The sequence below is a fragment of the Pristiophorus japonicus genome, chromosome 6 (assembly GCF_044704955.1).
Source record: "Pristiophorus japonicus isolate sPriJap1 chromosome 6, sPriJap1.hap1, whole genome shotgun sequence".
Classification (NCBI taxonomy): Eukaryota; Metazoa; Chordata; class Chondrichthyes; family Pristiophoridae; genus Pristiophorus; species Pristiophorus japonicus.
Window position 1 is genome coordinate 124,589,726 of NC_091982.1, and position 144,179 is coordinate 124,733,904.

Here is a 144,179-nt window from a genome sequence, read left to right on the forward strand (position 1 = left end):
CCAACACATGATTCACACTGGGTCCCAACACACTATACACACTGGGTCCCAACACACTGTATACACTGTGTGCCAACACACTATACACACTGGGTTCCAACACAATATACACACTTGGTTCCCAACACACTATGCACACTGTGTCCCAACACACTGTACACACTGGTTCCCAACACACTATACACACTGGGTCCCAACACACGATACACATTGCTTTCCAACACATGATACACACTGGGTCCCAACACACTATACACACTGGGTCGCAACACACTATGCACACTGGGTCCCAACACAATCTACACACTGGTTTCCAACACATGATTCACACTGCGTCTCAACACACTTTTCACACTGGGTCTCAACACACTATTCACATTGTGTCCCAACACAATATACACACTGGGTTCCAACACACCATACACACTGCGTCCCAACACACTGTACACGCTGGGTCCCAACACAATATAAACACTGCATCCTAACACATTATGCATACTGTGTCCCAACACACTATACACACTGGGTCCCAACACACTATACACACTGGTTCCCAACAAACTATACACACTCGTCCCAACATACTATACACACTGGATCCCAACACACTTTACACTCTGGGTCCCAAAACAGTGTACACACAGGGTCCCAACACACTATACACACTGAGTCCCAACACACGATACACACTGGGTCCTAACACACTTTACACCCTGGGTCCCATCAGACTATACACACTTCGCCCCAACACACTATACACACTGGGTCCCAACACAAGATACACACTGGGTCCCAATACACTATACACACTGGGTCCCAACACACTATACACACTGGTTCCAAACAAACTATACACACTGGTTCCCAACACATTATACACACTGTGTCACAACACACTATACACACTGGGTCCCAACACAATATACACAATGGGTCCCAACACATTGTGCACAATGTGTTCCAACACACTATGCACACTGGGTCCCAACACACTATACACACTGGTTACCAACACACTATACACATTGTGTCCCAACATACAATACACACTGGGTCCCAACACACTTTACACTCTGGGTCCCCATACATTGGACACACAGGGTCCCAACACACTAAGCACACTGGGTCCCAAAACACGATACACACTGCATCCCAACACACTGTACACACTGGGACCCAACAGACTATGCACAATGGGTCCCAACACACACTACACACTGGGTCACAACACATTATACACACTTTGTCCCAACATATTATACGCACTGGGTCCCAACACATTATACACCCTGGGTCCGAACACACTATACACACTGGGTCTCAACATACAATACACACTGGGTCCCAACACACTATACACACTGGTTCCCAACACACTATACACATTGGTTCCCAACACACTGTACACACTGGGTCCCAACACACTATACACACTGTGTCCCAACACACTATACACACTGGGTTCCAACACAATATACATACTTGGTTCCCAACATACTATGCACACTGTGTCCCAACACACTATACACACTGGTTCAAAACACACTATACACACTGGGTCCCAACACACTTTACACACTGGGTCCCAACACACTATACACACTGGGTCCCAACACACTATACACACTGGGTCCCAACACACTCTACACACTGCTTTCCAACACATGAGTCACACTGCGTCTCAACACACTTTTCACACTGGATCTCAACACACTATTCACACTGTGTCCCAACACAATATACACACTGGGTTCCAACACACCATACACACTTGGTTCCCAACACACTATGCACACTGTGTCCCAACACACTATACACACTGGTTCCCAACACACTATACACACTGGGTCCCAACACACTATACACACTGGGTCCCAACACACTATACACATTGGGTCCCAACACACTATACACACTGTGTCCCAACACACGATACACACTGCTTTCCAACACATGATACACACTGGGTCCCATCACACTATACACACTGGGTCCCAACACACTATACACACTGTGTCCCAACACATTATACACGCTGGGTTCCAACACAATATACATACTTGGTTCCCAACACACTATGCGCACTGTGTCCCAACACACTATACACACTGGTTCCCAACACACTATACACACAGGGTCCCAACACTCTTTACACACTGGGTCCCAACACACTATACACACTGGGTCCCAACACACTATACACACTGGGTCCCAACACACTCGACACACTGGTTTCCAACACATGATTCACACTGCGTCTCAACACACTTTTCACACTGGGTCTCAACACACTATTCACACTGTGTCCCAACACAATATACACACTGGGTTCCAACACACCATACACACTGCGTCCCAACACACTATACACGCTGGGTCCCAACACAATATACACACTGCATCCTAACACATTCTGCACACTGTGTCCCAACACACTATACTCACTGGGTCCCAACACACTATACACACTGGGTCCCAACACACTATACAAACTGGGTCCCAACACACTATACTCACTGGGTCCCAACACACTATACACACTGGTTTCCAACGCATGATTCACACTGTATCCCAACACACTTTTCACACTGGGTCTCAACACACAATTCACACTGTGTCCCAACACCATGTACACACTGGGTCCCAACACACTATACAAACTGGGTCCCAATGCACTATACACACTGGGTCCCATCATACTACACACATTGGGTCCCAACACACTATACAAACTGCGTCCCATCACTCTATACACATTGGGACCCAACACACACTTCACACTAGGTCCAAACACACTAGGCACACTGGGTGCAACACACTATACACAATGGGTCCCAACACTCTATACACACTGGGTCCCATCACAGAAACACATTGGGTTCCAACAGACTATGCACACTGGGTCCCAACACACTATACACACTGGGTCCCAACACACTATTCACACTGGGTCCCAACACAGTATAAACACTGGGTCCCACACACTATGCACACTGGGCTCCAACACACTTTTCACACTGGGGCTCAACACACTATACACACCGGGTTCCAACGCACTCTATACATTGGGTTCCAACACACTATACACACTGTGTCCCAACACACGATACACACTGGGTCCCAACACATGATACACACTGCTTTCCAACACATGATTCACACTGGGTCCCAACACACTATACACACTGGATCACCAACACACTGTATATACTGTTTCCCAACACACTATACACACTGGTTTCCAACACATGATTCACACTGTATCCCAACACACATTTCACACTGGGTCTCAACACACAATTCACACTGTGTCCCAACACCATGTACACACTGGGTCCCAACACACTAAACAAACTGGGTCCCAATGTACTATACACACTGGGTCCCATCATACTACACACATTGGGTCCCAACACACTATACAAACTGCGTCCCATCACTCTATACACATTGGGACCCAACACACACTTCACACTAGGTCCAAACACACTAGGCACACTGGGTGCAACACACTATACACAATGGGTCCCAACACTCTATACACACTGGGTCCCATCACAGAAACACATTGGGTTCCAACAGACTATGCACACTGGGTCCCAACACACTATACACACTGGGGTCCCAACACACTATTCACACTGGGTCCCAACACAGTATAAACACTGGGTCCCACACACTATGCACACTGGGCTCCAACACACTTTTCACACTGGGGCTCAACACACTATACACACCGGGTTCCAACGCACTCTATACATTGGGTTCCAACACACTATACACACTGTGTCCCAACACACGATACACACTGGGTCCCAACACATGATACACACTGCTTTCCAACACATGATTCACACTGGGTCCCAACACACTATACACACTGGATCACCAACACAATGTATACACTGTGTCCCAACACACTATACACACTGGGTTCCAACACAATATACACACTTGGTTCCCAACACACTATGCACACTGTGTCCCAACACACAATACACACTGGGTCCCAACACACTGTGCACACTGGGTCCCAACACACTCTGCACACTGGTTTCCAACACATGATTCACACTGCGTCTCAACACACTTTTCACACAGGGTCTCAACACACTATTCACACTGGGTCCCAACACAATATACACACTGGGTTCCAACACACCATACACACTGCGTCCCAACACACTATACACGCTGGGTCCCAACACAATATAAACACTGCATCCTAACACATTATGCACACTGTGTCCCAACACACTATACACACTGGGTCCCAACACATTATACACACTGGTTCCCAACAAACTATACACACTCGTCCCAACATACTATACACACTGGATCCCAACACACTTTACACTCTGGGTCCCAATACAGTGTACACACAGGGTCCCAACACACTATACACACTGGGTTCCAACACACGATACACACTGGGTCCTAACACACTTTACACCCTGGGTCCCATCAGACTATACACACTTCGTCCCAACACAATATACACACTGGGTCCCAACACAAGATACACACTGGGTCCCAATACACTATACACACTGGGTCCCAACACACTATACACACTGGGTCCCAACACAATGTACAAACTGTGCCCCAACACACAATACACACTGGGTCCCAACACACTATACGCACTGGTTCCAAACAAACTATACACACTGGTTCCCAACACATTATACACACTATGTCACAACACACTATACAAACTGGGTCCCAACACAATATACACAATGGGTCCCAACACATTATGCACAATGTGTTCCAACACACTATACACACTGGGTCCCAACACACTATACACACTGGTTACCAACACACTATACACATTGTGTCCCAACATACTATACACACTGGGTCCCAACACACTTTACACTCTGGGTCCCCATACATTGGACACACAGGGTCCCAACACACTAAGCACACTGGGTCCCAAAACACGATACACACTGCATCCCAACACACTGTACACACTGGGACCCAACACACTATGCACAATGGGTCCCAACACACACTACACACTGGGTCACAACACACTATACACACTTCGTCCCAACATATTATACGCACTGGGTCCCAATACATTATACACACTGGGTCCCAACACACTATACACACTGGGTCTCAACATACAATACACACTGGGTCCCAACACACTATACACACTGGTTCCCAACACTCTAGACACATTGGTTCCCAAGACACTCTACACAGTGGATTCCAACATACTATAAACACTGGGTCCCAACACACTATACACAGTAGTTCCGAACACACGATACAAACAGTGCCACAATGCAGTATACACACTGGGTCCCAACACATTATACACAGTGTGTCCCAACATACTATACACACTGGGTCCCAACACACTATACACACTGGGTCCCAACACAATGTACACACTGTGTCCCAACTCACTATACACACTGGGTACCAACACACTATACACACTAGGTCCCAACACACTTTAAACACTGGGTCCCAACACACTATACACAGTGGATCCCATCATATTATACACACTGTGTCCCAACACATTATGCACACTGGGTCCCAATACATTGTACACAAAGGGTCCCAACACACTATACACACTGGGTCCCAACACACAATACACACAGGGTCCCAACACACAATACACACTGGGTCCCAACACTCTATATACACTTCGTCCCAACACACTATACACACTGGTTCCCAACACATTATACACACTGGATCCCAACACACTGTACACACTGGGTCCCAACACATGATACACACTGGGTCCCGACACAATGTACAAAATGGCTCCCAACACACTATACACACTGCGTCACAACACACTATACACACTGGGTCCCAACACACTATACACACTGGTTACCAACACACGATACACATTGTGTCCCAATATACTATACACACTGGGTCCCAACACACTTTACACTCTGGGTTCCCACACATTGGACACTCTGGGTCCCAACACACTAAACACACTGGGTCCAAAAACACGATACACACTGGGTCCCAACACAATTTACACCCTGGGACCCATCGCACTATACACACTTCGTCCCAACACACTATATACACTGGGTCCCAACATACTATGCACACTGCGTCCCATCACAGTATACACATTAGGTTCCAACACACTATGAACAATGGGTCCCAACACACTGTACTCGCTTGGTCCTTTCACACTATACAAACTGGGTCCCAACACACTATATTCACTGGTTTCCAACACATATTATACACTGGGTCCCAACACACTATACACACTGGATCCCAACACACTTTTCATACTGAGTCCCAACATACCATACACACTGGGTCCCAACACACTATACACACTGGGTCCCAACACAATATACACACTGGGTCCCAATACACTATACACACTGGGTCCCAACACAAGATACACACTGGGTCCCAATACACTATACACACTGTGTCCCAACACACTATACACACTGGGTCCCACACAATGTACAAACTGGGTCCCAACACACAATACACACTGGGTCCCAACACACTATGCACACTGGTACCCAACAAACTATACACACTGGTCCCAACATACTATACACACTGGATCCCAACACACTGTACACTCTGGGTCCCAATAAAGTGTACACACAGGTTCCCAACACATTATACACACTGGGTCCCAACGCACGGTACACACTGGGTCCTAACACACTTTACACCCTGGGTCCCATCACACGATACATACTTCGTCCCAACACACTATGCACACTGGGTCCCAACACATGAGATACACTGTGTCACAACACACTATACACACTGGGTCCCAACACAATATACACAGTGGGTCCCAACACACTATACAAACTGCGTCCCATCACTCTATACACATTGGGACCCAACACACACTTCACACTAGGTCCAAACACACTAGGCACACTGGGTGCAACACACTATACACAATGGGTCCCAACACTCTATACACACTGGGTCCCATCACAGAAACACATTGGGTTCCAACAGACTATGCACACTGGGTCCCAACACACTGTACACACTGGGGTCCCAACACACTATTCACACTGGGTCCCAACACAGTATAAACACTGGGTCCCACACACTATGCACACTGGGCTCCAACACACTTTTCACACTGGGGCTCAACACACTATACACACCGGGTTCCAACGCACTCTATACATTGGGTTCCAACACACTATACACACTGTGTCCCAACACACGATACACACTGGGTCCCAACACATGATACACACTGCTTTCCAACACATGATTCACACTGGGTCCCAACACACTATACACACTGGATCACCAACACACTGTATACACTGTGTCCCAACACACTATACACACTGGGTTCCAACACAATATACACACTTGGTTCCCAACACACTATGCACACTGTGTCCCAACACACAATACACACTGGGTCCCAACACACTGTGCACACTGGGTCCCAACACACTCTGCACACTGGTTTCCAACACATGATTCACACTGCGTCTCAACACACTTTTCACACTGGGTCTCAACACACTATTCACACTGGGTCCCAACACAATATATACACTGGGTTCCAACACACCATACACACTGCGTCCCAACACACTACACACGCTGGGTCCCAACACAATATAAACACTGCATCCTAACACATTATGCACACTGTGTCCCAACACACTATACACACTGGGTCCCAACACATTATACACACTGGTTCCCAACAAACTATACACACTCGTCCCAACATACTATACACACTGGATCCCAACACACTTTACACTCTGGGTCCCAATACAGTGTACACACAGGGTCCCAACACACTATACACACTGGGTTCCAACACACGATACACACTGGGTCCTAACACACTTTACACCCTGGGTCCCATCAGACTATACACACTTCGTCCCAACACAATATACACACTGGGTCCCAACACAAGATACACACTGGGTCCCAATACACTATACACACTGGGTCCCAACACACTATACACACTGGGTCCCAACACAATGTACAAACTGTGTCCCAACACACAATACACACTGGGTCCCAACACACTATACGCACTGGTTCCAAACAAACTATACACACTGGTTCCCAACACATTATACACACTATATCACAACACACTATACAAACTGGGTCCCAACACAATATACACAATGGGTCCCAACACATTATGCACAATGTGTTCCAACACACTATACACACTGGGTCCCAACACACTATACACACTGGTTACCAACACACTATACACATTGTGTCCCAACATACTATACACACTGGGTCCCAACACACTTTACACTCTGGGTCCCCATACATTGGACACACAGGGTCCCAACACACTAAGCACACTGGGTCCCAAAACACGATACACACTGCATCCCAACACACTGTACACACTGGGACCCAACACACTATGCACAATGGGTCCCAACACACACTACACACTGGGTCACAACACACTATACACACTTCGTCCCAACATATTATACGCACTGGGTCCCAATACATTATACACACTGGGTCCCAACACACTATACACACTGGGTCTCAACATACAATACACACTGGGTCCCAACACACTATACACACTGGTTCCCAACACTCTAGACACATTGGTTCCCAAGACACTCTACACAGTGGATTCCAACATACTATAAACACTGGGTCCCAACACACTATACACAGTAGTTCCGAACACACGATACAAACAGTGCCACAATGCAGTATACACACTGGGTCCCAACACATTATACACAGTGTGTCCCAACATACTATACACACTGGGTCCCAACACACTATACACACTGGGTCCCAACACAATGTACACACTGTGTCCCAACTCACTATACACACTGGGTCCCAACACACTATACACACTAGGTCCCAACACACAATACACACAGGGTCCCAACACACAATACACACTGGGTCCCAACACTCTATATACACTTCGTCCCAACACACTATACACACTGGTTCCCAACACATTATACACACTGGATCCCAACACACTGTACACACTGGGTCCCAACACATGATACACACTGGGTCCCGACACAATGTACAAAATGGCTCCCAACACACTATACACACTGCGTCACAACACACTATACACACTGGGTCCCAACACACTATACACACTGGTTACCAACACACGATACACATTGTGTCCCAATATACTATACACACTGGGTCCCAACACACTTTACACTCTGGGTTCCCACACATTGGACACTCTGGGTCCCAACACACTAAACACACTGGGTCCAAAAACACGATACACACTGGGTCCCAACACAATTTACACCCTGGGACCCATCGCACTATACACACTTCGTCCCAACACACTATATACACTGGGTCCCAACATACTATGCACACTGCGTCCCATCACAGTATACACATTAGGTTCCAACACACTATGAACAATGGGTCCCAACACACTGTACTCGCTTGGTCCTTTCACACTATACAAACTGGGTCCCAACACACTATATTCACTGGTTTCCAACACATATTATACACTGGGTCCCAACACACTATACACACTGGATCCCAACACACTTTTCATACTGAGTCCCAACATACCATACACACTGGGTCCCAACACAATATACACACTGGGTCCCAATACACTATACACACTGGGTCCCAACACAAGATACACACTGGGTCCCAATACACTATACACACTGTGTCCCAACACACTATACACACTGGGTCCCACACAATGTACAAACTGGGTCCCAACACACAATACACACTGGGTCCCAACACACTATGCACACTGGTACCCAACAAACTATACACACTGGTCCCAACATACTATACACACTGGATCCCAACACACTGTACACTCTGGGTCCCAATAAAGTGTACACACAGGTTCCCAACACATTATACACACTGGGTCCCAACGCACGATACACACTGGGTCCTAACACACTTTACACCCTGGGTCCCATCACACTATACATACTTCGTCCCAACACACTATGCACACTGGGTCCCAACACACAATACACACTGGGTGCCAACACGCGATACACACTTCGTCCCAACACACTATGCACACTGGGTCCCAACACACAATACACACTGGGTGCCAACACGTGATACACACTTCGTCCCAACACACTATACACACTGGTTCCCAACACATTATACACACTGGGTCCCAACACACTATACACACTGGTTCCCAACACATAATACACATTGTGTCCCAACAAACAATACACACTGGGTCCCAACACACTTTACACTCTGGGTCCGAATACATTGGACACACAGGGTCCCAACACACTATACACACTGGGTCCCAAAACACAATACACACTGGGTCACAACACACTATACACACTTCGCCCCAGCACACTATATACACTGGGTCCCAACATACAATACACACTGGGTCCTAACACACTATACACACTGGTTCCCAACACTCTATACACAGTGTGTCCCAACATACTATACACACTGGGTCCCAACACACTCTTCACACTAGGTCAGAACACACTATACACACTGGGTTCAAGACGCTATACGCAATGGGTCCCAACACTTTATACACACTGGGTCCCAACACACTACGTCACATCACAGTATACACATTAGGTCCCAACACACTATACTCGCTTGGGCCCTTCACTCTATACAAACTGGGTCGCAACACACTGTACTCACTGGATCCCAACACAAGATACAAACTGGGTCCCAACACACTATACACACTGGGTCCCAATACAATGTACACAATGGGTCCCAACACACTATACACACTGGGTCCCAACACAATGTACACACTGGGTCCCAACTCACCATGCACACTGTGTCCCAACACACTATACACACTGGATCCCAACACACTGTACATACTGGGTCCCAACACACCATACATAGTGGGTCCCATCATATTATACACACTGTGTCCCAACACATTATGCACACTGTGTCCCAAGATACTATACACACTGGGTCCCAACACACTATACACACTGGGTCCCAACACAATGTACAAACTGGGTCCCAACACACTTTACACACTGGTTCCCAACAAACTATACACACTGGTCCCAACATACTATACACACTGGATCCCAACACACTATACACTCTGGGTCCCAATAAAGTGTACACACAGGGTCCCAACACACTATACACACTGGGTCCCAACGCACGATACAAACTGGGTCCTAACACACTTTACACCCTGGGTCTCATCACACTATACACACTTCGTCCCAACACACTATGCACACTGGATCCCAACACACAATAGACACTGGGTGCCAACACACGATACACACTTCGTCCCAACACACTATACACACTGGCTCCCAACACATTATACACACTGTGTCACAACACACTATACACACTGGGTCCCAACACAATATACACAATGGGTCCCAACACATTATACACACTGGGTCACAACACACTATACACACTGGTTCCCAACACACTATACACATTGTGTCCCAACATACTATACACACTGGGTCCCAACACACTTTACACTCTGGGTCTGAATACATTGGACACACAGGGTCCCAACACATTATACACACTGGGTCCCAAAACACAATACACACTGGGTCACAACACACTATACACACTTCGCCCCAACACACTATATACACTGGGTCCCAAAACACTCTACACAGTGGATCCCAACATACCATAAACACTGGGTCCCAACACACTATACACAGTAGGTCCGAACACACTAAACAAACAGTGCCGCAATGCACTATACACACTGGATCCCAACACACTATACACAGTGTGTCCCAACATACTATACACACTGGGTCCCAACACACTCTTCACACTAGGTCCGAACACACTATACACACTGGGTTCAAGACACTATACGCAATGGGTCCCAAAACTCTATACACACTGGGTCCCAACACACTACGTCCCATCACAGTATACACATTAGGTCCCAACACACTATATTCGCTTGGGCCCTTCACTCTATACAAACTGGGTCCCAACACACTATACTCACTGGGTTCCAACACATATTACACACTGGATCCCAACACACTATACACACTGGATCCCAACACACTATACATAGTGAGTCCCAACACACTATACACACTGTGTCCCAACACAAGATACACACTGGGTCCCAACACACTATACACACTGGGTCCCAATACAATGTACACACTGGGTCCCAACACACTATACACACTGGGTCCCAACACAATGTACACACTGGGTTCCAACTCACTATACACATTGGGTTCCAACACACTATACACACTGGGTCCCAACACACTATACACACTGGGTCCCAACACACTATACATAGTGGGTCCCATCATATTATACACACTGTGTCCCAACACATTATGCACACTGGGTCCCAACACACTATACACACTGGGTCCCAACACACAATACGCACTGTGTCCCATCACACTATACACGCTTCGTCCCAACACACTATACACACTGGTTCCCAACACATTATACACACTGGATCCCTACAGACTATGCACACTGGGTCCCAACACACGATACACACTGGGTCCCAACACAATGTACAAAATGTGTCCCAACACACTATACACACTGCGTCACAACACACTATACACACTGGGTCCCAACACAATATACACAATGTGTCCAAACACATTATGCACAATGTGTCCCAACACACTATACACACTGGGTCCCAACACACTATACACACTGGTAACCAACACATTATATACATTGTGTCCCAACATACTATACACACTGGGTCCCAACACACTTTACACTCTGGGTTGCCATACATTGGACACCCAGGGTCCCAACACACTAAACACACTGGGTCCCAACACACGATACACACTGGGTCCCAACACAATGTACAAAATGTGTCCCAACACACTATACACACTGCGTCACAACACACTATACACACTGGGTCCCAACACAATATACACAATGGGTCCAAACACATTATGCACAATGTGTCCCAACACACTATACACACTGGGTCCCAACACACTATACACACTGGTAACCAACACATTATATACATTGTGTCCCAACATACTATACACACTGGGTCCCAACACACTTTACACTCTGGGTTGCCATACATTGGACACCCAGGGTCCCAACACAATAAACACACTGGGTCCCAAAACACGATACACACTGGGTCCCAACACACTTTACACCCTGGGTCCCATCACATTATACACACTTCGTCCCAACACACTATATACACTGGGTCCCAACATACTATACACACTGCGTCCCAACACACTGTACCCATTGGGACCCAACACACTATGCACAATGGGTCCCAACACACAATACACAATGGGTCACAACACATTGTACACACTTCGTCCCAACACACTATATACACTGGGTCCCAACATACTATACACACTGGGTCCCAACGCACTATACACAGTAGTTCCGACTACACTACACAGTGTCGCAATGCACTATACACACTGGGTCCCTACACACTATACACAGTGTGTCCCATCGTACTATACACACTGGGTCCCAACACACTCTTCACACTAGGTCCGAACACACTATACACACTGGGTTCAACACACTATACGCAATGGGTCCCAACATTCTTTCCACACTGGGTCCCAACACACTATACACACTGCGTCCCATCACAGTAGACACATTAGGTTCCAACACACTATGCACAATGGGTCCCAACACACTATACTCGCTTGGTCCGTTCACACTATACAAACTGGGTCCCAACACACTATACTCACTGGTTTCCAACACATATTACACGCTGGGACCCAACACACTATACACAGTGGGTCCCATCATATTATACACACTGTGTCCCAACACACTATACACACTCGGTCCCAACACATTATACACACTGTGTCCCAACACAATATAAACACTGCGTCCGAACACATTATGCACACTGTGTCCCAACACACTATACACACTGGGTCCCATCACACCATACATACTGGTTCCCAACACACTATACACACTGGGTCCCAAGATACTATACACACTGGGTCCCAACACACTATACACTCTGGGTCCCAATACATTGTAGACACAGGGTCCCAACACACTATACCCACTGGTTCCCAACACACGATACACACTGGGTCCTAACACAATTTACACCCTGGGTCCCATCACACTATACACACTTCGTCCCAACACAGTATATACTCTGGGACCCAACATACTATACACACTGCGACCCAACACACTGTACACACTGTGTCCCAACACACTATGCACACTGGGTCCCAACACACTATACACACTTCATCCCAACACACGATACACACTGGTTCCCAACACATTATACGCACTGGGTCCCAACACATTATACACACTGGGTCCCAACACACTATACACACTGGGTCTCAACATACAATACACACTGGGTCACAACACACTATACACACTGGTTCCCAACACTCTATACACATTGGTTCCCAAAACACTCTACACAGTGGATCCCAACATACTATAAACACTGGGTCCCAACACACTATACACAGTAGTTCCGAACACACGATACAAACAGTGCCACAATGCACTATACACACTGGGTCCCAACACATTATACACAGTGTGTCCCAACATACTATACACACTGGGTCCCAACACACTATACACACTGGGTCCCAACACAATGTACACACTGTATCCCAACTCACTATACACACTGGGTCCCAACACACTATACACACTAGGTCCCAACACACTTTACACACTGGGTCCCAACACACAATACACACAGGGTCCCAACAAACAATACACACTGGGTCCCAACATTCTATATACACTTCGTCCCAACACACTATACACACTGGTTCCCAACACATTAAATACACAGGATCCCAACACACTGTACACACTGGGTCCCAACACATGATACACACTGGGTCCCTACACAATGTACAAAATGGCTCCCAACACACTATACACACTGGGTCCCAACACACTATACACACTGGGTCCTAACACACTATACATAGTGAGTCCCATCATATTATACACACTTCGCCCCAACACACTATATACACTGGGTCCCAACATACAATACACACTGGGTCCTAACACACTATACACACTGGTTCCCAATACTCTATACACAGTGTGTCCCAACATACTATACACACTGGGTCCCAACACACTCTTCACACTAGGTCCGAACACACTATACACACTGGGTCCCAACACAATGTACACACTGGGTTCCAACTCACTATACACATTGGGTCCCAACACACTATACACACTGGGTCCCAACACACTATACACACTGGGTCCCAACACACTATACATAGTGGGTCCCATCATATTATACACACTGTGTCCCAACACATTATGCACACTGGGTCCCAACACACTATACACACTGGGTCCCAACACACTATACACACTGGTTCCCAACACACTATACACACTGCGTCCCAAGATACTATACACACTGGGTCCCAACACACTATACAGTCTGGGTCCCAATACATTGTACACACAGGGTCCCAACACACTTTCCACACTGGGTCCCAACACACAATACGCACTGTGTCTCATCACACTATACACGCTTCGTCGCAACACACTATACACACTGGTTCCCAACACATTATACACACTGGATCCCGACAGATTATGCACACTGGGTCCCAACACACTATACACACTGGGTCCCAACACAATATACACAATGGGTCCGAACACATTATGCACAATGTGTCCCAACACACTATACACACTGGGTCCCAACACACTATACACACTGGTAACCAACACATTATATACATTGTGTCCCAACATACTATACACACTGGGTCCCAACACATTATACACACTGGGTCCCAACACACTATACACACTGGGTCGCCATACATTGGAAACCCAGGGTCCCAACACACTAAACACACTGGGTCCCAAAACACGATACACACTGGGTCCCAACACACTTTACTCCCTGGGTCCCATCACATTATACACACTTCGTCCCAACACACTATATACACTGGGTCCCAACATACTATACACACTGCGTCCCAACACACTGTACCCATTGGGACCCAACACACTATGCACAATGGGTCCCAAGACACAATACACACTGGGTCACAACACATTGTACACACTTCGTCCCAACACACTATATACACTGGGTCCCAACACATTATACACACTGGGTCCCAACACACTATACACACTGGGTCCCAACATACTATACACACTGGGTCCCAACACACGATACACACTGGGTCCCAACACTCTATACACACTGTGTCCCAACACATTCTACACAGTGGTTCCCAACATACTATAAACACTGGGTCCCAATGCACTATACACAGTAGGTCCGACTACACTATACAGTGTCGCAATGCACTATACACACTGGGTCCCTACACACTATACACAGTGTGTCCCATCGTACTATACACACTTCATCCCAACACACTATACACACTGGGTCCCAACACATTATACACACTGGATCCCAACACACTATACACACTGGTTCCCAACACATGATACACACTGGGTCCCAACACATAGTACACACTGGTTCCCAACAAACTATACACACTGCGTCACAACACACTATGCACACTGGGTCCAAACACAATATACACACTGGCTCCCAACACAATGTACAAACTGGGTCCCAACACACTATACACACTGGGTCCCACACAATGTACAAACTGGGTCCCAACACACAATACACACTGGGTCCCAACACACTATGCACACTGGTACCCAACAAACTATACACACTGGTCCCAACATACTATACACACTGGATCCCAACACACTGTACACTCTGGGTCCCAATAAAGTGTACACACAGGTTCCCAACACATTATACACACTGGGTCCCAACGCACGATACACACTGGGTCCAAACACACTTTACACCCTGGGTCCCATCACACTATACATACTTCGTCCCAACACACTATGCACACTGGGTCCCAACACACAATACACACTGGGTGCCAACACGCGATACACACTTCGTCCCAACACACTATACACACTGGTTCCCAACACATGAGATACACTGTGTCACAACACACTATACACACTGTGTCCCAATACAATATACACAATGGGTCCCAACACATTATACACACTGGGTCCCAACACACTATACACACTGGTTCCCAACACATAATACACATTGTGTCCCAACAAACAATACACACTGGGTCCCAACACACTTTACACTCTGGGTCCGAATACATTGGACACACAGGGTCCCAACACACTATACACACTGGGTCCCAAAACACAATACACACTGGGTCACAACACACTATACACACTTCGCCCCAACACACTATATACACTGGGTCCCAACATACAATACACACTGGGTCCTAACACACTATACATACTGGTTCCCAACACTCTATACACAGTGTGTCCCAACATACTATACACACTGGGTCCCAACACACTCTTCACACTAGGTCAGAACACACTATACACACTGGGTTCAAGACGCTATACGCAATGGGTCCCAACACTTTATACACACTGGGTCCCAACACACTACGTCACATCACAGTATACACATTAGGTCCCAACACACTATACTCGCTTGGGCCCTTCACTCTATACAAACTGGGTCCCAACACACTGTACTCACTGGATCCCAACACAAGATACAAACTGGGTCCCAACACACTATACACACTGGGTCCCAATACAATGTACACAATGGGTCCCAACACACTATACACACTGGGTCCCAACACAATGTACACACTGGGTCCCAACTCACTATACACATTGGGTCCCAACACACTATACACACTGGATCCCAACACACTGTACACACTGGGTCCCAACACACCATACATAGTGGGTCCCATCATATTATACACACTGTGTCCCAACACATTATGCACACTGTGTCCCAACACACTATACACACTGGGTCCCAACACACTATACACACTGGTTCCCAACACACTATACACACTGTGTCCCAAGATACTATACACACTGGGTCCCAACACACTATACACACTGGGTCTCAACACAATGTACAAACTGGGTCCCAACACACTTTACACACTGGTTCCCAACAAACTATACACACTGGTCCCAACATACTATACACACTGGATCCCAACACACTATACACTCTGGGTCCCAATAAAGTGTACACACAGGGTCCCAACACACTATACACACTGGGTCCCAACGCACGATACACACTGGGTCCTAACACACTTTACACCCTGGGTCTCATCACACTATACACACTTCATCCCAACACACTATGCACACTGGTTCCCAACACATTATACACACTGTGTCACAACACACTATACACACTGGGTCCCAACACAATATACACAATGGGTCCCAACACATTATACACACTGTGTCACAACACACTATACACACTGGTTCCCAACACACTATACACATTGTGTCCCAACATACTATACACACTGGGTCCCAACACACTTTACACTCTGGGTCCGAATACATTGGACACACAGGGTCCCAACACACTATACACACTGGGTCCCAAAACACAATACACACTGGGTCACAACACACTATACACACTTCGCCCCAACACACTATATACACTGGGTCCCAAAACACTCTACACAGTGGATCCCAACATACCATAAACACTGGGTCCCAACACACTATACACAGTAGGTCCGAACACACTAAACAAACAGTGCCGCAATGCACTATACACACTGGATCCCAACACACTATACACAGTGTGTCCCAACATACTATACACACTGGGTCCCAACACACTCTTCACACTAGGTCCGAACACACTATACACACTGGGTTCAAGACACTATACGCAATGGGTCCCAAAACTCTATACACACTGGGTCCCAACACACTACGTCCCATCACAGTATACACATTAGGTCCCAACACACTATATTCGCTTGGGCCCTTCACTCTATACAAACTGGGTCCCAACACACTATACTCACTGGGTTCCAACACATATTACACACTGGATCCCAACACACTATACACACTGGATCCCAACACACTATACATAGTGAGTCCCAACACACGATACACACTGTGTCCCAACACAAGATACACACTGGGTCCCAACACACTATACACACTGGGTCCCAATACAATGTACACACTGGGTCCCAACACACTATACACACTGGGTCCCAACACAATGTACACACTGGGTTCCAACTCACTATACACATTGGGTTCCAACACACTATACACACTGGGTCCCAACACACTATACACACTGGGTCCCAACACACTATACACACTGGGTCCCAACACACAATACGCACTGTGTCCCATCACACTATACACGCTTCGTCCCAACACACTATACACACTGGTTCCCAACATATTATACACACTGGATCCCTACAGACTATGCACACTGGGTCCCAACACACGATACACACTGGGTCCCAACACAATGTACAAAATGTGTCCCAACACACTATACACACTGCGTCACAACACACTATACACACTGGGTCCCAACACAATATACACAATGGGTCCAAACACATTATGCACAATGTGTCCCAACACACTATACACACTGGGTCCCAACACACTATACACACTGGTAACCAACACATTATATACATTGTGTCCCAACATACTATACACACTGGGTCCCAACACACTTTACACTCTGGGTTGCCATACATTGGACACCCAGGGTCCCCTCACAATAAACACACTGGGTCCCAAAACACGATACACACTGGGTCCCAACACACTTTACACCCTGGGTCCCATCACATTATACACACTTCGTCCCAACACACTATATACACTGGGTCCCAACATACTATACACACTGCGTCCCAACACACTGTACCCATTGGGACCCAACACACTATGCACAATGGGTCCCAACACACAATACACACTGGGTCACAACACATTGTACACACTTCGTCCCAACACACTATATACACTGGGTCCCAACATACTATACACACTGGGTCCCAACGCACTATACACAGTAGTTCCGACTACACTATACAGTGTCGCAATGCACTATACACACTGGGTCCCTACACACTATACACAGTGTGTCCCATCGTACTATACACACTGGGTCCCAACACACTCTTCACACTAGGTCCGAACACACTATACACACTGGGTTCAACACACTATACGCAATGGGTCCCAACATTCTTTCCACACTGGGTCCGAACACACTGTACACACTGCGTCCCATCACAGTAGACACATTAGGTTCCAACACACTATGCACAATGGGTCCCAACACACTATACTCGCTTGGTCCGTTCACACTATACAAACTGGGTCCCAACACACTATACTCACTGGTTTCCAACACATATTACACGCTGGGTCCCAACACACTATACACAGTGGGTCCCATCATATTATACACACTGTGTCCCAACACACTATACACACTCGGTCCCAACACATTATACACACTGTGTCCCAACACAATATAAACACTGCGTCCGAACACATTATGCACACTGTGTCCCATCACACCATACATACTGGTTCCCAACACACTATACACACTGGGTCCCAAGATACTATACACACTGGGTCCCAACACACTATACACTCTGGGTCCCAATACATTGTAGACACAGGGTCCCAACACACTATACCCACTGGGTCCCAACACATGATACACACTGGGTCCTAACACAATTTACACCCTGGGTCCCATCACACTATACACACTTCGTCCCAACACAGTATATACTCTGGGACCCAACATACTATACACACTGCGACCCAACACACTGTACACACTGTGTCCCAACACACTATGCACACTGGGTCCCAACACACTATACACACTTCATCCCAACACACGATACACACTGGTTCCCAACACATTATACGTACTGGGTCCCAACACATTATACACACTGGGTCCCAACACACTATACACACTGGGTCTCAACATACAATACACACTGGGTCCCAACACACTATACACACTGGTTCCCAACACTCTACACACATTGGTTCCCAAAACACTATACACACTGTTAACCAACACATTATATACATTGTGTCCCAACATACTATACACACTGGGTCCCAACACACTTTACACTCTGGGTCGCCATACATTGGAAACCCAGGGTCCCAACACACTAAACACACTGGGTCCCAAAACACGATACACACTGGGTCCCAACACACTTTACTCCCTGGGTCCCATCACATTATACACACTTCGTCCCAACACACTATATACACTGGGTCCCAACATACAATACACACTGGGTCCCAACACACTCTTCACACTAGGTCCGAACACACTTTACACACTGGGTTCAACACACTGTACGCAATGGGTCCCAACATTCTTTCCACACTGGGTCCCAACACACTATACACACTGCGTCCCATCACAGTAGACACATTAGGTTCCAACACACTATGCACAATGGGTCCCAACACACTATACTCGCTTGGTCCGTTCACACTATACAAACTGGGTCCCAACACACTATACTCACTGGTTTCCAACACATATTACACACTGGGTCCCAACACACTATACACACTGGATCCCAAGACATGATACATACTGAGTCCCAACATACGATACACACTGGGTCCCAACACACTATACACAGTGGGTCCCATCATATTATACACACTGTGTCCCAACACACTATACACACTCGGTCCCAACACACTATACACACTGTGTCCCAACACAATATAAACACTGCGTCCGAACACATTATGCACACTGTGTCCCAACACACTATACACACTGGGTCCCATCACACCATACATACTGGTTCCCAACACACTATACACACTGGGTCCCAAGATACTATACACACTGGGTCCCAACACACTATACACTCTGGGTCCCAATACATTGTAGACACAGGGTCCCAACACACTATACCCACTGGGTCCCAACACACGATACACACTGGGTCCTAACACAATTTACACCCTGGGTCCCATCACATTATACACACTTCGTCCCAACACAGTATATACTCTGGGACCCAACATACTATACACACTGCGACCCAACACACTGTACACACTGTGTCCCAACACACTATGCACACTGGGTCCCAACACACTATACACACTTCATCCCAACACACAATACACACTGGTTCCCAACACATGATACACACTGGGTCCCAACACAAAGTACACACTGGTTCCCAACAAACCATACACACTGGGTCCCAACACACTATACACACTCGGTCCCAACACACTATACACACTGTGTCCCAACACAATATACACACAGCGTCCGAACACATTATGCACACTGTGTCCCAACACACCATACACACTGGTTCCCAATACACTATACCCACTGGGTCCCAACACACGGTACACAGTGGGTCCTAACACAATTTACACCCTGGGTCCCATCACACTATACACACTTCGTCCCAACACAGTATATACTCTGGGACCCAACATACTATACACACTGCGACCCAACACACTGTACACACTGTGTCCCAACAAACTATGCACACTGGGTCCCAACACACTATACACACTTCATCCCAACACACTATACACACTGGGTCCCAACACATTATACACACTGGATCCCAACACACTATACACACTGGTTCCCAACACATGATACACACTGGGTCCCAACACATAGTACACACTGGTTCCCAACAAACTATACACACTGCGTCACAACACACTATGCACACTGGGTCCAAACACAATATACACAATGGATCCCAACACATTATGCACACTGTGTCCCAACACACTATACACACTGGGTCCCAACACACTATACACACTTCATCCCAACACACTATACCCACTGGGTCCCAACACACGGTACACAGTGGGTCCTAACACAATTTACACCCTGGGTCCCATCACACTATACACACTTCGTCCCAACACAGTATATACTCTGGGACCCAACATACTATACACACTGCGACCCAACACACTGTACACACTGTGTCCCAACAAACTATGCACACTGGGTCCCAACACACTATACACACTTCATCCCAACACACTATACACACTGGGTCCCAACACATTATACACACTGGATCCCAACACACTATACACACTGGTTCCCAACACATGATACACACTGGGTCCCAACACATAGTACACACTGGTTCCCAACAAACTATACACACTGCGTCACAACACACTATGCACACTGGGTCCAAACACAATATACAAAATGGATCCCAACACATTATGCACACTGTGTCCCAACACACTATACACACTGGGTCCCAACACACTATACACACTTCATCCCAACACACTATACACACTGGTTCCCAACACATGATACACACTGGGTCCCAACACATAGTACACACTGGTTCCCAACAAACTATACACACTGTGTCACAACACATTATGCACACTGGGTCCCAACACAATATACACCATGGATCCCAACACATTAGGCACACTGTGTCCCAACACACTATACACACTGGGTCCCAACACAATATACACACTGGTTCCAAACACACTATGCACACTGGGTCCCAACATACTATACACACTGGGTCCCAACACATGATACACTCTGGGTCCCAATACATTGTACACAGAGTGTCGCAACACACTATACACACTGGGTCCCAACACACGATCCACACTGGGTCCCAACACACTTTACACCCAGGGTCCCATCACACTATACACACGTCGTCCCAACACACTATATACACTGGGTCCCAACATACTATACACACTGCATCCCAACACACTGTTCACACTGGGTCCCAACACACTATACAAACTGGGTCCCAAAACACTATACACACTGGATCCCAACACACGATACACAGTGTGTCCCATAATACTTAACACACTGGGTCCCAACACACTCTTCACACTAGGTCCGAACACGCTATACACACTGGGTACAACACACTATACGCAATGAGTCCCAACACTCTATACACACTGGGTCCCAACACACTATACACACTGGGTCCCATCACAGTGTACACATTAGGTTCCAACACACTATGCACACTGGGTCCCAACACACTGTATTCGCTGGGTCCCAACACACTATACACACTGGGTCCCAACACACTATACGCAGTGGGCCCCAACACACTGTACACACTGGGTCCCAATACACTATATACACTGGGTCCCAACACATGATACACACTGGGTCCCAACACACTTTACACACTGTGTCCCAACATAATATACAAATTGGGTCCCAACACACTGTACACACTGGGTCCCAACACACTATACACACTGGGTTCCAACACACTATACACACTGGGTCCCAACACACTATACACAGTGGGCCCCAACACAATGTACACACTGCGTCCCAACACATTATACACACTGGGTCCCAACACATGATACACACTGGGTCCCAACACACTTTACACACTGTGTCCCAACATAATATACAAATTGGGTCCCAACACAGTATACACACTGTGTCCCAACACATGATACACACTGGGACCCAACACACTATACACACTGGATCCCAACACACGATACACAGTGTGTCCCATCATACTATACACATTGGGTCCCAACACACTCTTCACACTAGGTCCGAACACACTATACACACTGGGTTCAACACACTATACGCAATGGGTCCCAACACTCTATACACACTGGGTCCCAACACTCTATACACACTGGGTCCCATCACAGTATACACATTAGATTCCAACACACTATGCACAATGGGTCCCAGCACTATACTCGCTGGGTCCCAACACACTATACACACTGGGTCCAAACACACTATACTCACTGGGTTCCAACACACTATACACACTGGGTCCCAACACTCTATACACACTGGGTCCCAACACACTATACAAACTGGGTCCCAACACACGATACACACAGGGTCCCAACACACTATACCCACTGGGTCCCAACACACGATACACACTGGGTCCTAACACAATTTACACCCTGGGTCCCATCACACTATACACACTTCGTCCCAACACAGTATATACTCTGGGACCCAACATACTATACACACTGCGACCCAACACACTGTACACACTGTGTCCCAACACACTATGCACACTGGGTCCCAACACACTATACACACTTCATCCCAACACACTATACACACTGGTTCCCAACAGATGATACACACTGGGTCCCAACACAAAGTACACACTGGCTCCCAACAAACCATACACACTGGGTCCCAACACAATATACACACAGCGTCCGAACACATTATGCACACTGTGTCCCAACACACTATACACACTTCATCCCATCACACCATACACACTGGTTCCCAACACACTATACACACTGGGTCCCAAGGTACTATACACACTGGGTCCCAACACACTATACACAGTGGGTCCCATCATAATATACACACTGTGTCCCAACACACTATACACACTCGGTCCCAACACACTATACACACTGTGTCCCAATCACAATATACACACTGCGTCCGAACACATTATGCACAATGTGTCCCAACACACTATACACACTGGATCCCATCACGCCATACACACTGGTTGCCAACACACTATACACACTGGGTCCCAAGATACTATACACACTGGGTCCCAACACACTATACACTCTGGGTCCCAATACATTGTACACACAGGGACCCAACACACTATACCCACTGGGTCCCAACACACGGTACACACTGGGTCCTAACACAATTTACACCCTGGGTCCCATCACACTATACACACTTCGTCCCAACACAGTATATACTCTGGGACCCAACATACTATACATACTGCGACCCAACACACTGTACACACTGTGTTCCAACAAACTATGCACACTGGGTCCCAACACACTATACACACTTCATCCCAACACACTATACACACTGGGTCCCAACACATTATACACACTGGATCCCAACACACTATACACACTGGTTTCCAACACATGATATACACTGGGTCCCAACACATAGTACACACTGGTTCCCAACAAACTATACAAACTGCGTCACAACACACTATGCACACTGGGTCCAAACACAATATACACAATGGATCCCAACACATTATGCACACTGTGTCCCAACACACTATACACACTGGGTCCCAACACACTATACACATTTCATCCCAACACACTATACACACTGGGTCCCAACACATTATACACACTGGATCCCAACACACTATACACACTGGTTCCCAACACATGATACACACTGGGTCCCAACACATAGTACACACTGGTTCCCAACAAACTATACACACTGTGTCACAACACATTATGCACACTGGGTCCCTACACAATATACACCATGGATCCCAACACATTATGCACACTGTGTCCCAACACACGATACACACTGGGTCCCAACACAATATACACACTGGTTCCAAACACACTATACACACTGGGTCCCAACATACTATACACACTGGGTCCCAACACACGATACACTCTGGGTCCCAATACATTGTACACAGAGTGTCGCAACACACTATACACACTGGGTCCCAACACACGATCCACACTGGGTCCCAACACACTTTACACCCAGGGTCCCATCACACTATACACACGTCGTCCCAACACACTATATACACAGGGTCCCAACATACTATACACACTGCATCCCAACACACTGTTCACACTGGGTCCCAACACACTATACAAACTGGGTCCCAAAACATTATACACACTGGATCCCAACACACGATACACAGTGCGTCCCATAATACTTAACACACTGGGTCCCAACACAATCTTCACACTAGGTCCGAACACACTATGCACACTGGGTACAACACACTATACGCAATGAGTCCCAACAGTCTATACACACTGGGTCCCAACACACTATACACACTGGGTCCCATCACAGTGTACACATTAGGTTCCAACACACTATGCACACTGGGTCCCAACACACTGTACTCGCTGGGTCCCAACACACTGTACACACTGGGTCCCAACACACTATACGCAGTGGGCCCCAACACACTGTACACACTGGGTCCCAACAAACGAAATACACTGGGTCCCAACACATGATACACACTGGGTCCCAACACACTATACACACTGGGTCCCAACACACGATACACACTGGGTCCCAACACACTTTACACACTGTGTCCCAACATAATATACAAATTGGGTCCCAACACACTGTACACACTGGGTCCCAACACACTATACACACTGGGTTCCAACACACTATACACACTGGGTCCCAACACACTATATACAGTGGGCCCCAACACACTGTACACACTGGGTCCCAACACATTATACACACTGGGTCCCAACACATGATACACACTGTGTCCCAACATAATATACAAATTGGGTCCCAACACACTACACACACGGTGTCCCAACACATGATACACACTGGGACCCAACACACTATACACACTGGATCCCAACACACGATACACAGTGTGTCCCATCATACTATACACATTGGGTCCCAACACACTCTTCACACTAGGTCCGAACACACTATACACACTGGGTTCAACACACTATACGCAATGGGTCCCAACACTCTATACACACTGGGTCCCAACACTCTATACACACTGGGTCCCATCACTGTATACACATAAGATTCCAACACATTATGCACACTGGGTCCCAACACTATACTCGATGGGTCCCAACACACTATACACACTGGCTCCAAACACACTATACTCACTGTGTTCCAACACAATATACACACTGGGTCCCAACACTCTATACACACTGGGTCCCAACACACTATACAAACTGGGTCCCAACATACGATACACACTGGGTCCCAACACACTATACACACTGGGTCCCAACACACTATACACACTGGGTCCCAACACAATGTACACACTGGGTCCCAACACACTATACACACTGGGTCCCAATACAGTGTACACACTGTGGCCCAACACACTATACACACTGGGTTCCAACGCACTGTACACATTGGCTTCCAACACACTATACACACTGGGTCCCAACACACGATACACACTGGTTCCCAACACATAGTACACACTGGTTCCCAACAAACCATACAAACTGCGTCACAACACACAATGCACACTGGGTCCCAACACAATATACACAATGGATCCGAACACATTATGCACACTGTGTCCCAACACACTATACACACTGGGTCCCAACACAATATACACACTGGTTCCCAACACACTATACACACTGGGTCCCAACACATGATACACACTGGTTCCCAACACACTATACACACTGGGTCCCAACACACTATACACACTGGGTCCCAACACACTATACACACTGTGTCCCAACACTCTATACACACTGGGTCCCAACACACTCTACACAGTGGATCCCAACATACTGTACACACCGGGTTCCAACACACTCTTCACACTAGGTCCGAACACACTATACACACTGGGTTCAACACACTATACGCAATGGGTCCCAACACTCTATACACACTGGGTCCAAACACTCTATACACACTGGGTCCCATCACAGTATACACATTAGGTTCCAACACTAGGCATACTGGGTCCCAACACTATACTCGCTGGGTCCCAACACACTATACACACTGGGTCCAAACACACTATACTCACTGGGTTCCAACACACTGTACACACTGGGTCCCAACACATTATACACACTGGGTCCCAACACATGATACACACTGGGTCCCAACACACTTTACACAATGTGTCCCAACATAATATACAAATTGTGTCCCAACACACTATACACACTGTGTCCCAACACATGATACACACTGGGTCCCAACACACTATACACACTGGGTCCCAACACACGATAAACACAGGGTCCCAACACACGATACACACTGGATCCCAACACACTTTACACACTGTGTCCCAACACTCTTTACACACTGGGTCCCAACACACTCCACACAGTGGATCCCAACATACTATACACACCGGGTTCCAACACACTCTTCACACTAGGTCCGAACACACTATACGCACTGGGTTCAACACACTATACGCAATGGGTCCCAACACTCTATACACACTGGGTCCCAACACTCTATACACACTGGGTCCCATCACAGTATACACATTACGTTCCAACACACTATGCACACTGGGTCCCAACACACTGTACTCGCTGGGTCCCAACACACTATACACACTGTGTCCCAACACATGATACACACTGGGTCCCAACACACTATACACACTGGTTCCCAACACACGATACACACTGGGTCACAACACACTTTACACACTGTGTCCCAAGACTCGATACACACTGGGTCCCAACACACTCTACACAGTGGATCCCATCATACTATACACACTGGGTCCCAACACACTCTTCACACTAGGTCCGAACACACTATACACACTGGGTACAACACACTATACGCAATGAGTCCCAACACTCTATACACACTGGGTCCCAACACACTGTACACACTGGGTCCCAACACACTATACACACTGGGTCCCAACACATGATACACACTGGGTCCCAACACACTATACACACTGGGTCCCAACACATGATACACACTGGGTCCCAACACACTCCACACAGTGGATCCCAACATACTATACACACCGGGTTCCAACACACTCTTCACACTAGGTCCGAACACACTATACACACTGGGTTCAACACACTATACGCAATGGGTCCCAACACTCTATACACACTGGGTCCCAACACTCTATACACACTGGGTCCCATCACAGTATACACATTAGGTTCCAACACACTATGCACACTGGGTCCCAACACACTGTACTCGCTGGGTCCCAACACACTATACACACTGTGTCCCAACACATGATACACACTGGGTCCCAACACACTATACACACTGGGTCCCAATACACGATACACACTGGGTCCCAACACATTTTACACACTGTGTCACAACACTCTATACACAGTGGGTCCCAACACACTCTACACAGTGGATCCCATCATACTATACACACTGGGTCCCAACACATAGTACACACTGGTTCCCAACAAACCATACACACTGCGTCACAACACACTATGCACATTGGGTCCCAACACAATATACACAATGGATCCCAACACATTATGCACACTGTGTCCCAACACACTATACACACTGGGTCCCAACCCACTATACACACTGGGTCCCAACACATGATACACACTGGGTCCCAACACACTATACGCAGTGGGCCACAACACACTGTACACACTGGGTCCCAACACACTATACACACTGGGTCCCAACACATGATGCACACTGGGTCCCAACACACTATACACAGTGGGCCCCAACACACTGTACACACTGGGTCCCAACACTTTATACACACTGGGTCCCAACACATGATACACACTGGGTACCAACACACTTTACACACTGTGTCCCAACATTCTATACACACTGGGTCCAAACACACTCTGCACAGTGGATCCCATCATACTATACACACTGGGTCCCAACACATAGTACACACTGGTTCCCAACAAACCATACAAACTGCGTCACAACACACTATGCACACTGGGTCCCAACACAATATACACAATGGATCCCAACACATTATGCACACTGTGTCCCAACACATTATACACACTGAGTCCCAACACAATATACACACTGGTTCCCAACACATTATACACACTGGGTCCCAACATACTATACACACTGGGTCCCAACACACGATACACACTGGGTCCCAACACACTTTACACCCAGGGTCCCATCACACTATACACACGTCGTCCCAACACACTATATACACTGGGTCCCAACATACTATACACACTGAATCCCAACACACTGTTCACACTGGGTCCCAACACACTATACAAACTGGGTCCCAACACATGATACACACTTGGTCCCAACAGAATGTACACACTGGGTCCCAAAACACTACACACACTGGATCCCAACACACTATACACACTGGGTCCCAACACACTATACACACTGGGTCCCAACACACGATACACACTGGGTCACAACACACTTTACACACTGTGTCCCAAGACTCTATACACACTGGGTCCCAACACACTCTACACAGTGGATCCCATCATACTATACACACTTGGTCTCAACACACTCTTCACACTAGGTCCGAACACACTATACACACTGGGTACAACACACTATACGCAATGAGTCCCAACACTCTATACACACTGGGTCCCAACACACTATACACACTGGGTCCCATCACAGTGTACACATTAGGTTCCAACACACTATGCACACTGGGTCCCAACACACTGTACTCGCTGGGTCCCAACACACTATACACACTGGGTCCCAACACACTTTCCGCAGTGAGCCACAACACACTGTACACACTGGGTCCCAACACACTATACACACTGGGTCCCAACACATGATACACACTGGGTCCCAACACACTATACACACTGGGTCCCAACACATGATACACACTGGGTCCCAACACATTTTACACACTGTGTCCCAACATAATATACAAATTGGGTCCCATCACACTGTACACACTGGGTTCCAACACAATATACACACTGGGCCCCAACACACTATACACAGTGGGCCCCAACACACTGTACACACTGGGTTCCAACACATTATACACACTGGGTCCCATCACAGTATACACATTAGGTTCCAACACACTATGCACACTGGGTCCCAACACTATACTCGCTGGGTCCCAACACACAATAATCACTGGGTTCCAACACACTATACACACTGTGTCCCAACACACTATACATACTGTGTCCCAACACACTATACATACTGAATCCCAACATACTATACACACTGGGTCCCAAAACACTATACAAACTGGGTCCCAACACATGATACACACTGGGTCCCAACACAGTATACACACTGGGTCCCAACACACTATACACACTGTCTCCCAACATACTATACACTCTGGGTTCCTACACATTGTACACTAAGGGTCCAAACACACTCTACACACTGAGTCCCAACACACTATACACACTGGGTCCCAACAGATGATACACACTGGGTTCCAACACCATGTACACACTGGGTGCCAACACACTTTTCACACTGGGTCCCAACACACAAAACACATTGGGTCCCAACAGACTATACACACTGGGTCCCAACACACTATACAAACTGCGTCCCAACACTCTATACACACTGGGTCCCAACACACTCTACACAGTGGATCCCAACATACTATACACACTGGGTCGCAACACACTATACACACTAGGACCCAACACATTATACACACAGTGTCCCAATGCACTATAGACACTGGGTCCCTTCACACGACACAGTGGGTCCCATCATACTATACACACTGAGTCCCAACACATTATACACACTGTGCCCCATCACACTATACACACTCGGTTCCAACACACTGTACACAATGGGTCCCAACACAATATATACACTGGGTCCCAACACAATATACACATTGGTTCCTAACACTATATAAACTGCGTCCCAACACACTATACACACTGGGCCCCAACACACGAGACACACTGGGTCCGAACACAGTGTACACACTGCGGCCCAACACACTATACACACTGGGTCCCAACACAATGTACACACTGGGTCCAAACACACTATACACACTGGGTCCCAACATAGTGTACACACTGTGGCCCAACACACTATACACACTGTGTCCCAACACACTATACATACTGTGTCCCAGCACAATATACATACTGAATCCCAACGTACTATACACACTGGGTCCCAACACACTATACAAACTGGGTCCCAACACATGATACACACTGGGTCCCAACACAGTATACACACTGGGTCCCAACACACTATACACACTGGGTCCCAACATAGTGTACACACTGGGTCCAAACACACTATACACACTGGGTTCCAACGCACTGTACACATTGGCTTCCAAAACAATATACACACTGGGTTCCAACACCCTATTCACACTGGGTCCCAACACACTATACACACTGGATCCCATCACAGTATACACATTAGGTTCCAACACACTATGCACACTGGGTCCCAACACACTGTACTCGCTCAATCCCAACACACTATACACACTGGGTCCCAACACACGATACGCAGTGGGCCCCAACACACTGTACACACTAGGTCCCAACACACTATACACACTGGGTCCCAACACATGATACATACTGGGTCCCAACACACTATACACAGTGGGCCCCAAAACACTGTACACACTGGGTTCTAACACATTATACACACTGGGTCCCAACACATGATACACACTGGGTCCCAACACACTTTGCACACTGTGTCCCAACATAATATACAAATTGGGTTCCAACACACTGTACACACTGGGTCCCATCGCACTATACACACTGGGTTCCAACACACTATACACACTGGGTCCCAACACACTATACACAGTGGGCCCCAACACACTGTACACACTGGGTTCTAACACATTGTACACACTGGGTCCCAACACACGATACACGCTGGGTCCCAACACACTTTACACACTGTGTCCCAACACTCGATACACACTGGGTCCCAACACACTCTACACAGTGAATCCCAACATACTATACACACCGGGTTCCAACACACTCTTCACACTAGGTCCGAACACACTATACACACTGGGTTCAACACACTATACGCAATGGGTCCCAACACTCTATACACACTGGGTCCCATCACAGTATACACATTAGGTTCCAACACACTATGCACACTGGGTCCCAACACTATACTCGCTGGGTCCCAACACACTATACACACTGGGTCCAAACACACTATACTCACTGTGTTCCAATACACTATACACACTGGGTCCCAACACACTATACATACTGGGTCCCAACACACTTTACATACTGAATCACAACGTACTATACACACTGGGTCCCAACACACTATACAAACTGGGTCCCAACACACGATACACACTGGGTCCCAACACACTATACACACTGGGTCCCAACACACTATACACACTGGGTCCCAACACAATGTACACACTGGGTCCCAACACACTATACACACTGGGTCCCAACACAGTGTACACACTGTGGCCCAACACACTATACACACTGGGTTCCAACGCACTGTACACATTGGCTTCCAATACACTATACACACTGGGTCCCAACACACGATACACACTGGGTCCCAACACACTATACACACTGGTTTCCAGCACATGATTCACACTGTGTCCCAACACAATATATACACTGGGTCCCAACACATGATACACACTGGGTCCCAACACACTTTACACACTGTGTCCCAACATAATATACAAATTGGGACCCAACACACTGTACACACTGGGTCCCAACACACTATACACACTGGGTTCCAACACACTATACACACTGGGTCCCAACACACTATACACAGTGGGCCCCAACACACTGTACACACTGGGTCCCAGCACATTATACACACTGGGTCCCAACACATGATACACACTGGGTCCAAACACACTTTACACACTGTGTCCCAACATAATATACAAATTGGGTCCCAACACACTATACACACTGTGTCCCAACACATGATACACACTGGGTCCCAACACACTATACACACTGGGTCCCAACACACGATACACACTGGGTCCCAACACACTTTACACACTGTGTCCCAACACTCTTTCCACACTGGGTCCCAACACACTCCACACAGTGGATCCCAACATACTATACACACCGGGTTCCAACACACTCTTCACACTAGGTCCGAACACACTATACACACTGGGTTCAACACACTATACGCAATGGGTCCCAACACTCTATACACACTGGGTCCCAACACTCTATACACACTGGGTCCCATCACAGTATACACATTAGGTTCCAACACACTATGCACACTGGGTCCCAACGCACTGTCCTCGCTGGGTCCCAACACACTATACACACTGTGTCCCAACACATGATACACACTGGGTCCCAACACACTATACAAACTGGGTCCCAACACATGATACACACTTGGTCCCAACAGAATGTACACACTGGGTCCCAAAACACTATACACACTGGGTCCCAACACACTTTCCGCAGTGAGCCACAACACACTGTACACACTGGGTCCCAACACACTATACACACTGGGTCCCAACACATGATACACACTGGGTCCCAACACACTATACACACTGGGTCCCAACACATGATACACACTGGGTCCCAACACACTATACACACTGGGTCCCAACACATGATACACACTGGGTCCCAACACATTTTACACACTGTGTCCCAACATAATATACAAATTGGGTCCCATCACACTGTACACACTGGGTTCCAACACAATATACACACTGGGCCCCAACACACTATACACAGTGGGCCCCAACACACTGTTCACACTGGGTTCCAACACATTATACACACTGGGTCCCATCACAGTATACACATTAGGTTCCAACACACTATGCACACTGGGTCCCAACACTATACTCGCTGGGTCCCAACACACAATAATCACTGGGTTCCAACACACTATACACACTGTGTCCCAACACACTATACATACTGTGTCCCAACACACTATACATACTGAATCCCAACATACTATACACACTGGGTCCCAAAACACTATACAAACTGGGTCCCAACACATGATACACACTGGGTCCCAACACAGTATACACACTGGGTCCCAACACACTATACACACTGTCTCCCAACATACTATACACTCTGGGTTCCTACACATTGTACACTAAGGGTCCAAACACACTCTACACACTGGGTCCCAACACACTATACACACTGGGTCCCAACAGATGATACACACTGGGTTCCAACACCATGTACACACTGGGTCCCAACACACTCTACACACTGGTTCCCAACAAACCATACACACTGCGTCACAACACACTATGCACACTGGGTCCCAACACAATATACACAATGGATCCCAACACATTATGCACACTGTGTCCCAACACACTATACACACTGGGTCCCAACCCACTATACACACTGGGTCCCAACACATGATACACACTGGGTCCCAACACACTATACGCAGTGGGCCACAACACACTGTACACACTGGGTCCCAACACACTATACACACTGGGTCCCAACACATGATACACACTGGGTCCCAACACACTATACACACTGGGTCCCAACACATGATACACACTGAGTCCCAACACACTTTACACACTGTGTCCCAACATAATATACAAATTGGGTCCCAACACACTGTACACACTGGGTCCCAACACACTATACACACTGGGTCCCAACCCACTATACACACTGGGTCCCAGCACATGATACACACTGGGTCCCAACACACTATACACACTGGGTCCCAACACATGATACACACTGGATCCCAACACACTTTACACACTGTGTCCCAACATAATATACAAATTGGGTCCCAACACACTGTACACACAGGGTCCCAACACACTATACACACTGGGTTCCAACACACTATACACACTGGGTCCCAACACACTATACACAGTGGGCCCCAACACACTGTACACACTGGGTCCCAACACATTATACACACTGGGTACCAACACACTTTACACACTGTGTCCCAACACTCTATACACACTGGGTCCAAACACACTCTGCACAGTGGATCCCATCATACTATACACACTGGGTCCCAACACATAGTACACACTGGTTCCCAACAAACCATACAAACTGCGTCACAACACACTATGTACACTGGGTCCCAACACAATATACACAATGGATCCCAACACATTATGCACACTGTGTCCCAACACATTATACACACTGAGTCCCAACACAATATACACACTGGTTCCCAACACATTATACACACTGGGTCCCAACATACTATACACACTGGGTTCCAACACACGATACACACTGGGTCCCAACACACTTTACACCCAGGGTCCCATCACACTATACACACGTCGTCCCAACACACTATATACACTGGGTCCCAACATACTATACACACTGAATCCCAACACACTGTTCACACTGGGTCCCAACACACTATACAAACTGGGTCCCAACACATGATACACACTTGGTCCCAACAGAATGTACACACTGGGTCCCAAAACACTATACACACTGGATCCCAACACACTATACACACTGGGTCCCAACACACTATACACACTGGGTCCCAACACAATATACATACTGGTTCCCAACACACGATACACACTGGGTCACAACACACTTTACACACTGTGTCCCAAGACTCTATACACACTGGGTCCCAACACACTCTACACAGTGGATCCCATCATACTATACACACTGGGTCTCAACACACTCTTCACACTAGGTCCGAACACACTATACACACTGGGTACAACACACTATACGCAATGAGTCCCAACACTCTATACACACTGGGTCCCAACACACTATACACACTGGGTCCCATCACAGTGTACACATTAGGTTCCAACACACTATGCACACTGGGTCCCAACACACTGTACTCGCTGGGTCCCAACACACTATACACACTGGGTCCCAACACACTTTCCGTAGTGGGCCACAACACACTGTACACACTGGGTCCCAACACACTATACACACTGGGTCCCAACACATGATACACACTGGGTCCCAACACACTATACACACTGGGTGCCAACACATGATACACACTGGGTCCCAACACATTTTACACACTGTGTCCCAACATAATATACAAATTGGGTCCCATCACACTGTACACACTGGGTCCCAACACACTATACACACTGGGTTCCAACACACTATACACACTGGGCCCCAACACACTATAAACAGTGGGCCCCAACACACTGTACACACTGGGTTCCAACACATTATACACACTGGGTCCCAACACATGATACACACTGGGTCCCAACACACTATACACACTGTGTCCCAACACATGATACACACTGGGTCCCAACACACTATACACACTGGGTCCCAACACACGATACACACTGGGTCCCAACACACTTTACACACTGTGTCCCAACACTCTATACACACTGGGTCCCAACACACTCTACACAGTGGATCCCAACATATTATACACACCGGGTTCCAACACACTCTTCACACTAGGTCCGTACACACTATACACACTGGATTCAACACACTGTACGCAATGGGTCCCAACACTCTATACACACTTGGTCCCAACACTCTATACACACTGGGTCCCATCACAGTATACACATTAGGTTCCAACACACTATGCACACTGGGTCCCAACACTATACTCGCTGGGTCCCAACACACAATAATCACTGTGTCCCAACACACTATACATACTGTGTCCCACAAACTATACATACTGAATCCCAACATACTATACACACTGGGTCCCAACACACTATACAAACTGGGTCCCAACACATGATACACACTGGGTCCCAACACAGTATACACACTGGGTCCCAACACACTATACACACTGTCTCCCAACATACTATACACTCTGGGTTCCTACACATTGTACACTAAGGGTCCAAACACACTCTACACACTGGGTCCCAACACACTATACACACTGGGTCCCAATACACTTCACACGCTGGGTCATAACACATTATACACACTTCGTCCCAACACACTATATACACTGGGTCCCAACATATTTTATACAATGCTTCCCAAAACACTGTACACACTGGGTCCGAACAGATAATACACACTGGGTCCGAACACACTATACACATTGGGTCCCAACACACTATAGGCACTGGGTCCCAACAGATGATTCACACTGGGTTCCAACACCATGTACACACTGGGTGCCAACACACTTTTCACACTGGGTCCCAACACACTATACACATTGGGTCCCAACAGACTATACACACTGGGTCCCAACACACTATACAAACTGCGTCCCAACACTCTATACACACTGGGTCCCAACACACTCTACACAGTGGATCCCAACATACTATACACACTGGGTCGCAACACACTATACACACTAGGACCCAACACATTATACACACAGTGTCCCAATGCACTATAGACACTGGGTCCCTTCACACGACACAGTGGGTCCCATCATACTATACACACTGAGTCCCAACACATTATACACACTGTGACCCATCACACTATACACAATCGGTTCCAACACACTGTACACAATGGGTCCCAACACAATATATACACTGGGTCCCAACACAATATACACATTGGTTCCTAACACTATATAAACTGCGTCCCAACACACTATACACACTGGGCCCCAACACACGAGACACACTGGGTCCGAACACAGTGTACACACTGCGGCCCAACACACTATACACACTGGGTCCCAACACAATGTACACACTGGGTCCAAACACACTATACACACTGGGTCCCAACATAGTGTACACACTGTGGCCCAACACACTATACACACTGTGTCCCAACACACTATACATACTGTGTCCCAGCACAATATACATACTGAATCCCAACGTACTATACACACTGGGTCCCAACACACTATACAAACTGGGTCCCAACACATGATACACACTGGGTCCCAACAGAGTATACACACTGGGTCCCAACACACTATACACACTGGGTCCCAACATAGTGTACACACTGGGTCCAAACACACTATACACACTGGGTTCCAACGCACTGTACACATTGGCTTCCAAAACAATATACACACTGGGTTCCAACACCCTATTCACACTGGGTCCCAACACACTATACACACTGGATCCCATCACAGTATACACATTAGGTTCCAACACACTATGCACACTGGGTCCCAACACACTGTACTCGCTGGATCCCAACACACTATACACACTGGGTCCCAACACACGATACGCAGTGGGCCCCAACACACTGTACACACTAGGTCCCAACACACTATACACACTGGGTCCCAACACATGATACACACTGGGTCCCAACACACTATACAAAGTGGGCCCCAAAACACTGTACACACTGGGTTCTAACACATTATACACACTGGGTCCCAACACATGATACACACGGTGTCCCAACACATGATACACACTGGGACCCAACACACTATACACACTGGATCCCAACACACGATACACAGTGTGTCCCATCATACTATACACATTGGGTCCCAACACACTCTTCACACTAGGTCCGAACACACTATACACACTGGGTTCAACACACTATACGCAATGGGTCCCAACATTCTTTCCACACTGGGTCCGAACACACTGTACACACTGCGTCCCATCACAGTAGACACATTAGGTTCCAACACACTATGCACAATGGGTCCCAACACACTATACTCGCTTGGTCCGTTCACACTATACAAACTGGGTCCCAACACACTATACTCACTGGTTTCCAACACATATTACACGCTGGGTCCCAACACACTATACACAGTGGGTCCCATCATATTATACACACTGTGTCCCAACACACTATACACACTCGGTCCCAACACATTATACACACTGTGTCCCAACACAATATAAACACTGCGTCCGAACACATTATGCACACTGTGTCCCATCACACCATACATACTGGTTCCCAACACACTATACACACTGGGTCCCAAGATACTATACACACTGGGTCCCAACACACTATACACTCTGGGTCCCAATACATTGTAGACACAGGGTCCCAACACACTATACCCACTGGGTCCCAACACATGATACACACTGGGTCCTAACACAATTTACACCCTGGGTCCCATCACACTATACACACTTCGTCCCAACACAGTATATACTCTGGGACCCAACATACTATACACACTGCGACCCAACACACTGTACACACTGTGTCCCAACACACTATGCACACTGGGTCCCAACACACTATACACACTTCATCCCAACACACGATACACACTGGTTCCCAACACATTATACGTACTGGGTCCCAACACATTATACACACTGGGTCCCAACACACTATACACACTGGGTCTCAACATACAATACAAACTGGGTCCCAACACACTATACACACTGGTTCCCAACACTCTACACACATTGGTTCCCAAAACACTCTACACAGTGGATCCCAACATACTATAAACACTGGGTCCCAACACACTATACACAGTAGTTCCGAACACACGATACAAACAGTGCCACAATGCACTATACACACTGGGTCCCAACACATTATACACAGTGTGTCCCAACATACTATACACACTGGGTCCCAACACACTATACACACTGGGTCCCAACACAATGTACACACTGTATCCCAACTCACTATACACACTGGGTCCCAACACACTATACACACTAGGTCCCAACACACTTTACACACTGGGTCCCAACACACAATACACACAGGGTCCCAACACACAATACACACTGGGTCCCAACATTCTATATACACTTCGTCCCAACACACTATACACACTGGTTCCCAACACATTAAATACACAGGATCCCAGCACACTGTACACACTGGGTCCCAACACATGATACACACTGGGTCCCTACACAATGTACAAAATGGCTCCCAACACACTATACACACTGGGTCCCAACACACTATACACACTGGGTCCCAACACACTATACATAGTGGGTCCCATCATATTATACACACTTCGCCCCAACACACTATATACACTGGGTCCCAACATACAATACACACTGGGTCCTAACACACTATACACACTGGTTCCCAATACTCTATACACAGTGTGTCCCAACATACTATACACACTGGGTCCCAACACACTCTTCACACTAGGTCCGAACACACTATACACACTGGGTCCCAACACAATGTACACACTGGGTTCCAACTCACACACTGGGTCCCAACACACTATACAGTCTGGGTCCCAATACATTGTACACACAGGGTCCCAACACACTTTCCACACTGGGTCCCAACACACAATACGCACTGTGTCCCATCACACTATACACGCTTCGTCCCAACACACTATACACACTGGTTCCCAACACATTATACACACTGGATCCCGACAGATTATGCACACTGGGTCCCAACACACTATACACACTGGGTCCCAACACAATATACACAATGGGTCCGAACACATTATGCACAATGTGTCCCAACACACTATACACACTGGGTCCCAACACACTATACACACTGGTAACCAACACATTATATACATTGTGTCCCAACATACTATACACACTGGGTCCCAACACACTTTACACTCTGGGTCGCCATACATTGGAAACCCAGGGTCCCAACACACTAAACACACTGGGTCCCAAAACACGATACACACTGGGTCCTAACACACTTTACTCCCTGGGTCCCATCACATTATACACACTTCGTCCCAACACACTATATACACTGGGTCCCAACATACAATACACACTGGGTCCCAACACACTCTTCACACTAGGTCCGAACACACTTTACACACTGGGTTCAACACACTGTACGCAATGGGTCCCAACATTCTTTCCACACTGGGTCCCAACACACTATACACACTGCGTCCCATCACAGTAGACACATTAGGTTCCAACACACTATGCACAATGGGTCCCAACACACTATACTCGCTTGGTCCGTTCACACTATACAAACTGGGTCCCAACACACTATACTCACTGGTTTCCAACACATATTACACACTGGGTCCCAACACACTATACACACTGGATCCCAAGACATGATACATACTGAGTCCCAACATACGATACACACTGGGTCCCAACACACTATACACAGTGGGTCCCATCATATTATACACACTGTGTCCCAACACACTATACACACTCGGTCCCAACACACTATACACACTGTGTCCCAACACAATATAAACACTGCGTCCGAACACATTATGCACACTGTGTCCCAACACACTATACACACTGGGTCCCATCACACCATACATACTGGTTCCCAACACACTATACACACTGGGTCCCAAGATACTATACACACTGGGTCCCAACACACTATACACTCTGGGTCCCAATACATTGTAGACACAGGGTCCCAACACACTATACCCACTGGGTCCCAACACACGATACACACTGGGTCCTAACACAATTTACACCCTGGGTCCCATCACACTATACACACTTCGTCCCAACACAGTATATACTCTGGGACCCAACATACTATACACACTGCGACCCAACACACTGTACACACTGTGTCCCAACACACTATGCACACTGGGTCCCAACACACTATACACACTTCATCCCAACACACAATACACACTGGTTCCCAACACATGATACACACTGGGTCCCAACACAAAGTACACACTGGTCCCCAACAAACCATACACACTGGGTCCCAACACACTATACACACTCGGTCCCAACACACTATACACACTGTGTCCCAACACAATATACACACAGCGTCCGAACACATTATGCACACTGTGTCCCAACACACCATACACACTGGTTCCCAACACACTATACCCACTGGGTCCCAACACACGGTACACAGTGGGTCCTCACACAATTTACACCCTGGGTCCCATCACACTATACACACTTCATCCCAACACAGTATATACTCTGGGACCCAACATACTATACACACTGCGACCCAACACACTGTACACACTGTGTCCCAACAAACTATGCACACTGGGTCCCAACACACTATACACACTTCATCCCAACACACTATACACACTGGGTCCCAACACATTATACACACTGGATCCCAACACACTATACACACTGGTTCCCAACACATGATACACACTGGGTCCCAACACATAGTACACACTGGTTCCCAACAAACTATACACACTGCGTCACAACACACTATGCACACTGGGTCCAAACACAATATACACAATGGATCCCAACACATTATGCACACTGTGTCCCAACACACTATACACACTGGGTCCCAACACACTATACACACTTCATCCCAACACACTATACACACTGGTTCCCAACACATGATACACACTGGGTCCCAACACATAGTACACACTGGTTCCCAACAAACTATACACACTGTGTCACAACACATTATGCACACTGGGTCCCAACACAATATACACCATGGATCCCAACACATTATGCACACTGTGTCCCAACACACTATACACACTGGGTCCCAACACAATATACACACTGGTTCCAAACACACTATGCACACTGGGTCCCAACATACTATACACACTGGGTCCCAACACATGATATACTCTGGGTCCCAATACATTGTACACAGAGTGTCGCAACACACTATACACACTGGGTCCCAACACACGATCCACACTGGGTCCCAACACACTTTACACCCAGGGTCCCATCACACTATACACACGTCGTCCCAACACACTATATACACTGGGTCCCAACATACTATACACACTGCATCCCAACACACTGTTCACACTGGGTCCCAACACACTATACAAACTGGGTCCCAAAACACTATACACACTGGATCCCAACACACGATACACAGTGTGTCTCATAATACTTAACACACTGGGTCCCAACACACTCTTCACACTAGGTCCGAACACGCTATACACACTGGGTACAACACACTATACGCAATGAGTCCCAACACTCTATACACACTGGGTCCCAACACACTATACACACTGGGTCCCATCACAGTGTACACATTAGGTTCCAACACACTATGCACACTGGGTCCCAACACACTGTATTCGCTGGGTCCCAACACACTATACACACTGGGTCCCAACACACTATACGCAGTGGGCCCCAACACACTGTACACACTGGGTCCCAATACACTATATACACTGGGTCCCAACACATGATACACACTGGGTCCCAACACACTTTACACACTGTGTCCCAACATAATATACAAATTGGGTCCCAACACACTGTACACACTGGGTCCCAACACACTATACACACTGGGTTCCAACACACTATACACACTGGGTCCCAACACACTATACACAGTGGGCCCCAACACAATGTACACACTGCGTCCCAACACATTATACACACTGGGTCCCAACACATGATACACACTGGGTCCCAACACACTTTACACACTGTGTCCCAACATAATATACAAATTGGGTCCCAACACACTATACACACTGTGTCCCAACACATGATACACACTGGGACCCAACACACTATACACACTGGATCCCAACACACGATACACAGTGTGTCCCATCATACTATACACATTGGGTCCCAACACACTCTTCACACTAGGTCCGAACACACTATACACACTGGGTTCAACACACTATACGCAATGGGTCCCAACACTCTATACACACTGGGTCCCAACACTCTATACACACTGGGTCCCATCACAGTATACACATTAGATTCCAACACACTATGCACACTGGGTCCCAGCACTATACTCGCTGGGTCCCAACACACTATACACACTGGGTCCAAACACACTATACTCACTGGGTTCCAACACACTATACACACTGGGTCCCAACACTCTATACACACTGGGTCCCAACACACTATACAAACTGGGTCCCAACACACGATACACACAGGGTCCCAACACACTATACCCACTGGGTCCCAACACACGATACACACTGGGTCCTAACACAATTTACACCCTGGGTCCCATCACACTATACACACTTCGTCCCAACACAGTATATACTCTGGGACCCAACATACTATACACACTGCGACCCAACACACTGTACACACTGTGTCCCAACACACTATGCACACTGGGTCCCAACACACTATACACACTTCATCCCAACACACTATACACACTGGTTCCCAACAGATGATACACACTGGGTCCCAACACAAAGTACACACTGGCTCCCAACAAACCATACACACTGGGTCCCAACACAATATACACACAGCGTCCGAACACATTATGCACACGGTGTCCCAACACACTATACACACTTCATCCCATCACACCATACACACTGGTTCCCAACACACTATACACACTGGGTCCCAAGGTACTATACACACTGGGTCCCAACACACTATACACAGTGGGTCCCATCATAATATACACACTGTGTCCCAACACACTATACACACTCGGTCCCAACACACTATACACACTGTGTCCCAATCACAATATACACACTGCGTCCGAACACATTATGCACAATGTGTCCCAACACACTATACACACTGGATCCCATCACGCCATACACACTGGTTGCCAACACACTATACACACTGGGTCCCAAGATACTATACACACTGGGTCCCAACACACTATACACTCTGGGTCCCAATACATTGTACACACAGGGACCCAACACACTATACCCACTGGGTCCCAACACACGGTACACACTGGGTCCTAACACAATTTACAGCCTGGGTCCCATCACACTATACACACTTCGTCCCAACACAGTATATACTCTGGGACCCAACATACTATACATACTGCGACCCAACACACTGTACACACTGTGTTCCAACAAACTATGCACAATGGGTCCCAACACACTATACACACTTCATCCCAACACACTATACACACTGGGTCCCAACACATTATACACACTGGATCCCAACACACTATACACACTGGTTTCCAACACATGATATACACTGGGTCCCAACACATAGTACACACTGGTTCCCAACAAACTATACAAACTGCGTCACAACACACTATGCACACTGGGTCCAAACACAATATACACAATGGATCCCAACACATTATGCACACTGTGTCCTAACACACTATACACACTGGGTCCCAACACACTATACACATTTCATCCCAACACACTATACACACTGGGTCCCAACACATTATACACACTGGATCCCAACACACTATACACACTGGTTCCCAACACATGATACACACTGGGTCCCAACACATAGTACACACTGGTTCCCAACAAACTATACACACTGTGTCACAACACATTATGCACACTGGGTCCCTACACAATATACACCATGGATCCCAACACATTATGCACACTGTGTCCCAACACACGATACAAACTGGGTCCCAACACAATATACACACTGGTTCCAAACACACTATACACACTGGGTCCCAACATACTATACACACTGGGTCCCAACACACGATACACTCTGGGTCCCAATACATTGTACACAGAGTGTCGCAACACACTATACACACTGGGTCCCAACACACGATCCACACTGGGTCCCAACACACTTTACACCCAGGGTCCCATCACACTATACACACGTCGTCCCAACACACTATATACACAGGGTCCCAACATACTATACACACTGCATCCCAACACACTGTTCACACTGGGTCCCAACACACTATACAAACTGGGTCCCAAAACATTATACACACTGGATCCCAACACACGATACACAGTGCGTCCCATAATACTTAACACACTGGGTCCCAACACAATCTTCACACTAGGTCCGAACACACTATGCACACTGGGTACAACACACTATACACAATGAGTCCCAACAGTCTATACACACTGGGTCCCAACACACTATACACACTGGGTCCCATCACAGTGTACACATTAGATTCCAACACACTATGCACACTGGGTCCCAACACACTGTACTCGCTGGGTCCCAACACACTATACACACTGGGTCCCAACACACTATACGCAGTGGGCCCCAACACACTGTACACACTGGGTCCCAACAAACGAAATACACTGGGTCCCAACACATGATACACACTGGGTCCCAACACACTATACACACTGGGTCCCAACACACGATACACACTGGGTCCCAACACACTTTACACACTGTGTCCCAACATAATATACAAATTGGGTCCCAACACACTGTACACACTGGGTCCCAACACACTATACACACTGGGTTCCAACACACTATACACACTGGGTCCCAACACACTATATACAGTGGGCCCCAACACACTGTACACACTGGGTCCCAACACATTATACACACTGGGTCCCAACACATGATACACACTGTGTCCCAACATAATATACAAATTGGGTCCCAACACACTACACACACGGTGTCCCAACACATGATACACACTGGGACCCAACACACTATACACACTGGATCCCAACACACGATACACAGTGTGTCCCATCATACTATACACATTGGGTCCCAACACACTCTTCACACTAGGTCCGAACACACTATACACACTGGGTTCAACACACTATACGCAATGGGTCCCAACACTCTATACACACTGGGTCCCAACACTCTATACACACTGGGTCCCATCACTGTATACACATAAGATTCCAACACATTATGCACACTGGGTCCCAACACTATACTCGATGGGTCCCAACACACTATACACACTGGCTCCAAACACACTATACTCACTGTGTTCCAACACAATATACACACTGGGTCCCAACACTCTATACACACTGGGTCCCAACACACTATACAAACTGGGTCCCAACATACGATACACACTGGGTCCCAACACACTATACACACTGGGTCCCAACACACTATACACACTGGGTCCCAACACAATGTACACACTGGGTCCCAACACACTATACACACTGGGTCCCAATACAGTGTACACACTGTGGCCCAACACACTATACACACTGGGTTCCAACGCACTGTACACATTGGCTTCCAACACACTATACACACTGGGTCCCAACACACGATACACACTGGTTCCCAACACATAGTACACACTGGTTCCCAACAAACCATACAAACTGCGTCACAACACACAATGCACACTGGGTCCCAACACAATATACACAATGGATCCGAACACATTATGCACACTGTGTCCCAACACACTATACACACTGGGTCCCAACACAATATACACACTGGTTCCCAACACACTATACACACTGGGTCCCAACACATGATACACACTGGTTCCCAACACACTATACACACTGGGTCCCAACACACTATACACACTGGGTCCCAACACACTATACACACTGTGTCCCAACACTCTATACACACTGGGTCCCAACACACTCTACACAGTGGATCCCAACATACTGTACACACCGGGTTCCAACACACTCTTCACACTAGGTCCGAACACACTATACACACTAAGTTCAACACACTATACGCAATGGGTCCCAACACTCTATACACACTGGGTCCAAACACTCTATACACACTGGGTCCCATCACAGTATACACATTAGGTTCCAACACACTAGGCATACTGGGTCCCAACACTATACTCGCTGGGTCCCAACACACTATACACACTGGGTCCCAACACATGATACACACTGGGTCCCAACACACTATACACAGTGGGCCCCAACACACTGTACACACTGGGTCCCAACACTTTATACACACTGGGTCCCAACACATGATACACACTGGGTACCAACACACTTTACACACTGTGTCCCAACATTCTATACACACTGGGTCCAAACACACTCTGCACAGTGGATCCCATCATACTATACACACTGGGTCCCAACACATAGTACACACTGGTTCCCAACAAACCATACAAACTGCGTCACAACACACTATGCACACTGAGTCCCAACACAATATACACAATGGATCCCAACACATTATGCACACTGTGTCCCAACACATTATACACACTGAGTCCCAACACAATATACACACTGGTTCCCAACACATTATACACACTGGGTCCCAACATACTATACACACTGGGTCCCAACACACGATACACACTGGGTCCCAACACACTTTACACCCAGGGTCCCATCACACTATACACACATCGTCCCAACACACTATATACACTGGGTCCCAACATACTATACACACTGAATCCCAACACACTGTTCACACTGGGTCCCAACACACTATACAAACTGGGTCCCAACACATGATACACACTTGGTCCCAACAGAATGTACACACTGGGTCCCAAAACACTACACACACTGGATCCCAACACACTATACACACTGGGTCCCAACACACTATACACACTGGGTCCCAACACACGATACACACTGGGTCACAACACACTTTACACACTGTGTCCCAAGACTCTATACACACTGGGTCCCAACACACTCTACACACTGGGTCCCAACACATGATACACACTGGGTCCCAACACATTTTACACACTGTGTCCCAACATAATATACAAATTGGGTCCCATCACACTGTACACACTGGGTCCCAACACACTATACACACTGGGTTCCAACACACTATACACACTGGGCCCCAACACACTATAAACAGTGGGCCCCAACACACTGTACACACTGGGTTCCAACACATTATACACACTGGGTCCCAACACATGATACACACTGGGTCCCAACACACTATACACACTGTGTCCCAACACATGATACACACTGGGTCCCAACACACTATACACACTGGGTCCCAACACACGATACACACTGGGTCCCAACACACTTTACACACTGTGTCCCAACACTCTATACACACTGGGTCCCAACACACTCTACACAGTGGATCCCAACATATTATACACACCGGGTTCCAACACACTCTTCACACTAGGTCCGAACACACTATACACACTGGATTCAACACACTGTACGCAATGGGTCCCAACACTCTATACACACTTGGTCCCAACACTCTATACACACTGGGTCCCATCACAGTATACACATTAGGTTCCAACACACTATGCACACTGGGTCCCAACACTATACTCGCTGGGTCCCAACACACAATAATCACTGTGTCCCAACACACTATACATACTGTGTCCCACAAACTATACATACTGAATCCCAACATACTATACACACTGGGTCCCAACACACTATACAAACTGGGTCCCAACACATGATACACACTGGGTCCCAACACAGTATACACACTGGGTCCCAACACACTATACACACTGTCTCCCAACATACTATACACTCTGGGTTCCTACACATTGTACACTAAGGGTCCAAACACACTCTACACACTGGGTCCCAACACACTATACACACTGGGTCCCAATACACTTCACACGCTGGGTCATAACACATTATACACACTTCGTCCCAACACACTATATACACTGGGTCCCAACATATTTTATACAATGCTTCCCAAAACACTGTACACACTGGGTCCGAACAGATAATACACACTGGGTCCGAACACACTATACACATTGGGTCCCAACACACTATAGGCACTGGGTCCCAACAGATGATTCACACTGGGTTCCAACACCATGTACACACTGGGTGCCAACACACTTTTCACACTGGGTCCCAACACACTATACACATTGGGTCCCAACAGACTATACACACTGGGTCCCAACACACTATACAAACTGCGTCCCAACACTCTATACACACTGGGTCCCAACACACTCTACACAGTGGATCCCAACATACTATACACACTGGGTCGCAACACACTATACACACTAGGACCCAACACATTATACACACAGTGTCCCAATGCACTATAGACACTGGGTCCCTTCACACGACACAGTGGGTCCCATCATACTATACACACTGAGTCCCAACACATTATACACACTGTGACCCATCACACTATACACAATCGGTTCCAACACACTGTACACAATGGGTCCCAACACAATATATACACTGGGTCCCAACACAATATACACATTGGTTCCTAACACTATATAAACTGCGTCCCAACACACTATACACACTGGGCCCCAACACACGAGACACACTGGGTCCGAACACAGTGTACACACTGCGGCCCAACACACTATACACACTGGGTCCCAACACAATGTACACACTGGGTCCAAACACACTATACACACTGGGTCCCAACATAGTGTACACACTGTGGCCCAACACACTATACACACTGTGTCCCAACACACTATACATACTGTGTCCCAACACACTATACATACTGAATCCCAACGTACTATACACACTGGGTCCCAACACACTATACAAACTGGGTCCCAACACATGATACACACTGGGTCCCAACACAGTATACACACTGGGTCCCAACACACTATACACACTGGTTCCCAACATAGTGTACACACTGGGTCCAAACACACTATACACACTGGGTTCCAACGCACTGTACACATTGGCTTCCAAAACAATATACACACTGGGTTCCAACACCCTATTCACACTGGGTCCCAACACACTATACACACTGGATCCCATCACAGTATACACATTAGGTTCCAACACACTATGCACACTGGGTCCCAACACACTGTACTCGCTGGGTCCCAACACACTATACACACTGGGTCCCAACACACGATACGCAGTGGGACCCAACACACTGTACACACTGGGTCCCAACACACTATACACACTGGGTCCCAACACATGATACACACTGGGTCCCAACACACTATACACAGTGGGCCCCAAAACACTGTACACACTGGGTTCTAACACATTATACACACTGGGTCCCAACACATGATACACACTGGGACCCAACACACTTTTCACACTGTGTCCCAACATAATATACAAATTGGGTTCCAACACACTGTACACACTGGGTCCCATCGCACTATACACACTGGGTTCCAACACACTATACACACTGGGTCCCAACACACTATACACAGTGGGCCCCAACACACTGTACACACTGGGTTCTAACACATTGTACACACTGGGTCCCAACACATGATACACACTGGGTCCCAACACACTTTACACACTGTGTCCCAACATAATATACAAATTGGGTCCCAACACACTATACACACTGTATCCCAACACACGATACACGCTGGGTCCCAACACACTTTACACACTGTGTCCCAACACTCGATACACACTGGGTCCCAACACACTCTACACAGTGAATCCCAACATACTATACACACCGGGTTCCAACACACTCTTCACACTAGGTCCGAACACACTATACACACTGGGTTCAACACACTATACGCAATGGGTCCCAACACTCTATACACACTGGGTCCCATCACAGTATACACATTAGGTTCCAACACACTATGCACACTGGGTCCCAACACTATACTCGCTGGGTCCCAACACACTATACACACTGGGTCCAAACACACTATACTCACTGTGTTCCAATACACTATACACACTGGGTCCCAACACACTATACATACTGGGTCCCAACACACTTTACATACTGAATCACAACGTACTATACACACTGGGTCCCAACACACTATACAACCTGGGTCCCAACACACGATACACACTGGGTCCCAACATACTATACACACTGGGTCCCAACACACTATACACACTGGGTCCCAACACAATGTACACACTGGGTCCCAACACACTATACACACTGGGTCCCAACACAGTGTACACACTGTGGCCCAACACACTATACACACTGGGTTCCAACGCACTGTACACATTGGCTTCCAACACACTATACACACTGGGTCCCAACACACGAAACACACTGGGTCCCAACACACTATACACACTGGTTTCCAGCACATGATTCACACTGTGTCCCAACACAATATATACACTGGGTCCCAACACATGATACACACTGGGTCCCAACACACTTTACACACTGTGTCCCAACATAATATACAAATTGGGTCCCAACACACTGTACAGACTGGGTCCCAACACACTATACACACTGGGTTCCAACACACTATACACACTGGGTCCCAACACAATCGACACATTGGATCCCAACATACTATACACACTGGGTCCCAACACACTCTACACACTAGGTCCCAACACATTATACACACAGTGTCACAATGCACTATACACACTGGGTCCCAACACACGACACAGTGTGTCCCATCATATTATACACAATGGGTTCCAACACACTATACACACTGGGTCCCAACACATTATATTAACTGGGTGCCAACACAATATACACATTGGTTCCCAACACACTATACACACTGGGTCAAAACACACTATACACACTGGGTCCCAACACACTATACACACCGGGCCCCAACACACTATACACACTGGGTCCCAACACAGTGTACACACTGCGTCCCAACACACTATACACACTGGGTTCCAACGCACTATACACATTGGCTTCCAACACACTATACACACTGGGTCCCAACACACGATACACACTGGGTCCCAACACACTATACACACTGGTTTCCAACACATGATTCACACTGTGCCCCAACACAATATACACACTGGGTTCCAACACCCTATTCACACTGGTTCCCAACACACTATAAACACTGGGTCCCATCATAGTATACACATTAGGTTCTAACACGCTATGCACACTGGGTCCCAACAGACTATACACACAGGGTCCCAACACACTTTACACCCTGGGTCCCATCACATTATACACACTTCGTCCCAACACACTATATACACTGGGTCCGAACAGACAATACACACTGCGTCCGAACACACGATACACATTGGGTCCCAACACACTATACACACTGGGTCCCAACACATGATACACACTGGGTTCCAACACCATGTACACACTGGGTCCCAACACACTATACACAGTGGGTCCCATCATATTATACACATTAGGTCCCAGCACACTCTTCACACTAGGTCCCGGCTCACTATACACACTGGCTTCAACACACTATACACAATGGGTCCCAACACTCTATACGCACTGAGTACCAACACACTATACACACAGGGTTCCATCACAGTATGCACACTGGGTCCCAACACATGATACACACTGGGTCCCAACACCATGTACACACTGGGTCCCAACACACTATACACACTGGTTCCCAACATACTATACACATTGGGTCCGAACACACTACATAAACTGCGTCCCAACACTCTATACACACTGGGTCCCAACACACTCGACACAGTGGATCCCAATATACTATACACACTTGGTCCCTGCATATTATACACACTAGGTCCCAACACACTATACACACAGTGTCCCAATGCACTATACACACTGGGTCCCAACACACTAGACAAAGTGGGTCCCATCATAATATACATACTGGGTCTGAACACACTCTTCACACTAGGTCCCAACACACTAGGCACACTGGGTGCAACACACTATACACAATGGGTCCCAAAACCCTATACACAAGATACACACTGGGTCCCAACACACTATACACACTGTCTCCCAACATACTATACACTCTGGGTTCCTACACATTGTATACTAAGGGTCCAAACACACTCTAGACACTGGGTCCCAACACACTATACACACTGGGTCCCAACACACTATACACACTGGTTTCCAGCACATGATTCACACTGTGTCCCAACACAATATACACACTGGGTCCCAACACATGATACACACTGGGTCCCAACACACTTTACACACTGTGTCCCAACATAATATACAAATTGGGTCCCAACACACTGTACACACTGGGTCCCAACACACTATACACACTGGGTTCCAACACACTATACATACTGGGTCCCAACACACTCGACACATTGGATCCCAACATACTATACACACTGGGTCCCAACACACTCTACACACTAGGTCCCAACACATTATACACACAGTGTCACAATGCACTATACACACTGGGTCCCAACACACGACACAGTGTGTCCCATCATATTATACACAATGGGTTCCAACACACTATACACACTGGGTCCCAACACATTATATTAACTGGGTGCCAACACAATATACACATTGGTTCCCAACACACTATACACACTGGGTCAAAACACACTATACACACTGGGTCCCAACACACTATACACACTGGGCCCCAACACACTATACACACTGGGTCCCAACACAGTGTACACACTGCGTCCCAACACACTATACACACTGGGTTCCAACGCACTATACACATTGGCTTCCAACACACTATACACACTGGGTCCCAACACACGATACACACTGGGTCCCAACACACTATACACACTGGTTTCCAACACATGATTCACACTGTGCCCCAACACAATATACACACTGGGTTCCAACACCCTATTCACACTGGTTCCCAACACACTATAAACACTGGGTCCCATCACAGTATACACATTAGGTTCTAACACGCTATGCACACTGGGTCCCAACAGACTATACACACAGGGTCCCAACACACTTTACACCCTGGGTCCCATCATATTATACACACTAGGTCCCAGCACACTCTTCACACTAGGTCCCGGCTCACTATACACACTGGCTTCAACACACTATACACAATGGGTCCCAACACTCTATACGCACTGAGTACCAACACACTATACACACAGGGTTCCATCACAGTATGCACACTGGGTCCCAACACATGATACACACTGGGTCCCAACACCATGTACAAACTGGGTCCCAACACACTATACACACTGGTTCCCAACATACTATACACATTGGGTCCGAACACACTACATAAACTGCGTCCCAACACTCTATACACACTGGGTCCCAACACACTCGACACAGTGGATCCCAATATACTATACACACTTGGTCCCTGCATACTATACACACTAGGTCCCAACACACTATACACACAGTGTCCCAATGCACTATACACACTGGGTCCCAACACACTAGACAAAGTGGGTCCCATCATAATATACATACTGGGTCTGAACACACTCTTCACACTAGGTCCCAACACACTAGGCACACTGGGTGCAACACACTATACACAATGGGTCCCAAAACCCTATACACAAGATACACACTGGGTCCCAACACACTATACACACTGTCTTCCAACATACTATACACTCTGGGTTCCTACACATTGTATACTAAGGGTCCAAACACACTCTAGACACTGGGTCCCAACACACTATACACACTGAGTCCCAATGCACTTTACACGCTGGGTCATAACACATTATACACACTTCGTCCCAACACACTATATACACTGGGTCCCAACATATTTTATACAATGCGTCCCAAAACACTGTACACACTGGGTCCGAACAGATAATACACACTGGGTCCGAACACACTATACACATTGGGTCCCAACACACTATAGGCACTGGGTCCCAACAGATGATACACACTGGGTTCCAACACCATGTACACACTGGGTGCGAACACACTTTTCACACTGGGTCCCAACACACTATACACATTGGGTCCCAACAGACTATACACACTGGGTCCCAACACACTATACAAATTGCGTCCCAACACTCTATACACACTGGGTTCCAACACCATGTACACACTGGGTCCCAACACACTATACACAGTGGGTCCCATCATATTATACACACTAGGTCCCAGCACACTCTTCACACTAGGTCCCGGCTCACTATACACACTGGCTTCAACACACTATACACAATGGGTCCCAACACTCTATACGCACTGAGTACCAACACACTATACACACAGGGTTCCATCACAGTATGCACACTGGGTCCCAACACATGATACACACTGGGTCCCAACACCATGTACACACTGGGTCCCAACACACTATACACACTGGTTCCCAACATACTATACACATTGGGTCCGAACACACTACATAAACTGCGTCCCAACACTCTATACACACTGGGTCCCAACACACTCGACACAGTGGATCCCAATATACTATACACACTTGGTCCCTGCATACTATACACACTAGGTCCCAACACACTATACACACAGTGTCCCAATGCACTATACACACTGGGTCCGAACACACTAGACAAAGTGGGTCCCATCATAATATACATACTGGGTCTGAACACACTCTTCACACTAGGTCCCAACACACTAGGCACACTGGGTGCAACACACTATACACAATGGGTCCCAAAACCCTATACACAAGATACACACTGGGTCCCAACACACTATACACACTGTCTCCCAACATACTATACACTCTGGGTTCCTACACATTGTATACTAAGGGTCCAAACACACTCTAGACACTGGGTCCCAACACACTATACACACTGGGTCCCAATACACTTTACACGCTGGGTCATAACACATTATACACACTTCGTCCCAACACACTATATACACTGGGTCCCAACATATTTTATACAATGCGTCCCAAAACACTGTACACACTGGGTCCGAACAGATAATACACACTGGGTCCGAACACACTATACACATTGGGTCCCAACACACTATAGGCACTGGGTCCCAACAGATGATACACACTGGGTTCCAACACCATGTACACACTGGGTGCCAACACACTTTTCACACTGGGTCCCAACACACTATACACATTGGGTCCCAACAGACTATACACACTGGGTCCCAACACACTATACAAATTGCGTCCCAACACTCTATACACACTGGGTCCCAACACACTCTACACAGTGGATCCCAGCAGACTATACACACTGGGTCCCAACACACTATACACACTAGGACCCAACACATTATACACACAGTGTCCCAATGCACTATAGACACTGGGTCCCTTCACACGACACAGTGGGTCCCATCATACTATACACACTGAGTCCCAACACATTATACACACTGTGCCCCATCACACTATACACACTCGGTTCCAACACACTGTACACAATGGGTCCCAACACAATATATACACTGGGTCCCAACACAATATACACATTGGTTCCTAACACTATATAAACTGCGTCCCAACACACTATACACACTGGGCCCCAACACACGAGACACACTGGGTCCGAACACAGTGTACACACTGCGGCCCAACACACTATACACACTGGGTTCCAACGCACTATACACATTGGCTTCCAACACACTATACACACTGGGTCCCAACACATGATACACACTAGGTCCCAACACACTATACACACTGCTTTCCAAAACATGATTCACACTGTGTCCCAACACTGTACACATTGGGTCCCAACACACTTTGCACCCTGGGTCCCACCACATTATACACACTTCGTCCCAACACACTATACACACTGGGTCCCAACATACTATATACAATGCGTCCCAAAACACTGTACACACTGGGTCCCAACACATGATACACACTGGGTCCCAACACACTATACACACTGGGTCCCAACACACGATACACACTGGGTCCCAACACACTATACACACTGGTTTCCAACACATGATTCACACTGTGCCCCAACACAATATACACACTGGGTTCCAACACCCTTTTCACACTGGTTCCCAACACACGATAAACACTGGGTCCCATCACAGTATACACATTAGGTTCTAACACGCTATGCACACTGGGTCCCAACAGACTATACACACAGGGTCCCAACACACTTTACACCCTGGGTCCCATCACATTATACACACTTCGTCCCAACACACTATATACACTGGGTCCGAACAGACAATACACACTTGGTCCCAACACCATGTACACACTGGGTCCCAACACAGTATACACAGTGGGTCCCACCATATTATACACACTGGGTCCCAGCACACTCTTCACACTAGGTCCCGGCTCACTATACACACTGGGTTCAACACACTATACACAATGGGTCCCAACACTCTATACGCAAAGAGTACCAACACACGATACATACTGGGTCCCAACACACTATACACACTGGGTCCCAACACACTATACACACTGGTTTCCAACACAATGTACACACTGGGTCCCAACACACTATACACACTGGGTCCCAACACACTATACACACTGGGTCTCAACACACTTTACACATTGTGTCCCGACATAATATACAAATTGGGTCCCAACACACTGTACACACTGGGTCCCAACTCACTATACACACTGGGTTCCAACACACTATACACACTGGGTCCCAACACACTATACACAGTGGGCCCCAACACACTGTACACACTGGGTCCCAACACATTATACACACTGGGTCCCAACACATGATACACACTGGGTCCAAACACACTTTACACACTGTGTCCCAACATAATATACAAATTGGGTCCCAACACACTATACACACTGGATCCCATCACAGTATACACATTAGGATCCAACACACTATGCACACTGGGTCCCAACAGACTATACACACTGGGTCCCAACACACTTTACAACATGGGCCCCATCACATTATACACACTTCGTCCCAACACACTATATACACTGGGTCCCAACATATTTTATACAATGCGTCCCAAAACACTGTACACACTGGGGCCGAACAGACAATACACACTGGGTCCGAACACACTATACACATTGGGTCCCAACACACTATATGCACTGGGTCCCAACACATGATACACACTGGGTTCCAACACCATGTACACACTGGGTGCCAACACACTTTTCACACTGGGTCCCAACACACTATACACACTGGGTCCCAACAGACTTTACACACTGGGTCCCAACACACGATACAAACTGCGTCCCAACACTCTATACACACTGGGTCCCAACACACTCGACACATTGGATCCCAACATACTATACACACTGGGTCCCAACACACTCTACACACTAGGTCCCAACACATTATACACACAGTGTCACAATGCACTATACACACTGGGTCCCAACACACGACACAGTGTGTCCCATCATATTATACACAATGGGTTCCAACACACTATACACACTGGGTCCCAACACATTATATTAACTGGGTGCCAACACAATATATACATTGGTTCCCAACACACTATACACACTGGGTCAAAACACACTATACACACTGGGTTCCAACGCACTATACTCATTGGCTTCCAACTCACTATACACACTGGGTTCCAACACCCTATTCACACTGGTTCCCAACACACTATAAACACTGGGTCCCATCACAGTATACACATTAGGTTCTAACATGCTATGCACACTGGGTCCCAACAGACTATACACACAGGGTCCCAACACACTTTACACCCTGGGTCCCATCACATTATACACACTTCGTCCCAACACACTATATATACTGGGTCCGAACAGACAATACACACTGGGTCCGAACACACGATACACATTGGGTCCCAACACATGATACACACTGGGTCCCAACACACTATACACACTGGGTTCCAACACACTATACACACTGGGTCCCAACACATGATACACACTGGGTCCCAACACCATGTACACACTGGGTCCCAACACACTATACACAGTGGGTCCCATCATATTATACACACTGGGTCCCAGCACACTCTTCACACTAGGTCCCGGCTCACTATACACACTGGGTTCAACACACTATACACAATGGGTCCCAACACTTTATACGCACTGAGCACCAACACACTATACACACAGGGTTCCATCACAGTATGCACACTGGGCCCCAACACACTGTACACACTGGGTCCCAACACACTATACACACTGGGTCCCAACACATGATACACACTGGGTCCCAACACACTATACACACTGGGTTCCAACACACTATACACACTGGGTCCCAACACACTATACACACTGTGTCCCAACATAATATACAAATTGGGTTCCAACACACTGTACAAACTGGGTCCCAACACACTATACACACTGGGTCCCAACACACTTTACACATTGTGTCCCAACATAATATACAAATTGGGTCCCAACACACTATACGCACTGTGTCCCAACATAATATACAAATTGGGTCCCAACACACTATACGCACTGTGTCCCAACAACTGATACACACTGGGTCCCAACACACGATACACACTGGCTCCCAACATAATATACAAATTGGGTCGCAACACATCATACACACTGTGTCCCAACACATGATACACAGTGGATCCCAACATACTATACACACCGGGTTCCAACACACTCTTCACACTAGGTCCGAACACACTATACACATTGGGTTCAACACACTATACGCAATGGGTCCCAACACTCTGTACACACTGGGTCCCAACACTCTATTCACACTCGGTCCCATCACAGTATACACGTTAGGTTCCAACACACTATGCACACCGGGTCCCAACACTATACTCGATGGGTCCCAACACACTATACACACTGGGTCCAAACACACTATACTCACTGGGTTCCAACACACTATACACACTGGGTCCCAACACACTATACATACTGGGTCCCAACACACTATACATACTGAATCCCAACGGACTATACACACTGGGTCCCAACACACTATACAAACTGGGTCCCAACACACGATACACACTGGGTCCCAACACACTATACACACTAGGTCCCAACACACTATACACACTGGGTCCCAACACAATGTACACACTGGGTCCCAACACACTATACACACTGGGTCCCAACACAGTGTACACACTGTGGCCCAACACACTATACACACTGGGTTCCAACGCACTGTACACATTGGCTTCCAACACACTATACACACTGGGTCCCAACACACGATACACACTGGGTCCCAACACACTATACACACTGGTTTCCAGCACATGATTCACACTTCGTCCCAACACACTATATACACTGGGTCCCAACATACTGTATACAATGCGTCCCAAAACACTGTACACACTGGGTCCCAACACACTATGCAAACTGGGTCCGAACATACAATACACACTGGGTCCGAACACACTATACACATTGGGTCCAAACACACTATACACACTTGGTCCCAACACATGATACACACTGGGTCCCAACACCATGTACACACTGGGTCCCAACACACTTTTCACACTGGGTCCCAACACAGTATACACACTGGGTCCCAACAGACTATACACACTGGGTCCCAACACACTATACAAACTGCGTCCCAACACTCTATACACACTGGGTCCCATCACAGTATACACATTAGGTTCCAACACACTATGCACACTGGGTCCCAACACACTGTACTCGCTGGGTCCCAACACACTATACACACTGGGTCCCAACACATTGTACACACTGGGTCCCAACAGACGATACACACTGGGTCCCAACACAGTTTACACACTGTGTCCCAACACTCTATACACACTGGGTCCCAACACACTCTACACAGTGGATCCTATCATACTATACACACTTGGTCCCAACACACTCTTCACACTAGGTCCGAACACACTATACACACTGGGTACAACACACTATACGCAATGAGTCCCAACACTCTATATACACTGGGTCCCAACACACTATACGCAGTGGGCCCCAACACACTGTACACACTGGGTCCCAACACACTATACACACTGGGTTCCAACGCACTATACACAGTGGCTTCCAACACACTATACACACTGGGTCCCAACACACTGTACACACTGGGTCCCAACACACTATACACACTGGGTTCCAACGCACTATACACATTGGCTTCCAACACACTATACACACTGGGTCCCAACACACGATACGCACTGGGTCCCAACACACTATACACACTGGTTTCCAACACATGATTCACACTGTGCCCCAACACAATAGACACACTGGGTTCCAACACCCTTTTCACACTGGTTCCCAACACACTATAAACACTGGGTCCCATCACAGTATACACATTAGGTTCTAACACGCTATGCACACTGGGTCCCAACAGACTATACACACAGGGTCCCAACACACTTTACACCCTGGGTCCCATCACATTATACACACTTCGTCCCAACACACTATATACACTGGGTCCGAACAGACAATACACACTGGGTCCGAACACACGATACACATTGGGTCCCAACACACTATACACACTGGGTCCCAACACATGATACACACTGGGTCCCAACACCATGTACACACTGGGTCCCAACACACTATACACAGTGGGTCCCATCATATTATACACACTGGGTCCCAGCACACTCTTCATACTAGGTCCCGGCTCACTATACACACTGGGTTCAACACACTATACACATTGGGTCCCAACACTCTATACGCACTGAGTCCCAACACACTATACACACTGGGTCCCAACACAATGTACACACTGGGTCCCAACACACTATACACACTGGGTCCCAACACAGTGTACACACTGTGGCCCAACACACGATACACACTGGGTCCCAACACACTACACACACTGGTTTCCAGCACATGATTCACACTGTGTCCCAACACAATATACACACTGGGTCCCAACACATGATACACACTGGGTCCCAACACACTTTACACACTGTGTCCCAACATAATATACAAATTGGGTCCCAACACACTGTACACACTGGGTCCCAACACACTATACACACTGGGTTCCAACACACTATACACACTGGGTCCCAACACACTATACACAGTGGGCCCCAACACACTGTACACACTGGGTCCCAACATACTATACACACTGGGTCCCAACACACTTTACAACATGGGCCCCATCACATTATACACAATTCGTCCCAACACACTATATACACTGGGTCCCAACATATTTTATACAATGCGTCCCAAAACACTGTACACACTGGGGCCGAACAGACAATACACACTGGGTCCGAACACACTATACACATTGGGTCCCAACACACTATATGCACTGGGTCCCAACACATGATACACACTGGGTTCCAACACCATGTACACACTGGGTCCCAACACACTATACACAGTGGGTCCCATCATATTATACACACTGGGTCCCAGCACACTCTTCACACTAGGTCCCGGCTCACTATACACACTGGGTTCAACACACTGTACACAATGGTTCCCAACACTCTATACGCACTGAGTACCAACACACGATACATACTGGGTCCCAACACACTATACACACTGGGTCCCAACACACTATACACACTGGTTTCCAACACAATGTACACACTGGGTCCCAACACACTATACACAGTGGCTCCCATCATATTATACACACTGGGTCCCAGCACACTCTTCACACTAGGTCCCGGCTCACTATACACACTGGGTTCAACACACTATACACAATGGGTCCCAACACTTTATACGCACTGAGTACCAACACACTATACACACAGGGTTCCATCACAGTATGCACACTGGGCCCCAACACACTGTACACATTGGGTCCCAACACACTATACACACTGGGTCCCAACACATGATACACACTGGGTTCCAACACACTATTCACACTGGGTCCCAACACACTATACACATTGTGTCCCAACATAATATACAAATTGGGTTCCAACACACTGTACAAACTGGGTCCCAACACACTATACACACTGGGTCCCAACACACTTTACACATTGTGTCCCAACATAATATACAAATTGGGTCCCAACACACTATACGCACTGTGTCCCAACATAATATACAAATTTGGTCCCAACACACTATACGCACTGTGTCCCAACAACTGATACACACTGGGTCCCAACACACGATACACACTGGCTCCCAACATAATATACAAATTGGGTCGCAACACACTATACACACTGTGTCCCAACACATGATACACAGTGGATCCCAACATACTATACACACCGGGTTCCAACACACTCTTCAAACTAGGTCCGAACACACTATACACATTGGGTTCAACACACTATACGCAATGGGTCCCAACACTCTATACACACTGGGTCCCAACACTCTATTCACACTGGGTCCCATCACAGTATACACATTAGGTTCCAACACACTATGCACACTGGGTCCCAACACTATACTCGATGGGTCCCAACACACTATACACACTGGGTCCAAACACACTATACTCACTGGGTTCCAACACACTATACACACTGGGTCCCAACACACTATACATACTGGGTCCCAACACACTATACATACTGAATCCCAACGGACTATACACACTGGGTCCCAACACACTATACAAACTGGGTCCCAACACACGATACACACTGGGTCCCAACACACTATACACACTAGGTCCCAACACACTATACACACTGGGTCCCAACACAATGTACACACTGGGTCCCAACACACTATACACACTGGGTCCCAACACAGTGTACACACTGTGGCCCAACAGACTATACACACTGGGTTCCAACGCACTGTACACATTGGCTTCCAACACACTATACACACTGGGTCCCAACACACGATACACACTGGGTCCCAACACACTATACACACTGGTTTCCAGCACATGATTCACACTTCGTCCCAACACACTATATACACTGGGTCCCAACATACTATATACAATGCGTCCCAAAACACTGTACACACTGGGTCCCAACACACTATGCAAACTGGGTCCGAACATACAATACACACTGGGTCCGAACACACTATACACATTGGGTCCAAACACACTATACACACTTGGTCCCAACACATGATACACACTGGGTCCCAACACCATGTACACACTGGGTCCCAACACACTTTTCACACTGGGTCCCAACACAGTATACACACTGGGTCCCAACAGACTATACACACTGGGTCCCAACACACTATACAAACTGCGTCCCAACACTCTATACACACTGGGTCCCATCACAGTATACACATTAGGTTCCAACACACTATGCACACTGGGTCCCAACACACTGTACACACTGGGTCCCAACACATTGTACACACTGGGTCCCAACAGACGATACACACTGGGTCCCAACACACTTTACACACTGTTTCCCAACACTCTATACACAATGGGTCCCAACACACTCTACACAGTGGATCCTATCATACTATACACACTTGGTCCCAACACACTCTTCACACTAGGTCCGAACACACTATACACACTGGGCACAACACACTATACGCAATGAGTCCCAACACTCTATACACACTGGGTCCCAACACACTATACGCAGTGGGCCCCAACACACTGTACACACTGGGTCCCAACACACTATACACACTGGGTTCCAACGCACTATACACAGTGGCTTCCAACACACTATACACACTGGGTCCCAACACACGATACACACTGGGTCCCAACACACTATACACACTGGTTTCCAACACATGATTCACACTGTGCCCCAACACAATAGACACACTGGGTTCCAACACCCTTTTCACACTGGTTCCCAACACACTATAAACACTGGGTCCCATCACAGTATACACATTAGGTTCTAACACGCTATGCACACTGGGTCCCAACAGACTATACACACAGGGTCCCAACACACTTTACACCCTGGGTCCCATCACATTATACACACTTCGTCCCAACACATTATATACACTGGGTCCGAACAGACAATACACACTGGGTCCGAACACACGATACACATTGGGTCCCAACACACTATACACACTGGGTCCCAACACATGATACACACTGGGTCCCAACACCATGTACACACTGGGTCCCAACACACTATACACAGTGGGTCCCATCATATTATACACACTGGGTCCCAGCACACTCTTCACACTAGGTCCCGGCTCACTATACACACTGGGTTCAACACACTATACACATTGGGTCCCAACACTCTATACGCACTGAGTACCAACACACTATACACACTGGGTCCCAACACACTATACACACTGGGTCCCAACACACTATACACACTGGGTCCCAACACAATGTACACACTGGGTCCCAACACACTATACACACTGGGTCCCAACACAGTGTACACACTGTGGCCCAAGACACTATACACACTGGGTTCCAACGCACTGTACACATTGGCTTCCAACACACTATACACACTGGGCCCCAACACACGATACACACTGGGTCCCAACACACTATACACACTGGTTTCCAGCACATGATTCACACTGTGTCCCAACATAATATACAAATTGGGTCCCAACACACTGTACACACTGGGTCCCAACACACTATACACACTGGGTTCCAACACACTATACACACTGGGTCCCAACACACTATACACAGTGGGCCCCAACACACTGTACACACTGGGTCCCAACACATTATACACACTGGGTCCCAACACATGATACACACTGGGTCCAAACACACTTTACACACTGTGTCCCAACATAATATACAAATTGAGTCCCAACACACTATACACACTGGATCCCATCACAGTATACACATTAGGTTCCAACACACTATGTACACTGGGTCCCAACAGACTATACACACTGGGTCCCAACACACTTTACAACTTGGGCCCCATCACATTATACACACTTCGTCCCAACACACTATATACACTGGGTCCCAACATATTTTATACAATGCGTCCCAAAACACTGTACACACTGGGGCCGAACAGACAATACACACTGGGTCCGAACACACTATACACATTGGGTCCCAACACACTATATGCACTGGGTCCCAACACATGATACACACTGGGTTCCAACACCATGTACACACTGGGTGCCAACACACTTTTCACACTGGGTCCCAACACACTATACACACTGGGTCCCAACAGACTTTACACACTGGGTCCCAACACACGATACAAACTGCGTCCCAACACTCTATACACACTGGGTCCCAACACACTCGACACTTTGGATCCCAACATACTATACACACTGGGTCCCAACACACTCTACACACTAGGTCCCAACACATTATACACACAGTGTCACAACACACTATACACACTGGGTCCCAGCACAATGTACACACTGCGTCCCAACACACTATACACACTGGGTCCCAACACAGTGTACACACTATGGCCCAACACACTATACACACTGGGTTCCAACGCACTGTACACATTGGCTTCTAACACACTATACACACTGGGTCCCAACACACGATACACACTGGGTCCCAACACACTATACACACTGGTTTCCAGCACATGATTCACACTTCGTCCCAACACACTATATACACTGGGTCCCAACATACTATATACAATGCGTCCCAAAACACTGTACACACTGGGTCCCAACACACTATGCAAACTGGGTCCGAACAGACAATACACACTGGGTCCGAACACACTATACACATTGGGTCCAAACACACTATACACACTTGGTCCCAACACATGATACACACTGGGTCCCAACACCATGTACACACTGGGTCGCAACACACTTTTCACACTGGGTCCCAACACAGTATACACACTGGGTCCCAACAGACTATACACACTGGGTCCCAACACACTATACAAACTGCGTCCCAACACTCTATACACACTGGGTCCCATCACAGTATACACATTAGGTTCCAACACACTATGCACACTGGGTCCCAACACACTGTACTCGCTGGGTCCCAACACACTATACACACTGTGTCCCAACACATGATACACACTGGGTCCCAACACATTGTACACACTGGGTCCCAACAGACGATACACACTGGGTCCCAACACACTTTACACACTCTGTCCCAACACTCTATACACACTGGGTCCCAACACACTCTACACAGTGGATCCTATCATACTATACACACTTGGTCCCAACACACTCTTCACACTAGGTCCGAACACACTATACACACTGGGTACAACACACTATACGCAATGAGTCCCAACACTCTATATACACTGGGTCCCAACACACTATACGCAGTGGGCCCCAACACACTGTACACACTGGGTCCCAACACACTATACACACTGGGTTCCAACGCACTATACACATTGGCTTCCAACACACTATACACACTGGGTCCCAACACACGATACACACTGGGTCCCAACACACTATACACACTGGTTTCCAACACATGATTCACACTGTGCCCCAACACAATAGACACACTGGGTTCCAACACCCTTTTCACACTGGTTCCCAACACACTATAAACACCGGGTCCCATCACAGTATACACATTAGGTTCTAACATGCTATGCACACTGGGTCCCAACAGACTATACACACAGGGTCCCAACACACTTTACACCCTGGGTCCCATCACATTATACACACTTCGTCCCAACACACTATATACACTGGGTCCGAACAGACAATACACACTGGGTCCGAACACACGATACACATTGGGTCCCAACACACTATACACACTGGGTCCCAACACATGATACACACTGGGTCCCAACACCATGTACACACTGGGTCCCAACACACTATACACAGTGGGTCCCATCATATTATACACACTGGGTCCCAGCACACTCTTCACACTAGGTCCCGGCTCACTATACACACTGGGTTCAACACACTATACACATTGGGTCCCAACACTCTATACGCACTGAGTACCAACACACTATACACACTGGGTCCCAACACACTATACACACTGGGTCCCAACACACTATACACACTGGGTCCCAACACAATGTACACACTGGGTCCCAACACACTATACACACTGGGTCCCAACACAGTGTACACACTGTGGCCCAAGACACTATACACACTGGGTTCCAACGCACTGTACACATTGGCTTCCAACACACTATACACACTGGGCCCCAACACACGATACACACTGGGTCCCAACACACTTTACACACTGTGTCCCAACACATGATACACACTGGGTCCCAACACACTTTACACACTGTGTCCCAACATAATATACAAATTGGGTCCCAACACACTGTACACACTGGGTCCCAACACACTATACACACTGGGTTCCAACACACTATACACACTGGGTCCCAACACACTATACACAGTGGGCCCCAACACAATGTACACACTGGGTCCCAACACATTATACACACTGGGTCCCAACACATGATACACACTGGGTCCAAACACACTTTACACACTGTGTCCCAACATAATATACAAATTGAGTCCCAACACACTATACACACTGGATCCCATCACAGTATACACATTAGGTTCCAACACACTATGCACACTGGGTCCCAACAGACTATACACACTGGGTCCCAACACACTTTACAACATGGGCCCGATCACATTATACACACTTCGTCCCAACACACTATATACACTGGGTCCCAACATATTTTATACAATGCGTCCCAAAACACTGTACACACTGGGGCCGAACAGACAATACACACTGGGTCCGAACACACTATACACATTGGGTCCCAACACTCTATATGCACTGGGTCCCAACACATGATACACACTGGGTTCCAACACCATGTACACACTGGGTGCCAACACACTTTTCACACTGGGTCCCAACACACGAAACACACTGGGTCCCAACAGACTTTACACACTGGGTCCCAACACACGATACAAACTGCGTCCCATCACTCTATACACACTGGGTCCCAACACACTCGACACATTGGATCCCAACATACTATACACACTGGGTCCCAACACACTCTACACACTAGGTCCCAACACATTATACACACAGTGTCACAACACACTATACACACTGGGTCCCAGCACAATGTACACACTGCGTCCCAACACACTATACACACTGGGTCCCAACACAGTGTACACACTGTGGCCCAACACACTATACACACTGGGTTCCAACGCACTGTACACATTGGCTTCTAACACACTATACACACTGGGTCCCAACACACGATACACACTGGGTCCCAACACACTATACACACTGGTTTCCAGCACATGATTCACACTTCGTCCCAACACACTATATACACTGGGTCCCAACATACTATATACAATGCGTCCCAAAACACTGTACACACTGGGTCCCAACACACTATGCAAACTGGGTCCGAACAGACAATACACACTGGGTCCGAACACACTATACACATTGGGTCCAAACACACTATACACACTTGGTCCCAACACATGATACACACTGGGTCCCAACACCATGTACACACTGGGTCGCAACACACTTTTCACACTGGGTCCCAACACAGTATACACACTGGGTCCCAACAGACTATACACACTGGGTCCCAACACACTATACAAACTGCGTCCCAACACTCTATACACACTGGGTCCCATCACAGTATACACATTAGGTTCCAACACACTATGCACACTGGGTCCCAACACACTGTACTCGCTGGGTCCCAACACACTATACACACTGTGTCCCAACACATGATACACACTGGGTCCCAACACATTGTACACACTGGGTCCCAACAGACGATACACACTGGGTCCCAACACACTTTACACACTCTGTCCCAACACTCTATACACACTGGGTCCCAACACACTCTACACAGTGGATCCTATCATACTATACACACTTGGTCCCAACACATTCTTCACACTAGGTCCGAACACACTATACACACTGGGTACAACACACTATACGCAATGAGTCCCAACACTCTATATACATTGGGTCCCAACACACTATACGCAGTGGGCCCCAACATACTGTACACACTGGGTCCCAACACACGATACACACTGGGTCCCAACATGCTATACACACTGGTTTCCAACACATGATTCACACTGTGCCCCAACACAATATACACACTGGATTCCAACACCCTATTCACACTGGTTCCCAACACACTATAAACACTGGGTCCCATCACAGTATACACATTAGGTTCTAACACGCTATGCACACTGGGTCCCAACAGACTATACACACAGGGTCCCAACACACTTTAAACCCTGGGTCCCATCACATTATACACACTTCGTCCTAACACACTATATACACTGGGTCCGAACAGACAATACACACTGGGGCCGAACACACGATACACATTGGGTCCCAACACACTATACACACTGGGTCCCAACACATGATACACACTGGGTCCCAACACCATGTACACACTGGGTCCCAACACACTATACACAGTGGGTCCCATCATATTATACACACTGGGTCCCAGCACACTCTTCACACTAGGTCCCGGCTCACTATACACACTGGGTTCAACACACTATACACAATGGGTCCCAACACCCTATACGCACTGAGTACCAACACACTATACACACTGGGTCCCAACACACTATACACACTGGGTCCCAACACACTATACACACTGGGTCCCAACACAATGTACACACTGGGTCCCAACACACTATACACACTGGGTCCCAACACAGTGTACACACTGTGGCCCAAGACACTATACACACTGGGTTCCAACGCACTGTACACATTGGCTTCCAACACACTATACACACTGGGCCCCAACACACGATACACACTGGGTCCCAACACACTATACACACTGGTTTCCAGCACATGATTCACACTGTGTCCCAACACAATATACACACTGGGTCCCAACACATGATACACACTGGGTCCCAACACACTTTACACACTGTGTCCCAACATAATATACAAATTGGGTCCCAACACACTGTACACACTGGGTCCCAACACACTATACACACTGGGTTCCAACACACTATACACACTGGGTCCCAACACACTATACACAATGGGGCCCAACACACTGTACACACTGGGTCCCAACACATTATACACACTGGGTCCCAACACATGATACACACTGGGTCCCAACACACTATACACACTGGATCCCATCACAGTATACACATTAGGTTCCAACACACTATGCACACTGGGTCCCAACAGACTATACACACTTGGTCCCAACACACTTTACAACTTGGGCCCCATCACATTATACACACTTCGTCCCAACACACTATATACACTGGGTCCCAACATATTTTATACAATGCGTCCCAAAACACTGTACACACTGGGGCCGAACAGACAATACACACTGGGTCCGAACACACTATACATATTGGGTCCCAACACACTATATGCACTGGGTCCCAACACATGATACACACTGGGTTCCAACACCATGTACACACTGGGTGCCAACACACTTTTCACACTGGGTCCCAACACACTATACACACTGGGTCCCAACAGACTTTACACACTGGGTCCCAACACACGATACAAACTGCGTCCCAACACTCTATACACACTGGGTCCCAACACACTCGACACATTGGATCCCAACATACTATACACACTGGGTCCCAACACACTCTACACACTAGGTCCCAACACATTATACACACAGTGTCACAATGCACTATACACACTGGGTCCCAACACACGACACAGTGTGTCCCATCATATTATACACAATGGGTTCCAACACACTATACACACTGGGTCCCAACACATTATATTAACTGGGTGCCAACACAATATACACATTGGTTCCCAACACACTATACACACTGTGTCAAAACACACTATACACACTGGGTCCCAACACACGATACACACTGGGTCCCAACACACTATACACACTGGTTTCCAACACATGATTCACACTGTGCCCCAACACAATATACACACTGGGTTCCAACACCCTATTCACACTGGTTGCCAACACACTATAAACACTGGGTCCCATCACAGTATACACATTAGGTTCTAACACGCTATGCACACTGGGTCCCAACAGACTATACACACAGGGTCCCAACACACTTTACACCCTGGGTCCCATCACATTATACACACTTCGTCCCAACACACTATATACACTGGGTCCGAACAGACAATACACACTGGGTCCGAACACACGATACACATTGGGTCCCAACACACTATACACACTGGGTCCCAACACATGATACACACTGGGTCCCAACACCATGTACACACTGGGTCCCAACACACTATACACAGTGGGTCCCATCATATTATACACACTAGGTCCCAGCACACTCTTCACACTAGGTCCCGGCTCACTATACACACTGGCTTCAACACACTATACACAATGGGTCCCAACACTCTATACGCACTGAGTACCAACACACTATACACACAGGGTTCCATCACAGTATGCACACTGGGTCCCAACACATGATACACACTGGGTCCCAACACCATGTACACACTGGGTCCCAACACACTATACACACTGGTTCCCAACATACTATACACATTGGGTCCGAACACACTACATAAACTGCGTCCCAACACTCTATACACACTGGGTCCCAACACACTCGACACAGTGGATCCCAATATACTATACACACTAGGTCCCAACACACTATACACACAGTGTCCCAATGCACTATACACACTGGGTCCCAACACACTAGACAAAGTGGGTCCCATCATAATATACATACTGGGTCTGAACACACTCTTCACACTAGGTCCCAACACACTAGGCACACTGGGTGCAACACACTATACACAATGGGTCCCAAAACCCTATACACAAGATACACACTGGGTCCCAACACACTATACACACTGTCTCCCAACATACTATACACTCTGGGTTCCTACACATTGTACACTAAGGGTCCAAACACACTCTAGACACTGGGTCCCAACACACTATACACACTGGGTCCCAACACACTTTACAACATGGGCCCCATCACATTATACACACTTTGTCCCAACACACTATATACACTGGGTCCCAACATATTTTATACAATGCGTCCCAAAACACTGTACACACTGGGTCCGAACAGATAGTACACACTGGGTCCAAACACACTATACACATTGGGTCCCAACACACTATAGGCACTGGGTCCCAACAGATGATACACACTGGGTTCCAACACCATGTACACACTGGGTGCCAACACACTTTTCACACTGGGTCCCAACATACTATACACATTGGGTCCCAACAGACTATACACATTGGGTCCCAACACACTATACAAACTGCGTCCCAACACTCTATACACACTGGGTCCCAACATACTCTACACAGTGGATCCCAACATACTATACACACTGGGTCCCAACACACTATACACACTAGGACCCAACACATTATACACACGTGTCCCAATGCACTATAGACACTGGGTCCCTTCACACGACACAGTGGGTCCCATCATACTATACACACTGAGTCCCAACACATTATACACACTGTGCCCCATCACACTATACACACTCGGTTCCAACACACTGTACACAATGGGTCCCAACACAATATATACACTGGGTCCCAACACAATATACACATTGGTTCCTAACACTATATAAACTGCGTCCCAACACACTATACACACTGGGCCCCAACACACGAGACACACTGGGTCCGAACACAGTGTACACACTGCGGCCCAACACACTATACACACTGGGTTCCAAGGCACTATACACATTGGCTTCCAACACACTATACACACTGGGTCCCAACACATGATACACACTGGGTCCCAACACACTATACACACTGCTTTCCAAAACATGATTCACACTGTGTCCCAACACTGTACACATTGGGTCCCAACACACTTTGCACCCTGGGTCCCACCACATTATATACACTTCGTCCCAACACTCTATACACACTGGGTCCCAACATATTATATACAATGCGTCCCAAAACACTGTACACACTGGGTCCCAACACACTATGCAAACTGGGTCCGAACAGACAATACACACTGGGTCCCAACACACTATACACATTGGGTCCAAACAAACTGTACACACCTGGTCACAACACATGATACACACTGGGTCCCAACACCATGTACACACTGGGTCCCAACACACTTTTCACACTGGGTCCCAACACAGTATACACACTGGGTCCCAACAGACTATACACACTGGGTCCCAACACACTATACAAACTGCGTCCCAACACTCTATACACACTGGGTCCCATCACAGTATACATATTAGGTTCCAACACACTATGCATACTGGGTCCCAACACACTGTACTCGCTGGTCCCAACACATTATACACACTGTGTCCCAACACATGATACACACTGGTTCCCAACACACTATACACACTGGGTCCCAACACACGATACAAACTGGGTCCCAACACACTTTACACACTGTGTCCCAACACTCTATACACATTGGGTCCCAACACACTCTACACAGTGGATCCCATCATATTATACACACTGGGTCCCAACACACTCTTCACACTACGTCCGAACACACTATACACACTGGGTACAACACACTATACGCAATGAGTACCAACACTCTATACACACTGGGTCCCAACACACTATACACACTGGGTCCCATCACAGTGTACACATTAGGTTCCAACACATTATGCACACTGGGTCCCAACACACTGTACTCGCTGGGTCCCAACACACTATACACACTGGGTCCCAACACACTATACGCAGTGTGCCATAACACACTGTACACACTGGGTCCCAACACACTATACACACTGGGTCCCAACACATGATACACACTGGGTCCCAACACACTATACACACAGGGTTCCAACACACTATACACACTGGGTCCCAACACACTATACACACTGTGTCCCAACATAATATACAAATTGGGTCCCAACACACTGTACACACTGGGTCCCAACACACGTTACACACTGGCTCCCAACACACGATACACACTGGCTCACAACATAATATACAAATTGGGTCGCAACACACTATACACACTGTGTCCCAACACATGATACACAGTGGATCCCAACATACTATACACACCGGGTTCCAACACACTCTTCACACTAGGTCCGAACACACTATACACACTGGGTTCAACACACTATACGCAATGGGTCCCAACACACTATACGCAATGGGTCCCAACACTCTATACACACTGGGTCCCAACACAATACTCGCTGGGTCCCAACACACTATACACACTGGGTCCAAACACACTATACTCACTGGGTTCCAACACACTATACACACTGGGTCCCAACACACTATACATACTGGGTTCCAACACACTGTACATACTGAATCCCAACGTACTATACACACTGGGTCCCAACACACTATACAAACTGGGTCCCAACACACGATACACACTGGGTCCCAACACACTATACACACTAGGTCCCAACACACTATACACACTGGGTCCCAACACAATGTACACACAGGGTCCCAACACACTATACACACTGGGTCCCAACACAGTGTACACACTGTGGCCCAACACACTATACACGCTGGGTTCCAACGCACTGTACACATTGGCTTCCAACACACTATACACACTGGGTCCCAACACACGATACACACTGGGTCCCAACACACTATACACACTGGTTTCCAGCACATGATTCACACTTCGTCCCAACACACTATATACACTGGGTCCCAACATACTATATACATTGCGTCCCAAAACACTGTACACACTGGGTCCCAACACACTATGCAAACTGGGTCCGAACAGACAATACACACTGGGTCCGAACACACTATACATATTGGGTCCAAACACACTATACACACTTGGTCCCAACACATGATACACACTGGGTCCCAACACCATGTACACACTGGGTCCCAACACACTTTTCACACTGGGTCCCAAACAGTATACACACTGGATCCCAACAGACTATACACACTGGGTACCAACACACTATACAAACTGCGTCCAAACACTCTATACACACTGGGTCCCATCACAGTATACACATTACGTTCCAACACACTATGCACACTGTGTCCCAACACATGATACACACTGGGTCCCAACACATTATACACACTGGGTCCCAACACACGATACACACTGGGTCCCAACACACTTTACACACTGTGTCCCAACACTCTATACACACTGGGTCCCAACACACTCTACACAGTGGATCCTATCATACTATACACACTTGGTCCCAACACACTCTTCACACTAGGTCCGAACACACTATACACACTGGGTACAACACACTATACGCAATGAGTCCCAACACTCTATACACACTGGGTCCCAACACACTATACGCAGTGGGCCCCAACACACTGTACACACTGGGTCCCAACAGACTATACACACTGGGTCCCAACACACTATACACACTGTGTCCCAACATAATATACAAATTGTGTCCCAACACACTGTACACACTGTGTCCCAACACACTATACACACTGGGTCCCAACACACTTTACACATTGTGTCCCAACATAATATACAAATTGGGTCCCAACACATGATACACATTGTGTCCCAACACATGATACACACTGGGTCCCAACACACGATACACACTGGGTCCCAACATAATATACAAATTGGGTCGCAACACACAAGACACACTGTGTCCCAACACATGATACACAGTGGATCCCAACATAATATACACACCGGGTTCCAACACACTCTTCACACTAGGTCCGAACACACTATACACACTGGGTTCAAAACACTATACGCAATGGGTCCCAACACTCTATACACACTGGGTCCCATCACAGTATACACATTAGGTTCCAACACACTATGCACACTGGGTCCCAACACTATACTCGCTGGGTCCCAACACACTATACACACTGGGTCCAAACACACTATACTCACTGGGTTCCAACACACTATACATACTGGGTCACAACACACTATACACACTGGGTCCCAACACACTGTACACACTGGGTCCCAACACACTATACACACTGGGTCCCAACACATTATAAACACTAGTTCCCAACACACTATACATACTGTGTCCCAACACAGTATACACACTGTGTCCCAACACACTATACACACTGGGTCCCAACACACGATACACACTGGGTCCCAACACACTTTACACACTGAGTCCCAACATACCATACACACTGTGTCCCAACACTCTATACACACTGGGTCCCAACACACTCTACACAGTGGATCCCAACATACTATACACACCGGGGTCCAACACACTCTTCACACTAGGTCCGAACACACTATACACACTGGGTTCAACACACTATACACACTGGGTCCCAACACTCTATACACACTGGGTCCCATCACAGTATACACATTAGGTTCCAACACACTATGCACACTGGGTCCCAACACACTATACACACTGGCTCCCAACACAATGTACACACTGGGTCCCAACACACTATACACACTGGGTCCCAACACACTATACACACTGGGTCCCAACACACTATACACACTGGGTCCCAACACAATGTACACACTGGGTCCCAACTCACTATACACACTGGGTCCTAACACACTATACACACTTGGTCCCATTACACTATACACACTGGGTCCCAACACACTGTACACAATTGGTCCCATTACACTATACACACTGGGTCCCAACACACTGTACACACTGGGTCCCAACACACTATACACACTGGGTCCCAACACACTCTTCACACTTGGTCCCAACACACTATACACACTGGGTTCAACACACTATACACATTGGGTCCCAACACTCTAAACACACTGGGTCCCAACACACTTTACACACTGGGTCCCATCACAGTATACACATTGGGTTCCAACACACTATGCACACTGGGTCCCAACACACTATACTCGCTGGGTCCCAACACACTATACACACTGGGTCCCAACACACTGTACTCACTGGGTTCCAACACACTATACATAATGGGTCCCAACACACTATACACACTGGGTCCCAACCCACTATACATACTGAGTCCCAACGTACTATACACACTGTGTCCCAACACATTATACACACTGGGTCCCAACACATGATACACACTGGGTCCCAACACACTGTACTCACTGGGTTCCAACACACTATACACTCAGGTTCCCAACACAATGTACACACTGGGTCCCAACACACTATACACACTGGGTCCCAACACACTGTACACACTGGGTCCCAACACACTATACACACTGGGTCCCAACATACTATACACACTGGGTCCCAACACACTCTACACACTGGGTCCCAACACATTATACACACTAGTTCCCAACACACTATACATACTGTGTCCCAACACACTATACACACTGGGTCCCAACACTGTTTACACACTGGGTCCCAACACACTATACACACTGGGTCCCAACACACTGTGCACACTGGGTCCCAACACATTATACACACTGGGCCCCAACACACTATACACACTGTGTCCCAACACACTATACACACTGGATCCCAGCGCAGTGTACACACTGTGTCCCATCACACTATACACCCTAGGTCCCAACACAGTGTATTCACTGGATACAAACAGACATTTTTCACTCGAGCCCAACACATTGTACCCACTGGATTCCTATACACTGTACTCATTGGATCCTAAAATACTGTTCTTACTGGATGCCAGCACACTACTAACTGTATCCGTATAAGAACATAAGAAATAGGAGCAGGAGAAGGCCATACGGCCCCTCGATCCTGCTCTGCCATTTAATATGATCCTCCTGATCCGATCATGGACTCAGGTCCACTTCCCTACCCGCTCTCCATAACCCCTCATCGTTTACGAAACTGTCCATTTCTTTCTTAAATTTATTCAATGTCCCAGCTTCCTCAGCTCTCTGCGGCCGCCAATTCCACAAATCCACAACCCTCTGAGAGAAGAAATCTCTTCTGATCTCAGTTTTAAATGGGTGGCCCCTTATTCTAAGCTCGCGTTCTAGTTTCCCCCATCAGTGGAAACATCCTCTCTGCATCTACCTTGTGAAGCCCCCTCATAATCATATACGTTTCGATAAGATCACCTCTCATTCTTCTGAATTCTAATGAGTAGAGGCCCAACCTACTTAACCTTTCCTCATAACTCAATCCCTTCATTCCCTGAATCAACCGAGTGAACCTTCTCTGAACTGCCTCCAAAGCAAGTAAAACCTTTGTAAATATGGAAACCAAAACTGCACGCAGTATCCCAGGTGTGGCCTCACCAATACCCTGTATAACTGTAGCAAGACTTCCCTGCTTTTACACTCCATCCCCTTTGCAATAAAGGCCAAGACTCCATTGGCCTTTCTGATCATTTGCTGTACCTGCATACTAATCTTTGTGCCGCTGTACTGCAGCACTTTGCAATCTTTCTCCATTTAAATAATAACTTTTTCTTAGTTTTTTTTCTGCCAAATTGCATGACTTCACACTTTCCAACATTATACTCCATCTGCCAAATTTTTGCCCACTCACTTAGCCTGTCTATGTTCTTTTGCAGATTTTTGTGTACTCCTCACACGTTGTTTTCCTTGTATCATCTTTGATCGTCGGCAAATTTGGCTATGTTACACTCAGTCCCTTCCTCCAAGTCGTTAATGTCATGTGTCCTACATGGCTACTGTTGGTACTATCACAAGGTGTGCCACCAGAGGGCACTGCAGTGGGAGACTCGTAGGTTACCTGTACAGGTGTGCCTGGCCTCGTGTAAAAGCCAGGCCACCAGATGTGATCTTCACTCTGGAGTTAACAAATAAATGACTAAGGTCACTACAGTTCAATTACAACACACTGCCTCATGGAGTCATTACTAGAGCATCTAAGGACACTACAGTTAATATAGATCGTAAATAGTTGGGGTCCCAGCACTGATCCCTGCGGCACCCCACTGGTTACTGATTGCCAACCCGAGAATGAACCATTTATCCCGACTCTCTGTTTTCTGTTCATTAGCTTATCCTCTATCCATGCTAATATATTACCTCCAACCCCGTGACCTTTTATCTTGTGCAGCAAGTTATTATTTAAATGGAGAAAGATTGCAAAGTGCTGTAGTACAGTGGGACCTGGGGGTACTTGTGTATGAAACACAAAAGGATAGCATGCAGGAACAGCAAGTGATCAGGAAGGCCAATGGTATCTTGGCCTTTATTCAAAGGGGATGGAGTATAAAAGCAGGGAAGTCTTGCTACAGCTATACAAAGTATTGGTGAGGCCACACCTGGAATACTGCATGCAGTTTTGGTTTCCATATTTATGAAAGGATATAATTGCTTTGGAGGCAATTCAGACAAGGTTCACAAGGTTGATTCCGGAGATGAGGGGGTTGACTTATAAGGAAAGGTTGAGTAGGTTGGGCCTCTACGCATGTGAATTCAGAAGAATGAGAGGTGATCTTATCAAAACGTATAAGTTTATGAGGGCTATAAGGGGGGTGGCCTCTATGAGGGGGTCAGATTCCCTTCTGACCAACTTGAACAGTTTGAATCACTCCCACTCCCTTGGGTTCTGTACTCTGGATTTATTTGGGGCAGGTGTGACAAAAGTACAAAGGACACTGGTTTGATGCAAAGAACTTTGGTTTTATTACAGTCAAGGTAATACAGGCTTATTACTCGAGTAAGAAAATACAATGCCAAACTTACAATCACTCTAATAAAGGACAATACAGGGAAAGGTACAAGGTCAAACATATAATCACTCTAATAAAGTACCTTACACGACACATTCAAAGGGGTTGAAGTAAAATTATACCTCCCACCTCCTAATACCTAATTCTAGCTAGGTTGGACTCCAGGGCATGCAGGGACTATGCTTAGCAATACTTTTCGCTGTTAACGATAGGTCATGGTTTCAGGGTTCGCTGGATGCGGTCGGGTCTGCTTGCCGTTAGGTCGCTGCCGCGATGGTGATGTTCTTCCTTCCTTCAGGACTTCAGGCTTTCGAGGCTGGAGAAGTTAGTTTACAACAGTCGCGTTGGTTTCTCTCCTTGTCTTGATGACACAGCGTAGTGTGGTCAGTCAAAGTGTCATCTGAGGTAGTAGCAGCCTTGTAGCTACCTAGCAACCACCTAACCTCTGTTGAAAACAGGGGCCAGTTATCCGATCTCAGTGTTCTAATCTTGCCGCCAAATCTGTTCAAAATCCTTTGTTTAATTTTGCCGGGCTTGGCTCTTCTTTGTAATATTTTGGTGGCTCGTTAAAAGTTGATATGTTTTGGGCGAGTTGATGTTCAAAAACTGTTTCCTGATGGAAATATTAGTTTGGTAATTGCAATGTCCTTTTGTGCTTAGTCTTTTGCACACAGGCTGGATTGGGCCTCTTTGTGATGTATATGCTGAAATGGTTATCCAGACCCATGTTAATGGGTAGCTACCTCTGGGTGATTTTGTGACGTTAATGTCTCTTGTGGAGAAAGATTTTCAAATACTCATTCTTCCAGACAGGTTAACTCAGTCCTCACACCCAGGTAGCTTCACTTAATTAGACTGTCTCTTGCTAGTTCCGTAGGTTTGCCCACAGCCTTGAGTTTGTCTTTTAAAATCCAAAATTCTATTAAAGTTTGTAGTTTCTTCCATAAGCACTTTAGAGTTCCAAACTTTTCGGTAGATAGTCCCAAATTATATTTCCTTTCGAATGAGCCTAAACACAGTCGGGGGGCAGTGGACGGAGGGGGGGAGGTTTCTTGTGAATTTTGCATTCCTTTATTCCCCCCTGTTGACACTCCACACTCTTGAATGTCAATCAAGGTAAGCAAAATTCCTGCTCCTGAGAGACAACCTTCCCTGCATTTATACTAGCTAAACAGTACCCTGCATCCCCTGCAATGCAATATACAGGCGAATACAGTCATTACAATTCGGTTATAGCGTAGTAAAATGACGGTATACACAACTCGAAGTAAAGTAAACAAACAAACATTCCCAAGTAACATTAAAGGTCCATAGTCAAACACAGATTCAAGTTCAGTAAAATAAAGGTACGTAGTCAAAACATTTCAGTAACACTCTTACAGCACTCGCGATGTTGCGGTTTACAGCAGGTAAAATTAAACACAAATTAAACATGGTAGTATGGTGTCACCCCTCCCTGCACAATTCGCAAGTTCATCCAAGGAACGTACAGCACCCTTTGGTGCCTGACCTGATGGCCTCTGCGTTTCACTCACCAAGTGAGACACCATAAGTAAAGCATAATCGCGAGTTGACAAATAACTAAAGTGTGGGAAGCGATTCGGATCCAGACTGGAACTTCTATATTTCGGAATGGTGATCTCAAGAATCTTTTTCCCTATCTCAATGGTTTTCTGTTCTAGAGTATAGAAGTGTTTTTGTGAGATAATTACAGCTTTTAGCAGAGCGGTAAGATGTTCGGGTAGAGGGGGAATTGCATAGCCAAAATGTACAACATAATCCTCAGGTTTGTAATGTTTTCCTTCACAGTGAGGTGGACAATGGAGGGTTCAGGAATGGGGACAATCCGTTCCTGGGCCACTTGAACTGATGCCTCAGGTTTGAAGCAAAAACTGCTGTCACTTACCGGACACCAGAAGTGTCCATGCTGGTAGAGGGGCGCACTGCTGGTGACACAATATGTCCCACCCTCTATGTGTGCTCCCTGTGGAGAGACATGGTCTTGTGCCATTACCTCCATGGTACAGTTAATGGGCTGTGCGCCAGCAGCTTTAAACCCACACTGTGACTTAGAATGGGACTCAAGTACTGGGGACACAGTATTACGTGTGGACCCCGGCTCCGGCACCCGGAGAGGTCAGTACCCGTTACAGCGTGCTCCCACTTTATGACATAGGGTGGGACCGCTGCGAACCGAATGTGTGCACCTCCCTGAATAACTCCAATGTTTTCCACCCGGTATACTGGTGCGGGCTGTCCCAGCCATGACCAGATTCCTTAATACTATCCCAATAATAGTGTGGTTAGATTTCCCACAGCCTACTGGGACAGGGTAGGCTTCAGAGGCTAGGCAGAGCTGGCACGGGCTTAGTGAATTGCTGTATGGGTGGAGGACTGCAAGATGCTTGTTCCTGATCCAAGAGGGGACTACACCTTGTTTTAAATCCTCCAGGTTGTTGCGGCCCTCGCCCAACAACCATGCCCCATATAGTACGCACACCTCTTTCTGTGCAGCCTGGTCAGAAGCGTTTCTATCCTCCCGTATAAGTGCATTCACTGTCTGTGCTTGTTTTTCTAGCTCAGCCACTATTTCTTTTAAATGGAGAGTCATTGCCTGGTCCTCGTGTAGTTCTGATCTTGCTACTGTGTTCTCCTGTTTCAGGATTTTTCTCAATTGGGTCTTTAAACTGTTTATCTGTGTTTGCAGCTCTATGTCATCTCGGCTATTTATTACAGAGGATGCTGTATTGTAAGTGGTGAAAACGTCATTTATGATTCCCCTTCTAGGTCTCCCTGAGCCCATGGTGTCCCTAGCGTTTAGGGTGTATAGGTCTGCTTTGTCTACATTTCCAAAGTCTAACTCATAAAATTTCTTGAACATGTCCCTAAGTAGGGCCTGGTATAGCAGCTCTGTTTCCTTCAGACACCATGCAGGTAGGTGTATCTCGGTAAGGTTTAATATTACTGAAGCTACTGCATAATGTACCCCCTGATATAACACCCTTTCGGTCGGTACCAATACTAATCCATTCCCAGGTCCCTTGGTGGTGGTAGGACACCTTTATATTACTGTGTGTATTGACGGGGTTGTGGGTAGGGGTTTCTTAATGTGTGCTTTTAGTTCGGTGGCATTAATTGGGAGTGGGGAGTGTGGGACTGCGCACCCGTGTAGGCTAGAGTCCCACCCCATCCCTTCTTCTTCATCTTGCCATTGCCTGGTGAAGGCGATCGATATGCCTGCGGGACAAATACTCTCTGATCCCCACATGTAAACATAAATTCGTTGTTCGGATTCCCACCATTTGTCCCAACACACTTTTACTCCTCCCCGTGTCCCCGTGATGGTGCGGTACGTATCATTACCGAGTCTTTCCCAGTCCGATTCCTGGTCCCATGCGTCCTTGCTGAGTTTTCTGAGCCACCACCATCTTCCGAGGGGAATGTTCCCTTTGCAAGTCAAACACACACGCTTTCCCTCTGTAACACTGACTCGGGCAGCAATGATCTGCATCCGGGGGCATGGAAGTGAGGCCTCCCCGTAGGTAAAACCTTCCTGGCTGGAGTAGCGGGTAGAATTAGATCCCAGCCACCCTCGCCATCTTTCCTCATGGGCGTAAACGGCGAGACCTCCCATGTCTCTGGGGCCACCCCCGGCAGTTACTGATATGTCCTTACTATACAGTACAAATGCACACAAGGCTCATGCTTGAGAGAAGCTCACTCTGTGACCAGCAACTTTTATTCCAGCACTGAAGGTGGGTGGAGCTTCCCCTTTTATACCTGAAAGACCAGGTTAGGAGTGTCTCCCACAAGTTCACTACCTAGTGGTCAATGTTCTCACAGTGCACAACTAGTCAGTTTATACATGGGTTACAATGACAGTTAAATACATGACAGTTACGATCAGCGCTCTTCCTCCTGAACACCCGTAAATGAGGGATTCTTCCACGTCTCCTCGGTCGCTGCTGCTCATCCTTATCAGGGCAAGCAGGAACAGGATCCTTCTCATGGTGCTGTCTTTTCTGTAGGGGCACATAAAACAGAATGTCTAGCCCTGAGAAAGTTCTCTGGCTTGTCAAAGGTGACCGAGTTCCAATTTGGGCTCATAGTGTTTAATTGACTGGCTGTCTTATTCAGTTCCTTGTGAACTGATTGCTTTTAACTTTATCTCACAGTTGTTCTGCTTGTTATCTCACCGGTGCTTCTTTAATAGCCATATCGGTAGATTCTTCTTACTCACGGGTATTACCCGGCCTGTGCCTCTTTTAACAGCTGCACAGGTAGATTCTTTTCATTGCCTCAGTTAAACTATTACATATATACTTATCATTACACAGATAATCTTACACCACTCTATCTTATTCACTGAACATTGTTAAATCCATATCACTATATATGTACATCTGCCACCCATCTCCGGGTGGCCAGGTTAATTCCTGCCTTCTTTCTTTCTTCTTCTCCCGCTGGGTGTCCAGCGAGGTAGGTAATAAGTCGGTCTGCACCACCTAACCCGAAGTACCCTGACCCGACGTGGGTTTGAGTCCCACACTATCGGGAGAACGTCCCCACTGGTGCTGCAGCACACCGCTCCTTTGGGGATGGCTGCCTGGTTCATTTCTTCCCCTGGGGATTGTTCTGCCTGGTCGAGGGCTACGGGCTGGGGACTCTCACTTGGTGGCTGGTCCACCACTATCTCTTCCGGGGGTCCCTTGTTGCCCGAGGCTACCGGCTGGGTGTCCCTGCTCGCGGACTGGTCTCTGACCTTAGGTGCCCTTTTGCGGCTGGTCCCTCTCCCGGGGCTGAGCCATTCAAATTGGAGCACTGGTGGCCACGTTGTCTTTGGCCGTGGTGTGCGGGGAGACCTTCTTAAAACTCTGTCTGCTGGAGGTGCGTCCAAGTCCCAAATAATTTTGGGGACAGCTCCTCCAGTAACACAGTCCACCGCCCCTCTAGGTGCAGTCTGTGGGTCTGCCACGTCCCCTGTGGGATTTCCACAGTCGGGGGGCTGTTGGCTGGGGGTCCCTGTCTTTAGTACGGTTTACAGTTTTTGGCTGTCCCTTGCATTTAGCTGCTGCCCCTGGGTTAAAAAGTTTGCACTGATTTATGTGGAACCACTTTGTTCGGTGGGGCAATTTTAAGGCGTAGACCATGGGGCTTACCTTGTCGACAATGTGGTACAGTCCCATGTACAGTGCCTCAAAGATCCCGACTCTAGCGTAGTTCCTTACCATAACCTGGTCCCCTATCTCCCACTCCTGGTGCTTGCGGAGTTCTAGCAGCAGTCGGTTGCTCCGATGCTGTTTTCCTATGTTGTTAGCAGCCTGCCAGTGAATCTGTTTGAGGTATTCAAACAGATTCCTGATGAAGCTGTCCCAGTTCGCTTCCCTAAGCTGACCTTCCGTGAGTCCCGGGGCTAACACATGGGTGGGCATTCGCATGGCTCTGCCGGTCATGAGCTCGTACGGGGAGTGCCCCGTGCTCTTTGACTGGCTGGCCCGGAACCCCATGAGGACCAGTGGTAGGACCTCTACCCACCCCTTGGGTGAGTCCCCTGTCTCTTTGCGCAGCCTTTCTTTGAAAGTGTGGTTTAAACGCTCCACAGGCCCGGATGACTGCGGGTTGTGGGCGACATGCCATTTCCCTTTGATGCCGAGTACCTTAAGGGTCTCCTGCATCACCTGCATGTATTGTGGCAGTCCCAATCGGGAGAACACTTCTCTGGCCAGGATCCTAGCTGTTCCAGGGCAGTGGCTGTTCGGCATGGGAAGGCTTCCACCCATTTGGTGAATACATCCACTAATACTAGGCAGTACTTGTAACTTCCCTGGGCAGTGGGTAAGGGCCCGATGTAATGATCTTGATCGATTGCAAGGGTCCCTCTACCCTCCTGATATGTCCCATCGACACCTTTCTTTTCTGGGGGTCGGCGTTGTTGGCCGCGCACACCAGACAGCTAGCACAGAACTCGCGGACGTCTTCCCTGAGTCCCGGCCACCACCCTGCCCGCTGCCAAGTGGTCTCAGGTCCAGGGTGTCCTGCTGCTGGACCCTCGTGGGCCAGCTGGAGGAATTCTCTCCGGTGTTGTTGCAGTACTACCCATTGCTCCCCGCTGAACAGCATGTCTTCTTTAATAGCAATTGCTGCGGTGCCGTACGGGCCGTCTATCCTTTCCCCTTTAGCTAGCATGTTCAGGGCAGTTTTGAGCATGGGGTCTTGGGTCTGAACCGTTTTTAGGTCCGGGGGCAAAGCTATCCCTGCTCTCCCTGCCGTCCCAATCCTGCCCCTGACTGCTGCTATGGGTCCTGAGTTGTACGGATCCCAGAGCTTGCAGGTGAGGGCCCCTTGCTTGGCTAAAATGTCAGCCTGCTGGTTTCCCTCACTCCGGGGTTCTATGGTGGAATGTGCCTTCACCTTATGTATATAGATAGTCCCTTCCTCCCCTACGCCTTTCATGATCTTTTCCAGTAGGGGCTCAATTGCCAGGGGTCTCCCGTCTGCGGATGTGTGTCCGGATGCAGGACCAGATAGCCAGGTACTCCGTACACTAATTGCATGTGAACATACTGTCCGAGCAAATCGTGTATGAGGTAGGGAATTCTTTGGGGTGTGTGACTACATATACCACCGCTGACAGTTCAGCAAGCTGGGCACTCATAGTACTGGGGAGTTTAATCGCCAGGGCAATGCCTGCCTCGGGGTCATAAACTCCGCAGCCTGTGAGTCGTTCACCTGCAGAGACCGTGCTTGAACCGTCCACATAGATCTCTCAGCCTGTAACCCAGCCTGAAAGCCGATGTTAATTTCCCATACCCCTTCTATGGAACACCGGTGGGCTGTCCCTGGATAAATCATGTTGGCTGCAAGTCTTGGCTCGCAGAGACCCTTTACCCGTAGGTCCATTTGAGAGAGGAGCAGTGTCCAGTGAGCAATGCAGGCACTGCTCACTGTCCTGTCGTTGATTCTCCCGTCCAGGAGCATTTGGGTGGGCGTATGTGGGTGAGGAGTGTGATAGGGTACCCCCCTGTGAAGATCAGTGATCTTTTCACAGCCCAATGAGTGGCTTGGAGGTGCCACCCACAGTTGGAGTATCCCTTCTCCATGCCTGTGAGTATCCTGGAGGAGTATACCACTGGTCTCAGCCGGCCGGTCTGCTCTTGGAGCAGTACTGCGCTCAAGTTGTCCCCACTGGCTGCTACCTCCAGGAAAAACTCTTTACCACCATCGATGGCCCCTAGAGCTGGTGCAGTCTGCAGGTCTTTCTTGAGTTCGATAAATGCTGCCTCGCAACCTTTGTCCCATTCCCACTCCACTCCCTTGTGTAGGAGTCGGAGCAGAGGGGCTGCTGTGGCTGCATAATCCTCAATGAAATCTCTGCAGTATCCGGTTAACCCTAGAAAAGATCTTACTCCAGTCACTGTGTTGGGGGCGGGTAACTTCTGCACTGCTTCCCTTCTAGCTTTGTCAATGGCTCTCTCCCCAGCGCGCACAGTCAGTCCCAGGAATTTTACTTCCTTCAGGCCGATCTGTGCCTTCTTGGGGTTTACTTTAAATCCTTCTTCTTTCAGCAGCTCCAGCAGCTCAGCCAGCAGTGGGCCATGCTCTTCCCCCTCATCGGTGAACAGGAGCAGGACATCTACATAGAAACATAGAAACATAGAAACATAGAAAATAGGTGCAGGAGCAGGCCATTCAGGCCTTCTAGGGTGCACTGCCATTCAATGAGTTCATGGCTGAACATGAAACTTCAGTACCCCCTTCCTGCTTTCTCGCCATAACCCTTGATCCCCCGAGTAGTAAGGACTTCATCTAACTCTATTTTGAATATATTTAGTGAATTGGCCTCAACTACTTTCTGTGGTAGAGAATTCCACAGGTTCACCACTCTCTGGGTCAAGAAGTTTCTCCTCATCTCGGTCCTAAATGGCTTACCCCTTATCCTCAGACTGTGACCCCTGGTTCTGGACTTCCCCAACATTGGGAACATTCTTCCTGCATCTAACCTGTCTAAACCCGTCAGAATTTTAAACGTTTCCATGAGGTCCCCTCTCATTCTTCTGAACTCCAGTGAATACAAGCCCAGTTGATCCAGTCTTTCTTGATAGGTCAGTCCCGCCATCCCGGGAATCAGTCTGGTGAATCTTCGCTGCACTCCCTCAATAGCAAGAATATCCTTCCTCAAGTTAGGAGACCAAAACTGTACACAATACTCCAGGTGTGGCCTCACCAAGGCCCTGTACAACTGTAGCAACATCTCCCTGCCCCTATACTCAAATCCCCTCGCTATGAAGGCCAACATGCCATTTGCTTTCTTAACCGCCTGCTGTACCTGCATGCCAACCTTCAATGACTGATGTACCATGACACCCAGGTCTCGTTGCACCTTCCCTTTTCCTAATCTGTCACCATTCAGATAATAGTCTGTCTCTCTCTTTTTACCACCAAAGTGGATAACCTCACATTTATCCACATTATACTTCATCTGCCATGCATTTGCCCACTCACCTAACCTATCCAAGTCACTCTGCAGCCTAATAGCATCCTCCTCGCAGCTCACACTGCCACCCAACTTAGTGTCATCCGCAAATTTGGAGATACTGCATTTAATCCCCTCGTCTAAATCATTAATGTACAATGTAAACAGCTGGGGCCCCAGCACAGAACCTTGCGGCACCCCACTAGTCACTGCCTGCCATTCTGAAAAGTACCCGTTTACTCCTACTCTTTGCTTCCTGCCTGACAACCAGTTCTCAATCCACGTCAGCACACTACCTCCAATCCCATGTGCTTGAACTTTGCACATTAATCTCTTGTGTGGGACCTTGTCAAAAGCCTTCTGAAAGTCCAAATATACCACATCAACTGGTTCTCCTTTGTCCACTTTACTGGAAACATCCTCAAAAAATTCCATAAGATTTGTCAAGCATGATTTCCCTTTCACAAATCCATGCTGACTTGGACCTATCATGTCACCATTTTCCAGATGCACTGCTATGACATCCTTAATAATTGATTCCATCATTTTACCCACTACTGAGGTCAGGCTGACTGGTCTATAATTCCCTGTTTTCTCTCTCCCTCCTTTTTTAAAAAGTGGGGTTACATTGGCTACCCTCCACTCCATAGGAACTGATCCAGAGTCAATGGAATGTTGGAAAATGACTGTCAATGCATCCGCTATTTCCAAGGCCACCTCCTTAAGTACTCTGGGATGCAGTCCATCAGGCCCTGGGGATTTATCAGCCTTCAATCCCATCAATTTCCCCAACACAATTTCCCGACTAATAAAGATTTCCCTCAGTTCCCCCTCCTTACTAGACCCTCTGACCCCTTTTATATCCGGAAGGTTGTTTCTATCCTCCTTAGTGAATACCGAACCAAAGTACTTGTTCAATTGGTCTGCCATTTCTTTGTTCCCCGTTATGACTTCCCCTGATTCTGACTGCAGGGGACCTACATTTGTCTTCACCAACCTTTTTCTCTTTACATACCGATAGAAACTTTTGCAATCCGCCTTAATGTTCCCTGCAAGCTTCTTCTCGTACTCCATTTTCCCTGCCCTAATCAAACCCTTTGTCCTCCTCTGCTGAGTTCTAAATTTCTCCCAGTCCCCAGGTTCGCTGCTATTTCTGGCCAATTTGTATGCCACTTCCTTGGTTTTAATACTATCCCTGATTTCCCTAGATAGCCACGGTTGAGCCACCTTCCCTTTTTTATTTTTACGCCAGACAGGAATGTACAATTGTTGTAATTCATCCATGCGGTCTCTAAATGTCTGCCATTGCCCATCCACAGTCAACCCCCTAAGTATCATTCGCCAATCTATCCTAGCCAATTCACGCCTCATACCTTCAAAGTTACCCTTCTTTAAGTTCTGGACCATGGTCTCTGAATTAACTGTTTCATTCTCCATCCTAATGCAGAATTCCACCATATTATGGTCACTCTTCCCCAAGGGGCCTCGCACAACGAGATTGCTAATTAATCCTCTCTCATTACACAACACCCAGTCTAAGATGGCCTCCCCCCTAGTTGGTTCCTCGACATATTGGTCTAGAAAACCATCCCTTATGCACTCCAGGAATATGTACATACCGTACTAATTGCTGGGGTCTGCTGAAACTCTTTAAACAGTTGGCCATACACTGATGGAAAATGCAGGAGCTGTTGTGGAAGCCCTGAGGGAGACAGTTCCAAGAACATTGCTGTCCCTGAAAGGTAAAAGCAAACTTGTAATGATCTTCCCTTCTTAAAGGTATGGACCAGAACCCGTTGGAAATATCCAGCACCGTGAAGGTGGTCGCGGAGGCTGGGATACTTCCAATGAGGTCCGCGACAGCAGCAACAGTGGGTGCACAGGTGGGGATGTTACGGTTGAGTACTCGGTAGCCCCCCCGTGGCCCTAAAGGAGTTGTCCGGTTTCTTAACCGGCCACAATGGAGAGTTCACATGGGTAGCTATTGGTCTCAATACCCACTGTTTAACTAAAGATCTCAAGGCTGTTTCCATGTCTGCCTCCGCCTCCCTGGGGAAGTTGTACTGTTTCTGTGGTCGGGTCATGGGGTCCCCATCTATGCTAACCTCGACCCCATTTATTCTCCCGCAGTCGTGTTTGTGAGTGGCAAAAGCTGCAAGGTTTTTCCTCACATATTCTTGATATTCTACAGGGGTGTTACTGACCAGTGATTCAAGGTTGTAACCCTCCTTTGATTTCATGGTGCACACCATCCCTTTTCCCTGTTTTCCCGGGATAACCATCACCTCACTCTCCTGTCCTGTACAGACTGACCCCCAAAGACAGTGGTTTCCTAAATCCACTAGGATCCCATGGCCGACAATGAAGTCAGTCCACAGGATCCCTCTCCCTTCCTGCTCCCACTTCATCAGGACACAATTCCACTTAGTGTCGAGTGTACCTAAATGAATGGAGAGCGGAATGGAGAATGAGCCAGTCTGTTCAATGCCTGTGAAAACCACCAAGCTGAAGGGGACCCCGTTAGACAGAGGTGAGGCGGGGTTAGCTGCATAGACAAGGGTGCTTGAGGCACCGGTGTCCAGCAGGGAAGTAAGTCCCTTTCACCTTTTCCACTTCCATCTGTACGGTCGAGCTCCCCCACGCATCATACTCGAGGGAACACAGGTGGACAGGCTATGCCTGTCCTAGTCACGGTTTTGGTTGGGAGGGGGCAGATGGGATTTCGGTACCGGTGGTGGTGGCTACCTTCCCAGGGCCATCTAACATGGCTCGGAGCGCAATTAAAAAGGTATCAAACGAGTGGGGTGGGGGGGACTGGCTTATCTGTCTCGGTCTTTTGGGCAGGGGTTGGAGAATTCTTTCCTGCGCTATTCTTCCAAGGATTTTTACAATCCTTTCTCCAGTGCCCACTCCTTCCGCATCCAAAGCAGGTACGTTTTGTATCGGAGGAGTTGCACCCCACATGGCACCATTCCCTCTTGTCTTGGTTAGGTCGGATTTCGTGAACCCTTCCCTTTTGTGGATGCTCTTCTGTCCCTTTGCCGTTTCTGTAAGCTAAGGTCAGCTGCCTAAGCACTCCCTGTTCTGTGGCTTGGGGATCTCTGGGGTCAAACCAGGCCTCAGCCTTGGTTCTTATTCTGTGTAAACTGTTAGCTACAAGGCTTCGGAGCCAGTGTGTTAATTTGTCCGGGTTTAAGTGATCTCTGTCTATATCCCCACTACAGGCGCTTTTGTACACCGCCCACAGTCGGTCTGCGAAAGCCTGTGGGGTTTCTCCTGTGAGCTGCACCGTTTTCTCTACTCTAGAGAAGGGACTCCTGTCATTGCAGCCCATAGCTTCAAAAATGTCCTTTTGGATGGCAGCAAGTGTTTTCTGTCCTCTATTGCTCTCAGTAGAGAGGGACTGGTACAGTTTGCTGTCTTGAGATAAGAGAAGCATCTTTGCCATTTCTGCATCATGGCACCCATTAATATCCCCTGCCTGTTCCACTTCCACAAAGTGAACTGAGGGGTCTCCCTTCTGAGTTAGCTTTCCCAGGTGGCTTATCATAGCCCTAAGCTGATGGATAGTGTGGGGGAGCACAAACTGACTTTCCAGGGGCCCTGGATCCCCGTTAAGGGTGGATGGGCCAAACTTCTGTTGCTGGACTGGGCACATTGGCCCTGGTTCTGGCTCTCCCTGTTCTGGCTCTCCTCCCTCTCCTCCCTGCGGCTAAGCCGAGCTGAAACTCTGTGCCACAGGTGGTGGTGGTGGTTCACTATCCCTGTTCGCCCCGCAACTGATTTGCCCTTCCTGCTGCTGCACCGGTGTAGTCACCGGTGCCACAGGTAGTGGCCAGGTAGTTTCTTCCTTCTCTTCCAGGTTTACCTGGGGCATACCTGGGCTTATTAGGCATACCATGCCTTTTGCCTTGGACAGAGCAAGGTTTAAACTTTTAATTTGTTGCTGGCAGGGACCGTGGTCTCCCGATTCAAACCCATTAGTGCTCGCTACTTTATCTGCTGCTTGCACATCGTTTAATCTTTCCTGGAGCTCTTTTACTTGTAGGGTGAGGCGAGTGCTTTCCTCCCTCAGTGACTTTTCATTACTTTTGGCCTCGGTAACTTGACATTGAAAATAGTCCTGACTGTTTTTAAACCTTTCCATTATTTGGGTCCTTTCCTGTTTTAGCTTACGGAGTTCTCCTGATAATCTTTCTTCTGACAGAATCCTTTCCTGATAGTTCTCTGCGCATTCCCATGACTCTGCCTGCAATGTTTCATTCATTCTATCTAGGAGTTGGACCTGTCGCTGTAGACAGACCAACCAGATTGCCTTCTCTACTGCTTCTTTGTGATATTTGCTTGCTGTCCACTGGGCTGCAGCGTCAGCCGGATACTCAGCGCTCAACAGACTAAGCACCCATTCTTTAGTGACATTCACTTTCTTATACACAAAGGAGGAAATCCTCTCTTCCATTTTGGTTCTTTGCCCCAAACCAGCACTCTCCACATCACACCCCTTGTACCAGAGTCCTGTCGTGGTCGCCATTTTGTAAGGGGTGGTCTCCATGAGGGGGTCAGTTTCCTTCTGACCAACTTGAACAGTTTGGGAGCAGCGTCGAGGAGATGCGTGGAGAGGCCTATAAAAGGCACAGCAGGGAGTCCGGGGCCCAGCGTCGGCGGCAGTCGGGAGCAGCGTCGAGGAGGTGCGTGGAGAGGCCTATAAAAGGCACAGCAGGGAGTCCGGGGCCCAGCGTCGGCGGCAGTCGGGAGCAGCGTCGAGGAGGTACGTGGAGAGGCCTATAAAAGGCACAGCAGGGAGTCCGGGGCCCAGCGTCGGCGGCAGTCGGGAGCAGCGTCGAGGAGGTGCATGGAGAGGCCTATAAAAGGTGTGACTTGTGCAGCTACAGGGAGAAGGCAAAAAAGAAGTAGAAAGAAATCAAAAGGTGACGTCACAGCCAAGAGGGTAAGTGATTGGCTGGTGATTGGTAAGTAGTTTTTCTTTTTTCTCTTCTATATCAGTGAGTAACTTTTAACATTGTTGTTGCCAATTTAAGTGTATCTAAGGGTTAAGTCATGGCAGGAGAGCTCGGTCGGGTGTTATGCTCCTCCTGTACCATGTGGGAACTCAGGGACGACACCAGTGTCCCTGACGACTATATCTGCAGGAAGTGTATCCACCTCAAGCTCCTGACGGTCCGCGTTGCGGAGTTGGAGCTGAGGGTGAATTCACTCTGGAGCATCCACGATGCTGAGAATGACGTGAGTATCACGTGTAGCGAGTTGGTCGTACCGCAGGGAAAGGGTCCACAGCCAGATAGGGAATGGAAGACCAACAGGAAGAACAGTGCAAGGAAGGTAGTGCAGGAGTCCCATGTGGTCATCCCCCTGCAAAACAGATACACTGCTTTGGGTACTGTTGAGGGGGATGACTCATCAGGGGAGGGCAGCAGCAGCCAAGTTCATGGCACCATGGCTGGCTCTGCTGCACAGGAGGCCAGGAAAAAGAGTGGGAGAGCAATAGTGATTGGGGATTTAATGGTGAGGGGAATAGATAGGCGTTTCTGCGGCCGCAACCGAGACTCCAGGATGGTATGTTGCCTCCCTGGTGCAAGGGTCAAGGATGTCTCGGAGCGGGTGCAGGACATTCTAAAAAGGGAGGGAGAACAGCCAGTTGTCGTGGTGCACATTGGTACCAACGACATAGGTAAAAAAAGGGATGAGGTCCTACGAAACGAATTTAAGGAGCTAGGAGCTAAATTAAAAAATAGGACCTCAAAAGTAGTAATCTCGGGATTGCTACCAGTGCCACGTGATAGTCAGAGTAGGAATCGCAGGATAGCACAGATGAATACGTGGCTTGAGCAGTGGTGCAGCAGGGAGGGATTCAAATTCCTGGGGCATTGGAACCGGTTCTGGGGGAGGTGGGACCAGTACAAACCGGATGGTCTGCACCTGGGCAGGACCGGAACCAATGTCCTAGGGGGAGTGTTTGCTAGTGCTGTTGGGGAGGATTTAAACTAATATGGCAGGGGGATGGGAATCAATGCAGGGAGACAGAGGGAAACAAAAAGGAGGCAAAAGCAAAAGACAGAAAGGAGATGAGGAAAAGTGGAGGGCAGAGAAACCCAAGGCAAAGAACAAAAAGGGCCACTGTACAGAAAAATTCTAAAAGGACAAAGGGTGTTAAAAAAACAAGCCTGAAGGCTTTGTGTCTTAATGCAAGGAGTATCCACAATAAGGTGGATGAATTAACTGTGCAAATAGATGTTAACAAATATGATGTGATTGGGATTATGGAGACGTGGCTCCAGGATGATCAGGGCTGGGAACTCAACATCCAGAGGTATTCAACATTCAGGAAAGATAGAATAAAAGGAAAAGGAGGTGGGGTAGCATTGCTGGTTAAGGAGGAAATTAAAGCAATAGTTCGGAAGGACATTAGCTTGGATGATGTGGAATCTATATGGGTAGAGCTGCAGAATACCAAAGGGCAAAAAACGTTAGTGGGAGTTGTGTACAGACCTCCAAACAGTAGTAGTGATGTTGGGGAGGGCATCAAACATGAAATTAGGGGTGCGTGCAATAAAGGTGCAGCAGTTATAATGGGTGACTTTAATATGCACATAGATTGGGCTAGCCAAACTGGAAGCAATACGGTGGAAGAGGATTTCCTGGAGTGCATAAGGGATGGTTTTCTAGACCAATATGTCGAGGAACCAACTAGGGGGGAGGCCATCTTAGACTGGGTGTTGTGTAATGAGAGAGGATTAATTAGCAATCTCATTGTGCGAGGCCCCTTGGGGGAGAGTGACCATAATATGGTGGAATTCTGCATTAGGATGGAGAATGAAACAGTTAATTCAGAGACCATGGTCCAGAACTTAAAGAAGGGTAACTTTGAAGGTATGAGGCGTGAATTGGCTAGGATAGATTGGCGAATGATACTGAAGGGGTTGACTGTGGATGGGCAATGGCAGACATTTAGAGGCCGCATGGATGAACTACAACAATTGTACATTCCTGTCTGGCGTAAAAATAAAAAAGGGAAGGTGGCTCAACCGTGGCTATCAAGGGAAATCAGGGATAGCATTCAAGCCAAGGAAGTGGCATACAAATTGGCCAGAAATAGCAGCGAACCCGGGGACTGGGAGAAATTTAGAACTCAGTAGAGGAGGACAAAGGGTTTGATTAGGGCAGGGAAAATGGAGTATGAGAAGAAGCTTGCAGGGAACATTAAGACGGATTGCAAAAGTTTCTATAGATATGTAAAGAGAAAAAGGTTAGTAAAGACAAACGTAGGTCCCCTGCAGTCAGAATCAGGGGAAGCCATAACGGGGAACAAAGAAATGGCGGACCAATTGAACAAGTACTTTGGTTCGGTATTCACTGAGGAGGACACAAACAACCTTCTGGATATAAAAAGGGTCGGAGGGTCTAGTAAGGAGGAGGAACTGAGGGAAATCCTTATTAGTCGTGAAATTGTGTTGGGGAAATTGATGGGATTGAAGGCCGATAAATCCCCAGGGCCTGATGGACTGCATCCCAGAGTACTTAAGGAGGTGGCCTTGGAAATAGTGGATGCATTGACAGTCATTTTCCAACATTCCATTGACTCTGGATCAGTTCCTATGGAGTGGAGGGTAGCCAATGTAACCCCACTTTTTAAAAAAGGAGGGAGAGAGAAAACAGGGAATTATAGACCGGTCAGCCTGACATCGGTAGTGGGTAAAATGATGGAATCAATTATTAAGGATGTCATAGCAGTGCATTTGGAAAGAGGTAATATGATAGGTCCAAGTCAGCATGGATTTGTGAAAGGGAAATCATGCTTGACAAATCTTCTGGAATTTTTTGAGGATGTTTCCAGCAGAGTGGACAAGGGAGAACCAGTTGATGTGGTATATTTGGACTTTCAGAAGGCTTTCGACAAGGTCCCACACAAGAGATTAATGTGCAAAGTTAAAGCACATGGGATTGGGCGTAGTGTGCTGACATGGATTGAGAACTGGTTGTCAGACAGGAAGCAAAGAGTAGGAGTAAATGGGGACTTTTCAGAATGGCAGGCAGTGACTAGTGGGGTACCGCAAGGTTCTGTGCTGGGGCCCCAGCTGTTTACACTGTACATTAATGATTTAGACGAGGGGATTAAATGTAGTATCTCCAAATTTGCGGATGACACTAAGTTGGGTGGCAGTGTGAGCTGCGAGGAGGATGCTATGAGGCTGCAGAGTGACTTGGACAGGTTAGGTGAGTGGGCAAATGCATGGCAGATGAAGTATAATGTGGATAAATGTGAGGTTATCCACTTTGGTGGTAAAAACAGAGAGACAGACTATTATCTGAATGGTGACAGATTAGGAAAAGGGGAGGTGCAAAGAGACCTGGGTGTCATGGTACATCAGTCATTGAAGGTTGGCATGCAGGTACAGCAGGCGGTTAAGAAAGCAAATGGCATGTTGGCCTTCATAGCGAGGGGATTTGAGTACAGGGGCAGGGAGGTGTTGCTACAATTGCACAGGGCCTTGGTGAGGCCACACCTGGAATATTGTGTACAGTTTTGGTCTCCTAACCTGAGGAAGGACATTCTTGCTATTGAGGGAGTGCAGCGAAGGTTCACCAGACTGATTCCCGGGATGGCGGGACTGACCTATCAAGAAAGACTGGATCAACTGGGCTTGTATTCACTGGAGTTCAGAAGAAAGAGAGGGGACCTCATAGAAACGTTTAAAATTCTGACGGGGTTAGACAGGTTAGATGCAGGAAGAATGTTCCCAATGTTGGGGAAGTCCAGAACCAGGGGACACAGTCTAAGGATAAGGGGGAAGCCATTTAGGACCGAGATGAGGAGGAATTTCTTCACCCAGAGAGTGGTGAACCTGTGGAATTCTCTACCACAGAAGGTTGTAGAGGCCAATTCACTAAATATATTCAAAAAGGAGTTAGATGAAGTCCTTACTACTCGGGGAATCAAGGGGTATGGTGAGAAAGCAGGAATGGGGTACTGAAGTTGCATGTTCAGCCATGAACTCATTGAATGGCGGTGCAGGCTAGAAGGGCCGAATGGCCTACTCCTGCACCTATTTTCTATGTTTCTATGTTTCTATGAATCACTCCCCCTCCCTTAGGTTCTGTACTCTGGATTTATTTGGGGGATGTGACAAAAGTGCAAAGGGCACTGGTTTGATGCAAAGAACTTTGGTTTTATTACAGTCAAGGTAATACAGGCTTTTTACTCGAGTAAGAAAATACAACGCCAAACTTACAACCACTCTGATAAAGGACAATACAAGGAAAAGTATAAGGTCAAACTTATAATCACTCTAATAAAGTACCATACACGACACATTCAAAGGGGTTGCAGTAAAATTATACCTCCCATCTCCCAATACCTAATTCTAGCTAGGTTGGACTCCAGGGCATGCAGGGACTATGCTTAGCAATCCTTTTGACAGTTAATGGTAGATCGCGGTTTCAGAGTTCGCTGGATGCGGTCGGGTCTGCTTGCCGTTAGGTCGCTGCTGCGATGGTGATGTTCTTCCTTTCTTCAGGACTTCAGGATTTCGAGGCTGGAGAAGTTAGTTTACAACTGTCGCGTTGGTTTCTCTCCTTGTCTTGATGACACAGCGTAGTGTGGTCAGTCAAAGTGTCATCTGAGGTAGTAGCAGCCTTGTAGCTACCTAGCAACCACCTAACCTCTGTTGAAAACAGGGGCCAGTTATATGATTTCAGTGTTCTAATCTTGCCGCCAAATCTGTTCAAAATCCTTTGTATAATTTTGGCGGGCTTGGCTCTTCTTTGTAATATTTTGGTGGGCTCGTTAAAAGTTGATATGTTTTGGGTGAGTTGTTGTTCAAAAACTGTTTCCTGATGGAAATATTAGTTTGGTAATTGCAATGTCCTTTTGTGCTTAGTCTTTCGCATACAGGCTGGATTGGGCCTCTTTGTGATGTATATGCTGAAATGGTTGTCCAGACCCATGTTGATGGGTAGCTACCTCTGGGTGATTTTGTGACGTTAATGTCTCTTGTGGAGAAAGATTTTCAAATACTCATTCTTCCAGACAGGTTAACTCAGTCCTCACACCCAGGTAGCTTCACTTAATTAGACTGTCTCTTACTAGTTCTGTAGGTCTGCCCACAGCCTTGAGTTTGTCTTTTAAAATCCAAAATTCTATTAAAGTTTGTAGTTTCTTCCATAAGCACTTTAGAGTTCCAAACTTTTCGGTAGATAGTCCAAATTTAAATTTCCTTTTGAATGAGCCCAATCACAGGAGGGGTTTCTTGTGAATTTTGCACCCTTCAGGGCACTTGACAAGGTGGATGTAGAGAGGATGTTCCTACTGATGGGGGAGACCAGATCCAGAAGGCATGATCTTAGAATAAGGGACCACGCATTAAAAACAGAGTTGAGGAGAAATTTTTTCTCTCAGAGGGTTGTAAATCTGTGGAAGTCACTGCCTCAGAGAGCTGTGGAAGCTGGGACATTGAATAAATTTAGGACAGAAATAGACAGTTTCTTAAACGATAAGGGGATATGGGGTTATGGGGAGTGGGCGGGGAAGTGGAGCTGAGTCCATGATCAGATCAGCCATGACCTTATTGAATGGCGGAGCAGGCTTGAGGGTCCGTATGGCCTTCTCCTGTTCCTATTTCTTATGTTCTTATATTTAAGTAGCACCTTGTCTGGCAGTCCAAATACACCACATCCACTGGTTCCCCTTTATCCACTCTGTCTGTTACATCCTCAAAAAACTCCAGCAAATTTGTCAAACATAACTTCCTCTTCATAAATCCGTGCTGACTCTGCCTGACTGAATTTTGCTTTTCCAAATGTCCTGCTAATGCGTCTTTAATAATGGACTCCAACATTTTCCCAACCACAGACGTTACAGATTTCCCAACCACAGGCTATCTGGTCTATAGTTTCCTGCTTTTTGTCTGCCTCCTTTTTTAAATAGGGGCATTATATTTGCAATTTTCCAATCTGCTGGGACCTCCCCAGAATCCAGGAAATTTTGGTAAATTACAACCAATGCATCCACAATCCCTGCCGTTACTTCTCTTAAGACCCTAGGATGCAAGCCATCAGGTCCAGGGGATTTATCCATCTTTCGTCCCATTATCTTACTGAGTACCACCTCCTTAGTGATTGTGATTATGTTAAGTTCCTCCCCCTATAGCCTCTTGACTATCCACTGTCGGAATATTGTTAGTATCCCCTACCGTAAAGACTGATACAAAATATTTGTTCCGAGTTTCTGCCATCCATGTTCCCCATTACTAATATCCCGGACTCTTCCTCCAAGGGACCAACATTTACTTTAGCCACTTTTTTCCTTTTTATATACCTATAGAAACTCTTGCTATCTGTTTTTATGTTTCATGCTAGTTTACTTTCATAGTCTATCCTGACACACTGTAGACACTAGATCCCATCATACTGTACTCACTGGAGCCCACATACTGTAGTCACTAAAACCCAACATGCTGTGCTAACTGGATACCAACACAGTGTACTCACTGGAGCACACCACAGTGTACACACTGGATTCCATACAGTACTATACAGATGGGATCTCAGCATGCTGTACACACTGGATCCCAACAATCTGTACTAACTGAATCCCAACACACTATATAAACTAGATCCCAACACTCTGTGCACACGGGATCCCAACAGATTGTACTCACAAGATGACAATACACTGTGCTCACTGGATCCCAATACACAGTACGCACTGGATCCCAAGTTACTCTACTCACAGGATCCTAATATATTGTATCCAATGGAACCCAACATTCTCTACTCAGTGGATCCCAACCCACTGTTCTAACTGGATCCTGACATACTCCACTCAGTGGATCCCAAAACACTGTAGTCACTGGACCTCAACTAATTCTACTCACTGGGTCCCAATGCACTGTACTCACGGGGTCCCTAAATACTCACTTCACTGGATCACAATACACTATGTTCACTAGATCCCAACATACTCTACTGACTGGATCCCAATATGTTGGACTCACTGGATCCCAACATACTCTGCTCTCTGGATCCCAATACACTGTACTCACTGGATCCCAACACACTTTACGAACAGAAGCTCAACACACTGTACTCACTGGATTACAGCTAAGTGTACACGCAGGATTCCAACACAGTGTACACACTGGATCCCAATTCACTGTACTCACTGGATCCCATTTCACTCACTGGATCCCAATTCATTGTTTGCACTAGAGCCCGCCACACTACCCACTGGATCCAACACACAGTACTCACAGAAGCTCAACATAATGTACACACTGGAGCCCGACACATTTTATATCATGGATCCCAAACACACTGTACTCATTGGAACCTGACACATTGTACATGCTTATTCCCAACACACTGTAAACACAGGGCCCCAACTATCTGTACTCACTGGATGGAAACAAACTGTATTCATGTGAGCCGAACACATTGTACCCACTAGATCACAACATACTGTACTCACTGGGTCCCAACATACAGTACACACTGGGTCCCAATACACTATACACACTGGGTCCTAACATACTGTACACACTAGATCCCAATACACTATACACACTGGGTCCTAACATACTGTACATACTGAATCCCAATACACTATACACACTGGGTCCTAACATACTGTGCACACTGGATGTCAACATACTGTACACACTGGGTCCTAACATACTGTACACCCTGCATCCCAATACACTATACACACTGGATGCCAACATACTGTACCACACTGGAAGCCAACATATTGTACACACTGGATGCCAACATACTGTACACAGTGGATGCCAACATATTGTACACACTTGAGGGCAAGACGCTGTACTCCCTGAAGCCAACGCACTGTACATGCTGGAACACCAGACACTATGCACACTGGATCCCAACACACTGTGCGCACTGATTCACAGCACATTATGTACTGTATCCCAACACGCTGTACTAACAGAAACCCAACACCCTGCATGCACTGGATCCCAACACATGGGGTCCATTGGCCCAACCCACTGTACTCACAGGAGTCCAACACACTGTACTCTTTGGGTCCCAAACTATCTGTACTCACTGGACAAAACACATGGGCCCTGCTGGACCCAATACACATGACTTACTGGATCCCAACATATTGTTGTCATGGAGCTCAATACATTGTACTCAGTGGAACACAATAGACTACATATTAGATATAAATACACTGTACTTACTGGATCCCAACAGATTATACGAATTGTATTCCAAAATACTATTCTCACTGAATCCCAGCAAAGTGTACGCATGCTCCCAACACACTGGATCCCAACACACTGGATCCCAATACACTGTACACAGTGAAAACCACACTTTATACTCACTGGATCCCAGCACACTGTGCTCACTGAATCTCAACACACTGTACTCACTGGATCCCAGCACACTATATTCACTGGATCCCAGCTCACTGTACTCACCAGATCTCAGCACATTGTACCCACTAGATTCCATCACACTGTACTCACAAGACCCCAGTACACTGTACTTACTGGATCCCAGCACGCTGTACTCACTGGATCCCAGCACACTGTACTCACCGGATCCTATCACACTGTACTCACTGGATTCCAGTACACTGTACTCTCTGGATCCCAGCACACTGTACTCACTGGATCTCAGCACAATGTGTCCACTGGATCCCAGCACACTGTGCTCACTGGATCCCAGCACACTGTGCTCGCTGAATCCCAGCACACTGTGTTCACTGTATCCCATAACACTGTACTCAATTGATCCCATCACATTGTACTAACTGGATCCCAGCACATTGTGCTCACTGGATCCCAGCACACATTACTCACTGGATCCCAGCACACTGTACTCATTAGATCCCATCACACTGTACTCACTGGATCGCATCACGCTGTGCTCACTGGATATCGACACATTGCACTCATTGGAGCCCAGCACACTGTACCTACTTGATCCCAGCACACTGTACTCACTGGATCCCATTGCACTGTACCTGCTGGATTCCATCACACCGTGCCTACTGGATCCCAACACATTGTACTCACTGGATCCTGACACAACATGTTCATGGGATCCCATCACACTGCTCTCGCCTGATCCAATTCCGTTGTGCCTACTGGATCCAATCACACTGTATCTACTGGATCCCAGCACACTGTACTCACTGGATCCCATCACACTGTACTCACTGGATCCCAGCACACTGTGCTCACTGGATCCCATCACATTGTACTCACCGGATCCCAGCACACTGTGCAGGCTGGATCCCAACACACTGTACTCAACGGATCCCAGCACATTGTGCAACTGGATCCCAACACACTGTACTCACTGGATCCCAGCATACTGTGTGCACTGGATCCCAACACACGTACCTACTGGATCCCAGCACACTGTACTCACTGGTCCCCTGGCTTGATGGTAATGGTAGAGTGAGGGATATGCAGGGCCATGAGGTTACAGATTGTGGTGGAATACAATTCTGCTGCTGCTGATGGTGCATAGTGACTCATGGATGGACAGTTTTGAGCTGCTGGATGGGATTGAAGGCCGATAAATCCCCGGGGCCGGATAGTCTGCATCCCAGAGTATTTAAGGAAGTGGCCCTAGAAATAGTGGATGCATTGGTGATCATTTTCCAACATTCCATGGACTCTGGATCAGTTCCTATGGACTGGAGGGTAGCTAATGTAACACCACTTTTTAAAAAGGAGGGTGAGAGAAAGCAGGGAATTATGGACTGGTTAGCCTGACATCGGTAGTGGGGAAAATGTTGGAATCAATTATTAAAGATGTAATAGCAGCGCATTTGGAAAGCAGTGACAGGATCGGTCCAAGTAAGCATGGATTTATGAAAGGGAAATCATGCTTGACAAATCTTCTAGAATTTTTTGAGGATGTAACTAGTAGAGTGGACAAGGGAGAACCAGTGGATGTGGTGTATTTAAACTTTCAAAAGGCTTTTGACAAGGTCCCACATAAGAGATTGGTGTGCAAAATTAAAGCACATGGTATTGGGGATATTGTATTGACGTGGATAAAGAACTGGTTGGCAGACAGGAAGCAGAGAGTCGGGATAAATGGGTCCTTTTCAGAATGGCAGGCAGTGACTAATGGGGTACCGCAAGGTTCAGTGCTGGGACCTCAGCTATTTACAATATACATTAATGATTTAGATGAAGGAATTGAATGTAATATCTCCAAGTTTTCAGATGATACTAAGCTGGGTGGCAGTGTGTGTCATGTATTCAACCAGCATTGTAACCCATGTATAATCTGACCTAAGTTGTACACTGTGAGAACACTGACCACTAGGCGGTGAACTTGTGGGAGACACTCCTAACCTAGACCTTCAGATACAAAAAGGGAAGCTCCACCCACTTCCTGCACTTGAGTGCTATGGAATAAAGGACAGGTCACAGACTGACCTTCTTTCAAGCATGGGCCTCGTGTGCATTTATACTGTATAGTAAGGACGTATTAGTGTGAGCTGTGAGAAGGATGCTATGAGGCTGCAGAGTGATTTGGACAGGTTAGGTGAGTGGGCAAATACATAGCAGCTACGGTATAATGTGGATAAATGTGAGGTTATCCACTTTGATGGTAAAAACAGGAGGGCTGATTATTATCTGAATGGTGACAGATTGATAAAGGGGGAGGTGCAATGAGACCTGGGTGTCATGGTACATCAGTCATTGAAGGTTGGCATACAGGTGCAGCAGTGGGTGAAGAAGGCAAATGGCATGTTGGCCTTCATAGCTAGGGGATTTGAGTATAGGAGCAGTTGTACAGGACCTTGGTGAGGCCATACCTTGAATATTGTGTACAGTTTTGGTCTCCTAATCTGAGGAAGGACATTCTTGCTATTGAGGTCGTGCAACGAAGGTTCACCAGACTGATTCCCGGGATGGCAGGGCTGACATATGAAGAAAGACTGGATTGACATGGCTAGTATTCAATGGAATTTAGAAGAATGAGAGGGGATCTCATAGAAACATATAAAATTGTGACGGGATTGGACATGTTAGATGTAGACAGAATGTTCCTGATGTTGGGGAAGTCCAGAACCAGGGGTCACAGTCTATGGGTAAGGGGTACGCCATTTGGGACTGAAATGAGGAGAAACTTCTTCACCCAGAGAATTGTGAACCTGTGGAATTCTCTACCACAGAAAGTTATTGAGGCCAGTGCGTTAGATATATTCAAAAGGGAGTTAGATGTGCTCCTTACGGCTAAAGGGATCAAGGAGTATGGAGAGAAAGCAGGAATGGGGTACAAATGCATGATCAGCCATGATCTTATTGAATGGTGGTGCAGGCTCGAAGGGCCGAATGGCCTACTCCTGCACCTATTTCCTATGTTTCTATGTTTCTATGTAATATATATAAAAAATATTAGTGGTGCTAATATCGACCCCTCAGAAGACCACTGTATACTGCCTTCAGTCTTTAAAAAAAACAAGCGTTCACCACTTTCTGTCTCACAGCCAATTTTGTATCAGCCACTACCACTTTAATCCCATGGACTTCAATTTTGCTAACCTGTCTATTACGTCAAATGCCTTTTGAAAGTCCAGAAATAAAACAGCAACCCTCTCTGTTACTTCATCACAGAACTCAATCATGTTTGTCAAAAAGGATTTGCTTTTATCAAATCCATCTGACAGTCATTTATCAGCCCATACTTTTCCAAGTGCCAATTAATTGTGTCTCAGGTTATTGTCTCTAAAGTTTCCCACCAGTGGTGTTCTGTCCCTGGCCTGCAGATGCTAGGTTTCGCCCTCTCCCCTTTCTTTTAAAGAGGTTGTACACAAATTTGTGTAAGGAACAGTGTGTACACAGTGTGTGAGGAGCAGTGTGTCATCATCATCATAGGCAGTCCCTCGGAATCAAGGAAGACTTGCTTCCACTCTTGGAATGAGTCCTTAGGTGACTGAACAGTCCAATTCGAGAGCCACAGTCTCTGTCGCAGGTGGGACAGATAGTTGTTGAGGGAAGGGGTGGGTGGGACAGATTTGCCGCACGCTCTTTCCGCTGTCTGCGCTTGTTTTCTGCATGCTCTCGGCAATGAGACTCGAGGTGCTCAGCGCCTTCCCGAATACACTTTCTCCACTTAGGGTGGTCTTTGGTCAGGGACTCCCAGGTGTCGGTGGGGATGTTGCACTTTATCTGGGAGGCTTTGAGGGTGTCCTTGTAACGTTTCCGCTGCCCACCCGGGGCTCGTTTGCCGTGATGGAGCTCCGAGTAGAGCGCTTGCTTTGGGAGTCTCATGGCTGACATGTGAACAATGTGGCCTGCCCGGCAGAGCTGGTTGAGTTTGGTCAGTGCTTCAATGCTGGGGATGTTGGCCTGGTCGATGACGCTAATGTTGGTGCGTCTGTCCTCCCAGGGGATTTGTAGGATCTTGCCGAGACATTGTTGGTGGTATTTCGCCAGCGACTTGAGGTGTCTATTGTACATGGTCCATGTGTACATGAGCGGTGTGTACATGGGCTGTGTAAGGAGCAGTGTGTAACCAGTGTGTAAGGAGAAGTGTGTACACAGTGTGTGTAAGGAGCAGTGTGTACATGGTGTGTGTGAGGAGCAGGGTGTACACGGTGTGTGTGAGGAGCAGTGTGTACACAGTGTGTGAGGAGCAGTGTGTACACAGGCTGTGTAAGGAGCCGTGTGTACAGTGGGTAAGGAGCAGTGTGTATACAGTGTTTGAGGAGCAGTGTGTACATGGTGTGTGTGAGAAGTAGTGTGTACACAGTGTGTGAGGAGCAATGTGTACACAGTGTGTGAGGAGCAGTGTGTACATAGTGTGTAAGGAGCAGTGTGTACACAGTGTGTGAAGAGCAGTGTGTACACAGTGTGTAAGGAGCAGTGTGTAAACAGGTTGTGTAAGGAGCAGTGTGTACATAGTGTGTGAAGAGCAGTGTGTGCACAGTGTGTAAGGAGCAGTGTGTACACTGTGTGTGAAGAGCAGTATGTACACAGGTTGTGTGAGGAGCAGTGTGTACACAGGCTGTGTAACTAGCAGTGTGTACATGGACTTGGTGTGGCTCGGTTTGACCTACTGATGGCCTTTTATCGTTCTCTCCTGTTGCAATGGGCGCATCTGGCTGAAATACTTGCTTGATGTAAGTGGAGCAAAACAAGTAGCTTTGTTGCAAGTAATTTCCTGGCTGCAATCTTGTTTGAGGAACATTTGCTGATGACGCAGAACTGGCTCCATCAAACTACACAAATGTTTAGAAGTTTCTGATCAGCCCAGGAAAACATCTGCCCTTTCATTAACCCTGGACCTTTGATCGGATTGACATCCAATGACTGGGACGTTGAGTGTAAAAGGAGAACTCCTTCTTGTGGTCTGCTTTACTTTCATGTGCAGCATCCTCAGAAAATTGCAAAGAGAAAGCAGAGAATATCAGCGGAACTGGGAGTCTGAGGACAATCTGGAACATTCCAGAGCTATCTGGGGGAATTCCGCCATTTGAACAAAAATTGCCAGATCTCTCTTTCATTGCGCTGCACAGAGTGTTTAAAATGGAGGATTGTTTTGTGGTGAGATGTGCAAGACGGTGAAAGAGAGTGAACTTCTGTCTGTGTGAGATTGGATCTGTCCATCCCCTCGGCCGCCCAGCCCGGCCCACCTCGGCTAGAAACATTAACCCTTTCACGTCACCATTAGTAGAACGGATTTCTGGGCTACTGTGACAGTGACCCTAGGAATTCGATGGCGCCATGCCCGTGTTTCAGGCACAAGGCTGACAATATGGCGGACAGAAAGCACCACACATTTCCGACCAGAAGCGCTCCCTCCGCTCGCCATGTTGGATTGAGCTGATCCTTAGGTGTCCAGAGCACACGGCAGAAGTATTTAAAACGCTGAATACGTTATTTAATTTCAGGTCCTGCGCTTCTTCCAGAACCCGTTTTCGGTTTTGGTCTGCCCCAGCGCCTGACTCGACCCGTGCTAAACCCAGCCACTCAGCAGCACGTGGCTCTAACAGGCAGGGAGGACCCTTCAGCAGCGCAATTTAAACATCATGCAGTTTCTGAGCGGGCTCGACAGGGTAGATGCAGAGAGGATGTTTCCCCTCTTGGGGGAATCTAGAACTAGGGGCCATACTTCCAGAATAAGGGGCCGTCCATTTAAAATGGAGATGGGGAGAAATTTCTTCTCTCAGAGGGCTGTAAATCTGTGGAATTCTCTGCCCCAGAGAGCTGTGGAGGCTGGGTCATTGAATATATTTAAGGCGGAGATAGACAGATTTTTGAATGATAAGGGAATAAAGGGTTATGGGGAGCGGGCAAGGAAGTGGAGCTGAGTCCATGATCAGATCAGCCATGATCTTATTGAATGGCGGAGCAGGCTCGAGGGGCCAAATGGCCGACTCCTGCTCCTATTTTTTATGTGCTTATGTTCTTACAGATCAGGAGCTGGTTTGTCCATTCAGGCCGCTGGTTAATTTTTGGACGTCTCCTGGTGCGTTGTATCACTCTGCAAAGTTCAGTTTATTGACTAGAGGAATTTATTTCAGCGTTATATTATTTTTGGATGCCTTATAAATAGTTTGACTGTGGTCATGAGTGGTCTGGTAGGTCTGCCTTTGGGACTGGAGGACCAGGGGGAACAGCAATGGAGACAGGAGAGAGCAGGAGCAGCTGGGAGAAGAGTGGGAGGAGGACACTGGGCAGGAGGCCACATCCACAGAGGGCCTTCAGGGAGCGCTTCTCCTACAGGAACTTCACTGAGAAACAATGGCCCTGATAATAACTCGGAGATGCTTTGGGCATGATGGAGGCTGGGGGTGGAGGTGATATTGGGTGGGAAACCCGGAAAACTTGCAGTGCGTCTATCTATGCCATTTTAACACAGCCACCAAAATATAATATTCCTTCTGGGTTTGAAAGAAAGACTTGCATTTATATCGTGCCTTTCATGGCCACCGGAAGTCTCAAAGTGCTTTACAGCCAATGAAATACTTTTGGAGTGTAGTCACTGCTGTAATGTGGGAAACGCGGCAGCCAATTTGTGCACAGCAAGCTCCCACAAACAGCAATATGATAATGACCAGTTAATCTGTTTTAGTGACGTTGATTGAGGGATAAATATTGGCCCCAGGACACTGGGGATAACTCCCCTGTTCTTCTTCGAAATAGCGCCATGGGATCTTTTCAAGAAAGAAAGAAAGACTTGCATTTATATAGCGCCATTCATGACCATCGGATGTCTCAAAGCGCTTTACAGCCAATGAAGTACTTTTGGAGTGAAGTCACTGTTGTAATGTGGGAAACGTGACAGCCAATTTGCGCACAGCAAGCTCCCACAATTAGCAATGTGATAATGATCCGATAATCTGATTTTGTTATGTTGATTGAGGGATAAATATTGGCCAGAAGTGCCAGCCTAGATTTATGTGCGCAGGTCCCTGGAGTGGGACTTGAATCCACAACCTTCTGACTCAGAGGCGAGGGTGCTGCCCACTGAGCCCCATCAAATGCATGGCAGCGGGCGTGATGAGGAGCTGCAGATGCAATCTCAACTCCAGCATTTAACGGGACATTTCAAATTTGGAATTTGGAGGAATTGAGATATCCTGAATACAGGCGGCAATTGAAGAAGATGGAGTCAGGATGGTTAAGGACTGTGCCCTGCTTTGACATGCCTCCCTGGATGGCTTGCTGGGGGCTGTGAGGAGTTGGAGAGAGATATTGTGCCCCAGTAATGGGAGGTGTGGCTGGAGGTGCCCAGGAGCGAACAGCTGGAGTGTGGTGTCACGGTCCTGGATTCAATGCAATTCAACTTTAATGACCTAGCCTGTCAGCATTCACTCCCTCCACCACTGCCGCACCGTGGTTGCAGTGTGTACCATCTACAAGATGCACTGCAGCAACTCACCAAGGCTTCTTCGGCAGCACCTCCCAAACTCGCGACCTCTACCACCTAGAAGGACAAGGGCAGCAGGCGCATGGGAACACCACCACCTCCACGTTCCCCTCCAAGTCACACGCCATCCTGACTTGGAAATATATTTGCCGTTCCTTCATCGTCACTGGGCCACAATCCTGGAACTCCCTCCCAGCAGCACTGTGGGAGCACCTTCACCACACGGACTGCAGCGGTTCAAGAAGGCGACTCACCACCATCTTCTCAAGTAGCAATTAGGGATGGGCAATGAATGCGGGCCTTGCTGGCGACGCCCACATCCCAGAACGAATAAAACAAAAGGAAAGGTGAGAACAATGGTACATTGACCGACAACCTGCTGTGCACATCACCCTCCCCCTTCGCTGCCGTCTCTAGCTGCTCCATCACCACTCCTCACACGCACTTATCTTGCATGGCCACCATTCTTCTCTGTCCATGCACTTCCTCACATTCCCATCTATTCAGCCACCTCTCCCACTCACCCTCAGCATTACGCAATGTCATGCCTCTCCCTCATAGTCGCCCACATCAAATGCACTCCATCCATTGGATGAACACATGCCAGTGCACTCACTCATAGATCTGTTCTTTCCACCGTTGCAGTAGAAGAGAGCACAGGACACCGGGGGTGGGGGGCGTGGGGCGATGGGGGGGCGAGGGAGAGAACTAGAGATGGTCCTCCACAGGTTGTGCAGATGAGAACGCACCGTCCTCTGATCTTGGGCACTTATAAAGTTAAGTGACACTTCACGCTAACACTTTCGGCTGCCACGTTTCCCACATTACAATAGTGACCACACTCCAAAAGTACTTCATTGGCTTCATCTACCCGGGCCATTCCTGGAGCTACCAAGCAAACCACCCCTTTGGCTTTAGATAGAGCATCGGTTAAATTCCGGATCTGCTCCTGACAAGGACCATGATTACCCGTATCAAAAACCTCTAGTGTTGGCAACTCAGTATGCCACCTGAATATCCTTCAACTGCTCTTCCAGCACCTTTACCTCACTCGACAAGCGAGCGTTCTCCTCCCTAACCGCCCTCTTGTTCCCCTTTGCCTCAGTTACCTGGCATTGCAGGACCTGCTTATGGTTATGGAAGGTTTCCTCCTGGCTTATTCTTCCCCTCTTCTCATCCCTTAGCTGCGTGCAAAACCTGCTCCCTACTACAGCCCTTGCGTCTGATTGTGCCTCGGACTCCCTGAGCTCTGCCTCTAACTTACCAACCTGCTCATCTAGCAGTTGGACTTGTCTTTGTAGACAGACGAGCCATATCGCCTTTTCAATGCTGTGCCTATACTCCTTGCCCTTCGTCCATTCTGCCGTTGAGTCCACTGAACGCTCAGCACACAACAAACCTAGCACCCATTTCTTAGTGATGTTAACCTTCTTAAATACATATGAAGAAATCCCTTCTTCCATTTAGGATCTTTCACCAGAAGCGCTGTCCATGACTGATTTACACTCCTTTAACCCGGGTCCTGCCGTGGTCACCATGAGATGTAAACGGTTTTGATCCTAGCCCAATTGCTAGATGGTCAGTTCGAATCGCCCCTGCCTTACGAAAGTTCTAGACCTGGGAATTAGTATTCAGAGTGCAAATGAAATGAGTCACGGACAGGAATGCTTCGGTGAAAAATCAAACTTATATTTATTTGGTCAAACATACACTGGCTAAAACATGCACTACTAAATAAAATCACAGTCTCTGTGAAGAATAAAATCCAGGTTACAAACAATGTACATACAGTACAGAAATGAGACCTAGTAACATGCAGTAATTCCCTGGTGGATTCTAACTTCACCCCTACCAATGAATTCCCTTCCCCAGAATAGCCCTGAAAAGCTTCACTTCTGAGAAAACCCTGAGCCCTTACCCAGCTCGCCTGGGATATCTGGTTACTGGCTTGGGACACTCGCGACCATGCTCACCACCACACCAGCCGGTTTCCTTGCTTAGCTCAGCTGTGGGAAGTCACTGCCTGGTCTTCAGTCTCGGTGGCTTCTTCTACGGTACTGCGGCCCCTTCCATCGATCTTGGTAGAGCGAGAGCGAGAGGGAGAGAGAGAGCTCTCTCTAGATACAAGCTGCAAGCTGCAAGCTCCAAGCTTCACTCCAAACTCCAAGCTAAGCAAAACATAAAGTGGAAAAGACCCTGTCTTTATGTGAGTTTTGCTACCCCTATCTTTCCCGCCAATCTTTAAAACCCCTTTGTTTCTAAACACGGGTACTTAGTCAGTGATGGGCCATCCAACTCATATGTATTGGGCTGATGGCCCTTAATTCTGGGCATCTCTCTGAGTCTTTGTGTTGGGAAAGACCTGGCTCTTATATGGCTGGTCAGGCTAGTGGGTTCATTGTCCTGTTTCTCTTTCTGAGGTGTCTACCTCAAGTCTCTGGAGAAATACCACCAGCAATGTCTCCGCAAGATCCTGCAAATCCCCTGGGAGGACAGATGCACAAACATTAGCGTCCTTGTCCCAGCCACCATCCCCAGCATTGAAGCACTGACCACACTCGATCAGCTCCACTGGGCAGACCACATAGTTCGAATGCTAGACACGAGACTCCCAAAGCAAGCGCTCTACTCAGAACTCGTCCACGGCAAACGAGCCAAAGGGTGGCAGAGGAAACGTTACAAGGACACCCTCAAAGTCTCCCTGTTAAAGTGCGACATCCCCACTGACACCTGGGAGTCCTTAGCCATAGACCGCCCTAAGTGGAGGAAGTGCATCCGGGAGGGCACTGAGCTCCTTGAGTATCATCGCCGAGAACATGCAGAAATCAAGCGCAGGCAGCGGAAGGATCGTGCGGCAAACCAGGCTCCCTGCCCACCCTTTTCCTCAATGACTATCTGTCCCACCTGTGACAGAGACTGTGGTTCATGTATTGGACTGTACAGCCACCTAAGAACTCATGCTAAGAGTGGAAGCAAGTCTTCCTCGATCCCGAGGGACTGCCCATGATGATGATGATCTCCTTCTGAGATGGAGGTGAGAAGTGCTTTTGCATATTAGAGTAGCTTTGTCAATGGCCCCCCCCAGCCCCCTTCTGGCAGACAGCTCTTTTGTCAATATTCGTGGCCCCCTTCCTGTAGCTGTGACTGGTGGGCAAACCCGTTCTGGATGACTGACAGCTCTTTTGTCACAGCTAACTGCCATGCGGCCTCTGGAGTTTTAACAAAATAGCTTTATCTGCACAGGATGATCCCATCACAGGGAAAATACCCGCAGAAAAACTCATAAAGTCCATGAAATATTCTTGACTGAGTCCATTCTTTAAACAGCAACATTGTGACTTCTTCATGTTGGCCGGCACAGATACGATGGTGAGTACTGCAGGGAATAGAATACGGCCAGGGTGATCTCCTGGACTAGTTTCGATCACCTGGATGGGTCGGAGAGGAATTTTCCCAGATTTTTTTCCCCAATTGGCCTGAGTTGTTATCTGGTTTTTGCCTCTCCCAGGAGATCGTATGGTTCCGGTTGTGGTGGTGTGTAGATGTTTTTAGTATAAGGGGTGTCGCAGTTGTGTGGGGCGGACTGGTTGGGCTGGGTGCTCTTTACCTTTCCGCCATTGTTCCATAGGTTTATATGCAACCTTCAGGGCTGCTGACCGAGGGCCGTGTGGCTCTTTGTCGGCTGAAGCGGACACAATGGGCCGAAATGACCTCCTTCTGCGCTGTAAATTTCTATGTTTCTATGTTTCTATGAGACTGGGGGATACAGCTCCAGTACCCCATCTCCCTGAGCTTTTGAAGTTGCTCCACTGTAGCATTCCTGGTGTACAAGAACAGTTTAAACTCAGCTGATGTATATTTGGAGAATTTTAGTCTATGTCGGTAACAGAACTGAGAACTTCTGATATGGTCCCGTCATGGTAAACAGTTGTGGGACTCAGTTCGAATGATGTTTGTTCAATTGGATCTGTTGAATAAGGAACATTTTCCTGACCATGAATGTGTGTGGTCCCATTGAACAGATTTGATTTTACATTGAGACCTTGCGAGCCAGAGAGGAACAATAACGCGTCTGTAACCTTGACCAGCAGTGTCAAACAGAGCAATGAGATAAATTCACCAGGGATCTCCCAAGATCACCCAGCTTCATCATATTAAAGGGATTTTTGCACTGCACTGTCGGAGGGGCAGTACTAAAGGAGTGCTGCACTGTCAGACGGGCAGTACTGAGGGAGTGCTGTACTGTCGGAGGGGCAGTACTGAGGGAGTGCCGCATTGTCGGAGGGGCAGTACTGAGGGAGTGCCGCATTGTCGGAGGGGCAGTACTGAGGGAGCGCCGCATTGTCGGAGGGGCAGTACTGAAGGAGCGCCGCACTGTCGGAGGAGCAGTACTTAGGGAGTGCAGCACTATTGGAGGGGCAGTACTGAGGGAATGCTGCACTGATGGAGGGGCAGTACTGACGGAACACTGCACTGACTGAGGGGCAGTACTGAGGGAGTGCTGCACTGTCGGAGGGGCAGTACTGAGGGAGCACCGCACTGTTGGAGGGGTAGTACTGAGGGAACGCTGCACTGATGGAGGGGCAGTGCTAAGGGAACGTTGCACATTCCAAGCTGGGGACAGCACATGAATGAATTGTTGCCCTCCTCCTGTGGCCACCAGCTGCCTATTATTATATGTGAGTTTGGCCTGCAAGGAACAAGGAAGTGTGTCAGTGTAATGTGAGTTTTTGAGGAGGTGCATGTCAGGGTAGAATTGTGTTGCTGGTGTGTGCTGGGTGGCAGTGGTGTGAGGAGATGCAGTAATAGTGAGGAGGGTAGAAAATGCTGAGGTCAAGGCCAGAGAGAGCATGGAGCCGCCCACCCTCCGAACTGCAGCTGCCCACCCTTTGCCCACCCGCACTGCGCCCAATCATCCTGCCCCCTGGTGGAGAACAGATGTCCCTCCAGCTGCCCATCTCCTCCAGCAAAACCCCGAACACTGTGTCTAAACCCCGGGGAGTGGCTGGGGGTTCCTTGCAACTGCTCCTCAGCCTGTCATTTTCATTACCTTCGATGACAGTTGCCTGCAGCCAAAAAGCTCCTCCCCTTTAAGAAGTGTAGGCTGTCTTTCAATGGCATCAGCAAAGTGCAAATTTGTTGCCCTGGATTAGGCGCGCTGCCAATCAACAGAGGCATTACTGCCCACTACCCGCTTACCTTATTTAATATAATCAAGGGCACGGATTTGAGGCCTTTTCTGTGTCCATGTGATTGAACACACGCTGTGAGTGTGAAAACACACTTAAAGCAGTTTTGTGCCCAGGTGTCTGCCCACTCAGTTGGATGAAATAGATCCCATGCCAATATTTTGAAGAAAACAGGGGAGTTATTCCCGGTGCCCTGGTCAATATTTATCCCTCAACTAACATAACAAAAACTGATGATCTGGTCATTATCACATTGCTATTTGTGGGAGCTTGCTGTGCACACATTGGTTACCACATTTCCCACATTACAACAGTGACTACACTCCAAAAGTACTTCATTGGCTGTAAAGCACTTTGGGACTTAGAGACATAGAAATTTACAGTATGGAAGGAGACATTTTGGCCCATTGTGTCTGCGCCGGCCGACCAAGAGCTATCCAGCATAATCCCACTTTCCAGCTCTTGGTCCGTAGCCCTGCAGGTTATGGCAATTCAGGTGCACATCCAAGTACTTTTAAAATGTGGTGAGGGTTTCTGCCTCTACCACCCTTTCAGGCAGTGAGTTCCAGACCTCCACCACCCTCTGGGTGAAGAAATTTCCCCTCAAATCCCCTCTAAACCTCCTCCCAATTACTTTAAATCTATGCCCCCTGGTTGGTGACCCCTCTGCCAAGGGAAATAGGTCCTTCCTATTAACTCTATCCAGGCCCCTCATAATTTTATACACCTCAATCAGGTCTCCCTGCAGCCTCCTCTGTTCCAAAGAAAACAGACCCAGCATTTCCAATCTTTCCTCGTCGCTAAAATTCTCCAGTCCCGGCAACATCCTCGTAAATCTCCTCTGCACCTTCTCCAGTGCAATCACATGCCTCCTGTAATGTGGTGACCAGAACTGCACGCAGTACTCTAGCTGTGTCCCAACCAGTGTTTTATACAGTCCCAGCATAACTTCCCTGCTCTTGTATTCCGTGCCTCGACTAATAAAGGCAAGCATTCCGTATGCCTCCCTGAGGTTGGGTAAGGTGATATATGAATGCAATTCTTTCTTTGATTTGAGATATGGGGAAGGAGTGCGAGCAAGGGTTTCCTTTGAATAATGTTTGGGTGGAAAGGCAGTTCCTCACTCCAAGGGCTGCACATAATGATGGGATTGCTGGATGTACAAATACGTGCCAGAATAATTATTGCAAGCTGTTGACTTCGATACAGGGGAGCCAGCGCAGTATAAATACAATCATGGAAAATTATAGAACCAGCAAGCAGATTATACTTTCATGTTGACAATGTATGCACGCACATATCAATCAGAAAACTCGCAAAAGTCAAACACCAGCCAACTGCAGTCCTGGGAAAGCAAACAACTCTATCACAGAGCTGAACAGGGACTTTTCGGGGTAGGTACACTGACAGTGCGGTAGGTCACAGGCCTGTCATAGCTGGAGCTGCCCGTGCACCCACCATTCCAGCACTTGTGCAGTGGAAGATTACAACAAAACATAGGATTTCCCCTCATTTCCTCTGTGCAGATATCAAGGCTGGTGCTGGGTATACATTGGTGCGATAAGCTGATTGATAAAATGGTTTTAAAATTGTTTAAACATTAGTCACGACAATTCTGAGGCCCATATATCCCCCTCACCTTATCCCAGTTCATGCTGACATTATTCCTCTCTCCCCCTATCCCCTCACTCCCCAGTATTTGTACTCTTCAGGGACTTGAGCACGAATATCTAGGCTGACACTCCCAGTGCAGTACTGAGGGAGTGCCGCACTGTCGGAGGTGCCGTCTTTCGGTTGAGATCTTAAACCGAGGCCTCGTCTGCTCTCTCAGGTGGATGTAAAAGATCCCATGGCACTATTTCGAAGAAGAGCAGGGGAGTTATCCGCGGTGTCTTGGCCAATATTTATCCCTCAATCAACATAACAAAAAACAGATTATCTGGTCATTATCATATTGCTGTGTGTGGGAGCTTGCTGTGCGCAAATTGGCTGCTGCAGTGACTACAGTCCAAAAGTATTTCATTGGCTGTATCGTGCTTCGAGACATCCAATGGCCGTGAGAGTTGCTATAGAAATGCAAGTCTTTTTTTCACTTTGTCTCTCAGTGGTGTGCTCTACCCTCCGAATTCACATTGGCATTCTACTCCTCCTGTGCATCCATCTCCTTCCCTTCATCCATCCTCCCTCCCCCTGCCCCATGACTGCCTCTCCCAGCTCGCAGAGTCTGAACGTTGCTATGCCGAGAGGTGTAGCAGATATCCCATCCCGCAGAGCAACGGCAGCATAGGGCTGGGAGCAGGGTGGGGAGGGGAGCAGGATGGGGTGGAGGAGGGGGTGGGGAGGGGAGTGTGGGGACGGGGGTGGGAAAGGGGAGGGGAGGGTGGGTGGGGAGGGAGGGAGGGCTGGGGAGGGGGTGAGGGGTGGGGAGGGGGGTGGGGAGTGGGGGAGGGGTGGGGAGGGGGGTGGGGCTGGGAGCAACAGGGTGGGGGTGGAGAAGACTTTGACTGGAATTCTGCTATCCGTACAGTTAGAATAACCTCCATGTAATATAGAGCTCGACCTAGTGGACTGCTGTGGTAATGCAGCCACTGCTGTTTATATAAAAAGTAAGTTCCAGATTGAAGCCATCTTGAGTGTGTGTGCTTTAGTTATGTCGTAGAGAATATATTACACTCAGTCCACATATCAATTTCATGGACATCTGTATGTCAGTAGTTGTAGTCCATGCAGGTAAGGAAGCACCCAGCGGTTCCTGCCCCTGATTACTATCCAGTGTAGGAGGACCACACCCAGCTGCGATGTTCTCCCAAAGTTCATTATCCGAGCCAACACTTACTGCATGGGCTCATGCATGAAGAACAGAATGTCTGATGCCTCCAGTCCCTGTGGGTCAGCACCATCAGCAAAGGGCGGGTAAATAGAGCGAGCATTGAAGAAAAAGCTGCATGGGTCTTCATAAACTAAAGCAATGAGTTCCTTGTGACATGCCATTGCACCTCTGACTGATGACAGGTCACTCTGATGCCTTCAAGTTCTTTTGTAATCTGATCCTTTGTCAGGGTATCAGCCGTTGTGCAGTGGTTAACTCTCGCCTCTGAGTCAGAAAGTCATGGGTACACAATTTTAGCATCACCTCCTGTTTCTCTCAAATATTTATATTGTTACACAGACAGATATCAGCCATAATGGGATGAGGAAGGGCCAAATAGTCCAACAAAACATTTCCTCTCACAGCCCATATACACACTCCCCTATCACAGACCCTACCCACCCATTTAATCTCCCATAGCCCATGTACACTCTCCCCTATCATGGACCCTACCCACCCATTTAATCCCCTCCCACAGCCCATGTACACTCTCCCCTACCATGGACTTGGAGAAATGAGCCATTATTATTCTCCAGCCCCCAGTACAGCTCCTATGTCTTTGATGCTCCTAAAAATATTACCCAGGGCCAATCTACCTTCCCCTCTGATTTCCAGGATTCCATATTTCAATGGTTGAAGGCCTAAAAGACATTTAAACCTTGGAATTCTTGTGTGTAATACCTTCATACAAATGGTAAATGCATTTATTACATAGACCTGTATCCTAAAAGGGCATTAACATGTTGAAAATGCACAGGCTAATGTCTCAGTGTACAGGAATGTTATCTGCTGACACTATGTGCCTAAACACTAACACTGAACTCAGTCCTGGGTCCTCATTCTTTGCGATGGATAATGAACTGTCCTCGCCTGACTTTAACCGGATGGTATCGGCCCCAGAATGGGATCAGTGGCTGTAATGTATGCTCCTGTGAGTATGCTCACAGCTTTGTAGAGCTGTTGCAGTGTGAGTGGCTTATCCAGTCACGTGATGTTCACAAGACTCAATAAAACCCCAGCCAGTTGGGTTCGGGGGATCCACGATGAGGCAGGTGGTTGTGAGCCCGGTGGATGAATGGGTAATGTGTCGTGTGATTGTTAAACCTTTGCAAATAAACCAACTAGTTCTTAATAGTAATGTGTTGCTATGAATTCTTAAGCAATGAACCCATGAAGCAAATACTTTACAGTAGCCTTACCGCTCCATTAGCACTGGCAGTGTGCCCGTCGCCATTTTGAAAGGGGTGTCCAACGTGCTCGCCTGTTTCAGGCAATAGACTGGGTTACAACCTAAAGTGGACCCCAATCGCCATTTTAGGTAGGGACTGGGCGGAGCCTGTGCCCTGCACACTCCGACCAGTTCCATGGACGATGGAAGAACTTTCATGACCTCAGGATGTCCCAAAACATTTTACAACCAATGAATGACTTTTGAAGTGTAGTCACTGTTTTAAAGTAGGAAAATGCAGCAGCCAATTTGCATACAGCCAAATCCCACAAACAGCATTGAAATAAAGGACCAGATAATCTGATTTAGTGATGTTGGCTGATGGATAAATATTGGCCAGGACACCAGGGAGAGCTCCCCTGCTCTCTTTCGAAATAGTATCACGGGATCTTTTGCATCCACCTGAGAGGCAGACAGGCCTCGTTCTAATTGCTCATTGGAGAAAGGGCACCTCAGACAGTGCAGCCCTCCCTCAGTATTTCACTGGCGTGACATGTTGCCATTGAGGTACCAGGAGGGAAAGGCTGAAGCAGAGATCCACGACCCAAAAGCACGATATTCCATGTTTTCCTGTGGCATTGTGCTGTTGCAGCCTATTGGCTGGTTGGAGGGCCAATTGAAAGCAGGCTTCACATTTTCACTGCCTTGACCTGAATTCTGTGATGCTGTGATGAAGAGATGATTTTGTTACCTCTGGACTTGAATTTTCCAACGCACTCCTGGCTGGCCTTCCACATTCTAACCGATGTAGAGGTGATCCAAAAATCAGCTGCCCGTGTCCTAACTCGCACCAAGTCCCGATCATCCATCATCATGATAGTGTAAGGGATGATTTGCAGGGAGTCAGCTTTCCCTTCTGACCTTATATGAGCGGTTCCGAATCGCTCCCTCACCCTTGGTTCTAGACACTGGAATTATGAAGGGACTGTGACAGACTTGGACAGACAATCGGTTTCAAGGTAGGAAGCAGGTATGGCTTTATTGTGTTTAAAAAGAAGTAAAAGGCACACCTTTAATAACACACACAGACCAATACACACTGAGGGGTACAACACATTGAATAAATTGTCCAATTACAGTCTGTGGGGAAAAGAATACAGCTTAAACTCTAAATGGGATAAAAAGGCGAATGCAGATACATTTACACAAGTTATCCCAGCCTCCCTCCTCCCAATTCCCCTAACTAACGAAGTTATAGCTCTGGGGGGTTCAGGGGCTATGCTCACCAATCCCTTTAGACATTTGCCAGTGAATCACGGTTTCGGGGTTCGCTGCACTTGGCCTTCTAGGCGAGCCATACCCCGGTCGGAGGAGAGGACTTCGGACTGCGTAGTCTTCGGTTGGGGTGCGTCCATTGATGCGGTAAGTTGCGTTTTGGATGTATGGGGTAAGTACCCACTTTCTTTGGTTAGGAATAGTTTAGTTAGTCCCTTTTGGTAATTTCTCACCCGTTGGTCGTTCCGAAGTAGATTGTAGAGTGGAAATAAATGTCGATTCTTCGGTTTTTGCTGAGTTGATTTTGGTTGGTCGTTTCGCTGGTTGTGGTGGCCCGGGTTGTCAATTTGGTTGCTGACAACCTTCCGTTTCGTGGGCCTCGTGCTCGGTCTGTCCTTGATGAGTTCTGGTAGTTTCCTTCACTACTCCATTTCTTCACTCCCCAGCTCCGGCTGCTTGTGTCTGTGTCTGTGTTCCAGTCTGTGCTCTGCTTCTCTCCTGTTTTCTGCTAGTTTCTGTGTTCTGCTAGTCTGCGTGCTGCTCCTTGCTGGTCTTTCCTTGTAAAACTGGGGGATCGATATATTCCAAAAAAAGGCTCCGTTATCTCCCATCAAACCTCTTGGGCTCTGTTTAAACTGTACTGTCCACTGATTTTCAAATGTCTCCTTTGTCAGCAGTAACTCGATTGGGGTGTGAGAATGTGCTATCAGTGGTTTTGCATTGTTTCAGGATTGTCCAGTTTCTTGACCATGATTTCCATTGTGCTTGATTGGGTAATTCGATTATCTCTTAGAGGGTGAATAGTTCCCCCAGACAGTCTGGCGTCTTTAATACACGAATTTGGCCCCACCTCCTGTATTTGGTAACTCTTTTTTTGCAGCCAAAATGTTGTAGAATCTTAAAATTGATATGCTCCTTCCCATAGATGTTTAGGGGATCTCAAGCTTCTGTAAATTAGGTCCATTTTGAATTCCCTATCCTATGAGTCCAAACACTGGGGGGGGCGGGGGGGGGGGGGGACTCCATGAACGCACCCCCTTTTATCCCCCGCAGGCTTCGTCTGCCCCTTTAAACTCATTTCAAAAGTGCAGAAAGGGATTCTTCTCCTCTGTAGGGGAAAGGTACCTGGAATCTTTGCGAGATACTGGTAAATTCTACATTCCCCCCTGTGATACCATATCACTTATGGTATCATTCTTCGAGGTGAGCAAAGTTCCTGACTCCCAAGAGATAACCTTCCCCGTAAATTAGCTAAACTAATACCTAAAATGCATTACACTTATGCAACATCACCAGAGATGCACACTTTTCCCTTTACAGGTACAAGCTTTTTACATTTATACCCTCCCAGCTTGGAGGGGGTTCAATTACTACAATTGCATTTCAGCACAGTTACATTTCATTTCAGTTACATTATATTCACCAGCATATAGGCAACGTACAACCACATTACAGAAGGAAAAAAACCTAGATTAAAACTAAACAACATCAATTGGTCTCCTGAGGTTTGTCCATCACCCGGTAATGTCTAGATCCTGCCCTTGAGAACTGTTCTCAGGCTGGCTGACACACAAGACAAACTCAAAATAATCACCTGAACATTACTGCAACATTAACCTCAATTCTAAACTAAACCTTAAAATGTAAAATGGTGTAGTCAGCTGCCTTAAACTAAAATTAGAGCTGTGTACAACCGCCACCCGTCTGCGGGTGGCCTGGTTAGTCCCTGTCAGGCCCGTGCCTTAGGCGGCCTGATAGCTGCCTGGATGCTAGGGTTTCCCCGCAGCTGGTGAGCTGCAGACCCTTGTCTCTGGGACAGTTCATTGCCACTGCTCCTGTGAGTCCCTCACCGCTGGAGGCGGCTGGCTGGGGGTTCCTACTCTGAGCGGCCTCTGTACTTCTGACCTTTGGCCTTCCCTGTCGGGCTGCCGTTCTCCTAGGGTAGAATCGCAGAGGCTCAGATACCGGTGACCACGGTATCTTTGGCCGTGGTGTACGGAGGGTCCTTCTCAGGGCTTGGGTTTCTGGGGGTGCGTCCGAATCCCAAACGATGGGTGAGATAGCCCCTCCAGTACTGCATTTCACCGCCCCTATAGGCACGGTTTCTGAGCCTGCCATATTCCTTGTGGGCCCTCCACCGTCGGGGGCGGCCAACGGAGGGTCCCTGTCCTGAGCTGACCTTCTGTGAGCACCGGGACTAGGACATGGGTGGGGGTCTGCATGATCCAGCCAGTCATGAGCTCGTATGGGAATACCCGGTGCTCTTTGACTGGCTAGCTCGGATCCCCATTAGGAAAAAACGGTAAGACCTCCACCCACTTTTGGGGTGAGTCTCCCGTTTCCTTCCGCAGCCTTTCTTTAATGGTGCGGTTTAAATGCTCCACAATACCAGATGACTGTGGACTGTGGGCAACGTGCCATTTCCCCTCAATGCCGAGCACCTTAAGGGTTGCTTGCATTACCTGCCCGGTGAAATGGCTCCCCTGATCCGACTCCACATACTGTGGGAGTCCCCACCGGGAGAACACTTCCCTCACTAGAATCTTAGCTGTCCCCTAGTGCGATGGCTGTTCGGCAGGGGAAGGCTTCAACCCATTTTGAGAACACGTCCACCAGGACTAGGCAGTATTTGTAGCCTCCCTGGGCGGTGGGTAGGGGACCGATGTAGTCAATTTGGATTGACTGCCATGGTCCCTCTACCCTCCTGACGTGTCCTAGGGACACCTTCCTTTTCTGGGGGTCAGGGTTGTTCACAGCACGCACCAGGCAGTTCGCACAGAACTCGCGGACGTCCTCCCAGAGTCCCGGCCACCATCCTGCCTGTTCCACCCGTTGCCAGGTGGTCTCAGGCCCAGGGTGTCCCACTCCTGGACCCTCATGGGCCAGTTTTAGGAATTCCCTCTGGTGCTGCTGTGGCACGACCCATTGTCCCTCTTTAAACAGCATGCCTTCCTTAACGGTAATGGCTGCTGTGCCGTACGGACCTTCTACTCTCTCTCCTCTAGCTAGCGCATTCAGGATAGCTTTCAGGACTGGGTCCTGTGCCTGAACTGTTTTTAAGTCCGGGACCAAAGCTATCCCTGTGTTCTCTGCTGCCCTGTTCTGATTCTTGACCACTGCTATGCGGCCGGTGTCATAGGGGTCCCAGAACTTTCCCATGCGGGCATCTTCTTTGGCCAGTTTGTCAGCCTGTTGGTTTCCCTCTGCACGGGGTTCGGTTTTTGAATAGGCCTTCACCTTATGTATGTAGACCTTTCCTTCTTCCCCCACCGCTGTCATGATTTACTGCAGCAGGGGCTTGATTGCCGGGGGTCTCCCGTCAGCGGACGTGTATCCGCGAAGTGACCAGATAGCCAGGTACTCCGTACATGAATTGCAGGTGAACATACTGTCCGAGCAAATCGTGTACGGGGTAGGGAATTCCTCGGATTGGGTCACCACGTATATTACGGCGGACAGTTCAGCATGCTGGGCGCTCATGGTGCCGTTGGGTCATCGACTCCGCAGCCAGTGAGTCGTTCGCCAGCAGATACCGTGCTGGACCCGTCCACGTAGATGTCCCGGCCTGAAGGGTGTAACCCCGCCCGAAGGCCAATGTTTACCTCCCATACCCCTTCTATGGAGCACCTGTGGGCTTTCCCTGGATAGATTAGGTTGGCTGCAAGCCTTGGCTCACGGGGGCCTTCTACTCTGAGGTCCATCTGGGAGAGGAGCAGGGTACAGCAAGCAATGCGGGCACTGCTCACCGTCCCGTCCTTAATCCTCCCATCTAAGATCATCTGAGTAGGTGTGTGGTGGGTTAGGAGTGTTAGAGGAGACTCTTCCGTGAAGATCAAGGATCTTTTCACTGCCCAATGTGTGGCTAGGAGGTGTCTCTCACAGTTGGAGTACCCCTTCTCCACATCTGTGAGGATCCTGGAGGAGTAAACCACCGGTCTCAGCTGGCCGTGCCGCTATTGAAGCAGCACTGAGCTCAAACTGTCCCCGCTGGCTGCCACCTCCAGGAAAAACTCCTTTCCTACATCTATCACTCCTAAGGCTGGCGCGGTCTGCAAGTCCTTCTTGAGCTGATTAAATGCTGCCTCGCAACCCTTATCCCAGTCCCACTCTGCACTCTTGTGTAGGAGCCTGAGCAGAGGGGCTGCGGTGGCTGCATAATCCTCAATGAAGTCTCTGCAGTACCCGGTGAGCCCTAGAAAGCATCTTACCCCTGTCACTGTGTTGGGGGCTGGTAACTTCTGTACTGCCTCCCTTCTAGCCTTGTCTATGGCCCTTTCCCCAGCGCGCACAGTCAGCCCCAGGAATTTGACTTCCTTCTGGCCGATCTGTGCCTTCTTAGGGTTTACTTTAAACCCTTCTTCTTTTAGCAGCTCCAGCACCTCAGCCAGCAGTGGGCCATGCTCCTCCCCCTGATCAGTGAACAGAAGCAGGTCATCCACATACTGTACCAGCTGCTGGGGTCTGCTAAAGACCCTTTAAACAGTTCGCCATACATTGGTGAAAAATGCTGGGGCTATTGTGGAAGCCTTGGGGAAGACAGTTCCACGTATATTGTTGGCCCTTAAAGGTAAAGGCGAACTTGTACTGGTCCTCCCGTTTTAAAGGAATGGACCAGAACCCATTTGAAATATCCAGCACCGTGAAAGTGGTCGCGGATGCTGGAATACTCCCTATGAGATCCACTACGGCTGCTACAGTGGGTGCACAGGCAGGGATATTCTTATTTAGTACTCGATAGTCCACGGTGGCCCTCCATGAGTTGTCCGGTTTCTTAACCGGCCACAGTGGAGAGTTCACATGGGTTGCTATTGGTCTTAACACCCCTTGCTCTACCAGTGATCCCAGCGCCATTGTCAGGTCTGCCTCTGCCTCCCTGGGGAAGTTATATTAGTTATATTGCTGTTGTGGTCGGGTCATGGGGTCCCCTACTATACTAAATTCCACCCCCGTTACCCTACCACAGTCATGTTTGTGGGTGGCAAATGCTGCAAGGTGTGCCCGTACATATGCCTGGTACTCCACTGGGGTGTTACTGACCAGTAATTTCAAGTCATAACCCTCCTTTGGCTTCACGGTACACAATGTTCCCTTGGCCCCTTTTTCTGGGATCACCGCCACCTCACCTTCCCTGTCAGTCACTATGGCTCCCCATAGACAGTGGTTCCTGAGATCCACTAGGATCTGGTGGCCACTGATAAAATCAGCTCCCAGGATCCCTTTTCCCTTCTGCTCCAATTTCACCAGGACACACCTCCATTTGGTTTTGAGTGTCCCTAACTGAATGGTGAGTGGGATGGAAAATGAACCAGTTTGCTCAGTGCCTGTGAACCCCACTAGACTGTACGGGACCCCGTTCGATAGAGGTGAGGTAGCTGGGTTATCTGCATATACAAGGGTGCTGGAAGCACCGGTATCTAGCAGGTAGGTCCCTTTCACTTTCTCCACCTCCATCGTAACGCACGGTCTCTTACAAGCATCATACTCTATGGAACACAGGTACACAGGCTGCGCTGGCTCTAGTCATGCATCTGGGTGGGTTGGAGCAGAGGGTTTTACCGTACCGGCTACTGGACCGGTTGCGATAGCTACTGCTCCCAGTCCGTTTATGAGTGTCTGTAGGGCGGCTACGAGTGTCTCATATGAGTCGGGTGTTCCTGCCCTGGCCTTACGGGCTGAGGCTGGAGTGGCCTTTCCCTTAGTCTCTTTCCAGGGGTTCCGACAATCCTTCCTCCAGTGCCCACTTTTCCCACACCCAAAACATTCGCCCCCTTTGTGGGGAGGGTTCCCACCTTCCTGATGCCACTCTCTCTTGCCTTGGCTGGATTTAATCTCATGGACCCTCCCTTTAGAGGAGGGTTCCTCTGTCCCTCTACTGTTCCAGTAAGCCAGGGTCAACTGCCTGACCACTGTCTCCTCGGTGGTTCTGGGATCTCTTGGATCGAACCAGACCTCGGCTTTTGCCTTTACTCCAGGTAAGCTGTTTGCCACCAGGCTGCGGAGCCAGTGAGTCAGCTCATTAGGGTTCAGGTGGGCCCGGTCAAGAACTCCACTACAGGCCCTTTCGTAGACCGGCCACAACCTGTCGGCGAAAGCCTGTGGCGTCTCCCCATCGAGCTGCACTGTCTTCTCCACTCGGGAGAAAGGACTCCTGTCGTTCATACCCATGGCCTCTAGAACCTCCTCCTTAAACGTAGCGTACGTGTTTCGCCCCTTTCTGCTGTCGCAGAGAGGGAATGGCACAGCTTGGTGTCTAGCGAGAAAAGCAACAGCTTAGCCTGCTCCGAATCATCACACCCGTTAATATCCCCTGTGTGTTCCACTTCCAGGAAGTGTATCGAGGGATCCCCCTGTTGGGTGAGCTTACTTAGGTGGCCTATCATAGCCCTCAGTTTTTGGGTGTCGTGGGGGACTATGAAGTTGCTTTCTAGGGGTCCTGCTGCCCCATTGGCATCAGGCGGGCCAAACTTCTGCTGCCGGACTGGGTGCATTGGCCCTGGTTCCGGCCCTTCTTGTATTGGCTCGCCCTCTTCCCCCTGCTGCCAAGCCGAGTTAAAACTCGGGGCTGCAGGTGTTGGTAGTTTGCAATCCTTGCCTGCCCCGCACTCTGGCTGACACCCCTGCTGCCCCGGGCCATTCCTGGGAACTGCAGGCGGTGACTGAGGGGTTTCTCCTTGCCCAACCAGGTGTTCCTGGGCTAAACCCGGGTTTATCAGGCTGACCATGCCTTTAGCCCGGGATAGAGCAAGGTTCAAGCTTTGGATCTGCTGCTGGCAGGGGCCGTGGTCTCCTGCCTCAAATTCCCAGACACTGGCTACTTTATAGGCTACCTGAATGTCGCTCACCCTCTCCCCGTATTCTTTAACTTGCTTGGCGAGGCAGGAATTCTCTTCCCGCAATGCCCGTTCGCTATTATTGGCTTCAATAATCTGACACTGTCAAAAGTCCAGTTGGGTTTTGTACCTTTCTTTAGTAGGCTCTCTACTTTCCTTTAACTGTCCCACCTCTGTCCACAGCCTTTCCCCGACTGTGGCTCTTGCGCTGGACCTCTCTTCTGCCTGTCTCAATACTCCCTTTAATTTCTCATTCTCCTCATCTAGAAGCCGGATCTGTTGCTGAAGGCAAATTAGCCAAATGGCCTTCTCTATCGACCTTTTATAGTCCTTGCTCTCGGTCCATTGAGCTGCAGCATCTTCTGGATGCTCAGCATACAATAGATCGAGTACCCACTCCTTAGCCACATTTACCCTCTTAAACACATACGAGGAAATCCCTTCTTCCATTTTGCTTCGTTTCCTGAAACCAGTCTCTCTCTTATCACGTCCCTTGTACCAGTGTCCCATCTGGGTCGCCATTATGTAAGGGGTGGTTTTCAGGGGGTCAGCTTTCCCTTCTGACCTTATATGAGCGGTTCCGAATCGCTCCCACACCCTTGGTTCTAGACACTGGAATTATGAAGGGACTGTGACAGACTTGGACAGACAATCGGTTTCAAGGTAGGAAGCAATTATGGCTTTATTGTGTTTAAAAAGAAGTAAAAGGCACACCTTTAATAACACACACAGACCAATACACACTGAGGGGTACAACACATTGAATAAATTGTCCAATTACAGTCTGTGGGGAAAAGAATACAGCTTAAACTCTAAATGGGGTAAAAAGGCGAATGCAGATACATTTACGCAAGTTATCCCAGGCTCCCTCCCCCAATTCCCCTAACTAACGAAGTTATAGCTCTGGGGGTTCAGGGGCTATGCTCACCAATCCCTTTAGATAGTTGCCGGTGAATCACGGTTTCGGGGTTCGCTGCACTTGGCCTTCTAGGCGAGCCGTCGGAGGAGAGGACTTCGGACTGCGTAGTCTTCGGTTGGGGTGCGTCCGTTGATGCGGTAAGTTGTGTTTTGGATGTATGGGGTAAGTACCCACTTTCTTTGGCTAGGAATAGTTTAGTTAGTCCCTTTTGGTAATTTCTCATCCGTTGGTCGTTCCGAAGTAGATTGTAGAGTGGAAATAAATGTCGATTCTTCGGTTTTTGCTGAGTTGATTTTGGTTGGTCGTTTCGCTGGTTGTGGTGGCCCGGGTTGTCAATTTGGTTGCTGACAACCTTCCGTTTCGTGGGCCTCATGCTCGGTTGGTCCTTGATGAGTTCTGGTAGTTTCCTTCACTACTCCATTTCTTCACTCCCCAGCTCCGGCTGCTTGTGTCTGTGTCTGTGTTCCAGTCTGTGCTCTGCTTCTCTCCTGTCTTCTGCTAGTTTCTGTGTTCTGCTAGTCTGCGTGTTGCTCCTTGCTGGTCTTTCCTTGTAAAACTGGGGGATAGATATATTCCAAAAAAAGGCTCCGTTATCTCCCATCAAACCTCTTGGGCTCTGTTTAAACTGTACTGTCCACTGATTTTCAAATGTCTCCTTTGTCAGCAGTAACTCGATTAGGGTGTGAGAATGTGCTATCACTGGTTTTGCATTGTTTTAGGATTGTCCAGTTTTTCTGACCATGATTTCCATTGTGCTTGATTGGGTAATTCGATTATCTCTTAGAGGGTGAATAGTTCCCCCAGACAGTCTGGGGTCTTTAATACATGAATTTGGCCCCACCTCCTGTATTTGGTAACTCTTTTTTTGCAGCCAAAATGTTGTAGAATCTTAAAATTGATATGCTCCTTCCCATAGATGTTTAGGGGATCTCAAGCTTCTGTAATTTAGGTCCATTTTGAATTCCCTTTCCTATGAGTCCAAACACTGGGGGGGGTCTCCATGAATGCATCCCCTTTTATCCCCCGCAGGCTTCGTCTGCCCCTTTAAACTCATTTTAAAAGCCCAGAAAGGGATTCTTCTCCTCTGTAGGAGAAAGGTACCTGGAATCTTTGCGAGATATTGGTAAATTCTACAATAGGTGATCCCTCGAAGTGAGAATGACTTGCTTCCACGCCAAAAAGGGATGAGTTCACAGGTGTTTCAATGAAGGACCTAATATTCCGTATCCCGAACTACATGTTGAAGGGTGGAAGATGCCTGTGCGTGGATCTTTTTAACGTGTGGTGGCCGTTGCACACCAGCCGCCACACGGGCTTGACAGAGCTAGGTCTTGGTCCAGTGGCAAGGGTTACCCAGGACGACTGGAGACCTGCTCTGCTGCACGGACCTAGTGTGCACACATATCACAGTGTGGGCTGGCCTATGCTGCCCCTGGGCCCTCACCACCCCTGGACCCCAATCACGTCGCTCCATGATTACTCGCCGTTCCTTTAGTTACTAGCTTGCGTCTTGTCGACTGTCCAAAAAAAAACATCACCCCGTGCTCGCTGACCCACATTGGCTTCCGGTTAAGCAACGCCTCGATTTCAAAATTTTCATCATTATTTTCAAATCCTCCATGGCCTTACCCCTCCCTATCTCTGTAATCTCCTCCAGCCCAACACCCCACCCTCCACCCCCTGAGATGTCTGCGCTCCTCTAATTCTGCCCTCCTGAGCATCCCTGATTATAATCGCTCCACCATTGGTGGCCGTGCCTTCTGTTGCCTGAGCCCCAATCTCTGGAACTCCCTGCCTAAACCTCTCTGCCTCTCTACATTTCTCTCCTCCTTCAAAACGCTCCTTAAAACCTACCTCTTTGACCGAGCTTTTGGTCACCTGCGCTAATTTCTACTTATCTGGCTAGGTGTCAAATTTTTATCGCTTAACACTTCTTTGAAGCGCCTTGGGACATTTCACTATGATAAAGGCGCTATATAAATACAAGTTGTTGTTAAAAAGTTAATCTCCTTTACATTGCCACTGTGCATCAAGAACAATACCAGGGGACTAAAGGTGGACAAGTCCCCTGGATCTGATGGCTTGCATCCTAGGGTCTTAAAAGAAGTAGCTGCAGAGATAGTGGATGCATTGGTTGTAATTTACCAAAATTCCCTGGATTCTGGGGAGATCCCAGCAAATTGGAAAACCGCAAAAGTAACGCCCCTATTTAAAAAAGGAGGCAGACAACAAGCAGGGAACTATAGACCAGTTAACCTAACATCTGTGGTTGGGAAAATGCTGGAGTCCATTATTAAGGAAGCAATAGCGGGGCATTTGGAAAAGCATGATTTAATCAAGAAGAATCAGCTTGGTTTTATGAAAGGGAAATCATGTTTGACAAATTTGCTGGAGTTCTTTGAGGATGTAATGAGCAAGGGGAAACCAGTGGATGTGTTGTATTTGGATTTCCATATGGTATTCGATAATCTGCCACATAAAAGGTTACTGCACAAGATAAAAGTTCACGGAGTTGGGGGTAATATGGATAAAGGATTGACTCACTAACAGAAAACAGAGAGTCGGAATAAATGGGTAATTTTCCGGTTGGCAAACAGTAACTTGTGGGGTGCCGCAGGGATCGGTGCTGGGGCCTTAACTATTTACAATCTATATTAATGACTTTGATGAAGGGACTGAGTGTAATGTTGACAAGTTTGCTGATGATACTAAAATGGGTGGGAAAGCAAATTGTGAGGAGGACACAAAAAATCTACATCGACAGGTTAAGTAAGTGGGCAAAAATTTGGCAGATGGAATATAATGTGCGAAAATATGAGGTTATCCACTTTGGCAAAAAAAAATAGAAAACCAAATTCTAATTTAAATGGAGAAAAATTGCAAAGTGCTGCAGTACAGAGGGACCTGGGGGTCCTTCTGCATGAAATACAAAAATTTAGTTTGCAGGTACAGCAAGTAATCAGGAAGGCAAATGGAATGTTGGCCTTTATTGCAAGGGGGATAGAGTATAAAAGCAGAGAAGTCCTGCTACAACTGTACAGGGTATTGGTGAGGCCACACCTAGAGTACTGCATACAGTTTTGGTTTCCATATTTAAGGAAGGATGTACTTGCATTGGAGGCTGTTCAGAGAAGGTACAGTAGGTTTGTTCCAGAGATGAAGGGGTTGACTTATGAAAATAGATTGAGTAGTTTGGGCCTCTACTCATTGGAGTTTAGAAGAATGAGAGGTGATCTTATCGAAACATATAAGATAATGAGGAGGCTAGACACGGTGGATGCAGAAGGGATATTTCTACTCACAGGGGAAACTAAAACTAGGGGACATAGTTTTAGAATAAGGGGCCGCCCATTTAAAACAGAGATGAGGAAGAATTTCTTCTCTCAGTGGGTTATAAATCTGTGGAATTTTCTGCCCTAGAGAGCTGTGGAGGATGGGTCATGGAATATATTTAGCAGAGATAAACAAATTTTTGAACAATACAGGAATAAAGGGTTATGGGGAGCGGACAGGGAAGTGGAACTGAATCCATGATCAGATCAGCCATGATCTTATTGAATGGCGGAGCAGGCTCGAGAGGCCAGGTGGCCGATTCCTGCTCCTATTTCTTAAATTCATATGCTCTTGTACCACTAACATCATCATCATAGGCAGTCCCTTGGAATCGAGGAAGACTTGCTTCCACTCCTGAAGTGAGTTCTTTGGTGACTGAACAGTCCAATACGAGAGCCACTGTCCCTGTCACAGGTGGGACAGATAGACGTTGAGGGAAGTGGTGGGTGGGACTGGTTTGCCGCACGCTCTTTCCGCTGCCTGCGCTTGATTTCTGCATGCTCTTGGTGATGTGACTAGAGGTACCCAGCGCCCTCCCGGATGCACTTCCTTCACTTCGGGCGGTCTTTGGCCAGGGACTCCCAGGTGTCAGTGGGGATGTCGCACTTTATCAGGGAGAATTTGAGGGTGTCCTTGTAACGTTTCCGCTTTTTTCTGTTTTTTGTGTTCTCCTCACAATTTGTTTTCCCACCCATTTTTGTATCATCAGCAAACTTGTCAACAAGCTGCTGTTGTCAGCCACGATATAAAGCCAAGCGAGTAGTCAGCTGCGACTGAAAACCAAGGAATGCTCCTCCCCAATCAGATCGGTCTGTGGGAATTCATTTGTGCCCTTCAACACATTCCGTGAAACAGGAATTTGATCCAAACTGAATCGGGTGACAATATTTTTTCACTAAAAGCAGTATGTGTTGGTAAAAAAGAATTTGCACACACGTGATGGCCCAGCAAGTCATACTGTTGGTTCAGCTGCATGATGTTTAACATCGATAAAATCAGTGCACAGGCAGAGTTTGAGACAGAGAACCATGGTAAGTGGCAGTGTGGGCTGGGGCCTGTGTCAGCAGCAATATATCTCGGGAGACCATGCTGAATTTCTCCCCCCGACATCCCCCCCATTCCTTCCATGAAATGTCATATGATTGCGCTAGTTTAATTTACATCCAGATGTCATGCTAATTGCTTCCAAATTGAACGCTAACGTCAACCAAAACAGCTTTTTGCTGCTCTTGTACACAGTTTAATGGGGTCGCTGCCAAAACCTTTCACAATAGTTCTGCTTTGTTCATTCTGGTGCCAGTATTTCCATTTTATGTTTTTGTTCAAACAGATGGGTTGCAAAAACCACTGGAATCGCAGCCCTGACAATACATGATATTTCAGATGCATTAATTCGACTAAGACAACATGAGGCTCTGGGTATAGGAGTGACACAGCTGAGTGGCTGAACGCTCCACAGGAGGGCCCAAGTCCATGCGAGGATAGCACCAATTGAAGCTAGCTTACACTTGTTAAAGGCAGTCTGCACCTCTGAAAGGGGAGGTGCATTCTGCCTGCAGAAGCCCTTTGAACTGGCCGGGGGAGAGCAACTATTAATGATGTCACAACAAAGGGGAAATTGTGCACCAAGATTCTCCGTTGCAGCACAGGAGGCCTTGGTTCAGGACGGAACAGTTCAATTAGGAAGAATGAGGTCCTCTTTCCACAGGAGACTCTTTAGGTCACAGAGCAAAGTACAGTAGAAGCAGGCAGCCACTGTGGTCAATGCCAGCAGTGTTCCCCCAAGGATGTGGACACAGTGCAGGAAGAAGTTTAATGACCTCACACGGGTGGTCAAGGTCAGTATATTCATCTTCACATGCCATATTCCACCATCTGCACCACTAGCCTCACACACTGCTCAATACACCACAGCGTCCCCATCACTCACCGACCACCAAACTCTAACAGTCACAACTCATACCTCGCATTCACATGCTCCATCTCACCCTCACCCACTTACCACAGTTGCAAGCCTCACACCCACATCTCACTGCCAGCTATTCACCAAAACACACTGCACTCACTGACACATTTCCCTTTCTCTTGCAGGAAATGGTGGCGCTCAACCGACGCCAACAGAGGCGAAACGGTGAGGGACAATCTCGCCTGCATCACCTGACCCCCACGGCAGAAACGGTACATGTCAGGGGTATGGCTGAGCCTGTGGCCAGTAGCGGGGCTGAACGAAAACAAGATGCTGGTATCCTCATAAGTTATCCTCCTTCTCATATCCCACTCCCCCCTCATCACACAATCTCTTCTTCATTACAAGCTGTGCATGGTGTAAGCCAGATCAGGGCCGGGGGAAAGGGTAGGTCTGCGGGGCCGGGGGAAAGGGTAGGTCGGGGGATTGGGGGGAAAGGGTAGGTCGGGGGATTGGGGGGAAAGGGTAGGTCGGGGGATCGGGGGAAAGGGTAGGTCGGGGGATCGGGGGAAAGGGTAGGTCAGGGGGGTGGGGGAAAGGGTAGGTCAGGGCCAGAGGGAAAGGGTAGGTCGGGGGATTGGGGGGAAAGGGTAGGTCGGGGGATTGGGGGGAAAGGGTAGGTCGGGGGATTGGGGGGAAAGGGTAGGTCGGGGGATCGGGGGAAAGGGTAGGTCAGGGCCAGGGGGAAAGGGTAGGTCGGGGGATTGGGGGGAAAGGGTAGGTCAGGGCCAGGGGGAAAGGGTGGGTCGGGGGATTGGGGGGAAAGGGTAGGTCGGGGGGGTGGGGGAAAGGGTAGGTTGGGGGATTGGGGGGAAAGGGTAGGTCGGGGGATCGGGGGAAAGGGTAGGTCAGGGGGGTGGGGGAAAGGGTAGGTCAGGGCCAGGGGGAAAGGGTAGGTCGGGGGATTGGGGGGAAAGGGTAGGTCAGGGCCAGGGGGAAAGGGTGGGTCGGGGGATTGGGGGGAAAGGGTAGGTCGGGGGGGTGGGGGAAAGGGTAGGTCGGGGGATCGGGGGAAAGGGTAGGTCGGGGGGGTGGGGGAAAGGGTAGGTCGGGGGATTGGGGGGAAAGGGTGGGTCGGGGGATTGGGGGGAAAGGGTAGGTCTGCGGGGCCGGGGGAAAGGGTAGGTCGGGGGATCGGGAGAAAGGGTAGGTCGGGGGATCGGGGGAAAGGGTAGGTCAGGGGGGTGGGGGAAAGGGTAGGTCAGGGGGTTGGGGGAAAGGGTAGGTCGGGGGATCGGGGGAAAGGGTAGGTCGGGGGATCGGGGGAAAGGGTAGGTCGGGGGATCGGGGGAAAGGGTAGGTCGGGGGATCGGGGGAAAGGGTAGGTCGGGGGGATCGGGGGAAAGGGTAGGTCGGGGGATCGGGGGAAAGGGTAGGTCAGGGCCAGGGGGAAAGGGTGGGTCGGGGGGGTGTGGGGAAAGGGTAGGTCGGGGGATCGGAGGAAAGGGTAGGTCGGGGGGGACCGGGGTGAAAGGGTAGGTCTGGGGGGCCAGGTGGAAAGGGTAGGTCGGGGCCCGGGGGAAAGGATAGGTCGGGGGTAAAGGGTAAGTCGGGGGGGTGTCCGGGGGGAAAGGGTATGTCGGGGAGGCCCGGGTGGTAAGGGTAGGTCGGGGGGGGGGGGGGAAATGGTAGGTTGGGGGCCCAGGGGAAAGGGTAGGTCGGGGGGGCCCGGGGGGAAAGGGTAGGTCGGGGGGGGACCGGGGGAAAGGGTAGGTCGGGGGGGCTTGGGGGGTAAGGGTTGGTCGGGGGGAAAGGGTAGGTCAGGGGCCCAGGGGAAAGGGTAGGTTGGGGGGGGACTGGGGGAAAGGGTAGGTCGGGGGGGCTCGGGGGGTAAGGGTCGGTCGGGGGGGGGGAAAGGGTAGGTCGGTGGGGGACTGGGGGAAAGGGTAAGTCGGGGGGGCTCGGGGGGTAAGGGTCGGTCGGGGAGGCCCGGGTGGTAAGGGTAGGTCGGGGGGGGGGGGGAAATGGTAGGTTGGGGGCCCAGGGGAAAGGGTAGGTCGGGGGGGCCCGGGGGGAAAGGGTAGGTCGGGGGGGACCGGGGGAAAGGGTAGGTCGGGGGGGCTTGGGAGGTAAGGGTTGGTCGGGGGGAAAGGGTAGGTCAGGGGCCCAGGGGAAAGGGTAGGTTGGGGGGGGACTGGGGGAAAGGGTGGGTCGGGGGGGCTCGGGGGGTAAGGGTCGGTCGGGGGGGGGAAAGGGTAGGTCGGTGGGGGACTGGGGGAAAGGGTAAGTCGGGGGGGCTCGGGGGGTAAGGGTCGGTCGGGGGGGGGGGAAAGGTAGGTCGGGGGGGCTCGGGGGGTAAGGGTTGGTCGGGGGGAAAGGGTAGGTTGGGGGCCCAGAGGAAAGGGTAGGTCAGGGGCCCAGGGGAAAGGGTAGGTCGGGGGGGACCGGGGGAAAGGGTAAGTCGGGGGCCAGGAGGAAAGGGTAGGTCGGGGCCTGGGGGGGGTGGGGAAAGGGTAAATCGGGGGCCCGGGGGAAAGTGTAGGTTGGGCCCAGGGGAAAAGGTAGGTCACGGGGGAGAGGCCCGGGGGAAAAGATAGGTAGGGGAGGCCCAGGGGAAAGGGTAGGTAGGGGCTTGGGGAAAAGGGTAGGTCAGCGGGGGGGGAAAGGATAGGTCGGGGGGGGAAATGGTAGATCGGGGGCCAGCTCTCTGGAAGTTGAGGTCACACACGAGTTCTGCAGCAGAGGACTCAGACAAGAACTTTGGTGGAGCGGCCTACAGCAGAATGCTGATTTTTATGTACAACGATGGTGCTGCTAAGTGACACTCACTCACCAATAACCTGCTCACCGATACCCAGTTTGGGTTCCACCAGGACCACTCAGCTCCAGACCTCATTACAGCCTTGGTCCAAACATGGACAAAAGAGCTGAATTCCAGGGTTGAGGTGAGAGTGACTGCCCTTGATATCAAGGCAGCATTTGACCGAGTGTGGCATCAAGGAGCCCTAGTAAAACTGAAGTCAATGGAAATCGGGGGAAAACTCTCCACTGGCTGGAGTCATACCTAGCACAAAGGAAGATGGTTGTGGTGTTTGGAGGTCAATCATCACAGACCCAGGACATCGCTGCAGGAGTTCCTCAGGGCAGTGTCCCAGACCCAACCATCTTCAGCTGCTTCATCAATGGCCTTCCCTCCATCATAAGGTCAGAAGAGGGATGTTCACTGATGACTGCCAAGTGTTCAGTTCCATTCGTAACTCCTCAGATAATGCCCGCATGCAGCAAGACCTGGACGACATTCAGGTTTGGGCTGATAAGTGGCAAGTAACATACACACCAGACAAGTGCCAGGCAATGACCATCGCCAACAAGCGAGAGTCTAACCACTGCCCCTTGACATTCAACGGCATTACCATCGCTGAATCCCTCACCATCAACATCCTGGGGGTCACCATTGACCAGAAACTTAACTGGACCAACCACATAAATACTGTGGCTACAAGAGCAGGTCAGAGGCTGGGTATTCTGCAGCAAGTGTCTCACCTCCTTTCCACCATCTACAAGGCACAAGTCAGGAGTGTGATGGAATACGCTTCACTTGCCTGGATGGGTGCAGCTCCAACAACACTCAAGAAGCTCGACACCATCGAGGACAAAGCAGCCCACTTGATTGGCCCCCCATCCACCACCTTCAACATTCACTCCCTCCACCACCGGCGCACCGTGGCTGCAGTGTGTACCATCTACAAGATGCACTGCAGCAACTCGCCAAGGCTTCTTCGGCAGCACCTCACAAACCCGCGACCTCTACCACTGAGAAGGACAAGGGCAACAGGTGCATGAGAACACCACCACCTCCACATTCCCCTCCAAGTCACACACCATCCTGACTTGAAAATATATCGGCCGTTCCTTTATCGTCGCTGGGTCAAATTCCTGGAACTCCCTCCCTAACAGCACTGTGGGAGCACCTTCGCCACACGGACTGCAGCGGTTCAAGAAGGTGGCTCACCACCACCTTCTCAAGGGCAATTAGGGAGGGGCAACAAATACTGGCCTTGCCAGCGATGCCCATATCCCAGGAAGAAATAAAAACATTATAGCTCACTCTTTTCTCAGAAGACTGCACTGATTAGCTTCTAACTGTGAACTGCAAGAGGTCTGTGAGCTCTTTTACTGGCAGCAAGTTGATGGTACGATATATTCCAAAAGGTGTTGCAGCAATAGTTGAACTGCTTCTTCCATTTATTCGAAAATCAGACTGTGTCTATGGACAAATGATTAAAATGGTTTCTTCCCTTTGAGTAAATTGCAACCTGTTGTTCCTTTGAAGCACTGGGGGGATCTTATTTGTTCAACGTAGACTCGCAAAGTGCTCGTAATCTTCCTGAATATTTGCGCTTGTATTCATGTCATCTGATCACAATTGTTGATCATATAACTGGATGAGGTTGTGAAAGGCACTATAGAAATGCAAGGCTTTCTCAACGTATTGTGATTGTTTGATGTCACTGCATCAAAAACAGAACCAGCATTGATTGTTTATCCAGTGAAGGGCTCAGAGATAAAAGCAGAAGTTAGAACCGATCTGCAGTCCTTCCAAAAGATGGTGCAATACTTATCCCAGGATTTGAGAGAGTGATGCAAACCTGCCCCTGTGCAGTGCCCTCCTGTGTCTACAGAATCATAGGGGGGGAGAGTCGGGAGTGCCTGGTGCTAATGATTTTCAGCTTTCTGTAAATTCGGTGTTTGCGCTCCAGGAAGGACGTGCAGCACTAAATCAAACGCTCCACTTCGTGTTACAGGGGCAGGCGGGGTGGTGAATGGAGCGGCGTTACACACTGGGCCATGCAGCGCTGCCGGGATCCGAGGCTCCTCCCCTTCCTTAAAGGGAAAGGCCCATCGCTGCATGCTCCACATTGGGACCCGTGAGCTGGGCCCCAATGGCGGCCGCCATTCGGCCCCATCAGCCCCGAACGCTCCAGCAGAGTGCCGGGCTGATCGATCGCGGGCGAAAAAAATGAAAGAAATAATTTCAACAACTTTTACACTTACCTCGGCCACCTCCCCTTTAACTCCCGCTCCCAAGCGCCCGGCCTCCCGATCGACGCCTCCTGTAGCTGTCAGTGTTGTCACTCGGCGATGCTGCAGGGGGTGTGACCCAAGTTCGGGTCCGGGGAGTTACCAGGGCCATGCGCACGGCAGTGATGTCATGATCTCCGGGCACAGGTGGTCGTGACGCGATGTTTTACCGCTGCCCGCAAGCCTCCCGGCCAAGTTAGCTGGAGTCATTCATCCTGCCGCGACCGGTTGGCAAACCGTTAGCGACCCGGGAGGCAATGATGGGAGGCACTACATAGGCCAATTTCCAGGCCATAGAATTATAGAATGATGCAGCACAGAAAGAGGCCATTCGGCCCATCGTGCCTGTGCCAGCTCCAATACCCTTTCCTCATAGCCCTGCAAATTTTTCCACTTCAAGTATTTATCCAATTCCCGTGTGAAAATGACTGTTGACTCTGCTTCCACTGTTCTTACAGGCAGTGCGTTCCAGATTACAACAACTCACAAGCCCCCCTGGCTTTTTTACCAATGATCTTAACTTTGTGTCCATTGGTTCCTGGCCCTTCTGCCATTGGAAACTGATTCTCTCGATCGACTCTATCAAAACCTTTTATAATTTTGAACGCCTCTATTAAATCTCCCGTTAACCTTCTCTGCTCTAAGGAGAACCTCAGCTTTCCAGTGTCTCTGCATAACAAGTCCCTCATCCCTGGTAATATTCTGGTCAATCTCTGCTGCACGTTCTTGCGAAAGTGAGGTGCCCAGAATTGGACACAATTCTATCCTGTTAGCTAGCTATGCTCACGGGAGGCCAAACCAAACCCAACACTTCTGCACGTGCAGTTTATTGAACTGCCCTCTTCCAATGACCCTACATTACAAGGCCAGCCAAGGAGCTTCCACTAGCAGTATCAGAACCGGGATCTCCCCCGTCATGGGAATGGTGAGTACTGCTGGGCATGGCTGGTGTAGGATCAGCATCAGGAGCTCACTTGTCATTCCCTGCTTGGGCAACTAACGTGTACAGCAGAAACGGTGGAACCGATTGAATTCACCTTGCAGAAATCAGAACTTTTACTGATCAAAGCTAAAAACTCTTGACCTTAATCTGAAGCCAATCTTATGAAAAGTACCTGACCCATTATGGACTTTCTTCATCATCATAGGCAGTCCCTCAGAATCGAAGAAGACTTGCTTCCACTCTTAATATGAGTTCTTTGGCGGCTGAACAGTTCAATATGAGAACCACAGTCCCTGTCACAGGTGGGACAGATAGTCATTGAGAGAAGGGGTGGGCGGGACACATTTGCCAGACGCGCCTTCCGCTGCCTGAGCTTGATTTTTGCGTGCTCTCGCCGATGAGACTCAAGGTGCTCAGCGCCCTCCAGGATGCACTTCCTCCACTTCGGGCGGTCTTTGGCCAGGGACTCCCAGGTGTCAGTGGGGATGTTGCACTTTATCAGGGAGGCTTTGAGGGTGTCCTTGTAACGTTTCCTCTGCCACCTTTGGCTCATTTGCCGTGATGGAGTTCTGAGTAGAGCGCTTGCTTTGGGAGTCTCGCGTCTGGCATGCGGACAATGTGGCCTGCCCAGCGGAGCTGATCAAGTGTGGTCAGTGCTTCAATGCTGGGGATGTTGGCCTGGTCGAGGATGCTAACGTTAGTACGTCTGTCCTCCCAGGGGATTTGAAGGATCTTGTGGAGGCATCGTTGGTGATATTTCTCCAGCGACTTGAGGTGTCTACTGTACATGGTCCATGTCTCTGAGGAGGGTGGGTATTACTACAGCCCTGTAGACCATGAGCTTGGTAGCAGTTTTGAGGACCTGGTCTTCGAACACTCTTTTCCTCAGGCGGCCGAAGGCTATGCTGGCGCACTGGAGGCGGTGCTGAATCTCATCGTCAATGTCTGCTCTTGTTGATAAGAGGATCCCGAGATATGGGAAATGGTCCACGTTGTCCAGGGCCGCGCCGTGGATCTTGATGACTGGGGGGGCAGTGCTGTGTGGTGGGGACAGGCTGGTGGAGGACGGATGTCTTACGGATGTTTAGCATAAGGCCCATGCTTTCATATGCCTCAGTGGAGTTCAGCCTCTGTATGTGCACAGACGCAGACGTCGTCCACGTACTGTAGCTCGCGACAGAGGTTGGAGTGGTCTTGGACCTGGCCTGGAGATGGCAAAAGTTGAACAGGTTCCCACTGGTTCTGTAGTTAATTTCACTCCAGAGGGGACTTTCTTACTGTGTGTTTCTATTGCAGAATTAGTATTTGTCAACTCTTGAGCATCATAACATTACTTGTAAACAAATATCCTGTATTTTGAAGAGAATTGGGCAGCATAGCACAAGGTTACTAAATCCAAAAGGGAGGGAGTTCCAGAGCTTGGGGCCCAGGCAACAGAAGGCACGATGCCAATGGTCGCAGAAACCGATGTTACATTGGTGATAAAGAGTGAAGCCGACTGTCAGAAATCTTGAAATGTAATAGACACAAAGTTTAAAAATCCATGGGGCAACATTTGGAGCTCTGGTTCTTAAACATTACACCACAAATAGTTTCTGGCTGGATGAAAAGAATCCAGCTGTGTTTAATTTGTGAATCTTTTCTAAATGTCAATAGTGTCTGAGAGATAGAACATTCGTGGATTAGGCTTCCATTACTGAAACTCCGGAAACTCTGGCTCTACAACTTACACAACTCAGTCTTTCCATGTTTAACTCTCATTTGGACAGCTCTGTGCCATCTGTTGGTTCGATCATTCCCACATTACCCGCACACTGACCCCACCATGTTGGCACTGCAGCAAACTGGATAATGGTTAATCCTAGAAGAGCAGCCAGGGCTCAGCTCTGTCCTCGAGTAATGCAGACATGTATTGCCAGCGATTACAATGGATCTCCCTCGCGGAGAATGGAGGGACCCTCTGCCCAAGGAAGTAGCAGTGCATGAAGCAACAACAACTTGCGTTTATATGGCATCTTTAATGTAATGAAGTGTCCGAAGGCACTTCACAGGAGCGTGATCAGACGCAAATTGACACTGAGCCAAAGAAGGAGATATTAGGACGGGCTTGTTCAAAGAGGTAGGTTTTAAGGAGCGTCTTAAAAGACGAGAGCGAGGTGGAGAGGTTAAGGAGGGAGTTCCCAATCTCAGGGCCTAGTCATGGCCACCAGTGGTGGGACAAAACAAGTGGGGGTGTACATGAAGTCAGAATTGGAGGATCACAGAATTCTTGTAGGGTTGTAGGTGAAATGGAGGGTCAAGGCCATGTCGGGATTTGAACACAAGGATGAGAATTTTATGTTGAGGAGTTTGTGTTGGTCAGCGAGCACAGGCTGAACAGGACTTGGTGCGAGTTAGGACACAGGAAGCAGAGTTTTGGATGAGCTCATGTTTATAGAGGGTAGAAGGTGGACAGCTGGTCAGGAGTGGATTGTAATAGTCGAGTCTGATGTAAAGAAAGCATGGATGGGTTTCAGCAGGGGCAGAGATGGGTAATATTACGGAGCTGGCAGTAGGCAATCTTGGTGATGGAGAGGATATGGGGTCACACGCTCAGCTCCAGGTCAAACAGGATGCCAAGGCTTCGGACAGATTGATTGAGCCTGAGACAGTTG